Genomic DNA, 121,896 nt, shown 5'->3' on the forward strand with positions numbered 1-121,896 from the left:
AGCGGCAGAAAGGGAAAAGGAGATACCGAGTTTTCGTGGTGTCGTTTAAATGAGGACGCGGATCTTCACTACCCAGACTCCCTCCTCTCCCCAAAGCCGTGGGATTCAGAGGGAACGCGAGGGGCGGGCCTGGAAACAGCTACAGCTCGAGGCAGACAGTGTTCACCTTCGTATGTGAACCGTCACCCTCTCTCGCATGCAGCTGTTTGCACAACATCGCAGCCCGAAAAGAATTACGGAACGGCTTTTTGTAAGCGTATCTGCTCCCGCCCACGGCACGAGCCCGACTACATAACGGGTACGTGGATCTATGTGGACTGGCCTACTGACACACGTCCACGCATGCGTATGAATGCGCCCTAGGAACGAAATGCAAGCGATCATCTTACCACTTCAAGCAGGAGCAGAATCCAGCTCACGAAACTCGTCAGAGCCACGGCGAAGTCGAAAACGTGCCAGCCGCTGCTCCAGAACCGCTGAACACCGGAACAGAAAAAGGATGCGCAGCACGCGCCATCGAAGGTCGCCTCTGCTACAACCGAAACGCAGTGGCGTGACAGTCTGGAGTGCGTGAAATACACGCACATGCGAGTGCAGCTCTGCACTCAAGCGTTGGCGCCTCCGGCACGTGCGTCGACGGACGAGAGAGGCGCAAGAAAATTGCCCTCGCTCCCCCCTGCCCCCCTCCCTCCGCTCCCACGTCTTTCTGGTTTGTTCGGTCAACAACGTGCACCACTCGTTCCCTAGGGTCGTCACTTCTCACAGGGCTGCGCGTGCACGCTCTTGTCTGCATGCAGAGACTCAGGAAGAACCTGACAGAAACAGGTGCCCCCCAGATTATCAGCCGCAGTCCCCACGGGCGCCTACCTGACCCATGAAGTACATGTCGAGAGCAGTCTCGATGCAGAGAGTCGTGGTGATCAGCCCGTCCGCGACGACCGCCCAGATCGGCATCGCGTTGCCCTTCTGAAATCGCACCAGAGAGTCAGCACAAATGACGCAGACAGCACGCTGTGATGCTGCAGAAAACGCACGAGGAACTTTGCCCTTTGCGGCGCGATCCAGGCCACGGGTTGCGAGACTCGACACGACATTCAGAGCGACGCCTCTTCGATACGAACCGCAGGAGACGCACCAAGTCACGTGAGGGCGACTTACGCCCCGAGCTCCGCGGCCGCAACAGGCGCACACTACGCCCGCCGCAGGCCGCGCTGCCAGTGACGAGAAAAACGGACTCTTCAAAGCTCTCGGGAGGAGCTGCCAAATGAGGCGCTTCATCGTCCCGCCTCGCCCTCGTCATCGAAATACACGCACAAAGAGAGAGGCCGGCGTATAATGGTCGTGGCATTCAAAGTGTGCTCAACCATGCTTCAGCTATCTATGACTGGCAGGCATCCTGACACGCATGGCGTTTGACTTCCAACGCGATCCCGAGATCCTCTCCCGCCTGGCGACACGTGGCATCCTCGAGCGCGCCTCTTGCTTGCCCTCCGGCACTGCGCCCTAAATGAGAACTCGGGGCGCAGCGTACAGAGGGCACGAAAGACTCGAGACAGTAGTCCTCTTTGTGTTGCACTTCATACGTACGCTCCATGCTACTCGTATTATACAGCCTCTATTTTTGCATTTAAAGGGCTCGAGTAACCTGCATGACTCTCGAAACCACGGACGCTGGTGCACACCCAACGGTAAAGCCAGGAAGCTGCACACCGCCGCGACTGTCACAGAGGCCAGAAAAACGCTGACTCAGCCTTTCGAGTATCTCTCTCTTGAAATTCAACACCTACGCAGCGGAAGACTGCGCATCACCGCAGGTCTCCGCGGACGCAGCCGGCTGCCCCAGAGAAGCTCGCATGCACGCAAGTATCGCGGCACCCCCGCGTCAGTCAGTTTCCCGCTTGGGCCTGGGCGTCGCCACTTACCACATTTACATCGACGATCATGTAGATGACCAAAGCGAGGGTCGCGAGCGCCATCACCGTACAGTAGAAGATGTACCATACGGACAGCCGCATCGCGAAGACGAAGCCCTTGCCGGTATCCGCCTGGAGAGACAGCAGCATTTTCGACTTGCGTCGCTGAGCTTCGGAGAGTAGAGGACTGTTTTCTGCGCCTCTCGAGAACACGGGGATACCTGCGCCGAAAGGGGCTTCGGAGTGCGCCGCAGCGCCCTCCCCACCGAGGTCCTCTTTGGCGGAAGACATTGCGGAGACGGCAGGAGGAGGAAGGCCGTGGAGTCCCAACGACAGCTGGGAGTGAACTTCAGATGGCTGCGAAAGCCTGAGGACTTCCACAGTTCGTGAGAAAAACGAATAGCGTGCCAGTCCAGAACACTTGTGGCACTTGCCTGCGTTGCCCGAGCATGGAGAGCAGGACAAACGAGAGACTAAATGGGGATGTGAAGCAAATGCTGAGTATGTGCAGTTTTTGCCATTGGAAACAGTTGTGCGACGAGGAAAAAAAGGACGGTGATGCTTCAGAGAAGCCAAAATTTCACCAGACCGCACGGACACGCTCCATCAAAAACCATTAGTTTACCATATTATTAAAGATTTCGAAATCGAGAGTAGGCTGACTACCATACCACGAAAGAGCTAGCCGTGGCCTTTCTGAAACCAGGCGGGCACCCGTCTCCATGTACCTTGGCTGCATGCGCTGGATGCCATGCCAGTAGGGCCTTAGTTCTCTTTTCTCAGCAGATGGCGCCGGAACGCCGGTCCCAAAGTCGCTATTTTTATTTTCACAAAAGCGAAAATGTGAGAAAAGTTCCCCCAGCAGCGTCTTCGTGGAGTATCCCCGTCTGGATGTCACTCGCGGTAACTGCCAATTCAAGTCGCGAGAAAGAGAGTCCGCCGCGCCAAGTGCGACTACTGCAGGACCAACATAGGACACATTTCACGAGTTCTGCCTCGGAACGGGTGCAGTGACATTTTAAACGGGGGCTAGCGATAGGTAGCAAATGTCGAGGACTGCGCACGCGGCGCAGGGGCGTCAGTGACTTCGATGTTCCAAGAGTTTGACTTTCGTGCCATGTTTCAGAATACATCCAGAACGGACTTGCAAAAGCGAATCTATCTGGTGCTGGCACCGCGAATTGTCTCCCAGCCCTAACATCAGCGGGGCGCTAGCTGCCGGAGATTTCGTCCCCTGGGAACGGTTAGAGTGTAGAGATCTGCGAATACAGCATAGTCGTGCGGGGGGGGGTGTCGCGAGATTGCCCCCATTTGCTTGCCTTGGCGGTGCCGTCGTCCAGCGACTCGCTAGAGGTCACTCCACACGGTTTCTGTGAGGGATACAACTTTCACGTGGATGCATTTTGAGGAGAGGTTCTCTGGTGTGACTTAGGTTGATGCCCCTCCCACATCGACCTTCTACGGCGTATGAAGAACGTGCGCCAGGCACCTCCGAGTCCCCCTCCGAGATTCTGCCGGTGCAGACGCTTCCTTTCTCCCTGGCATGAGCCAGGCCGAAAGTCCGCGGCCTCTGCGGGGGCCTTCCACGATTGTGGAGCGGAAACCAAAAACAACGCGGAGCCTCGTCAGCCGCTTACGTGGAAGAGGCATATACCACAGATTGGGCAAGCCGTACGCAAGCTGACATACACGGGAAGAAAGGATAGGATGATGTGTCTTGTCCGTCCCGCCACTATATAGATATGTATTTATAAATAAATATAGTACTCGTACTGTATGGCACATGGTGCCGCCTTTCGTGAGGGGCCTAGGCTCGTTACACATGGGGACCGCGAAGACTCTGTCGATAGTAAAGTCCAAAGAGCCGGCGCCTCCAACTCACTGTAGGTGCCGCGGACCCTGTTTGGGTTGACCGGCCTGTTTGCGGAGAGACAGTGACGACGGTAAAACTCAAGTTCATGAACGCTACTCAGGTTTCCAGAGAGAAGGCATAGGCATCATCATCCCGAATGCATGGGGGCGGAGCAGGATTCCGTACCAATCGCACATAGTGCACGTCTTCGGGTTCGTTCAGCACGGTTCGTCTTTCCCTTTGATGCAAGCGTGACAACTACAAATTAAGACTTCCAAGCGAACATGGCTCACTAGCTACGGGGGCATCCTGCCTACGTCGGTCATGAACCGGGCTCGTCCGCTTATCTTGAGTACCCCTCTCGGTCCTGGCGGATGCCGTGGGGGATCTGGGCATTCACCCGCAGCGCTCACGCATTGCCGCGAATCGAGGCAGGTTGATTTCAGGGCGTTGTGGGAGGAACGCAAACAGTCCTGTGTCCACAGCAGCGATGTAAACAGACAGGGGCCAGTTTCCGACGCACTGCGGCCACCGCACCCCCACCACAGATGCTACTTTGAGAGAGTGCGCTCCTGAATTTCATTTAGCGGGGCGAGGAGGTCCTTGAGGTAGAACACTACGAGTTAGCAGGTCAGCCGCTGACAGCGGCCGCCCACTAGCATCCCACACAAGCGAAGTCTCCGCCAACAGCAGCTTCACGAAAAAAGGGCAGTGGCGCAGACCGCGTAGCTGAAGACTATCAGACAAACGTCTACAAGGCCTTTAAATGAAGCATTCAACACAGGGGGCTCGTGGGCTGACGTGCCGTGGTCACCTGACTGACCCTGTCGAGGTCCTCTTTTGCGTTATCCGCAGTACCAGTACGGGCGTTCGATTCAAATGTGAGCCAGAATTGAATCGACTCTGACATGTTTGTCTGGAAGAAGCTTTTTCACGCCTGTGTGCAGGCCGACATCACAGGAAAGCGTGGTTCACCGGTGTCGAGTCTCGGCTTGATGCGGCTGCATGCAATGAATCCGCGCATGCGGCGTGAGATTGCAACACGATTCAGGAAGCATCTAACGCTGGCTCACTCGAAATAAACAGGATTATTCACTCCCTATCATCACTCGGATGTGTGCCTTTTCAAGCGTGCTAGTCTTATCGGAGTTGTAGAGTCGTGCCGTGGGTCGCGGCACCTTGAGACACTGTGACCCTCGTTGTCGGCAGTTCTTCGGCTCTCGTCATGCTTTTTCTTTTCAGTCAAGGAGGATTCTCTGTCCCTTGAGACGTTTGACAGCCATTTGCTTTTGCGCCCACCTTCGGATTCCGTCAGTGGTTTTCCACTTAGCTCTTTCGCTCGACTCTACCCTGCCGGTCAGTTTATTGCAGGTCCACATCTGTCACGCAGATCATATTGTGGGTCGTTGCCTCGTCGATATTCACGCGTCTGCTCTGATTACAAACATCTCAGAGAGCGCTGTACCCGCCCGCATGTCAAAAAAGTTGAGCGCGTGGCCAAAAGGCATCATGCGACGTTATTTCTGAGGGCTCCTACGCGGGTTTATCCCCCGGCTTTCCCCAACGCATGCCGAGACATATCGGAGTCATGTGTGTGGCTATCGGTTCGCTGCAGAGCTTGAGGATGAGGCACGAAAGGCATTGCATGCGTGGCATGACGCCTGTAGCCTCTCTCTCTCTTTCTCCGCCCTGCTCCCTCACGCAGTGCGTAGTCGCTCCACGAGCTGAGAAGGCCGCCGTCGGTTCGCCTGTGTGCGCCCATGCTGTTTACGACGCGAAAGCCAAGGCGCGAGGCCAACGGGGAGTCCGCGTGCCCGCCGCCTCCCTCTTCTCTATCGTCTCCTCATTCTACTCGATTCCACAGGAGGAAGAAGGAGAAAACGAAAAAAAAATTGTCTTCGCCCCCGCCGAAACCGTTCCCCGATGACCGCCGTGCTGACCGCGGGTGCAGCCCCCAGCTCACGCGGAGAAGGAGCCGAAGACACTCGGCTTCCTCTTCTGACGTGCCGGCGTCCTCGCTGTCGCCTTTGCCGCCTGTGCTGATTGATCTCTGTTCAGACCAAGACGAAAATGACGCGAAAAGCCGTGAGGTCACAGACGCGCACTGCGCGGGGCCACGCGAAAGCAAGTCGCCGGCGCGTTCGCCATCGCCGCCTTCGTGTGCTCTGTTCCCAGCCTACGCAGCGAGAGTTGCAAGTCAACGCCTGACTGTGGAAGACGAGTCTCCGCCGGACTCCTCTTTTCGCTCCTTCTCATCAGCAGTCCGCGACACCGAGGCAGAACTCTCAGTCTCTGGTTCCTCGTTTCTGATTCAGCGGGCACTCGGGGAAGCGCCCGCGACGCCTGATTTTGGTGCGGCTGTCTCTTCTTCTGCCTCTGCCCTTTTTGGACCCTCCGCCTCCTCAGGCGGTGGAAAGGGACAGGCGGCTGCATGGTCTCTCCACAGCCCAGGGGCGGCCTGGCGCGACACCGAGAGTGCGGCAGGATCGAGGCCTGCGTGGCTGACTGTCGGGAAAAGCTTCACTGCCTTACGCGCCTCCGGCGGCAACGGCCGCGCGCTGTGGGCGTCCTCCGGCGCGGGCTCCAGCAGGCCTCTCGGGCTCCTGGGGCACGATGGGGACAGGGACCCTGCCTCTCTGGCCGCGGAGGGCGTGCGAGAGACGAGGCGGCAGGAGGAACAGAGTCTCTTGGAAATGAAGTTCCTCCTGGGGCGCGACGAAGAGACTCTGAAGAGGCGCTCGCGGAGACGGGAGCGGCAGAACGGGCTTCAGTACGAAGACCTCGACCTCGACTCTGTGCTGCCTCCGCCGTCGTCGGTCTTCTCTGCAGAAGACTTTGACGAGCTCGCGGGTTTCGGTCCGCCGGCGCCGGCCTGGACGAGCGCTCAAGGCGTGACGCGCGGGAGACAGCTCGATGCCCTCGCTGATACATCCGAGGCAGGAGAGACAGAGGCCTCAGAAGACGAAGTCAGACGGCGTCGCGAGGGGCCGAGCCGCCCTCAGGGCAGAGAAACAGAGAGAAGGAGGAGGAAGGGCGAGACTGAGGAGGGTGTGCGCTCGTATTCCGCGCGGGGCGGGGAGGGTGAACAGAGAAGGCGAGGAAATAAAAGGTGCAAAGAAGGCGACTCTGAAGAAGACGAGGCGGAGCAAATGCCTGCGCTGCGTTTGTTCAGCTTCACACTTTGGGGCCGCGGGGCGCCGGATGCGGCGCGGAAGGCCCAGAAGAAGGAGACGGAGGTCGATGATCGAACGCAACGGCGGGAGGCTCTTGGAAAAGCGGAGCGAGCAGCGCTTGAGGCCGGCGGCGACGGAATGCCCTACTACGAGAGGTAAGAGCTGGCTGCCGGTACGCTGTTAAGGCCAGGTTGTCATGGCAGCCTGCGGCTTTGCATTTGGACAGGTCTCTCTTGCGTCTCGCACACGAAGAGGAGAAAAACCCTTTCACCCTTGCAAACCGGAGCCGTGACGCTGTGTCGCTGGGTGAGGTGTGTGTTTCATTTCTGTAATCTGCGGCGAATTTGAATCGTGCGTCTGCGTGCGCGCGGCGGCGCCACAGAAGGGTCCTCTGCTGTGTGGCAGACGATCCAGGGGGCGTTATAGGCAGATGAGAAAGAGTCTAAAATTTAACCGAGATATATCTTAAAGGGGTTGCTCATTGCCAGTCACATAGGGCTCTCGGCGCACTGCGGGTGATCACGGAGAGGCGCGAGGCTCGTTGGCAAGCGCGCAGCACGACTCCCTCTACTGGCGTTCGTTAGTGCTAGATTCGCGTCTCACTTGCCTGAAGCGAGTCGCGTTGGACCTCTAATGGGCTCGCCCCATGGGAGCCTGTGGGTCTCTCCAGGCAATCTAAACTTTGATCCCTTTGCCGGGCGGGTACGTCTAGCGGTTCACAAATTGACTACCCGCATCACTGGCGAGATATATTTACGCATGCGCAATATGTCACTAAATGGAATGTTGATTCAAAGGGATTCACATCCTATGTTTTGGTGTGGGGCCCGTGGGTGCCGCGCTCTCTTGTTTCGTTTTCCTAGTCTGTTGTTTTGGTTTCACGTTGAACCAGGCAAGCACGTGGACGCTCCCACTGCGGGCGTGCCCCCCCACTGCGAAGAGGCGGAGGCTCGCCCGCCCCCCTTCTTCCTTTTCTGCGCATCCCCATGCGATGGGAAGTGTGTTTCTTGTTTGCTCAGGGTTCCCTTTATCGTGTCTTCGTCATCACCTTCTTCACCCTCTTCTTCATCTGCTTCCGCTCCTTCTTCATCTGTCGCTCTGGCGCGGCTCGCGCGGGCCTCGGGCCGCCCCAGCAGGCGGCCGTCCTCGCTGCGGCCTTCCACGCCCCTGTCGGTGGTTTTTCTGCCTGTTCTCTGTTCTTCGCCGTCGGCTGAAAAAGCCTCCGCGCCCAGGGATCGGGCTTCGGCGGCAGCGCGGCGAGGAGGCGGCGAGAAAGACGCGCCTGCAGTGGAGGCCGTCGTCGCGCCCGAAGAACGCAGAGAGCGATTGCAGGGCGCCGAAAATGAAGACGCAGGCCTCTACAGTGTAGCTGTGACGTTCGATGTTGAAGGCGCGGATCCCTCAGGTCGAGAGAAGGACGAGGAGAAGGCGAAGGAGATCGCGCGAGACGCCGCGGCTGTAGGCCCGCTCCGAGGCGCGGGCGAGGAGAACGCGGATGTCGAGCTTCAGGTTGAGCAACTGCGCCAGCGGCTGCACCTGCGCTGTCGGCGCGTTCCTGGAGACGTATCGGCGTGGATTTCACAAGTTGCGTTCGAGCCCGCGTTCCTCTTTTTCAGCCGAGCCGCCCGGAGCGCCGCAGCGCTAGTTAGCCAGGGCTGCCACAGGCAACTGTCCCTCCTGCATGCCGCGCGCGTCGCGAACCCCATCGACCTCCACCTCCTTTTCCTCTCTCTCCTCTTCGCCTCCCTCGAGGACGAGCCTGCGCGAGCGCTCTACACCTGGCGCCGCGCGCTGCTGCAGCTGCCGGTCTCGCCGCGAGGCACCGCCCTCGCGCCTGCGCATGTACGGAGTGCGCCCCGCGCTCTGCAGGCCGCGCACTCTGCGGGCGCCGCGGAGGGCGCAGGACAGGAGGTGGCGCCGGAGGACGGAGGGGGTAGAGCCTCGCAGGGCGAGCAGGACGGGGAACGGGGGGCTGGCGGGGCTGTAGCGCCCTGTTTCGTGCTTGCAAACTGCGAGGGCAGACTGTGGCTGGAGCACTTCCTCTTCGCCGTCGGCGTCTTCGACATGTTTTCCGTTTCAGCGGCCCGCGCGCTTGCAGGCGACCTCCTCGACATCCTCCACGCGCGCCGGGCGGAAGGAAGGCAGTGCCGAGCAAGAGGGGCGAAGGAAGGAAGCGAGGTATGGAGGAGTGGGGGAGAGAGCGGCGCATGCGGACGCCTGCCGAGCGAGTCGCCGCGTATGCAAATCATGCTGGGTGGATTGATGCCGTGTGAACTCCTCTCGGGACACGCGAGCTTTGCCGTGAGGCTGCTGCAGGCTCTCCTACACGTGGGGGTCTACGCAGCGAGCCTGGGCGCTGGTGGGCGCGTCCTTGGTCTTCAGCAGCTCGAGGTAAGTCGAGAATCTGAAAGGCAGGAAGTTGCTCGATTGGAGGATAAGGGAAGATCAGAAGAGCAGAAGGGGGGGAGAGGGGCTAACGCACAGGAACAGACCTGCGAGATGCCGCAGCGAAAACACGTGGGGGAGGAGGGAAAAGAGAGGATGAGATAGAAGGAAAAACCTCGGAAAAAAAGCTTCAGAAGGCCAACCGGGAAGGGGCGAGGAGACGCTCGCGGGAAGAGACGCAAGAGCAGTGAGCGGATGCAGAAAGTCTAAGATTCTATACAGTTGAATAACACGCGAGAACAGAAAAACCAATGAGCCGCGAAGCATCCGTGACAAGGGACAAAGAAGAGGGAGAAGTTGATAAACGTAAAGACTGGGGAGAAGCAGAGGAGAAAAGGAGGAGGACACGAGGGAGGGAGGGGAAGTTGCAGACGAGGCAGAGCTAGTGGCTGAGAGACGCGCGTTGCCGGCGGCGTGGTGCGGTGCCCTCAAGCGCGTTTTCAGAAGGTTGACAATCTGATTGCTGCCTTTGTTGTCATTCGCGAGTCAGTGAAGCCTCCTTCGCCGCATCGTTGGTAGCTTATTTCGCCCTTGTCTCCGCCTGTTCTGTCGCTCTCCAGCTCGCCTTCGCTTCGTCACACAACCTGCACTTCGGTGACCCGTGTGCGGGCTACCTCCTTCTCTCCACGAGGCAGCTTTCGTCTTTGGTCAGTGATGCTTCTTCGCTCTCTTCATCCTCGCAAGCCGACGCCGCCTCGCGAGATGGCGCCGAGGAGCTCCGTTTGTGCGAGGCCGTCGATGAGTGGGTCGCCAGCGAGAGGCGGCGCCTGCGAGAAGCCCACGCCAGGGGATTTTCGTTCCTTGAGGCGGACGCGCTGAGGAGGAAAAACTCAAGGCGCGACTTGGGGTTTGAGGGAGTGCATGTCCTAGGCCTCAGCGACGCGTCGGAGGGAGGCGAGGGAGCAAATTTCTCTGAATTATTTTTCACATTCTTCCTCCAGCAGGCCAGCCAGGCGGTGTCGCTCTTTGACTGGTTCCTTGCCGCCGAAGAGGCCAGCTCGCGGCTCGCGTGGTGTAGAGTCGAGGGCGACGCAGAGGGAGTCGAACGGTCGCAGAAGGCAGAAAGCAAGAAGAGGAAAAACACTGAAGAGCCTGGCGCCTGGTGCTACCCCGCCCCCTCGCCGTCCTGCCGCCTACCGCCCGCGAGGACTCCAGTCGCCGCTGCTGTGTTTTCCTCGCTTCCCGTCGAGGCTGTCTTTTCGCTCGGCTCGCCGCGGGCCTCCAGGGGCGATGCGCAGCGGCCAGACGAGTGCGTTGCCCTCAAGCGCCTTTGCTTCCCACGTGAGGATGAAGATGTCGCCGGCGCTGAGACGGGAGAGGGTGTGGCGACTGCGCCCTGTGGAGAGCGAGGAGAGTGCGCAGGGCTTGGTGACGAATGTGAAGAGGAGAGGAAAAAGGCGCGGCAACGCGACGTCCTCCTTTCAGGCTTGGATGCCTTGGCCTCGCCATCTCTTCACCGCTTCTGCTCGAACCACCCGCGCGCCATCCGCGCCGCTGAGCGCACCACCGACGCTCGTCTGCTGCTCACGCTTGACCTCCTCCTTCGCGGGGCTTCTGCGCCGCAGGCCTCGTCGTCCGCCGCTTTTCCAATCGGCTCCCGCCGCGACGCGGGTCAAGACCCTAGCCAGGAAGGTGACGGCAGCTCTTTTCCGCCGCGGGTTGATCGCGCGGAGGAGGGCGACAAAACGGGGACGAAGGCGAAGAAGGCGCGGAGGCGAGAGGGGCATCCCGGCGCGCTCTTTGGCTCCTGGTGGCCTGACAGTGCCTTGGGCGGGGAGGAGGAGGAAGCCTCCTTCGCGGCGACGCTGGCGGGCGCGTGGCGCTGCGCCGAGGAGAGGATGCGGCAGGCCTCTGCCTGGTACGAGGCGCAACGCGGAAAGAAAGAGAACGACGGCGAGGCTACCTCTACACATAGACGATTGGATGAAATCGCACGAAAGGACGCAGACGCGGCAAGCAAGACTCACGTAGAGAGACGCAGCTTGACGCACCGTCTGGGGGCTGCGACGGCGGACGAAGGAAGCAGAGACGAATACCGGAACGAAGAGGGGAAGATCAAAGGAGGCGGCGAAGACGAGGAGGGCAGCGCCGCCGGAGGCATGGAGAAGGAGCTGCGAGAAGGATCAGGAAGGACTCGCGCACAGCTCATCGGGCTCCTCGCTTCACAGGTAAAACATGTGTCACGCTCTAAAGTCTAACGATGTCAAAAATTTATCTCGATCTTTTTTTCGCTCTATTTTAAATGCAGCACGTTTGTTTTATTTGTGTTCCTTAAGTAAGAAGGTACCATTTCCAATTTAAAATATTTCTGCTATAACGGAAAAGTCTCCCGATCCGTTGTGGTTTCATGTTTCATTGGATTCGGCTCTGCGTGCATGTAGAAAGCCAGTAGAGGAACCTCGTCGCTGTCTTCGGTGCACGTGGACCTGTTTTCCCGTTTTCCGCACAGAGTGGGCGTATAGTTTTGAGTTGTTTCCTGTTTTATGCGTCTTGAAATTGTCTCAAAATGGCTCTTGGGGGCTTGCGGGAGAGGCAGTCCCTGTCCGCGCGGGAATGGGTACCTTGGCACGCGTGGAGGCTCAAAGTTTTTCGAAACGAATTCATTTTTACTACGCAAGTGCCGTCCTGCGTGACGCTGGCCGCTCTTCTCTTAACAGCTTGCGTTTCCGCCTCTTCTCTTTCGTGCAGCATTCAACACGATTTCTTGTTGCGTGGAGGCCTTTGCCGGCAGGCCGGCATCCTCGGGGCTGAATCGTTTCCTCGTCTTCTGCTGACTCCTGAGTGAATTTTGTTGCTGTCATTTTTCGCTGCAGGCTCTACTCTGTCTTCCGAGGGATCCGTTGGTCGCCTACTGCGTCATGGCTGCCTGCCGCAGCCACAAGTGAGTTCTCTCTCGCCTCTCGTTTCTTTTCGTGCTCCCGCGCAGGAGTCTGGCTGGGCATGCGGCCGTGGTTCGCGCCTCCCGCTGACCGAGTCGATGGAGTCCCGACCGTAGCGACGACTCACGCGGACATGGCAGCGAGAGGGGAAGCTGCTTCTTGTGAGCCCCGCAGGCCAGTAGCATGCACCGCGTCTCTCGGTGTCCGCCTAGATGCGAGGCGCGCCTTCTTCGCTTCGCCTTGTGAATGCTCTTCTCTCCGCGGCGTGGGTGTTTCTTGCCTCAGAGTCACCAAGACCGTCCTGCGGCTCTTCCCCGCGAGCCCCGGCCTCTGGCTCGCCTACGCGTCCTCCCTCTACCACACCGCCTTCCAGCAGCCCCCACGGCGCTCTCCGCCTCCACCGTGGCTCAGCTCTCCGCCTGCAACCCCTTCTGCCTCGTCGGAGTCGACAGGCGTGCCTGCGCGGAAAAGAGAGAGAAACGCCGGCGCCGCGGAGAGAAGTCCGCTGGCGGCGGCGCGGCGCGTGATGCTGACGTGTTGCGCCGCGTTCACTCGGCACCTTCCGCTCGCCGCCTCGTGGGTGCATCTGGAGCTCCTTTCGAAGAAATCGCTGGCTGTCTCGACGCCTCCCGCGTCCGCGGCGGCGGCGCTCGCTGCGCGCCTCTCCGCGAGCCCGCAAGACGTGCTGCGCCTCTGCGACGCGCTCGCCTCGCCACTCGACGGCACGCTGGCTACGCTCTGCTGGACGTATCCGCTCCTCTCTGCGCGAGCGCCTGCCGCGCCTGCAGCTGCAGCTGCGGCCGCTCCTGCTTCGGGTCTCGCCGGTGGGTTGCTGGTGCCGTGGGAGGGCGCAGGCGTCTCGTCCTGGGCAGTCGAGATTGCCTGCTGCGCCGCGGAGGAAAGCTTCGCCTCGGCCGCGGCTCGGTTGACTGCAGCGGGCGCAGCCCAGGGGGCAGACCGTCCGCCCGCGGCTGCGACAGAAAACCGAAAAAGAGCTGGAGAAGGGGCGACGGGACAGAGCGAGGCGGAGCCGCAGACTGCGACGGCGTGCATGTCGCGCAGTCGGCTGAAAGCTGCCAAACTGAAGTTCCTCCACCGCTTCAAGACTCTTCTTGCAGAGAAACAGGGTACCGTCTCACCGGCGGAAGAGCAGGTAGGCAAGCAGTGAAGCTTGACGAGGCAGGCATCCAGCAGGCGTCCAGCGAGAGACTTCAGGTCATGGCCGCCGAGACGCGTTTTGGTTTCGTCGCAGAGCGACTTCTTCAGGCTGCCGCTCTGGAGGCGAAGCCTGTTCTTGGCGCCTGAGAGTCCTCGGGTTTTAGAAGCAGAGACGCGAGTTCGCGGCGCGAGCCACTACTGGATCTGTAGAGGGAGAAGGGGAGGCCAACAGGAGGCTGGACTGCGCAGCTTCAGCGAACTGCAGCCTGCGTCTTCGAAGGGGGGGCGTGGCGTGCTGCGTGAGGAGGATGAAAGGAAACGAGCGACACTGACCGGCGGCATATGCGCTGCGGTGTGCTCAGAGTCAGTCGCGGAGAGCAAGGTAGAAGAGACCGGTCCGCAGTCGAGACGACACACTGTATGCACACAAGCATAACATGATGACGCCACTGGTAGACGCCTCTGCGGACTCGCGCATGCGCATGCACCTGCCACAGGTCATCCTAGTGGTGGTTCCCTTGCTTGGTTGTGTGGATGTTGTTCTTCCTCAGGAGTTTCCGCTTTTCTCGTCGCCGCTTTTTTCGTGTGTATATCTCCTCTGCGTGTTATCCGCCGCCCTCGCCCCCTCGGCGCCCGGCCTCGCAGTGTGGCGTCTCTTTAGGCGCGCGGCGCTTCCAGTCGCCTTCGCACTCTCTCCCGAGCTGCGCTCTTCGGCAGGCGTGCCTCCGCCAACGCCCGCGAAATCGGCACCGGGCCCCGCTGCGTGCCCGTCTCCGTCTTTGTCTGGCTCTGCTTCCTCTTCCTGTCGGGCGGCCTCTTTGGCCGCTGCGGAGGAGGCAAATGGAGAGACGCCCTCAGCAGCCGACGTCAGTGGTCTGCCATTTCTGGCTGGAGTCTCGGATCAGAATCTGACGGGCGTGTCTGCGGCTGCAGAGGCAGGCGCGCGTTTATACGGGGAAGCAGCGCGGTGCCTGGAGCTGCTGTTCACGTTTCTGCTGGCGCTGCTGCTGGCGCTCCGCCGCTCGGACCCGCGAGGGGCCCTGCCAATTCCCAGAAACAGGGGAAGACGAGCGAGACGGGGAGCAGGCGAGGACGATGTCGAGCGCGGGCGCGAACTCGGCACCAGGCAAAGCCGCTACTATGGAGAGTGGGAAAAGCAAACGAGGGAGGAAGATGTCCTGCTGCGAGCCGCTGAGCTCTCGCTTGCTTTCTTCCCTCGCAACCGACTCTTCCTCGCGGTGTACGTACAGGTGAGGACCGGGCGATGAGGCACCCGTAGACCGCTGCGCATACGGAGGCGCACATCTGCATTCTATCTGCGCGCATGTATCCGCTGGAGGCCGCGAGGCACAGCGAGAGGGCGTTGAGTCTCTGCGGGGACGGGGGACGCAGAGCGCACGCAGTAGCCCCCAGGCGGATGCGATGGAGACCCGTGGGGTCGCATTCGGGAACCTGACATCGGGAGAAAGGACAGAAACTGAGGGGCGAGATGAGCACGCGCATACTGAGGCTGCATTTGCTCATGCGGTTGTTGCATTCTGTCTCTTTTTCTGTGTCTCCTCTCCTCGCGCAGCACTTCCGGCGCTGCAACACAGATGCGTTCGATGTGCGGCACCGCCTTCTGCACCTACTACGCGTCCCCTTCCTCGGCCTTTCCTCTTCGCCCTGGCCGTCTGCAGCGCGAGCGCCCCGGGGGGCGCCCCCGACCGCTCGCGAAGGAGACGCAGCTGTGGACCGGGACGAAGGCAGGAACGAGGCGGGCGGCGGAGCCCGCGGGGCGAGGAAGCCGCGGCGCTGGGATGTGGGGCGCGTCGGAGGCGGGGGAGAAGGAGACAGGGCCGCAGCGCCGCAGGCCCTGGAGACCGCAGACTGCGGACGCGAGAGCGAAGACGGACGGTGTGCCTCCGCTGCAGCAGAGGAGAGCGCGCGAGGGCGAGCGGTTGGAAACGCAGGTCGCTGCGGAGAGAAGAGGAAGCAGATGCTGAGGCGCGAGGGGCGCGAGCGAACTGAAGGCAGCGGGGCCGTAGAGCAAGAAGGCGCGGATACAGATGAGGAAGGGGATGAAGTTGAGGCGGCAGTGGTCGCCGACGCTAGAGGACGCGACGCTGATCATGGAGATGATCTCGCTGCAGACGGGGCCTTTTCCCTGGCGTCTCTCGAGGCCTGCGTCCTCGCCGAGCTCCTCACTGGCGCCCCGTCTCTTAAGTAAGTGAATCGACCCAGAGGAGGAGTGCACATGTCGTTGGCCTTTTCGGGATGAAGAAGCTAAACCACTGAGATGCAAGTCTAGGAATGAGGTGCGAGTCGCTTCCAGTCGGCGTCCCTACAGCGCCTTATACCGCTTTCATAGTCACCAGTTGGTGAGGGGGTCACTCAAAAATTTCGAAGCGAAGACGAAAGGCTTTATCAAAAAACGTTATTATATAAGCATCTTTGCTGAGCGACACGATTCAACAGGTTGTATCACTCCAGCGGATGAGCGAGTCCGCGATTCGTTTTCATTCCCATGTCCCTCACGCCTGGTTTTTTTAGCAAACTAAATGTCAGTCCTCGTTTTCATCTGCTAGTGTTGCTGCTTCTTCCATCTAACGATAGTAATCATCTTAACTATGCTCTGCTAATGCACTTACCATGATGGTCATGAAAAGCACAAGAGAACTTGGATACGGTAAACAAAGACCTTCAAGATCTAAACCAGTAGTCCAACTCGTAGTATATACACCTCAGAAAAAGCTGCACTGCTCCTGCTCGGGTTGAGCGAAGGTCGTCGATACTCTGAGGATTTCGAGTGTAGGGTTGGGCATTTGTGCGCCGTCTCCTTTCGCGGGGTTGTTCAATTCAGGTTCCTCGCAGCTGCGTTCGAGTCTGCGCTTCACGCCGCTCAACAGGCTATTGCGTATGAGGCATGGCCTTTCTCGATCCGTCCCGGGCCTCCATCGGTTCCTCCTTCGCCCCGCTCTTTGGGTTTTTCGTATGAGGCGCCGACGTCGTCGCTCGCGAAGGAGGCCATTTTCTTCCTGTATGCCCACGTCCTTTTCCTTAGCCTTCGGTCGCTCCCCGGACACGGCGGAGGCCGCGGGGCGGGCGCGGCACGAGCACAGGTGGCGGGAGACGCCCCGGAGTCAGGGTCAGAGCGCAAGAGACGGAAGGCCCTCGAGAGAGACCTCGACAGAGTGCTCGTCCGAGCTGTCACGCAGTGTCCGTACTCGAAGAGGTAAGCGAGAGAAGGCCTAGTGGAGGCAAACGATCACCGATGGAGCGGAGGAGCGCCGTTCGGTGTGGTGGGTGCTTCAACAGCGCCTTGCCATCCTCTGCCCCGTTTCTTCTCCTTGGCTTCGCTCTTTGGAGCTGCTTTCGCTTTGTACTTTTCTCTGCGCGAGGACGTGCCGGTGTGCTTATTGCGTCTCTCTCTCTGTCGCCTGCTTTGCGCTCTTAGCCGGATTTAGTCCGTGTGTAGTCCTCGGCATCTTCTTTTCCTCCACAGGCTGTGGCTGCTGCGCCTTCGGCGGCTGGCGTCTGTCCGCGCGCTGCGCCGCGCCTCCTCGTCAGACTCAATCCGTCCCTCGGCGCTCGTCTTCTTCTCTCCGGAAGATCGCAAGCCGCCGAGAAAGCGCGTCCCCGTTGCATCAGCTGCGCTTCCTTCTGTCTCTTCCTTTGCATCTTCTCGCTCCTCTTTGCCCTCGGATGTCGATGCGGAAGCTCGAACTGAGCCCGAGGGAGAATCGGCGCGCAAAGCGCCGCCCAGCGAACGACAAGGACCCTTCAGCTCGTGCGGGGGAGAGAGAGAAAGGAAGAAAACAGACACTCGGGGAAGCGCGCATCACGACGCGCGAGAGCAGGAGCTTGCGGCAGTGAACCTGTCGCTCTCTGCGGACGACGAGGTCTTCCTTCAGTGCCTCGAGGACGTGTGGGAAAAAGGAATCGCGCTGAACTTCGATCCGCTGCTTGGATTCGTGTGACTCTGGCATCTGCGTCGGCGTGTGACAGGCAGCAGGCCTGCAACGCCTTTTGATGCAGGTCCCCGAGAAGTCAGTCTTCATCTGCGCCCTGTCTGGGATAACTGCAGAGAGGCCTAAGGCCTTCTACGTGTCCTGTGGATCCGGGAAAGTGTGCGCGCGCATGCGCTTGGTAGCGCCCAAATATATACATATGTATATATATAAATGGATATACTGCTCCAATATATATATATATATATATATACGCAGGCGACTGAAGAGATTTCTGCGCGGACATACGTTTTTTAACGCACAGCAACACGCGCACGCATTGCTGTATGCGAACAAATGTGTGGATTTATGGTAAAGTAACCCGGGAACCAGCTGCCTCCGGTGCTTAGCGGAGTAAGTCTTCCGCGGAAGAGAGAAGGGAATGGCAAGCGCGTGCGCATTTGAGCACCTCTGCGTAATTGTTGCAGCTGCGTGTATGCGTTCTTACAGAATATACGTATCCATGCATCCCTGCATATGTGCACACCATACAGACAGCATGCCACGCGGCGCGTGATGCTCCCGCGCTTTTTCACAATAGGGGTGGCACCCTGTTGAGAATCTGCAAAAGAACAGGTCTGCGGTCCTTCCGTCAACTGCGTCGCTACGCAGAAAAGACTAGATATCTACGTAGGACGAGGCGTTCCTTGAGTTGGCTTTCTCTCGCCTCTCCCCGCTACAAGCAGCAATACGTGTATGTCACTTTGCACGCGCGCACCATGTAGGCGCGGTGCAGATAAGGGACGCGTCAGCCACGAGGCTGAAGCGAACAGGCCACCGGACGCTCTACGTTCGTCTCTGTCCAGTTTCCGCTTGCCCCTGAAGTCTAAACCCTGCACCGACTAAGAAGTTGCTAAGGGTCCTGCGAATTTAAAGACAGCTATCGGCGAACGCGCGCGGGCAGGAAGAAGCCGCTCCGCAGACTAGCGTAGGAGCAAACGGAGAGTCGCACACAGATCTCACTTTCTGTGGCGCTGCGGCGGCCGCTGCACTTGTTAAATCGAGGCACGATTAGTCGTGTACATGCAGCCGCCAGCGGACGCAGAACGCCACAGGCGTCTCTCCAGCATAAACGCGTATGTATGTAGTGACATAACGATTTCGCGCTCGGGCGCGTGAGGCCGTCAGGCGAGAAGAAGCCTGGGACAACCGGGACTCCAACCCTTTCGCGGTGCGCTGTCCCCTGCCGCCAGGTGTCTCCGATCGCCCTCTCACGACTTGGCTTTGATGGTCGTTTTGAAAACAGGCTTCTTCGCCGCCCCCACGGCCTTCTTCTTGACAGTGAAGGTTGCCCCAGGCGCGGGCTTGGCAGTGCCGGCAGGCGCCTCCGTCGCAGGGCTCTTCGCCCCCGCAGCGGGCGAAGAAGAGGCCTCGGGGGCGCCACGCAGATCCAAGACGTCGGGAGTAGTCTGCGGCAGCAAAACGGTGGACTTGAGGAAGAGAGGCGCGGCGGCAGTCGGCTGGAAGGCAGTGTCTGAGAGCACACCCAGCAGGTTGGGCGGGAAAACTGGATGGGATGGTTAGCAAAATTGTGATCCTAGGGATTTAACCTGGTTCAGAAATCCCCCTTTACCGTAGCCCCGCCACCCATCACACCCGCCTCTCCACGCGGTGCCCTGTATAAGGGCCGCGCTCACAGAGACAGCAAAAAATGTTTCAGCACTTGGTCGGCGTTGAAGCGAGGCTGGATCTGAGGCAACGGACGTGTGGTTCCCTCTCATGCGTTCAGCATCCGGGGTCCACAATCCAAATGCGAATGCCCCATCAGGTCCGCTCGCAGATGCGCACAAACAAATACATACCTATATATATGTGGATATTCGCATGTGTGGCGGCTACGGGGTGTGGATGTCTACTTCTGCGCCCTTTCTTTGCATATGCTGCGACTCCAGTCATGCCCCTTTTTTCATCTCCGTTACAACTCACCTGCGGGCACGAGCGAAACGAGGTCGAGTCCCTCGAGGGTGCGCCACTCGGGCGGGAATTTCAGCGACGCGTTGGCAGTCGTCAGGTCGTGTTCAAGCATGTCAATCACAACGTGCTGCTCCTCGAGTTGCTTTTCCAGCCTGAGAAAAAAGGAATCGAAAAACCAATATGTGGAAAGACTCCTCACAGTTCGCAGGGCCCAGACGACGCGCGGCACAAACAAGCTGAAGCATCATCTCAAAGGTCTCGTCGGCAGCAACATGCAAGCCGCCAGCAAATGTCCGACGAACGCGCCGCGTGCTGTCGTACGTGCGGAACGCATGGTGCGTATAACGTAGTTCCAGTATACCACTCAAAAGAACCAGTGAAGGCAAAGGCCTTCCTTAGTTCCCTTTACGCGTGTGCGTGAATCCCCCAGCCATGAAGTCGTTCTCTCAAACAAACTGGAGCCCCTGGCACCGTTACGCAACTAGGCATGTGCACATGTAACCACGAAAATCGTCCTTTCTCTCTTTCCGCTTGTAGGCATACGGTCATGCATCCGCACGCGTTGGCATCTCGCAGCGCAAAAATCGGCTTTCTCTGCGCCGATTCGAATAATATCAGCGTCTACCTCTCACACAACATATTCCCTCTCTGCTGGTTCAGGACCCCGGATCCTGGAAAAACGTCTAGGCGGTCATCGCCAAACGGAGACTCAGGCAAAGATGAGCATTTTCATATCGAACTCACTTGCGGCAGAGGAGCAGGAGACTGATTACTTCGTCCTGGTCTTCGCTCTCCAGGTGAGAAAAGTACGTCGCGAGCTCGTTCAAGCTCTGGTACGTTCGCCTGCAAGCCGAGAGGCCACACGCCGAAAAGAAGTGAGTGCGGTGATGGCACAGGATGTATGTGCGTCCTTCGGGGCGTTTCCGTCCTCTTTTCCCCGTACACGACGCCGAGACGGGCTGACGATGCCCCACAGTCCTGTCACGCGCGTCTCAGAGCAACCCGCGAGACCGCCCAACGCATTGCAAACAGGCTGTCCGACGGGCGGGTGCACGAACTCGTGTCATGCTTACACCTTCTTCACAAGAGTCGATCCCGGCGTAGGTGTGAGGTTCACAGTCGCGGGGCTATGTTCAGCGCCAAACGTTCTGCGAAGTACGGATGCTGGCATGTCATGAATTCCGCGAAAAAGTCACAATCTGCGAAGAGCGCCTTTGGTGCTTCACGACCGTAGAGGTCTTTCCCACGTGCACACGCAGCCTCGAACGCGTAAGTCTTACTTTCGGGGCACAGTGAGGCCTTTCTCAAATCCCCAGCGGTCCCAGCCCTTCGACGCCTTGGAGGAGAACTTCCCTCCTGGCGGGACTGAGTTGTAAGCGCGGGGGGCGGCATTGGAGGCCCCGACCTGCAAAAAAATGAGCCGAGGGACGCACAACCCAGGCGCGTGGCTCGCTGAGAACGCGTCACGAAAAGCCATGTTTAAACTGGGGAATGCAGGCATGCAGGTTTTCCCGCGCCGTGCAAGGCGGAGTCCGCTTGGAAGCTCGTTTGCGGGGGTAGGGTCACGCTTCACGTAGAGCCGCATCTTCGCCCCCGCGCGGGAGGAGTCCAGAGAACCCTTCGGCATACAGCCTCCCACGCGGCGCGGCCCCCCACGCCCGCCTGCTGTGCAGGTCGGAATCCGCTGAGACAAACGAGCTGCCCCGATGGACTCCCCGCTCAACCGGTTCATGTGGGCACATGCTTACGCACGCGGAAACACACCCTCCTTGCACTCACAGGATGCTTACCGCGGCACAACTTCTTGCAGCCAAGGCTCGCGATCGGGCTTGTAGTGCGCGTCGAAGTACTGGTAGTATTCGTTGCCCTCCTGCACGCCGAAGGTCGGATCTTGCCCCAGGGCCTCCCTCTCTTTCTTTCGCCGGGCGAAGGCGACGGGGTCGAAACTGCGCACCTCCGAAGGGAGCCGGGGGAGATCTTCGTCCTCCTCGTCAAAGATGTGCGTGGACGGCCGGCTGCGGATGCGGTTGAGCTGGAAAAGGAGAACGCCGGCACAGGCGGCCGTGGGTCACACACATCCGCCCACTAACAAACGCGGTCAGCCACGTGAGGCATTGCAGAACGAAAACAGTGGAAGCGTGGGAGCAGCCAGAAAGAAACGACGCGTCCAGTCCCTAGCGCGGGGCGGTCAAAGGTGCGCGCGTGCAGGCGAGGCAACATGACAGGCACATAAAACCCGAGATCTGTGGGCGAAACATGCAAACCTGAACGGCTCCTGTCTATCCCGCTTCCAGAGGCAAACGAGATCTACGCAGTTTGCAGGGAAAAGGGGACGAAAAGACCGAAAAACGCAGTTCGAGTTCTGTCTCCGGATGTTCAAGCAGGCAGAGTGGATGTTTTGCCTTTGAAGTCAACTTTCCCCCCTCTCCCCCCCCCTGCCCCCTCAACCCCCATCGGGCCCGCCGCCCTAAACCCTAAACCCTAAACGCACGCCAAAGTCCTCAACGAAGGACGGGAGTAAATTCCAAGTCGCAACACGCCGCGGGCTGGATCACGGGGAACCCGAAGAGGGCCTCACCTGCTTCTCGATCCCTCCCCACGGCGTCCGTCCAATCGGCTTCTCTGGCCCCTTGTTGAAGGCTCGGGCCTGGGGCCCTCTGGCGATTGAAGCAGCCTCATCCCACCTGGAAGCAGAGACAGAAAATCAGCACGGAGTCTGCAGTCAAGCACGGCTGCCGGATCAGTGCGTTACAGTCTGTCAGGCTGTCTTTCTTGAATCACACACAACGCGGTTGCTGACTGAAAATCGCATGTGTCCTCTCTTGCCAGTCCGGCTCGAGGTCACGATGCTGGGCCCCATTCTCCTCGATCCCCCGCGTAGGCCAGACTCACGAGGAAGCGGGCTGGAGCGACGCAGGCGTTTCCGGTCTGAATCCTTACCTCTGTCCTGCGCTAGCTGGGTCGTTGACTCGGGCACACTTCTCGCCATTTGCGCGCAGCCAGTCCTCTGGGGGCTCGAATCCCTCGTCCTCAAGAAACTGGATCATCGTGGCCCTTCTTCGCCGTGTCGCCTCTCGGGTGGACTGGGAGCGGCCTCGGCAGTCCTGTGGCTTCGAGGCCGCCCGCTGATCTTCAGTAAAAGGCGCACGGTCGGCGACACCCGCCTGCCCGCGTCTCGCGGCCCCTGCGGCGCCCCTCCCTTCGAGATTCCCCCATTGTCCCTCCTCTGCCCCGTCTTCCTCTCCTCGCGGATTTCTGTTTCGTCTTCGCTCGGTCCGCTCGCCCGTTAAGGCCGCCTGGCCGTGCGTTCCGTTCGGCGGGAAGTAGTCCCCCCCGGCGGCGGGCTGGGCTCCAAGGGCCCCTGGGGGCCCGCAGGGCAGGGCGCCCCCCCCCATGTAGCTGTACGGAGGGAAGGGCGAACACCCCATCGCGGCATTCGGATCTCCCGGGCTCGCGGGGTAATAAGGATACGGGGGACAACAGGGAGGAAAGCCGGCGAGCGGGAAAAAGGGCGGGCAACCGAAAGCAGCCTGTGCTTGGTCTTGCGTTGGCGGCCAAGTGGGGACCGGGACAAAGAAGCCTGTCATTCCATCCGCGCTCCCCGCGAACGGCGTGGGAGAAAAAAGGGAGGGCAGTCGACGCGACGAGCCTGCCGCCTTTCCGCTACGCGCCGGTCGCGGGACCGGGTCTGCAACTCTGTGTTCCTGGAGGCGCAGGCGGCCTAAGCACACGCGACACAGCGAAACACAATGCGTGTGAAATGCTGAATGAAGCCGAGCGACAAGAACCCAAACCGGAAGAGCCGACTCTCGCCAAATGCGGACAAAAGGCGTGCGAGGGGAAGCAAACCGTGCCGGAAAGCAGCACTGAACGAGGCGGCAGAGCGATATAGAGCGCAGAAGCTAGGCTATCAAGGGGGGGAAAACTACGCACACGAAAGGAATAGAAAAGAACCAACTAGTAACACACTGGGGTGGGATGAGAAGAAACTGCACTACAGCATATCATCACGGCAGGACGGAAAATTGCAAACGAAACGCCAGATGTGAAAAAAGACTGAAGGCGCAGAAAACACTGACAAAAAGAGGGACCACATGCAACGGTGAAAGGACCAAATGACCGAGAACGCAAGCCAAGGTTCCAGCCCTTGAGTATGTAATAATTAAGATAAAAATGGAATTAGAGATGTATACTACCGCGTAACCAAGGCACTACATATTGTATTGGTGAGAAGGGGGAAATGTCTTCCTAGTTGAAAGACTAAATAAACGTTCTGCATTTAAACCGGAGGGAGAACCAGTTTTGGGTAAACTTTTAGTTTTTGGATCCTAAATTAGCCTTTCATAGGCAATAACGTATCTCACCTCTTCCGCGATCAGCGGATTCTGAGCTACGCTCTTGCGCTGAGAGTGGTGGAGGAGGCCCTGTTGCTCGCCCCACAAACTTTCCACTGAAAAAACAATCACACGATTCTACACGCGCGTCTCACGCACTCTTGCGGATGAAGCGCTACCTGATTCGTGAACGAATCCTAAGCCGTAAGTCCAAAATCGAGTGTGAATGCAGATGACTGCAGGCATGTCGGTGATTCAGGGTTAGCACCGAACAGCGTAAGGCAGCGGATATGAACAGAAGCAAGCAGGGGCGCCATGGAGCTGCGCGATATCCTCTCAGTGGCGCTCTCTCAGTCTGTCTCTGGCACAACCAACTGGACACAGTTCAACGGTTTAGAGGGCTCGCACTGAGCTGCATACTCATACAAAGAGGACGCGAACACGTATGTGAAAGCGCGCTTGCGTCCATGCAGCGCACTAACCCGTAGAGGTAGCGTACTCAGAACAGAGGTGGCACAACGTAGACGCCCGAAATTCGCACTGACCTGGCGGTGAAGATGCGCTGCAATTTGGGATCCGCGATGTCTCTTGCGAGCGAACTGTGAGGCGTCAGCCGCCCGAAGGTCCCGCGGGGCGCCCCGTACTCATCCATGTTGGAAGCCGCCTAGACAAACAGAAGTCGCGAAAGCCGCCAAACCAGCTTTTGTCACAGTCGCAGCCCCCCTCTCTCGACAGCACCACCTGTAACCCGAGAAGGGGACATCAAGAATGGAGCGTGCAATCTCTTGATGAGGAAGCGTGCCCTTTCTTTGACAGCAATTGATAGGCGAAGAGAGAGAGCCCCAGAGACGAAAGGTGCGTGTGACAACGCAGTTAGAAATGATACCAGCTCACGATGGCGCTTGGAAGAAAGCTGTGTCAGCAGTCCCTTTCACGACAACAAAGACGAAACGCTGACCGGTCTGTCACGATAGGTCGGTGCCCCAAGCTGCGCAGAAAGCGTGCGAGTGCGCGCGGGAGCGGACAGAAAGGTGCACGTGTTTTTATCACCACGCTGAAGAGGACTCGAGTGGAAGGCCGTAGCAACAGGTTATCGAGGCTCTCTCACAACTCCCCCCCCTCTCTGCGTCGGAACCCGCCAACAATATGTGCACACGAACCTTAGTTGCGTCTGCGCCTGCTTCTGCGCCGGGCGTTTTGCGAAGAGAAGGGGGAGTCGCACCCAAGGCAGGAGACGACTTCTCTCCGCCAGTCTTTGGTGGCCCCCCCAGCGTGGGGCCTGCCTTCTCAACAGATAGGCCAATCGTCTTCGCCTTCCCGTCGGCCGGTCCAGGGACCGCGAGCTTCTTTACTTCGACCCCCTTCGGTGACGGTGCGAGGGAGGCGGGACCCTTGGCAGCCGGCGAGGATTCAGCGGCTTTCGGAAGTGACGGAGGGCCCTTGGATAGCGGGCCTTTCGGGGGCCCGCCCGCGGGTAGCCCTGGAGGAGGAGGCGTGTTGACCCATGGTGGACCACCCTTCGGGGCTGCGAGGTGCTTCTTGGGGAGACCCGGCGCGGGGGGGTCCTTCCCCGCAGGCAAACCCGGTTTCGCCCCAAATGGACTCGGACCCGCCTTCTCCAACTTTGGAGGTCCCCCTGCCGGCGGAGCCTTGTCACCCGCCGGTTTCGCCCCTAGGGTAGGCTTCGCGCCAAGAGACAACGCAGGTTTTCCGCCTGGAAGGGGGGCGGGTTTTCCCGCCAGAAGAGCGGGATTTCCCGCTGGAGGAGCAGGTTTCCCCGCTGGAGGAGCGGGTTTCGCCCCTGCAGGAGCGGGTTTCGCCCCTGCAGGAGCAGGTTTCCCCGCTGGAGGAGCAGGTTTCCCCGCTGGAGGAGCAGGTTTCCCCGCTGGAGGAGCAGGTTTCCCCGCTGGAGGAGCGGGTTTCGCCCCTGCAGGAGAGCTGGGCGAACTCGGGGAGGACGCAGCAGGCCCGGAAGTAGGAGGTGGCGGTCCCCCTGCTGCCTTTGGCGGCGGCATAGTCTTGGGTGGAGATGAATCGACAGGCGAAGGAGATCCCGCTTTTGCTCCAGGCGGCCCCGCCCCAGGCTTGGGGGGACCGGGAGGCGCTCCCAGCTTGGAAGGGACCTTGCCCTTGGGCTTGGCGGCAGGGGGACCCAGCGACCCCTTTGGGGCGGCGGGCCCTTCTTTTTATCCATCGGGGTCGCAGAGTTTGGGAGAAAGAAGCAGAGACCGCGACAGTAGGAAAGAAGGCTACAGAAAGAGAGGGGATGAGAGAGCGGGTAACCAAAAGGGTGTGAAGCGAAAAGCCAGAGCGCTACGGCGAGGCACAAAGATCCATTTTGGCACCCGAACACGCCCAGGGCCCGCAGGAGCCTCGATGCACAACGGATAGAAACACAACCAGAAAGGTGTCACGCGGACAGGAGTTGGCACGACTGTCCAAACGAGAGTTGCAAAACAAGAAGGGAAAGACTAAGTTCGGGAGCGCCAGCGGAGCCTTGTTTGGACCCGAGACAACGTAAGGTGCAGCCGACGAAAATGCGTGCAGAGGGAGTAGACAAGTTAGAGGTGCCAGATCCTCCTGCTAAAAAAAACAGCAATTCGGCTGACTTGTCGTAAATGTAGAAGATGAGTAAAGACCACTGCTAGACAGAAAGGCAGGCAGGGCCGTGTCCGGGCGCGGAAAGAAATTTGATACTGCGCGGGCATTGTTTTGAAAGGGAATCTCCCCCACGTAACAAAGGCCTCTGGGTACTATCTTGTAGTGAACAGGGAACGGAACACCACAGGAGAAAGCTACACTGGAGGCAGAGGGCTGGGTTTGGAAGATTTTTTTTGAGGTGACTTCAGCCCCGAAGAGGCCACCCGCCACTTACAAAGAGAGCGACATGAGGCGAGTCACTTGATCGTTTTCTCTGGTACCCAAAAAAAACGTGAAAAAATCCCCCAACTTGAAAGTGGGATCTTGAAGGAACACGCGGCATGGGCTTTGAAGAAAAAGTCAGAGAAATCACGAAAAACCCAGCCGCGCGATGTCGGTTGGCTCGATTGTTACCTCCGGGGTCTTGAAGACACGAACGTCGCCAAGTACTTGTCGCGTCGAGCGTCCAGCGACCCAAAAGCGAAGTTACGTCGTTCAGTCACGCAAAGATTCACCCCCAATTTTCGGATGGAAAAGCAAAGACAGGTAACGATCAAGGGAACCGCGGGGTTTTTTTTTTCTCTTCTAGTCTATACCAGCGTTGTGATGCGTCGACGTTGACGCGCGCTCAGCTGCATTGCTGCAGGAACGCTGCCTTCAATGCGAGAGTCACCAGGCCTTGTGAACCGCCGGCTGACCCCCGACGAGCTCTTTTCCCCGCCGGCGTGCAGTAGAGGCACTTCAGAACTTCATTCCCCTAGTACGATATCGCTGTCCAGCCTGATTCTACCGTCTCTTCGACGCGTTCCGTCCCCGCTGGAGCGTGTGAGCGATAAAGTTTCTGCGCTTACAGAGCTGTAGACATCGTCAGTACCCCAGGAAGACGTGCACCGCGCGCTTCAAGGTCCTGAAAGCAAAGCGTTTGAATAACTGGGTGTAGTATTGCGGCCATTAAAGGCGAATTCACACGCGCTCATGAAGCTGTAGTGGCGTCTCGTTGCCACATCGAAGTTCAGGGTGTCAATGCTGTGGACGGCTATTCGCGCGAGGCTACCGCAACAACTCGGATGACGTCTGCATCCAGTGTCACGTTGCGGGTAATACAGTTCTGTCGCTGCGATTCTGCAAGGTTTCGAGATTTTCTCATGGTCAGGGTACCCACGTCGGTGGTACTGGAGGCACGCAAGTTACTTTAGCGTGTAGATACCCAGAATTTGCAATGCATGGCCCCAGAGAGTAATACACAGCCATAGCAGTTATCGACGGGGGCACTATCAGAGGTCACGGGCATGGTTAAGGCGTCGAGAAAGCCTGTTGGGCACTGAGCGTTTTGATCTTTGCTCACATGGTTCCTGGGGCTGTCGTTCAGCGTCGCAGCCTCACGACTGTCAGTGCAGCACCTTCCCGCTTAGGGCGACGCCTGCTGTCTTCATCACGCACGACAGCAAATTTCCCGACAAACGTGTCGTACTGTGGAAAAGTCACACGAGTACCATTAAATATCAAAAAGCTCTTGTTCGCTTGTCTGAGGTCGATTCTGACGCACTCTGTCGCGCACGTAACCCGTTGCCTGCGCGCGTACGCCTCGACACGCGTGCACGACAGAACAATAACAGCAGTCTTCGTAGTCACAGAGCGAGATTCAGCTTTCTAGCCCAGCCAGATCACGAATTCAAGCGTGCAGCACTGTTCGTTCAGTTCTTTGTCGACAAACGGAGGAAGGGTGCAAAATTCACTTGGAAAGTCGCGGAAACTTCGCTTCTTAGGTGGTCTTGTGCATCTGAAGAGCGAGTGAGAGAGGACTTCCGCTTCAGAACGATCGTTGACAGCTCTTGCTTGGGTGCGAACCGAGGCAAGGTACAGCACGAGTTGCAGCGTGGCGTGCTCTAGTAGTTGGCGTCGAGTGCGCACATGTGATGTGGCGAATCGCTAGTATGAACGCACTAGGAGACCAGAAAAGTCAGGGTACTACAGTTCATCTTCAATGCGGATATTGTCAAAGAACGGGTGCTTGAGAGCATCTTTGGCTGTTATCCTCTTGTCAGGCATGACCTCGAGCAGCCTGAAACGACATATAAAGGTAGCCTCGGGGTCTCCATGTGCCTGTTTTTTCACTCTGTAATGCAGTAGCCTAGCCAACTCCGTCAAGGCTGCGCGAACGGCTGTTTTGGACAGACGATCGGCCGTTCACGGGCTTATTTCGAGCCTTGTGATTGGGCACAACACCAGTGAATAACTAGGTTCTAGTAATTGAGCCTGTTTACTTCGTGAGGTGCCTGCTGTCCGCTGTTTACTATCACCTATAGGGCTCAAAAGACCATGTGCTGTGGTGCCACCTATCGCGTTCTGATGAACTATTTTCTTCGCTACGTTTGTACTTTGCACGTTTCTCCAATGGGGCAACCCACGCGGGGACTCGCCTCGCTCCCTTCCTTAAACAAGTATTTCTCAATGTGCAGTAATGGTATGGAGGAACGCGCGCATGTGTGTTTGCAATGCTTAGCAGCATGGACGTCCTTCAGGGCGTACGTGTCTTTGGAGAAAATATATTTGCGCCCAAGGCTTACTTAGAGGCCAGATCCAGTAGATGGGGATCCGCTATGGCATCAAGCCGACCATTCTCTATCAGAATCCGCTCAAGCGGTCTCTCCTCTCCTTCAAAGGCAGGAAGTGCTTCTGACTGCATACACACGCATACACGTACACCCGTCGATCTTCAGTACGCAATCGCTTTGAGGTAAGCATGTTTCCCAATCGAACACAGTCGCCATAGTCGACGCGGGCAGTCCACGTGAGCCCTGCGAAGCTCTCTGACGCCTCGACTGCCCGAGGCCACCCGCAACGGAGCGCCGCTGCTTGGTGTTCGACACATTTCTCTCAATGTGCGCCTTAGCCTGTACTCACTCGCCTGCCTATTTCTGCGCCTTTAAGATGTGTGCATATATATATATATATATATGCCCCTGTACGTGCCCTGACCAACATGACAAACTCAGTGGCGTGGTAATAAAACACGAAGAGACTTACCCAAAATTTCCACTCACTACTTCTTGTTAATGTTGCTGGTCGAGATCTCTCTGGTCTAGCCGTATTTGGTTCGCGCTGGGAGCCCTGCTCCCTCGAGTCGCCTTTTCCTTCGTTTCTCTTGCCATCTCCAGCGCTTTTTGCCCCGCAGCCCGTGCTCCTCTCCGCCGGCGAGTTTCGATGTGTCAGACTCTCCTGTATTGCTTGCGCGCTGCCAGCGTCTCCCCTTTTTTCTGCTCGGCGCCACGGGTTTCCGAAGAGGCGCATGATGGCCATGATGCACTGAAACTCAGAGCATCCGTCAATCAGCTCAGTGCCTGTAAGTAGCTCCATGAGGATGCAGCCCGCACTCCACACGTCGACGCACAGGGAATAGGAGCTGCTGCCCAAGAGAACGTCGAGTGGCCTGTAGTTCAAAGTGATAATCTCAGGCGACAAACAGAAGCTTGCTCGGCCCGTTGCCTTATCGTCGCCGTCTGACTGGAGGTCTGATTCCGATGTCACAGAGTGATCCGTGCCAGGATCTCTCCCTTTTTTCGCCAAGCTGTTTCCCTCACCGTCGTCGTGCGCATTGCGGCTCGTTTCGAGTCTCTTCCGTTCTCGGTGGAGCGCCCCTGATGGCGATTCAGCAGAACACCCTCCGGCAACTCGCGAAGACGCGGCAGCACCTGTAGAGCTCTTTTGTGGCGGTTTGCGCTCGCGTTGCGCAGTTGTTCGCTTCTGTGAGACATCCTTTGTCTGCTTGAGGCTGCTGCGGCTCTTCTCTATTGCAGTACTCGTAGTAGAGGTGGCAGACAGCGGCTGATCGGGCATAATGGAAGAGGAAATATAGAAAGGCAGCGTGCGTGCCAATCCAAAATCTGCTATGACGAGCTGTGTGGCCAGAGGGGGGTATGGGGCAGGGGCTTCCGTCTGGCTGGTGTTGACGCTTCCATCGTCTTCTGAAGTCCCCTGGGAGGACGTCTTGCTCTCTGCCTCTCCTTTCTGACTGCTATCTGTGCTGGATTCCTTGTGCGCATGCTTGTGGTCCTGATTTGATCCACCTGGAACTGAAACGATTGGGATCCCTTTGTCACATGCAGACTTTACGTGGTGAGAGCCACCTTTCACCACTCCTGTTTTCCGTTTCTCGACAAGAGTGTCGCATGGTACAGCGGATGCGTCGACCTCTTCGCCGACTTCTTTCTTCCGTCCTGTTTGTGACCCTGATTCCTCACTTCCCTGTTCAGCCACGTGCTTCTCCGCTTTTAAGAGGCCGATTTGAAGCCGCGCTGCAGCCGCCGCGGCCAGCTCCGCAGCTTTGGTGCGGCAGTTCAGATGCACGCGAGGCTCGTGGATGCCATCGTTTCCTTTCTCTGCTTCCCCGATATCGTCGTCCTCCTCCTCTGAGGCATCGCATGGAAAAGCCTCATCGTAGAGTCTGTCAGACGCCACAGGGGAAGGAGGCGGAGGCGGAGGGCAGGGCGGGTGCTGAGGAACCCATTCTACAAGGATGTTGTCAGGCTTTAAGTCTCTGTGGGCGATTCGGTGTTCGTGGCACGCAGCAACGCCTCGCAAAATAGCCTGGGTTATCGTTTTGCACAGAGCCAGAGGTAGCCCGCAGGGCGGCATGTCTGGGTACGAGAAAGGCGGTGGAAACGATACGTGCTTTCTCGTGCCTACACTCTTTGCGGAACTGGGCGACAAGCCAAACGAAGAACTGGCGCTTTCGTGGTCGCTGGGGAATGCCACGTCTTCTTCGTTTTTCTCTTGTTTGTTCGCAGACGAGCTTTCACTTTTGTATTCATACACGGCGTCTTGGTCTCCATGCTCCTGAAGAAAAAGCCTGTGCGGAGAAATGTGGTTGTGCTCTTGTGCCTGGTGACTGCATAAAAGATGTTCCTGCCAGCATGCGTACCTCCTCATCAATTCTGTGAGACTTCCTCCGTGAATCACGGGGAAGGACAGATACACTCGCCGGCACCCTACAAAGACCTGGTCGAGCCGAATGACGTTCGGCGACCCGCGTAACGCTTTCAAACTCGCGACTTCTCGCTGCACCACTGCGGGAACTCCTCCGCCGGCAACTGACTCATCGTCTATTGCATGCCTGGAGGACTGCAGGTACATGCGTTTGAAAGCTCGTTCCTCGCCTGTGTCTTTATGGCGTACTAAGTAGACCCGGCCATACACGCCCTCACCCAGCAGCCGTACCCCTTCCCATTCATTCCAGATATCCTCATCACGATCGCAAAGGCGAACAATCTTTTCTTGCGGCTTGCGGAACGCTCCCCCTTCCCGTTTCTCCTTACCAAACGCCTGCTGCGGAGCAACACAATCTGAAAGTAGGCCGCTACAGCCATTAACCGCGAGGGCAGCAGCAGGAGGCCGGCTCGCATGCGAGGCCCTACTCGCTCCTCTACCAAAGCTGGAGCACGCGTTGAGCGAAGACGCCAAATGCGAGTCTTCACAAGAGGCCGGATGGAAACCGTCGATTGCAATTCTCACATTCGCATGGGCAGGCCGCTTGTTTACCCCACCATCGACCGTAGATGCGGAAGCTGAACTGACGCTCCTCGTGTTCTTAATGCCTGTCCTGACGCATGACCTCGCAGGCTTCCCCTCTGTGGGTTCTGCCCGCGATGCTGAAGGTACCTGCCTCGTCCCAAACCCTCCGACGACAATTTTGTCCTTTCCATTGGACACTCTGCCATTGGCCCCTCCTCCCCCAGACCTATTCGTTTGAATGGTGTCCCCACTCTTGGAAACTCCTTTTCTATGCGAAACACCCCCGGCGCCTGGCCTCCTCCTTGCCTCACCGTGAACGCCTGGAGGGTCGGCCGAACTAGTAGGCATTCCAGAAATACCTTTAGGGACACCGCCAAACACATCTGCCGCTCTCTGGCCCACCTTGTCCGTCGTCGACTCTCCGCCAGCGGATCCTGCATCTTTTCCGGAGGCTTTGATAGCGGCAACACCATTACCGTTGCCTGCCGCAGCTTTCGTATGGTATGAGCATGGCGACACGCCCGTGGCCTCCGTCTTGCAGTCAAAGGCAGATAAGTGCGAAACGTTGGACTCAGGCTTGGCGCAACTGCCTTCCATTGCCTCCCGTTTTTTTTCACAGCAACGCCCCGCAGGCCCGCCCCCCTGACCGGTGAACCCTCCAGGGTTTCCATTTACTACAGTCATACCTTGCCCTTTTGAGGGACTCTCCTGATGTTGAGCTTGCCGATCCTTGAATCCTCGTCTCTTGTTGAACGGCAGAGAAGGTCCAACTGGCCCTCCACATGTTCCCTCAGATGACTTGAGGGCCGTTCCCCCGTCGGTGCGCAAGCACGCCGAAGTCACCGACACACCAGACAAATCCGAAGCAACTTCACTCCCATTCTGGGCAGTTGCTAGTTTCTCTTGAACTTCAGTTGTCTTTGCTCGCTTACTAGATATCGCCCCAAACCCCCTCGGCGGAAGGGAGATCAGCCTTGATTCCATACTCCCTTCTTGGTGGTCGCTCTGCTCAGGCTCCTGCACAGCGGTAGACTGAGGCTGCGGTGGCCGCTTTCTCGGGTTGCCGAGAGTCAGGCCTTCTGCTGACCGGGGGGCAGGACAAGAATAGGTCCCAACTTCTCTCTTTTTCGGACTGTTCGTAGAACCCAGCGATGCCGGAATTCGAGACTCGTCGGCGTGTACCCTTCGGCTGTCCCCGTGAGCCAAGTAGCGCCCGTTGTCAGTCTCTCTAAGGACAAGACGTGCCGCCGGCGGACGCGCCCGCACCATTGCGTTTACAAAGAAGACTACCGGTACGTTTTCTCCTTTGTATTAGAGGATAGGTCTGTAGAGCAAAACTCAGCCCCCGCCAAAGCACAGCGAGTGGTGCTTGTGTCAGACCAGCCTCCCTTGTCAAGCACATCCAAAACACCAATCGCCGCGACGTCTGCTGCTCAAACGGTTGTCAAAAGCCTTGGAATCTTGTGAAGCTTTTGTGTTGTGTGATTTCCCTAAAAGTTTGGACTCTGAAACCGCAGGTTTCAAGAGCCTCCTTCGTGACGTACTCTGTAACGCCTCTCTCGCGTAGCCTTCCTGGATTTCAAGATGCGACCAGGAGGTCGGAGGAGAGCGAAGGAAAGTCGGAGAGCGCTGATGCTGTCACCCGCTTTACAAACAAGAGGGCCCTCTCTAGAGACTCCGTAAGCCGCGAACGAATCGAGGTGTACGGGAGAGCAGAGGACGCGTAGTTACATCAGTGCTGCATCACTCGCGTTGCTGTTGCTACGCTAACGCTAGGTTTTTATACAATTGGATTGGAACTCGTCGACTCTCGAAGAAGGAGGGGTTGGTTAGGCCGCGTTGTCATCTTTTCTGTATACCATGAACACTGTACCCACGATGAAGGTAGTCACACCTTCGCACTATGACTGGCGGGGACGGCCATATTTTCTCACACAACTGACATACGGTCTCGAGCGCTGCTCTCAACGCACATGTAGGGCCGTGTCACGTGAAGAGACCAGCAGAAGGGAGGAAGACAGACAGTCTTTTTTCTAGTAGTCCAAGGCGGCATAGAGCCTTAGGCTTCTGATCTGCAGTGCGGGGTCCCAGACTTCGTGGGAGACTTGGCACGGACGCTTTCCGAGTTTAATCACGGTAAGAATAATGAAGCAGCAAAAGTCACCTGGATGTCGCAACTAGTTGCCACGCCGGAACCACATCCATAACCTGGCGGATGCAGTGAAGTGGGGAGAAAACTCGACAAGGTCCATGTTATCTTAGGTCAAGACGCAAAGGCGTGAGCTGTAACGGTTTCTCAAGCGCACTGCGGTGTACTGCAAACTCGAACATGCGAGGTCAAATTGACAAATATTTCTCCTAACATGGTGCTTAGAAGGATGCGGAAGACGAAAAAGCGAGTAAGTTGTGGACGAAGGCACGTTACGCATTGTCGCCAAAGGAGGGAGAAAGCAGTGATCAAAGAAGGAAACGAAGGAACCGTTGCATGCTTGCCGGTCTAGAGTCTTACAATAAAGCTGGTGGAAGGGACAACACGGCGGGATGATATGAGGGCGAGGAAGGTCTTCGATAATTGTGGGAAGTGGTTTTGACAAATGGAGGAGGTAACTCTTTTTCGGGCGGCATCTAAACTGCAAGTGTGGGAATCACTAGGAAGGTTCCAGAACGCCTGGCGGAAAAGGGGTACGAAGTGAAGGCACGGGGCCGGGTGTTCAACACGGCTTGGCCGCTTTCGGAGGCAGCACATTTTGCGGGTAGCGGGCGACGGATGTGTTTCCCACTTGAGCAACAGCAGGAATCCACCTGTTTGCTAGGCCCCTAAACCCGCACGCGAACCAGTGTGCGACGAGGCGTGAGAGCCTATTCTGCCGCGAGAATAACAATAGCCAGCTGGTAGGTCGGTGTATGCCCTTTTTGGATCGAGATTTCCCTGACATCTGCAAGATGAACGGGCTCAGCGAGTAGCGCACGCCCACTACAATGTTCGGCAGTCGGCACTCACCGTTATAGAACATAAGTCGAGCACCTGACCTTGAATTCATAGGCGTCGTCATCCTGGCGTTTTGAGAAACTCCCCACACAGGGTCACGCAACCGTTACTTACGCCCAACTCGCTTCCTCCCAAGTGCATATGAAAGTGTACACGAATGCAATGTTAACTGAAGTTTTTAAGACCTCAGTATTGGATTTCCCCAAGGACAACACCGTCCAGACGCACAGAGATACCTGGGGCCAATCACGACCTATATTTACGACCCGCTCTGCTGTGGCGAAGCGGCGTAGTATGCTCTACACCTGCCTCTGTCACGAATTTGAGACTTCTGTATCACGAAACCAAAGGAGATTAGACTTGTGCTGCGGATTGAAAGAGAGCCTCAAATTCGAGTCTGGTTCTTAGGCTACTGTACGGAGCGTAGCACACAGCCAGAAAAGTATTCTAGGAATCGGTCTAATTCCCTGCTGGCAAGCGGCCACGATTAACACAAGACCCTTCATTGTGGATAATGCGCCACCGTGTGATAGTGTGCTTTCAGCATCTAGGGTCACTTGATGCAACTGATATGTCTGGATAACACCCATCCCTTTTTGTCGCTGCGTACTGCACTCATGCTACAAAAACCTCGCAGTACCACAGAGAGCAGCACTTTGCCGTGCCCCTCGCACTGCAACGAGGGACTACTAGACACCGTGAGCTCGCATACACTGGTCAGCCTGAGTGACGACGCGCGCCTCCAGGTTACAGGATTGGAAATAAATCTCCTACACATTGCCTGATCGCCATGCATGTGCATGAACAATGGAGGCGGATTACGTTTGTTTCTTCTCAAGACGTCCTGAGTCTGCTACGTGCCAATGGAAGCTCTGCGCGTGAAAAGACGCCTGCTCCGAACCCCGTTGGCGTTGATCGTATTGAACACCTCATTCACTAGTCCGAGAGTGTCCCCGGAGGGCGTATGTAGTGGCGCTAGGGTTGAGATGGCTTTTTGTACGCGAGCCAGATCACTCAGATAAAACAGACAGGGCGGCAGACCGACAGCCACAGAATTAAAAAGCTGTATCGTGACATTACCATGCAGTATTCGTTGTCATATCCAAATAAAAAAGCGCACAATAATGAAAACCTAGAATCTCACCAGAATCCGCTACTGCGTGGACAGACAAACGAAATCTCCTGCTAGTGGCTGTGGACAAAAGCGGCCACCGTCTTTCCTGTGCTCGACTTTAAGTATCTAGGTTCAAAAGTTCCGCCTTCGGGAAGCAAAACGAGAACCAATTTCCGGTTCCGACTCTTTCGATGGATGACTGCCGCTTTCGCGATTTACTCTTCACACACTGTTCAGCTGCTAAGCGCCCTGGCCTCAGAGCTGATGTTTTGTGTTCTTTCTGATTCCGACTTGGACGCGGCGGCAGCGGCTCCACGCAATTGCATACTATGCGCGACGGCTTCATCCGGGGTCTCGCATCATCCGCCCTCACTACAGCCACTCTGCAGCGTTTACTTTGCTTTTGGCGTTGGCGCTAGAACGCGGCCGAGCAGTTTCCGTGGTAGCTGACGACGACCGACGACACCTTGTCCGTGATTTCGTTCGTTCTCTCCTCGGGACGCATCCCATCGTCACGGTGGCGCTGCTCCGAGTTTGAGACACACTCGATTCTTTCTGAGAATGAAAAACAATACCCGAATGCGACCTCAGAACCATATTAAGCATACCGCACACGTCATCTCATGGGCTGAAGCAGAGACATGCGCCTGTGATCAAGTTTGCTGACTTCACCAAAAACATTTTTTGTAGATGCACACGGGTAGTGCATAGCGCGGTGCAAATTAGTTGCACTGCTTTCTACAGGTCTGTTCAACATAAATCGACCACATGCCCGCTCACCCGACTATTCAACAATGCTCAAGTACCAAGGCTAAGGTAAAAGATTGCCAAACACACTGCGCAGACATTTCAGTGTGAGTTCCTCAAGTGCATAAACGCACGACGCGGACATCTATACAGACGGCATACAAAACCTTTTGCCGCAATACCGCCAGAAATCTGCGTTTTTGCCTCCGTAAGTTTCAGCTGCAGTTGACATTGCGTCTGCTTTGTTCATATGAGTGCTACATCCAGACTCTGAAGAAAAGCATCCTCACATGCACTCCACGCGAGCGAGGCGGCGACCCAGAGGGGGAGTGGTCGTGGTGCCGGTCTTTGTATCTTTCTGCCCTCAGTTTCTTCTTTCTGTCCTTGTTCTTCGCGCGAATCTCCTGGAGTCTGTGTTGAAGGAAGCGCTCGTGGGCCTCAGCCTATTCACGAATTATGCCAGGGACCGCACCACATAAAGCCGCACGACTAGACTCTGAAGTTGACGACGAGAGCCGCATTTAAGCTGCTTCAACGAGCGCGTCTCGAAGCCGCAACCTGGAGCTGGAACTGGAAAAAGACCCAGTCCTCGGCGATACGAAGGATTCTCGACCGACCGACGTCTCCACCACAGTCTTCCTTCTGCGGGTGGCGAGGGGAGGGGGTTTAGCCTTGCCACGGCGAGTTCTGATGCCAGGACAGCTTTTTCTCTCTCTCTGAGCCCTGACGCTGCTCCCTCAAACTCAGGCACAACGAAGCTTCCTCCAGTCCATCACGGAAATCTTCTGAGCCCACAAGGAGCGGCCAGCCAGCGCCGACTCGCGAATATTCGAAAGCCGCTCTCTGCGCCTGACGTCGTAGATTTGGTTCCACTATTCCAACTTACTTTGAGAGCCTCGTGCTGCTCTTCGTCCTTCATCGCCTCCAACTGCATCTGGACCGCCTGGCCCTCGTACAACCACAGAGCGTTGACTTCCTGCATGCCCGCATGCTAGACGACACCACAAAGCGTACTGGAGCGCGTAATCTCGGAGTGGACGAGACGAAACTACATCTACTTGCATGCGCAGGATGACGCTGATTTGAACCCCGATTGTCACAAACGCTCAGGCGCGGATTAGTAGTGTAAGATTTCGTTAACAGGGGCAGGGAAGAGGTGTGCTTCACGTAGGCGTAAATCGATGCGGACACCAGGAGAACACCTAAGACTTACTTGAGCGATCGTAATTGCTGAGTGTTTAACCCACAGTGCATTTTCAGCCTCCTCCAACTGCCACTGGAGAAGGAAAAAAGGAAAAACGATTTTGTCTACCCACGACCGGTGTGTCTCGTTCAGACCTAAGGGCAAGCGCAGTGGAATACAAACAGAAATGAGACTATATATAATTGAAACTCGACCGTGTGGTTTTGACACCACAGGGACAAACGCACACAAGATATCTCACCGTGACTCACTCCCTGACATGCATAACTCGACAAATGAACAACATGCCTACGTGCTTCACAGAACAAGCAATGTCTATAAACTCTCTGGCGGCAGCATGCATGCACCATAGAGACACTGCCACAGCAGACACGAAAAGACATGCTTGCTTACCGACGGTGAGCACTCTAATGTAAAGAGCACATAACGTAGGCAAACGTCGCAGCTGCCGAGGCCAGTCAACCAGGAGACGTAAAACCAGCTATGCATCCATCCCGACTACATTTATGTGGTGTCAAACCCTAAGCGAACGGAGAGGATGCCGAAGGCCGCTTTCACCCTGCGCTTGCGGGCGCGCGTATGCGCGTACCTTGCATAATCGCGGCGTATTTGGGGTGCGCCGACGTAGCAATGAACTCGTCTTGTTCCTGCGCCTGCTGAGTCATCTTTTTCTGCTCGTTCTGAAGACGGTACTTGGCTGCCTGCTCCATCGCCCTGCGCAGCTGGTCGTCTACTTGCCCCAGCAGCTTCTCAGCAGCCTCTCGATGTGGCTTTAGCGTCTCCTGCAGTCGACAAAGCACAGGCGAACGCGCGCGATCGTTAGGGCACACATCGTTAGCCCGCGCCTCCACACGAAAGGGCACGAAATTGGCGAGCCAGGTACGAGCCGCGGAGTCGCTGCATCGAGCCGGTCAAGCCAAGAGGCGCAGGAGCTACCCGTCTCGAAACTAGACTGCTGCAAGCAGAAGACGCGAACTAGACCCAAATGACACCCCCCGTCAAATCGTAGGCCGCATGGGATCCGAGAGACGCAGGGGCGGATATAGCAAACGCGGCATGAACAGGAACTGCGAGGCACACTGGAGCCCTCAAAGATCTTCACAGCGGACATAGGGGCGAGAGGCACTGACACGACAGACACGCAGCCCCTCGACGACACAATTCAAGAGACTACAGGGACATGCAGCACAGCGCGCATGAATGAATGTTATGGAGAGAGGGAGTCCAGAGGAGCGCAGTATCCCTCTCGGGATCGATGGAGGAAAACTACTACTTTGAGGCAGCTCATACCACCCTCAGCTCGCACAGGCAACGATGACCACCAAGAGACACGCTAGGGAGTGGAGACCCAGAAAACCGCAGACAAAGTGTCTTATGAAATACGGACGAAAGCGGAGAAGACGGAAAATCGCAACTGGCGACATCGTAGTACATGCCGGGAAACACCGCAGAAACGCAGGCACACGCGCGTATCAAAACGCAGAGAGACAGAAAAGGGATGAACCCAGACGCAACGGAGACCTGTCCCCCCTTAACCGCCTGTCGGCCGGAGAGACCGCGCGCGCGTTGTGCCGCATCCTCGATCACAAGAGGCGTGCGACACAACCTCCCGCGCCAAGGCACACCCTCCCCCCTTGGCCTCCCCCGCCCCCCAGCGCAGTGGCAATTGTGTGGATTTCATTCACTTTGGCGCATCCGCCTTGCACGTACCTGGGCGGCCAGATACTGGTTGTAAGCGACTGCGTATTGACTCTGCAGGGCGACATATTGCTGCTGTGCGGCGACCGCGCCTCGCATGCGGACGTCCGCGAGAACTCGCCCTAGCTTCTTTTGATTCAGTTCGCTGCTGCGGGTCTCCAGGCCCTGCCCCTTCCACATAGCATCCAGCAGCGTCGCTGCGCTGATGGGGAGACCTCGAGACATCGCCATCGTGACCGCTCCCCGGCAGAGTGTCCAGACCGTCAGAAGGCGAGACGCGGAGCCGGGGAAGCTTCCACCACGAAAGAGCGAAGCAATTGGGGACGAACACCCTCGGAGAGTCCCTACGAGGAACGAAAGACCTTGCAGAAGAAAACGACACAGGAAAAGAAAATACGGGGGCCTTGCGAACGCAGGAAGGTTGACAGAGGATGACGTGTGAAGACAGGAGCAGACGACCGGCGCAGTACTAAAAGGGTGACAGAGTGAAACGGAGTCCCGAGCCACGCACCCCCCGAGGTGGGAACCGATCGTGGAGGACCCGGCTGCTGTACCGCAGAGCAATTCGGGCAGCGAGACAGAGCAGTGCAGAAGATCAAAGAGGGAGAGTTGCAGTTTGCTGGAAGGCCAGGCTCAAAGTCGAACAATCGAAGCGACACCATAGATCTAGGCAGAAGAGATCCGGAGGGACGCTAAGGTGGGGAGGGAGAGTGTACACTCCCCTTTCTAGATACAAATATCCACGTGGGGGCCTGCGTAGATCCCTGCTAGCTGCCGTATACAGTAGCTGAGGATAGGACTCCCAAGCCCACCAACGCGTGAGTAAACCAGACGCGGTCGATACGGGGCCAGAAACACGAAGAAGAGTCGCTAAAACATCCGGACGAAGAGGCAAGGGCTAACGCGCCGGACGGTTACCAGCCACCACACCCGTCGATGACCTCAGCTGGCAGCCACGCTGCGCCAGTCAAGGGTTGAGATATGAATGATGATGATGATCCAGTTTCAACTCGAAAGCAGGGACACTGCACCAGTGCGGGTCTCAAAAGGCAAGGTAGAGTTCTTTCTCTCCGTCAGCTGCGGGCCGCCCTCGATATTTTATTTTTCGTAAAAAGCGTTGAGATCTCCGTGCCCGCTTCTCTGGCTACCCGGACAACCCTTGCATGCGCGGCACGTCCAGCAGAGACCGCTGCCTGAACACTTCGGCGGCCTGCAAGTTGCAGATGTTTGTTTGTTTTCCTTTTTCTTGGTTTGTTCGTCTCATTGCCGTTTTGAGGAGGTGTGCGTTGGGCGGTTTACGTGGAGACTTTGCCCGACCCAGGAAAATCTTATCGCGTTCCTTCTGCCCGTGCCGGCACGTTAGGGAATGCTCTACCGTGAACAGCCAGCACCGCAATACGACGGCAGCATTTTACAAGCGATTCCTTTGAAATACATCGAATTTTTCCCCTTAGCAGGCTGTTGCAGTTTCTTCCGTCACGTGCCGCTGCTGCGCTTTCTTGACCGTCGGTCCCATTGGCTTCGTCCACTCCTTCCCCGTCCACCGGCCTGGGCCGCGTTTGCGAACTGCCTGGGGGCCCTGCTGGTGTCTGTGACCGTTTTCGCGAGCATGCGGCTTCGGAATCTCCGTGTCTCTCGGTCAACTCTCCTGTAGTTGCATATACTCTTTTGTCGCCTCTTACAGTGCTGCATCACTTTCTTCGTTTGCTGTAAACGAGGCGTTCTGTAGCGTAGTGCTACGCCGCCGGTTGCATGGACTCGAGCGAGGCCGAGTGTATGTACAGCTGCCGCATGCCCGCATGTGCGGGGAATCCCAGCTTCTCACGCTGTGCCAAAGAGAAAATTGGGTTTTGCGGACTCATGTGAAGTTTAGGGAGGGAATGGAGCGTTTTGCCAAAGCCGTTTGTCGCGGCACGCGCCCGTTCGGCCGCTGATTTCTGCTACCGAGGCAGCTTCTCAAGAGGCCGACTCGACAAAGGTACCCCGGATCGTAGAGAGATTGTGTGTTTACAGCGAGCGTCCTCTACATGGAAAGGCCGTATTGGAGCCGTTCGGAAATCTCCCGCGAGCTTGCCGCTCGAGAATCCCTGAGGCTGACCGAGGAAAGGGGAGCAGCATTCTCCAGTCTCTCTCGACGGGGTCCGCCACGGACATTGTCGCTGTGTGCGGCTCTCGGAGGTCGTTTTCCTGTATTTCTAGTCAGTTCTTGTCCCTTTTTTCTTGCTTCCTCGTTATGAAACTGTTTAGTTGAGACGCCCCTCCTTCAGTGTCTTTTTGCTGACGTCTCCGCCCTTCCGCCTGCCAGCCTGTCGTCGCTGAACCCCTCGCGGAGCGCGTGTTTCTGTGGCGGTTTTCTTCGTCTTATTTGTCCTCCGCGTCCAGTGGCGGGGTAATGGGGCTGTCATAGCCACTTAGGAGGACGCTGTTCTGTTTATTGCCGTGTCGAGCATGGGACGCCTGTCGAAGCTCCTCACGCTCGGTCTGCGTAAGTCGTCCTCCACGAGTCACGACTCCTCGTCTTCGTCCCAGCACGCCGCAGGTCTCGCTTCGCCTTCCCAGTTTCACTCTTCCTTCGTACCGACCTCGCCCTTCTCGCGCCGCTTCGCCTCTCTCTCCCCCGCGCCACATCCTTCCCTCGCGCCTTTCCACCCCCCTTCCTCCCAGGCGCCTTCTTTTCGCGCATCTCCTCTGCGTGCCTCCTCGCCGCCTCCACCTCCGCCTCCGCCTCCGGCGCGCGCGTCCCGCTTCGCCTCGCCCTTCACGCGGTCGCGTGCTCGCGCGGCCTCCACTGTGACGAAGTCGTTCTTTCCGCCGCACTTAAGCGACCCGCAGCGTCTTTCGGCCCCGCGGGCTGCCGAGGCGCGCATCTCCCAAACAGACTCGAAACGCGTCACCTTTCGCTCTTCCAGCGCCCCGCCCTCGTCCGCGGCCTCGCCGCCCGCCTTTCTGCAGACTGTCTCCGCGGGCCCCGCCTCGCTGCACCGGCCTTCAGCCTCCACGTCCGCCACGCCGTTCGCCGCGACTCGCCCCCATACCACCGGCGCGCGCCTGCCGCTTGGGGGCGCGGCTGCGGGCGCCGTGCGACGCGTGTCAGGCGATTTTGGGCGTCGGACAGCCTCGAGCATTCCCCTGCGCGCCAAGGCGCCCCTCGTGCGGCGCGTCTCTTCGGGCGTCGCATTCGCGCCGGAGGGGCCCAGGGGACAGCTCGGCGGGGAGACGCGCCAGACACTGTGGAGCGAACCGTTAGGGCCGCCGGAGGCGCAATACTCGCGCCTCGGGAGGGGCTGGGAGCAGCCCTTCGCCGCGGAGTCTGAGGAGGACGAGAAGAGCACCGAGCAGCGGCGCGAGGACTTCCTGAGAGGGCACGAGTTGGGCACGGTCCTGCGCGAGAGCGGCGGGGTTGGAGCTCTGGCGGCGACGCAGAGGGGCTCAACGTTGACGGAGGAGAGGGAGCACGAGAAGGGGCCGCCGAAGAAGCGCGGCGGAGTAGAGAAGAAGCACATCCGGGGGTCGCCGTTTGCGTGGACGAGACGAGTGTCGAGCGCAGACAAGAAGGAGGCCTTATCGCGGGCTGAGCAGCAGCCCATGCCAGGCACACTCGAGAGGAACGAAACGACTTGGAGGGACGGGGGAATCAACAGATTCATCTCCAGGGACCTGCAGAGTTTCGGGCCTCGGGCGGAAGAGCCGCGAGGGCTTGCGGCGAGCCGGGACTTCTTCTGGCAAACTGAAAACACGGCTCCGCCGAGTGCCGACAACGCACCGCACGTGGCGGCGTCGCACGTGTACGTACAGTCCAGCGAGGCACGATCCAGAAGCATTTACCTCGACAAGCAAGGCGTCAAAGTCGTGGTGGAGCAGAGACAACAGGTGAGGGGATGCGGAGAGGAGACGCGAAAAGAAGGATCACAGCGAAAGAAAGAGAAGAGTTATTCGTTGGCGGTGCCAGCGGCGCGGAAGGAAGGTTTTGCGCATTTGAAGCCAGAGGCGTGGAGGGGGAGGAGAGACCAAGGTCACGCGCCTTGTCTGCGCGCACGTCGCCCTGGAGCGAGAAGTGCACTTCATTGTTTTTTCGGTTCGCCATCCTCTGTCGTTCGGTCCGCGTCTGTCAGCTACTCGCGTGGAAGCTCGCGATCGCGACCCCTTTTGATTTCAAGGTGTTTGTATTAGAGTCCTTGGTTTCGCGTGCATGCGCGTGTGGGTGTCGCGCTCTCTGTCTCGCTGTGCTTGACACGCTCTTCTATGTCCTTTGTCTGTTTTTTGTTAGGCGACATTCGCGCGCCGGACGTCGCAGCAAAGCAGCTGCTCGTTCGCTTCTTCCACGTCCTCAGCTTCTGTGCATCCCGCGTCGCCCTCGGTACTACAGTCCGGACTGCCTGCGTCGCCGTCTTCTTTATTCTCGCAGGCGTCGCGGGGCCCGCATTTGCGGACGGGTTCGGTGACTTCTTCCTCGTCCGTCTTCTCGCGGGGAATCACTCAGCAGACGAGTTTCGCCTTCCCCGCGCCCACAGTCTCTGCGCGGCTGGAGCCGACGCACGCGCAGTCTATCTTCTCGTCTGCGCGGAGCTTCAGCTCGGCAGCAGGGGCCTCGACCGCCAGCGAGACACCTGCCGCAGCTGCTGCTGCAGAACCTGCGCCTCCGTCTAACAAGGCGTCCACTGCGGGCGAGGCGCAGACCAAGCCGCCGGAGAAGCGCAAGTCGTATTTGTCGTCCTTCTCCTTTTCTCCGGTTTTCGTGACGGATGCGCGACCCCCCGCCGCCGCGCTCAGCCCTAAGAGAGCTCCTTCCGGTCCTGCGCGGAGTCCTGCTGCGGTGCCGCCGCCCGGGTCTGCAGCCAGCGACAAGCTTGGCGGCGCGTCGTCTTTCCCTCCCTCGAAACCTGAGTCTCTCACACAAGCGGCGTGCGCTGGTGCGCGGCGCCGGGTGTTTGCGGCCTCGCGCTCGTCCAGCAGCTTGGGGTTAGGGAGACTCTTCGGTTCACTTCCTTCAACTTTTTCGCGGCGAAGGAGCTCGTTCTCCTCCAAGAGCTCGAGCTCGTCCGCCAGCGCAGGGGCCGCCGCGACGCCGGCACCCGGGGCTGGAAAACTGAGGCCGGGAATGTCGCCCTCAGGCCCGCAGTCGCCGGGCGACGCCCAGATGGCGCCCGCCGGCGCCATCTGGGAGGGGGCGGCGCGAGACGACGCGGGGGGGGGAGAGGCAGCGACAGCGGAGACGGCTTGAGGCGCGGGTCGTCTCGCGAGCAAGTGCTGAACTGCTACTCCTTTCGCAAAGAGGAGCCCGACAGCGCGCTCAGCGGTGGCGGCGACCCACCGCTCTCCTCCGTCCTCTCTCTCGACTCCGACACCTCCTCCCTGATTTCTTGCCACTCACTCTCGTCCCGCAGCCCGTCGCCCGCGGCGCAGAGGCCCCGCAGCGGGCCTCGCGTCACGGCCCCGGCGGGCGGCGCGGCCTCAGCCTTTGCTGCGCCGAGCGCGAAAGCAGACAAGGCGAAAGATGCCTCGGCGCCTGGGCTCCGCCGGCGCTTCGGCTCCTCGGCGTCGCACCAGATGCCCGCCGGAGGTGACACGTCGTTCACGTCCTCGGGCGACCGCCCCCAGAACCCTCCGAAGGTGGCCGCCTCGGACGAGGAGGACGACGGAGTCGCCGCCGCAAGATTCGACGCGCGAAGCCGCGGCTCCGCGGCGCGCCCGCGGCACAGCATGCCACAAATGCCGCCGCCCAAGGCGGGGGGAGCGGCGGGCAGCGCCGGTGTCTCCTCGGGGCGCGAGGATGCTGTCGCTTCGGGCGGGTCTGAGCGGCTGTGGCGCGAGAGCGGCGGCGCGCCTGCGCGACCGGGGCCGGCGCGCGAGGCGGGCGACACGACGGCGAAACGCGAGCTAGAGACGTTCGCCTCAGAGTTTCTGCTTTCAGAAGAAGACGACCCGCGGCCGCCTGAGTTCTTCCGCAGGCCGTCGCGGCTCCACTCAGATATGCAGCAGGGAGGGAGGGGGGCGTCTGCAGGCGCCGAGTCCGTCGGGCGACGTGACTCCTCTGCCTCTGCGCTCGCGCGGCGCCACCGCCACCGGTACACGAGCGGCGAGGCCCTGCGGCGCCACAGAAGTCGCGGGAAGACCGAGGAAGGCGGAAGCGGGGTTCCGCTGGTCGGCGCAGCGCTCGGCACCGCCTCCGGCGCGGGCGCCGCGCTGAGCGCCGGCGCCGCAGGCGTCGCTGCAGGCCCGGTGGGGGTCGCGGCCGCGACGGCGAGCGGCGCGTTGTCGGGTGCGTTCTCGGGGGCCGTCATCGAGGCGGTCATGCAGAGGAGACACACCAGCGACGAGGAGAGCGAGGAGGCGCGCGGGAGGCGCCGGCAGGCAAAGCACCGAGACGGCCGCAAGGAGGCGCGAACGCGCCACTCCAAGAAGAAGGGGGATGAAGAGGGCCTGAGGAAGAGCCTCAGCAGGCGGGAGCCGTCGACAGCGGCTCCGGCCCGCGGGCGCGCGACCTACGACGAAGACGCACAGCGCCGCGGCGTGAGCAGGGGTTACTCGAACATCGTCTCTGTGCACGAGGGGCGTCTTGTAGGCGTCGCAGGCGCGGCGAAGGCGGCCGCCAAGGCCGCAGTTGAAGAGCAGAAAGAGGAGGAGGCCGCGGCCGCGGCGCTGTCGCGGGGTGCGTCGCGTCGTCACCGCGACAGCGCAGACTTCGGGGCGAGCGCCAGCCGGCTGAGGTCGCGAGGGAAAGACGACTCGACTGCAGACCTGTCACGCGAAGGCAGCGAGGTCCACAGGAAGCGCGACGGATCGCGACGCCGGCGCCACGGTAGCAGCCACTACGCGCGTCAGGACAGCGGCCGACCGTCGCGGGTCGACACGTCGCCCGTGCGTCTGGGCAGTCGACAGCACGGGTCGCACGCTCTCGACTACGAGGCGGCGCATCCGCCAGGGCTCTACTCGCGTCTGCAGCGGCACCGCACGCTCCCCTCGCCTCTTCTTCACCTGCCCTCCTCGGCGCCGTCGATCCCCGCGCTGCCCGGCTCTTCGAGCTTCGAACGGGATGCAGGCGACAGACCGGTCGTCGTCGAGGAGGAGGAGGAAGACGAGGAGGAGCCGCAGGTCACGCAACAGGCGAGCCTCGAAGGGGAGGGCCGTAAGAGCGACCTCAGGGAGTTGCGGGCGCGCGAGAAAGCCCTGCAGAAGCTGCGCAAGGGGCTAAAGAGAGAGGAGGAGCGCCTCGCGCGAGAAGCGGCCAGCGACGCGAGAGAGGCGCGACAGGAGGCAGCGGACCTCAGCGACGAAGCGAGGCGACTCCGCCTCCAAGAAGAGGCGCTGTTTTTGCACAACCGAGACCTCAACGATCAGGTCGACAGCCTCGACGTTTCCCTCGAGGTGGCGGAGGCAGACAAAGAGGAAAGGAAGCCGTACAGCGACGCGAGCGTGCATCTCTTTGAGGACGAGGAGAGAGACGCAAAGAGGGAGCAAGAGGCCGGGGAGCAACGCGTGGGCACTTACACCTGCGACCAGCCCCATGGAGGAAAGGAAGAGGAGGACGAGGACGAAGGGTATCAGGAAGACATTCCATACTCCATGCTTCGCCCGCCTGTGTTTGAAGAGGGCGCTTCGCATGGCGCCTCGCCGCCGTGTCTCTCTCAGCTCCGCTCCCTCCGCGGCCGGCGCGAAGGAGGGGGCGTCAGCGGCACTCGTCTCTCTTCTCGCGCTGTCCCCTGCGACTGTTTGCATGACACGCCGCTGCCTCCGGCGTCGCGCGTGTCTGCGCCCGCGAGCCACGAAGGAGACTGCGACGAACTGCATGAGGGGGGGGAGAGCGGCTTTCTGTTCCCTGGGGTGATTGCGTGTTTTCGCGATGCGAGCGCCCCGGGGGGCTGCGCGGGAAGAAGTGCTGGTCTCCTGCACCCGCCCTCTCCTCTGCTTGCCTCGCTCGCTCTCGCCCCTCCGCCGCCGGAGGCCGCGGCGACTGGTTTCGCGTCGTGTAGCTCGTCGGACGCAGGAGAGGAGACTGAAGAGAGCGTTGGTGAGGAGGCGCTCAGGCAGCTCTTTCGAGTGGACACGAAGCATGGACTGTTCAACAGGTCTTTCTCGTTGTCGGGGTCTCGGCAGACTCGCCGCCAGCCGGCGGGGCTGTCTCCCCAAGCGTCGGGGCCTGCGGAGGCGAATGCGGCACACGGGAGAGAGGCGAGTCGCGAGGCTTCGCGGAGTCTCACCGCCCTAGGGTCCGCGTCATCCTGGAGCAAGACGAAGATGTTTCTGTCTGGAGCGGTCTCCTCCCGAGGAGGGTGGAGGGGCTCGTCTCCGAAGCCGTCGCTCTCATTTGTCGACATCCCCTCGTCCCTCTCCGTGCAGAGCTTTCCCTCGTGCGAAAACCTCCGCGACTTCTCTTTCTTCTCCGCTTGTTCCAGCAACAGCGCCGGTCTAGCTGCCGCGGGCGCAGCGGGAGGCGAGGGGGGCGGCGGCGCGGCGGGGCCGAGCAGCCCCTCCTCCGCGACTGAAGAGGCGGCGGCGGGGCTCGAGCCGACAGGCGGTCTCCTGCGGTCTTACAGCGAGCCTGCGATAAGCTCGCGCGCGCAGACTGACTGTAGCAACGCGGAGAAGCGAGAAAAAGACGCGCGTCCTCCGCCGCACAGCACAGCTGAGGGAGCGCCTGGCGCTAGCGCTTCTGACGGCGGGGGGGCCGCGGGCGGGTGTTTCTGTGGCGGCGGCGCTGAGGGCATGAGCTGTGCGCCCCCCGGCGTGCCGCTGAAGCAGCCGCCGCCGCTGGGGCGTGTGAGAAGCACGCCGGTCTCGGCGCTCGCGGCTCGAGACTCCTCGCGGAAGAGCCTCCGCCTCCGCGTCCATTTTGACCCCGAACTCGAGGAGTTGCTGCGCCGGAAAGAAGAGGCGGAGGAGGAGCGGAGGGCCCGCCGGGCGCGGGGCGAGGCCCCGGCCGAGGGTGAGAAGGACGAGCCCGCCTTCGACTGGCATCAAACGCGCGCCAAGCACCCCGTCTCCGCGAAGAAGAACGCCAAGACAGAGAAAGAGCACGAGGGCAGAAGCGCGAACGCGCCGCAGCGGGAAAAAATGTCGTTTAGGCGCATGGGGTCTGGAGCGTGCGGCACGCTCCGCTCCTTCGTCACCAGGCTCCGGTTGGGGCCGCAGGGCGAGGGCAACGCCAAGAAAGACGGGGCGCCTAACAGGGCCGGCGACTGCGCTGGCGAGGGCGCCGCCGCGACACTCGCCCAGCAATTTGCAGCAGCCTGCGCCGCGCCCGAAGGCGAGGCAGGCACGAAGGAGGGCGGCAACTCGAACGAGGAGAGCTCGGCTGCGACGGCTGATGCCAGCACTGCAGAGGGCGAATCACCGGAAGCAAGCGCTACAGTCGTGGGGGCCTGAGCGGGGAATGCGGCGGGGGGGGGGGGTCGGAGCGGAAGGAAGGGAGAGGACCTCTCCGGCTGAAACAAGGATGAAAAAGGTGTGTCTCAACTCGCGAGGAGGAGGGCCGACAGCACGGAAGACGACGGCGCTCGCGGCGACATACGCGTCAGGCTCTCTCCAAGTGAACACAGTGTGCAGCCTCTGCGGGGGCCGGGGGGCTGCCTTGAAAAGCAGCGTGGCGCGGGAGAGTTTATTTGCGGGTTTGAGCGGTCTTCTTAAGGAAGCACACAATCGGTAAAGTAACGCATGTCCTCAAGCACAGGCGCATGCTGAAAAGGCGAGGCCGTGCGCAGCCACATCTGAGGCTGTCAGGCTCTCTTCATTTTGTCGCTGCTCGGAGGGGCGCCGAACATTTTTTGTGAGCGTGCGGACTTCGAGACGCGCGACTGAGTGCACACGAATCAGAGCCCTTGGGAGGTGAAGGGCCTGCACGATTGACCAGCCTCGAGCGAATGTCGCTGAGCGGTTTAGTGTCTTCGCGAAGTGGTTTCTCAGAGGCTTCCGGCGATTTTGACGGTCGCATCCCAGACTGATGGAGGGGGGGAGGGGGGGAGGACGGAGAGAAGGGGAAGTGCCGAGGCTTCTATCCGTCTGCTGAGTTTGGATTGCAAATGCTGCATTCATACGCGCAGGCGTGAACACTGTCTTCCGGCGGCGCCTTCGCGAGCGGCGACGAGACCTTGGAGGCGAAGGGTGTGCACCTCTGGCAACTGTCGCGCCGTCTATGTCAGTGAAAACCCCACACACGGGGGACCTCGACAGGGGGAAGGGATTATTTGACGGTGTTCGAATTTGGGCGTGAAGATCTAGTGTCTGGTTTCAGCTACGCAGTTGCGAGTGCGGCGGCGGCCGTGGCAGGCGGTCCGCGGGCCCGCGAGACTCCTGAGAAGCCCTCAGAGTTCTGCAGCGAAGCGCGCACCACATGTCCGTCGGGGGAGGCGCGCAGGCCGACTGTCAGTTATGTGAGGGGAGCAGACGCCGGGTGCAGCTGGTTTTTTTGCGGTGAGGTTATGTGAAAAGTGGTTCGGGCTGGAAACAGTTTTGGGGGACACCGTGAGAAGGGCGCCCAGACGCGAAGGCCTTTAGAGGTTTTATCGCCTGGAGCTGGCGGCTGTCGCTCTACTTGTGTCCGCAGCGACTGCATTTGTTTGGTGGGAGGTTTCACGTCGAGAAGGGCGCCGTCTGCGGAGGGAGCTCAGCAGTGTCCTGTGCCTGCAGCTGCCTCACAAACTCGGTGGCGGTGCGTCGAATGGAACGGGGTCGGCAGTAAACCCATTGAACTTTGAGTTGACTCTGTCATAGATGCTAACTCTAAACTGCGTTGTTCAGTTAAAATGGTGTGACCGGTGATGTGTGGTCGTGTCACGCGCAAGGCAGCCAGGCGAGGCTCTCTGCAGAAAATCGTCGTGGATGGATGGATACTCCGTGTTTTTGGGTTCCATTTTCCCTAAGGGGATTCGCATTTTTCCTTTTTGCAGGTCTCCGCTGGAGGCCTCGCGCGCCGGCGAAGCGACTCATTGCAGGCCTGAGCTGGATTTTCTTTGTCTCTTCAGATCAGTGGACGCACTGGAGCTGCGTACGATGACTCACGCAGAGATCGCGGACGCTGTGAATGTCGTGTGTGCTTGGCATCCGCCCACACAGGAATCGATCCATGTCAGGCCAGCAGTGTCGTTCGGGCGAAATTAAAAAAAAAACACGCAGTAGTGTGCGGGGAGGGGGAACGGTGCGGAGACCGATAATACTTCGTTGATTCAGGACGGGGAAGCGGATCTTCGTGCGGCTGGTATTTCTCTCCCAAAGCAGCAACTATTTTCAAATCAAAAGGACAGTGTTGTATGGCCGTCACACGCTTCTGGCTGTCCGCGGGATGATTTTTCCCTTCCGAACGCAACTGTGAACTTCAGGGTGCCGAGAGGCGCCGTGGCTCGCGCCGCTGTGTCGATGTACTTGTGTCGTGTTTTCGTAAACGCTTATTCCGTAAATATGATTCAAACGTTTTTTTCAGGCGGCCGGTCGCGCGTGTAAGACCGTGAGGTAGGCAACCTAGATGCTGCGCTCGACGCCGCATGCCGGAGAGCTGGCGGGCGCAGACAGCTGACCCGAAGAGCGCGGCGCAAGAAGGCAACGTCGTGATTTGCCAGCAGTCAAAAAGTAACGTCTTGTCTGAGCAACGCAGCAGAATCCTCAGCTATCTTGCTGTGAAGACTCACTCTTCTTATTGCGCCATTTCCGGCGTTGTCCCTATATTAGGGTTCCACAGCTGACGTCTGATACCTCAGTCTGTCTCAGGTGCGCTTCTCTTTTCGCGAATCAAGCTCTGCACCATGTGTCACGGCATGAGGGTCCGCTGCTGGGGGCAGAAAATTGCCGATGGGCAGCTACAGAAAAGGCCTGAACAGCCCGAGGAAATCTAGCAAGGTCGCTGTCTTCCAGAAGGTGCTGCGCTACACAGGGCGCAGTATTGCCACGCGCTCAGTAGAGGTGTAGCTTCGTGGCAACGTACACGCGAACAGTTTGGTCGAGGGAGGCAAAGACGCAGAGCCCCAGCTTGTTCGGATGCCAGTCGAAGGAAACGAGCGGCTGCGTGCTGGCTTCCTTGTCGTTCAGCAGCTCCCACGTACCAACAACGCCGCGCTCCAGGCCGCTCTCTGTGTCTGCCACCGCCCGCTGCTTAGGATACGAGTATTTGTGAACTGCCAACTGCCAGTGAACCAGCGACACAGCAGCAAGCGCGGATATGAGGCTTCTGATCACATATAACGTTGGACCGGGCACGCATAGGAATGCATCTGGCTGGGCAAATACATGCACTCGATTCCTGGCACCGTTACCTGCGCCGGATTATATATATATATATATATACATATGGATAAATAGATATGTATACCTATACATAGATATTAAAGAGAGAGTGCGGCGTTCACGGCCTCTCTGTTGAGGTCACCGTTCAGCTAAGCTTATCCTCTCCCCTGTCTGCGGGAAGTATCCTGTCGACCTGTTTGCACTGCCTGTTCCGTGCCTCGTTGTTAGAGATGTCTGCATGGCGAAGACATTTGTACACGGGAATCAGGACAGTTTCGTAGGTCGAAGACGTCTTGTCGCTCAAAAAGCCGAGCTTACCTGGCCATTTCCTGTGCAAGTAGCAAAGAGTTCTCGATTTTGAGGGAGGAAATGAGTTCCCCAAATGGTACCTGTTCACAGACATTCGCAATAGTATGAGCGTCTGTCGGCTCTGAAGGAAAACTACCGGTACATGGCGAGTAAGGGCTTTCCCCTCCCCTCATACACACCTGTATCTCAGTCTCAGTCTCTCCATAGGCGTGGGAGAGCCCTACGTATCCATGTGAACGCGTCGATACATCTCAGTAAATATATATATATATACCGATGCTTTTGTTGGAAGACTAGTACGGAGAAGGGTGTAAACGTCCTTGCTGGCAGATGACGGAATCCATGGAGCTGTTTTAGAGCTAAAGCGTTCTGCGTGCAGGAGCGTTTGCACAATTGATGCTCTTCGGAGGTGTTTTCTTCAGTCCCGCTGTTGGCGGCAGTGGCATGGTGGCTTGGCCTGCAGCCGCGTCCCCCGATGACTTTGGCGCCAGTGCGCGCTTCGCGCCGCTCTCTCACTTTCGGAGATCTTTTTCGAGGCTCGCGCAAACCCAACTTCCGGATGGAAAGTCCGCATGTCTGCCATGAACAGGTGGCCCTCGAGGCAAGAGACTGCGAGCTTGTTCATCGCGATGTCCTTCCGGTCGAACTGGAGGTGGCAGACGCCGTAATCGAGGTTGGTGTCCCACTGCAGCCTTGCAGCACGCATGTCAAAGAGCTTCACGTCGCCGTTGTCGTAGCCCGCTGCCAGGGCAGACGCGTCCTCGGAACTCTCCGCGTTCCCGAAGGCAACCGCCCAGCAGTCTGCCGCATCTTCGCCCGCCGCGGGTTCGATGGAGAGCACCTGGTCACGAAGACAAGAAGAGCGAATACGATAGTAGGATGGCATCGCAGCAAATATCAAGCAGCCGGATACAGGAAGACATGGATCGTCCGCCCAGGAGACCTGAAGGAAAGTATTGAGGCCGAGAACGCCAACCCGTCGCAGACAAGACACCCAGCGAGCAAGACAAATGCAACTGGGAAACCGAGCGCTAGCGTACATGCGCTTCGCGGCGGTGCTCCCACGTCGCCACGCGTGAGCAGAGACAAATGCGGCGGAGCTGCTGCGCTGGAGGTACATGTCAATGAATTTTTTGTGGCAATACTCCGCGAAGTCCTGAGTGCCCGCAGACGCGGGAAAGTATCCGCAGTCATAAATAAGCATAAATAGGATTTTCGCTCATAAAGACAGATCTTCGTGTGCACTTGTGAGTTGCAGACAAGGTACGAAGACCTCATTGCGCTGTAGATCTACCTCGCCTGTGCTGTCTCGAGTGTCCCATACACTGGCGCATCCGTCTGCGCTTCCCGTCGCTAGCAAAGCCCTGCTTGCCCCTCCTCCTGTTTTTCTCGACAGAGGGCCGCACACATCGATGGTGTTCACCGACGCCTTGTGCGCCTTTATTTTTGTTATAGGCTCTCGAAGGTTCTCGAGATCCCAGAGCGTCATCGAGCCGTCAAGGTGGCCTGAAATGATACCAGACAAACCGCGACCCGGGGAACAGGGAAGGATCCGTCAGTTTTCCAGTCAGACTCGGTGGACCCTGGCTCGTCCGTTTGAGGAGAAAACGCGTTCTGAGAAGGCGCTCGCCAGTCACTGCAGCTATGCACCGATCTACTGGCTGGCATACGCGCGAACGTATGCTGGTATTGAAGGTCACTCCACCAGTGTTAGCTGCATCATCAGTGATGAAACAGCAGTGCCTTTGAGTGCCTTTTGGCGGCCTTCGTACGAGCCCTGCGGAGGTCTAAGGCGCCTACCCGCAGCGAGGCAAGTCGCTCCTGATCGGCTCTTGTACATCGTCGCACTTTTAAAGCTGCTCGCTTGGTCTTCATTCTTTGAAACTGTGGCGAGGCTGTCTTCTTCCAAAGAGCAAACAGAAAGCGTCCCTGCCCCCCTCGGAGTCTCTCCCAGAATAACGAGCTTCGCCGTTTGCGGTATCCAGCGAGTCACGAAAGGCGTGTATGCCACAGAGTGGCAGATGTGCTCGATGAGCTGAGGCGCGTCTTTCGTGTCCATGGTCCAAGAGATTTAAGACTGACTGGTTAAATTTATTTGAGACGGCTGTAGACTATGCTGTATGCAAACAGTCTGCCTTTGCCAGCAGTTCTGTCTGTCTCGGACACCAAGCGCCGAGAGAATGGTACTACATCTGTATTCCGCGCAACTCACAAGGAAGGCGGGTTAGGCTTCTTCCTCGCAACCGCCACCGAAAAGTGCTCGAAACAGGGATAGGTCTTTGCTTAACGCGTCACAATATGTGTCTAACATTGTAAGTCCTCGCAGCACAGGCGATTCATACCGACACGAAACTATAACGGGGCTTGATGAGGAACGACTTGAGTGAAACCTTGTTCGACAGCGATCGTTTTTCAGACTAAGCAGTCAAAACCGCGTCGGTTCTGTAAGATACACCTGAAAAATTCTGCTCTTCAGGGAGGGAAGCAGGCGATGCCCCTCTCGTAATAATACACTCGATGCGCGTAGGCCGGCCCGTTTGGGCATCCTTGAGAGCGGCTTTTTCTAGTGTTCTATAATATCGACGCGAATACCAGAAAAGCCGGTTGGTACTCGAAAAAGTTCGAGGCTTATTCTAGTTTCGTCGTCGCTTGTAGAGTGTGTACTCGCACTCCAGGGTCTGCGAGACACGGTTGCGGCAATGCCAGCCAGAGTGGCTGTCCTGAGTTCCCCGATGTGCCCAGTAGTTTTGTTTCGACCACAAGACTGGGTGCTACATGCCAAGGATCGAACCTTACACATAAACGGTGCTGAGTCCACTGACTTGGAAGCCACCGTCACGCTGAAGCTTTGGTGCGTCGTTTTCGATGCGACAATACCGCGTAGCGCGTCTTTGGCTGTTTCATCAAGAATGTGCCGGGGAAGGAACAGGTCAACGGGAGAGGTGCGCAAAAAAGAGGACAGCTGCGATCAAGAACCAGGTCGTTGTTTCAAGGGTAGCGGCAGCCGCTCATCGAAAAAACATGAACCTATCTGCAGGTCTGCGAACAAAAGCCACTTTTGCGCACCTCAGCTAAACAGGGAGTTTTCCGCCACCACCAGTTCTCTGGTGTAGTGCCCGAAAATCCAGTATTCTGAAGTTTTCGCACGTGCGAATTACGTGGTGCGCTGGCTGCTGAAGACTGAGGTTTGCTATCTCAAACAAGCCCGAGTCTCTAAGCTCGCAGTAAATCGATTTGGAATAGCGACGGGGAAATCATGCAATCGCGTCCAACGTGCGCAAGCGGCAAAAGTTTCCAGCACCGTTCACATCAGCGATGGTGCCGCACGTTGGAATCTGTTCCCGTCCGCTCTATGCAGGAAAGGCAAAGGCGCAGCGCGTGTGTGTGTTTCTCGATTGGTACGCGTACTGTCCGCAGAAAATCGCTTTACAGTAGCCCCGTTCACCCGCGACCCAGAGGCCTAAACTCTTCGGGACTCTTTTTCTGCCTAAAATCAATAATTTGTGACGGCTACTGTGGCAGCGTTTAGTGAGTAAACAGCACAGCTTTGGTAGAGTCGCGTGATAGCAGCGCGCTGCACATGAGTTGCTTCTTGCCCCCCTTCTTCACTTAGGATCGCCGCCGCAGCATAGCGTAGACGCTTACGGATGCAGAGCGGATAAATTCGTTTCGAAAGAAGCTCATTCTGAAGGACGCCGCATAACGCCGCAGGCTTCGCACAGACCACAAGGGTGGACACTTTTGCATGCCTTTCATGTCTGCTTGCAGCTTAGTCTATAACTCGATACATGCCTGTAGGCTGCTGGCAACGCACACCCCGCCGCGCATCTTTGCCTGCAGACTTTCCTTGTCTCCTCCGTACAGCCCCCGTTTCTCTGTTGCCATGCCATGTTTCGTAGTTGATGGAGTTACGCCTCTCGTTGCTTTTCCTAAACAAACAAAATCTCCGATAGAACGCCGCCCGGGATCGCACGTCCGCAGCCGCGCTCGCGCCGCCACTTCGGGGAAGACACACTCGCAGAATCAGCGACACCGATTCCGTGCCACTGCGGTTCGACCGCTTCTCTCTGTTTCACAACGCTGCACAGGCTCTTTTCTTTGTTCGCGCGTTGGCATAAACCAGATCTTTGTCCTCTGTTTTCTGTTTCTGGGGAAGACGACGTGGGATACTCGGGGGGGCGGCGCTGTTACGGTTGGCGCGCAGAAGACACGCGAGCTGCGAGAAGGTGTCAGTTCCCTGAGCTTGTCTCCAGCACAGTGCAGCATCTACGCAAAAGATATCCTTTGAATTTAGCGCCGGCAGCCATTTTTGTGTCTGGTTTCCTGTATGTATTTGCTACTAGGCGGTTGGTCAGCTCGAGTCCCTGTGACTCGCGCGCACAGCACACCCCCCACTCGACGCGTTGATTGGACTGCGTCGAACTTCCGGCGAGTTTCATCTCTGCGCCGTGACTTCCTTTTTCAAATTACCTCTTTTTCGCGCCTGGCATCCTGCATATCTGCTTTCGGTTACGATCTGAATTGACGAGTTTTTGCCAACCATGTTCGCGAACCCAGCGCCCGGAGCAAAGTCTGAGAGGCGAAGGTGAAACCTCCTCGTCTGCGTTGACGGCCCCCCGGGCATCCGAAGCTTCTCACCAACAAGATGTTAACCGAATCGTCGCCGCGTCCGAGGGGTTTCCCACACCGCGCGGCAGAAGTCGAGGCGAAAGACGTGACTTCTCGTTATCCAACGGCGGCCAGCAGTGCGACCGAGCCAGGGCTTGCTGGCGCCGATTATTTCCAGAAGGGCAGCATGATCGCAGCAGAACAGACAGTATTAGGAGACACTCCTGAAAGTTCATCCGCAGCGGACAAAGAAAATGCCAGGCCTCAGCAGGCGCCGCGTGCACCTCTCCCCCTCTTACAGCGTTCAGCCACCTCCGCTCTCTCGAGGCCGCCCCGTCCTCGATGTCCCTCCTCTGCAAACTGCCTCTCTGCCTCAGCGTCTTTGAAACTCTCCTCAGCCAAGCAAGCGCCTCAAATTCCGACAGACCTGCGTTCTTGGGCGGAGCTCACTCCTCTGTGTACTCAGAAAACTTCCTCGTTCGCTCGCGCCTTGAAGAGCGAACCCCCAAGCTCCAGCGGCGAGGGAGGTTGCGTCTGCAGGCGCATGTATCGCATCGTCATTCAGAAAATTTCCAGCTGCGTGTCTGTTCCACTCAGCGAACAGGTGCCGCTCTCGACTTCAGCGAATGCGCGGAGCGAAGCGACTTCTCCTCCCGGCAGGGCGCCAAGCTGGCGAACGGGCGAAGACTGGGAGACAGATGTGAACATTTTGAGCTCTCTCCAGTCAGTTGCGAGGTTCCATCCCTCCTGGCTCTTTCAGCCCCGCCGCTCTCCTCAGGCCACAGAATCGACGGCGGAAGGGCATCAGTCCGGCGCGTCGCTCTGTGCGGCCTTCATTGCGGATCGCGCCCAAAGCCTGCGCAGCTCCGTGGCGCGGCATGCGCTGCGGACTGCCGCGGCTCTCTTCAGAGCTTGGTCTGGGAAGCAGAGGGACCCTCTTCCGGCAGAAAGCGAAGAAAAGAAGCCCTTCGCTTGCCGGTGCGAGTGCCCCTGTTGCGGTGACCGCGAGGGCGGCGCGTGCCCGTGCTGCACAAAACAGACAGGGGAGGGGAGGGGCGACGCGGCGACCACCCGCGGAGCAGAGGGCAGTGAGGACGAGGTGTTGGCGGTCTCCTCACGGCTTCTTCCGGTTCTCCTGAACAAAGCAGGCGCGGCAGAAAAGAGGTTCCTCGTGATGGAGGCGGAGGACGCCTTGACAATTCTCGCTGCGTGCCTGGGTAAGTCGCGAGTGCAAGTTCCGCGCGAGCATGAGCAGCTGCCCTCTCCCGGCTCCCAAGGTTCGTCTTTGCATCGAACAAAAGGCGTTCCCTGTCTGATTGTGTCGCCTTTTCAGCGTCCTCCCGGTCTTCGACTCTCCTCGCCTCGACGCTCGACGGCCTGGAGGGCTGCGTGCGGAACTTGAGGACGTCTGCCCCTGCGGGGCGGTTCCTTCAAACCCTGACCGCGAACCTTCTGGATGAAGCCGCTGAGGCCTCTCTCTCTGCGGGCGTGCAGGCCCGCCACGCTACTGGTCAAGCCACGCATGTCCTCGAGTCCCCGCGAAAGAGGGCAATCGACGAGGGCGGCGCAGCGCCTCGCATCAATTTCGAGCCTCTCGCTCTGCCTGGACAAGCCCTGCCGCTTCTCCTCGCCTTCGGCCGCGCGCAGCACGCCGGCGCGAGGAAGGCGGCGCGCGCAGCCGTGGAGAACTGCGCACGAGTCGCGTTCTCTGTGTCCTTTCCGAACCGCGGGAGCGCAGGGGTCAGCGGACCAGACGCGGCGTGGAGGGTGCGCCATCTTTTCGCGTGCCTGCGACGCTTTGTCGAGGCCGCGGAAGAAGAGGAGGACAGAAACAAGAGAGCGAGGTTCGACCCCGCGCAGGCAGGCGAAGTGCCGGCGACACCTGAGCTCCCGGCGCCTGTGCAGGACTCAGAAAATCTCTGTCTTCTGCGTGAGTGCATTGCGGCAGCGGTCGCAGCAGACCGAGGGAGCGAGCGAGAGCGCAGGCCGGCCGTCGAGGGCCCTCGAGTGGTGCCGCTCCACAAGAGGCTCGAACTGATCAAGAGACAGAAAACATCCGCGGAGGCGCCGAACGACGTTTCGGTGAGTAGAAAGTCGCCGTTGATCGAAGAGGGAACGCCTGAGAGTCTGCGGGATGGGAGGTCGCCAGACGCGAGCGCCGTCGCGCCCTCTGAGGCGTCTGCGGCGAAGGAGCTGCCTCGCGAGGCGGAGGCGGCAGGCGCAGCGTCTGCGGCCAGCGAGAAAAAGGGCAGCGAGCGCCGAGCCAACAACTGGAGAAGCTGAGGCCGCGGGCGTCCAGCGTCCGCCCTCTGAGAGTGCATGTGCGTGACAGTCGAATGCTGGTAAATGTGAACAACAGGACGTAGTCTGCTTTTCTTGGCGCAGCTCCGAGGTTCGAGGTCTCGCGGGTGTTGCGGATTCGGTGCCGCGAATCCCCGTATGGGGATGGGGCGGGGCAAGGGGGGGGGGGGAGAGGGGGGGAGAGCGGGGAGCTGCAGCAGGTGTGAGATGTGCTGGGAAACGAAGGGTCTGAGCCGAGGGCTCAAGGGCGAAGGAGCTTCACTAGCAGCCAAGGCTGCAGCAGCTTGTCTGCAGAATCTTGTTGTCGCATGATCTGTTCGCGTTACGCTGCTAGAGGGGCTGCGCCCTCGTGGCATGAAAAGGAACGTGCGCGAGGAAGGGAAAAGGCGCTGGCCTCCTCAAGAGCCGCTGTTGCGGTTAAGAGGAAGCAGGGTGCGTGAGGGCGTCTGAAGGGCTCAGCTCCGTCGCCTCAGCAGCTCGATCTTGTTGATTTTCGCCTAGTCCTGAATCCAGGCATTCCTGTCGTGGCGCGCGTGGGATGGCGTTCCGCGGAAAACGAGCTTCTCTATTTCCGGCGTGGTGCGTCTCTGGTGTTTTGCGAGTTTAGCACGATGCGAGGGCTCTCTGCATGTCTCGAAGAGAGCTCCAATGGAGAGGGAAGTCTCGCATCTGCAATTGAGGTTTCGAAGGTAACCGACTTACCCGTTGGCAGGGGTATCTCTCCAGTCGAGCGAGAGCGAGCGAGAGAGTCTTTATCCAGCGATAGCCGCACTCGCCGTCTCGCTTTACCTTTGGAGTGCTGCACGCGGAACGCAGCACTGAGCGTTGCCTAGTTATAAAGAGTCACACAGAAGACAGGCAGACGGTGGAGGAAGGAGTCGAGCAAGCTTCAGTCGTCAGGTCGCATGCGACACGCGGCAGACTCATGCTACCCCGTACTGCCGGCGCCCAGCACTCTCACGAATTCAACGCAGGCATTTATGCGTAGCCGCTTTTTGAGAAATCGAAAACGGCGAGGCGCACATGTATACCTCTTTCGTCTCAGAGTGCACACGAAACTAGAGCCCACACAGCGGTAGGGGAAGGCCTACGAGGAAACCAACCATGAAATGCTCTACGAAATCCAGCAGTCAACAGCTGATCTACAAGTTTATGGTCAGAGTCCACTCTATCTTCTGTATGTGCACCGTAACTGTAGCCGTTTTGGTGACATCCAGTATTCTCGCTCACGGAGTCAGTGTGCGGACTACAGACAGACGTTGTGAAACGAAGCGCTTGCGACGTGGAAGCAGGTTTCTCTGCGTACACCGTCGCCCTGGGGCTCCAGAGCTAGCAGGCGGGTGAGTACTGCGAGTGCAATTCTGTACTGTTCTTGACGCAGAGACTGTCGGCGGCCTCGACTCGCGGCGACGAGTCCGCTGAAGCTGCTGCGTGCGAGTGCAGTGCTACGGATATGTGAAGAGGATTTTCTGTGGGCTGGTACTGTCATGCAGCAGAGCCGCAGGCACTGGCAGACTCGCCATTCTCGCGATCTCTTTCGGTTCTAGTGAGCGCGGATTGCAGCTGTGGGAAGGTGTGTTTTTTGTCGACAGAAAATGCGCGAAATCCCGAGACGAAAAGACTACGCCGCCGAACCCGTGACCACGCGCGGGTACGAAGGACGTTGATAGAGTTCAAAATACCACTAATCTTTAGTACTGCAAGACCTCTGATCATCCACTCAGTTGCCTCTGGATTTAACATCATCACTAGTAAATAGTGGAGGATACGCGACCTCGGACGGCACGGCGTCTTTGTAAACTCAGATATCGCCTCGAAATCATAGAGGAGGCGCCGCCGCGCGACTCCCTTCCTCTCTCGTATCTCTTCCTCTCTCTCCCTCTCTTGAGAGCCTGCATCTGCGTGCCCGTTTGTTCTTGTGCTAAAAGGCCAACGACGTATCGCCGCGTGTCTGCTCTCTAGCCGTCCCTTTGAGTATGAGGGATGAGACGGCATTTTTCTTTATGAGCATGCTTGACTCTTGACGCCCCTCATGACATGAAAAAATTCTGTTGTATAGAGGCGCGGAGATTCCCGGCGCCTCTGTTTTTGAATCTTCGAATGCATCCTCCAGCGTTGCATACCTGTCTGAACGGCTGGGGTCGCTCTACATGGGCTCCGTCTTTCTACGCCAAGTGCCTAGGTTGTGTGATCCTTACCCGCGCCAGCCGTCGCTCCTCACCCGACGACTCGGCTGCGGCGAAGCTGAAGGGGCTGGGGAGAAGAACCTCGCGTCTGCTATCTTTTAAGGAGTGCGTGCCGCCAAGACTTAGTCGCGCGCATGCACGCCAAAGAGCTGTAGAAACACATCCCTGCGTAGGAATCCACCGTCAGGGCACGGGTGAGGCACCGGCCTGCAGCTGCGCGAGCTTGGCCAGGTAGAGGTTTTTGATTTGCTCTTCGACTTCGCGGCGCCCGCTCCGCAGAGTCCCGCTCACGTGAAGCACCGAAATCTGGCAATACTGGTCGCCCAGCTGGCTGATCGCCTTCAACACCGCCAGCAGCTCTTGACAGTATGCCTGTGGCAGAAAAAAACGCGAACAAACAGCCATATTAACGCAGCAAGCAAGGCTCGCCATCCGAAATGCTAACTGCCGTACCTCCTCCTCTAGTTACGCATGGGACGCCCCACGGTTACCCACATAGATATATATAGAGAGAAAGAGGGAGATATAAACAGATATAGGTATATAGAAGCAGGTATATTTACAGATACAGCTATAGATATATAATGGCCTCGACGCGGCGAACGGCGCAGTTCAGGCGCGCCCGTTCACGCCTGGTGGAGGAGGCGACCTGCGGCTTCCTGCTGCCAACGCGCACCGCCTCTCCGACCCTACACGCGCGAGGAGCGGAGACTGGCGGCGCGTTGGAGACACGTGTAGAGAGAAGGAGAGACAGACACATGTATGCACTCAGCATCCCACCGCCCAGGTGCAGCCAAGCGGGGTACAGAAACCGGGTGCCGCCCTCCAGCCCCGTCCCCCCTCTTTGGACTCCTAGAGACAGAGAAGCATGCGGACTTCGAGGATCTACGACTCCAAGATGACTAGCCAAATTGCGACACGCGGACCCGTTCAACTTGAAGGACGAACAGAGGAGAATGGCTGTCTCCCTGCCCGACGTGGGCGACGCGCAACGAGGCCGCGAGATACGCCGCGCCTAGAGCGCCCCAGCATTCCTTGACCGCCACGCGGAGAGCCTGAGGAACCAGCCAGCAAGTCGCAGAAAAACAGATATGCTTCAGCCTCTCGTGCAGAGACGAGCGAGACAGAAGATCGGACGCGCGCACATCTGCCGCCAGCCAGCAGGCCGCAGCGCCACGAGCTGGAGGCGGCGGAGAGAAGACCGGCTGCGTATGTCGAGGAATCACACGGAGGACGCAAGGTGGGAAGCACACCCGCGAGAGATTCACGGCGCACACGCGAGGCCCGACAGCCGGCGAGGGTCACGCGACGGCGCAGAGAAGCGCGGCGACGATGATCGCGCGCCTGAACGTAAAATACCCGACTCGCAGGAGAAGACGCTCAACCAGACAGCCGCCGAAGACGGCGAGGGCCGTTGCGGGGGAGGGAGAGAAAAGAAGGCGAGGGGGACTCACATCTTGCAGGTTGGAGGGCGTGAGAGCGACCCTGCGCAGCGGCCTGTCGCTTTGGTCGTCCCATACTACTGAGCCGATTACCCAGCGACTCTTCTGCCGCACCATGTCTTTTCCGCGAAAGTGACGCAAGGGCAGCCTCGCCCTCTAGAGATGCGCGAGCGAGCTGAGCGACAGGCGAACGGCCTTCACACAGGAGAATAAAGACATCTCAGACATGCATTTCTGTATCCAAGCGGCGGCAGTCGTCGAGTAGCCCGCGGCCGTCAAAAAGACCGACCTCGCGCGATCTCCGCCGACGTCTATCTCCTCTGTGTGATAGGCCTCTATCGAGTTGCGTGGCTGAGGGTGGCGTATGCGATATGCGAGGAGTCGCAGGTATGAGAAGGGCCCCGATACGGCGGAAAAATCTGGATTATGGCGCTGAAGAAAGAGTAAGTACACCAAGCAGATACTGGACTCGGATGACGACGTGGTTAGCAAAGCCACGAAAAGTTAGGGCAAAGAGAAGTAGAAGAGACTGAAAGACAGGGACGGAGAGAGATGCCGCAACTCGTGAAGAAAGTGGGAACCGCACATATTTTCTTTTAAAGGAGTCGAAAGGAAGCCGCCGAATGACAAGTATGTCCAAGCCGGTGTGTCTGCGGTGGAGACCAGAGAGCAGATACGGAGTACGAAATCGAAAGAGTAGGGAGGTTCGAGGTTTGCCTGATGAGAGACGACAGAAGAGCAAAGCGACGGCAGGGAATGTTGCCATAATCAGACGAGGCCGTAGAGCGAAAGAACGGCATCAAACGGATAAGAAAGGAGAAAATCGCACATGCATGCATGCATGTGATGAACCGACCGCAGTTCATCCCTCAACTCAGCATGTCGTAAAGGAACGTTGCCTGGAAAACCACTTTTTTGTTCTTCTTTCTCTTTCTTTCAGAGGCCTGAGGAAGCTGCCCTCTTGGAGATCTCCAAGAGGCTCAGGAAAGGCGGCTTGAAGGCGCGGGACGATGAAAGAGCATCGCGCCTGCTGACTTTGTGGGAGGGAGAGAAAACGCTAAGGCCGACTTCGTTAAGGTCTTTTGTTTTCTCTGCTTAGTTCTCCTCTCTCCCCTCTCTGTGCTTGTATCTTCTCGTCTGTTTTTGAACCGGTCAGGTGGTCTCTACGGGCCGTCTCCCCTCTCCCTCCGTCTGACCACCTTTTTCTCCAGTCGGCCGTCCCCACTGGTGTAATCTCCTGGGCGCGCTTCGCCCTTCTATCGCCGTTGCAAGTTCGAGAGTTTCATTTTTTGTTTTCTGTCTTTCTTGCTGTCTCCCTCGCACTTTCACGTCGTATCATGCTGCCCGCCTCGCGGGTGTTCCTCTTCCGCTTTACCGGGGCTGATCTTTTCTTGGCGTCGTTCGAGTGTTTGATTGTTTGTCTTCTTCGCAGGCTGCTGCCATCCGTCTCTCCTTGTTCCCTCTCAACTCTGCTCTTCTCCCCGTGGTTCGTGCATTCTTTTAGTTTTTTTCTTTTTTCTCATTTTTTTTCCTTTTTATCGAGATGGCGGACGGCGTGCAGTGGCGGCTGGAGGAGGGCCTGAACGAGCTAGACGCGCTGGTGTCGCGGCAGCTGTTAGAGGAGGACGAGGCGCGCGAAGTTCTCCGGCGGCGCCGCGACTTTGAGTTTGCATGCAGCGGTCGCGGCGACCCGTCTGACGCGGTTCAGCAGTTTCTGCTCTACATACAGTACGAGGCGAACTTGCTTTCTCTCCTGCGGCACCGATGCAGCACGTCTCTGCACACGGTTTTGAAGGATCTCGAGGACGTGCGTCGAGCGATTTTGCGTCTCACCCGGGACGAAGCTCGCGAGCAGCGTGGGGGAGCGGATAGGAAGCGTCAGATGGCCGCTTCTGGCGCAGACGCGTCCTCGCTGTCCGTGCTGCTGAAGCGCCGCAAGCGCGAGGAGTCGAACAAGGCGCGTCGCGCAGAGAACGTGAAAAACACGCTGCACGCGGTAATGCGCAGTGGGACGAATCGGCTCTACTCGCTCATCACGCGCCTGCTCCATTGCCAGTCTTCCTCGCTGCCGCTGTGGCTCTCCTGCGCCGATTTGCTGCTGCAGCTTGGCGCGAGTCGGCTGCTGCAGACGTTCCTGCTGCAGGCGATTCGGCGGTTTCCGCGGTGTTCGCCGCTGTGGATTCTGTCTGCGGATCGCCTACTGCAGCAGGGGAACCTCCACGGCGCGCGCCTGCTGCTGCTGCAAGGCCTGCGCGTGGAGAAGGCGAGCTTGCCCCTGTGGTCAGGCCTCCTCCGCCTTGAGGGCGTCGCCCTCGGCAAAGCCGCGCAAGGCATCCTCCGCGCACGCGAGAAGCGCAGGGAGCGCGAGAAAAACAGTCGCGCCGGAGAGAGCGCCGCAGAGGCCGAGGACGGCGCGGGAGCCGACTGCGTCGCCGTCCGGAAAAGACGCGAAGAAGATTCGATTGTCCTGGTCGAGGAGACAGAGAAACTCGAGAAGCTGAAGGCGCGCGGCCAGGCGCTCATCGTCGTCCTCAGAGGCGGACTCAAGAAGCTCGGCGGCGGCCTCGAGGCAGAGAGCGCGACGGCAAGCGAGCAGAAGAGGAGGAAGATCGCGCACGCCACGAGCGCAAGCAGCCAGGCGCGGAGACCTGGCAAGGAAGACGAGATCTCCCGCAAGTCAAACATGTGCCTCTTTCTCCTCCGCGCCCTCGGACTCTGCCTGCACCTCCAGGCCTCGAAGGCCGCCGATGTGTTGACTGACGCAGTCTCAGCGTTTCAGAGCGAGCTCGCCGACCTCCTCCACGCCGCCGCAGAGGACCACTGCCTGCTGCGGCTCTACGAATTCAAAGTTTGCCTTCTCCGCGCGGCCTCTGAGGGCGCGGAGGGCACGCGGCGGGTGCAAAACGTGCTCCAGGATATCTTCGCCGAGTGCTGCGTCGAGCCCCGCTTGCTCCTGCTGGTCGCCTTCCATCTGCGCGCCCTGCGGCTGGCTGGTGCCTCGAGTGTCGTCCTCGCGGCCCCGCGAGGCGACAACGGCGTCTTCGCGGACGAGGCTGCCAGCCGCGAGTGTCTGGCTGACGACATCGAGATCTGCTTCGATTTAGAGGGCGCTGACGAGCCCGCAGAGACGCCTCTTCCTGGCACCGAGGAGCCGTTGGGCGAGGCCGCGGAGACCGCGACCGCGGGGAAGGGCGACGACGCGCGCGAGGCTGCAGCCGTCGCTGAAGAGGGACCTCCACCCATGGCGTTGGAGACGGCGAGTTCGGCCGCGGCGCTCGCCGCGGAAGCGCCCCTGAAGCTGCAGAAGGGCGACGATCTCGAGAAGTGTCTCTTCTCCGACGCAACTCGGGAGGCGTCAAACGACATACAGAGGTCCCTCGCCGCTGCGCGGGCCGGCGCAGCGAGGGCAGGCGAGCCGGAGGCAGCTCCTCGGGGGTGCTTGTTCAATCGAGAAGCCAAGGAAATGCTCGACCTTCTCGCAGACTGCGGCCAGCCAGATATCCGGCACATTCTGAAGGAGGAGCCGCGGCTCGCTGCCGCGCTGCTTCTGCATCACCCCACCGGGGGGGATGAAGAGAGCGAGACAGCCCAGCAGGCAGGCGGCGCGGAGAAGACGACGCAGAGCATGACGGCCTTGCTCACGGCCGACCACTTCGCAGAGACGCAAAAAGTTGTTCTCTGGAACGCCCTGTGGCGTGAAACAAACGCGGGCCACCGCCTGTGGCTCCTGAGGTGCATATACACCGCAGCTCAACAGCTAGTGGGTGCGCAGACCGGGGCGGCCGGCGACGAGGAGGCGCAGCTCCACTCCGCAGCTGTGTCGGCGACCGGCGAAATTCTTCAGGCGCTGCTGAGGGAAGAGAAAAACAGCGCCAGCGCTTCGGACAGTCTCGTCCAGCTGGACGAGTTGGAACAGGAAGTCAACGCGCTTCTGCGCAGCGCCTTCAAAAAATGGCCCTGCGTCCCTCTCCTCCTCCTGTCTCACCATCGAATGCAACCGTGCGCTGCGGAAGACAGGGACGGCATGAGTCTGAGCGGCGCTTCTTCCGCGCTGACGCACGCCTCCGCGGCCAGCAGTCGATTCATTCCAGCAGCCCGGAGTCTCCTTCGGCGGCTCACGGCGGGGCCCGCGAAGGGACACCTTCGCGCACCAGAGGGCCGCAGGCTGCTGTGGGCGCTCCTCGGCGAGGAGGGGGTTTGCGCCGGCGAGGAGGCGGCCGAGAGGAGCCGCGGAGACGAGAAGCGCCGGTCTGCTTTGCCAGAGTGGATGGTGGAGTTGCTGCTCGCCGCGCGGCCAGAGACCACGTCGGCTCTGGCGCACGATTTTCTGCGGTTTCTTGAACAAAAAGAGGAGGACACCGAAGAGCCGCAGACCAAGGCGACGACGCCTCGTGCTCGGTCGGGGGGGAAAGACTCGTCGAAGCAAGCTCCATGTCGTGGAAGGGTGCGGTCAACGCTCTCGTTCAGGACTCTTTTTGCCCTGCACTTTCTGTTCCTTCGCGGCTTCTGCTAGTGTTGGCGTGCTGCGAATTCTCTCTGGACCGCCTCTGGCGCGCCACCGCAGAGGCGGCGCGCGCAGCGTCGTCTGGGCCTCCGCTGTTGGCGCTCAGCGAGGCGCAGGCCGTCTTCGAGTGTGCGCTGCGGATCTTTGAGCGCTGTGGGGTGGTGGGCGGCTGCAGAGAGTCCGCGGACGCCTTCGAGCCGAAGAGGAAACTCGTGCCTGAGGCGCGCCGCGGCGAGCGGCTGGAGCAGCAGGGCAAACCCCTCGTGCGACAGGTCCTCCAGGTGGTGCCGCATGTCCTTGAACTCCATCGCCTCTGGTGGATTAACTTTTGGCGCTTCGCGAGGTTTCAGGAGGCCTTCAGGGCCTCGCGCAGCTCGCTGCCTATCCTCGTCCTCGCGGGCGCTCGGGAGTCGAAGAGCAAGAAGAAAACTGCAGACGGCGTGGCTCGCGGCGGCGCCGCGTGCCTCGCAGGCCGCGCCCTGGCTACGTCGCCCCTGCTCAACCTTCAGACTGAAGGAACGGGAAAAGCGCAGCGGGACTCTGCGACCGCATCCGCGCTTGCGGCTGGCGCCAGCCAGCTGAGAAGCGAAGACGTGGAGCGGCGTGCCCGCCTCGCCTTGGGGGCGCGCGAGAGCTCATGGCTCGCAGAAGACAGCTGTGTGCCTGGGCCGGAGGGGCGAGGCTGCCGTACGTGCGAGCCAGGGCGTCTCTGGTGTATGTACACAGCAGATGCAGGGGGGAAAGAGTCCGACTGAGGTGTTGAGAGTGTGGGACGTGCGGCCTTGTGTTGACGAGCGTGCACACAGACTTTTGCGGTTAGGTTGCGACCCGGTTGCCGTCTCTTGTCCATTCAGATGGTGTCGTCTTGCGGAATTGCGGTGGCGCCTTGCGGAACGCGTCTTCTCAGTTTCGCTGGGGCCGCTTGACTGCCGCGTAGCATCTACGCCTGTCACTCGCCCCCCCCCCCCCCCCCCCCCCCCGCTGTAGCAGAATAGACTCCACACTGTCTAGTTAGGCAGCGTGAGCAGTGTAGTAGCGGCAGTCACGTGCGCGGGGGGCTAAGTGGCGTTTAGGAATTTATGTTTCGTATCGCAGCTCTTCAGTGCATCGGAATCTGTCGCCTCGGTTTCCCTCCCATAGGAGCGATTGGGTTCAGGTTTTAGGCTGATCAACGGCAGAAGAAACGGCGGCGTGCGCGAATACGAGGGACTTGTAGTCGTACAGACGGGATATGTGAAAGCATGTCCAGGTGTCGACACTGCTTGTATGCGGCATGTACGGCCGCTGTCACCCTCCATATGGCGAGCGTGGAGTGCTAAATTCGACAGGCGATGATGCTTGGCTAGGTGGGCAATTCGAAGGCACTGCGTCACTCTGCCATATGTAATTGCAGCATGCACGTATGTAACTATATTTGTATATATATGTATACATAGGAGCGTTAGGGACTTAGCGTTGCCCTGACGCGCCTTGTAGAGAGCAGAGGCAGAGGGCGTCCCTGTGCGAATGACGTTGACAGAATATGCGAGGAAGTCTCAAACATACGTCGATAGTGCAGAATCTAGTTAATAGTGCGAGGGCAAGCACTGAAGCCTTGCTTGATTTTCGGTTTCTTACCACGTGTCAAACATTATTCATGACGTCACGAACTCACACGCTGAAAAGTAACACATTCGCGTTCCACCGTCGCTTATGTCACAGAGAAATGCGTGTTTCCCGATGGTGGTGTTGTCCCCTGACTTAAATTGAGCACAGCGGCGTGGAACTGAATAAGCGAAATTGAAAAACTACGAACCCGGCAGAAGGCCTCTTGCCTACACTACCCGGTCTCGGGGCAAGGCGGAAAAAACAGAGAAAAGAGCGATATTCACCTCCCCAACTTGTCTACGCGCTTCGCATTACACACATTTCGCTGTCTGCATTCTTCCGCTTTCGGTATGCGGACTCAGGAGGGCCCGACCACGGGCTCTGGAACAAAAACCGATTGCTTTTTAGCGATTGCTTTGAGCGATTTTTTTGAGCTGAAAGAGGTGTGAGTGCGTTGTTGCCGGCCTCCTCGTGCATAGCCATACACACCTATCTTTTTCTTCGCTCTCTCTCACGTGGATCTGTCCTCGTCATCACTGCCGGCCAGCACTCGCTCCCCAGCGACCGGTGCGACACGTGCGTCTGCGATGTGACCACGAGACATTTCTTTCTCTTCTTTCTTGTCAAACAACAGAAGCAATGATCTCCGTGCCTCTCTCAATTTCCTCCCTTCTCCCCCCCCCCACTGCGCAGAGAGAGGCTTGGCAGAGAACTCTCTAGACGTCAAGCCGCGGTGCGGCGGGTCGCTCTGCTCCCGCAAAGAAACTACCAAAAAATCCTTAATTTCTTCCCAAAACGCATGCAGGCTCTCCCGATGAGGCGTTCGAGTGCTCGCGATTCTCTCTCCTCACAAACAACGAGGGACCGCAAAACAAGAAACCCGCGCGCATCTCGCTGTCCGCGGTGCTGCGTGGCCCGGGCCCCCTCACATCCTCGCCCGGAGCAGGTCGATCCAGCGCCTGTCTGACCGCGGTCTCTCTCCTCTCCGTCAGACGCTCTGCTGCGCAGTCAGGCTTCTCTGTTCTCTCCGCCTCGGCCTCGACTGCAACCTTCAGTGTAGCTGTGCACATGCCTCTCGAGGCTGGCTCCACGAGGGCACCTAGGTTCTACTCCCTCGCGCGCGCCGCCCGCGCGGTCGCTTCGTGACGGAGGCCGGGGACGCGGGCGCGGGGGCCCCTTGGGCGAAGAGACTGTCCGCCAGCGACCGTGCCTGTCCCCTGCGCAGGGGGGGCGGGTACGTGCGGTCGGGGGCCTCTTCCGTCGGCACGCCCCGGAGTGGCTTTTCGGGCCCCGCGCGGTGCTTCAGGACCGGCGGCACGCAGCAGAATGGCAGATAGGAAAATCCACGACGGAGCTTCGGCCTGCCAGACAGCGGCCCGCGCGAAAACAAGCAGTCGCCGACCGAGTAGACCACGACGCCTGTGACGCACTGGCAACGCGCAGCGGCACACGACAGCACACAGACAGACTTGCAGAGGCCGCCCACCAATCGGAAGGGCGCCGAGGGGAACAAATAGAGAAACGCGCCGCGGACGGCAGGCGCGCACCCTACGGGGCGACGCAGGAGAGTGGCAGAAAGGTCAGGCGAGCGACGGCACCAAAGTCCGACACGGTGCGCTTAAACCAATCAAGGACCCCTCAGCGGAAGCGCAGACTGTCTGCACGGCCCGTCCACGCATCTGCCACAGGCCGTGGACACACCACGTCAAGTTCTATAACCCACGCGCTTGAATAATAGAGCGGATGTATCGGTCGCGGCGTCGAGGTCGCCCTGCCTCGTCCAACCATGTCTGCGACTCCTGCACCGCTTCCCTTGGTTTGTGCACAGGCCTGCCCGCTCTCTGTCGCATGTCGCAGAGTCCATACCGGTCTGTCAACGCAGTACTACTCGAATCTCTCAAAAGGCGAGCCTTTTAGACTGCGAAGTATGCTCAACTGAGCCCCGCGGTGCACTCGAACTTGCAGCCTCCGGTCTGCGCCCAGCAGGCTCTAGTCAGCCTCGAAACGATTTGAAAGAAAGTCTTACCACTACGGCGGAGAGCGCCTTTACAGAGGTCATGCACTGGGACTCCTGCAGGCGGCAGTAGAAGACGTGGCTGAGGAGGAAGACGAGAGCTGTGCGCGCCCCCTGAGAAATAAGGAGAGTCACCCAGCGCAAGCGCTCCTTCGTCTCACCTGAGAGACCGGCTACGCGGTTACCGCGGGCGGAGGCGCGCGACCCAGATGCCTCCTGAATGCCCACAACCGGCCTGCTACCACGGGGCGATCCCACGCTTCGCGGCGAAGGCTGCAGACCTGCGCGAGCCGCGCCGCCCCAGACGGCGTACCTTGAGAACTCCCGAGGAGACTGCGCCGAGGTGCTTCAGCAGATACCACAGCGTCGCAGACCGAAGCGTCGAGAGGACCAGCAGAGCTGTGTAGGTCACGACGACTACCTGCGTGCACACAGAAGTCGCAAGAAGGCCGGTAGACGGTGCAGAAAGGGCCAGACGCGAGCGGGACCTAACCCCCGGGGCGCCTCAAGGAGCGCCAGGCGTCTTCAGAGAGCGACCGAGCGGCTCGCCCCGGAAGGCCACACCGGAGACTGAAAGGAACGGCCGGCCGCGAGCCCATGTAGCCAGGCTGAGAGACTCATCGCTTGCTTCTTGTGTGTCCACAGCAGAAGGCCCCTGGGGCGCTTGTTCTGCAGGCTGTGGGGGGGAAGGGGTCTACTCGCCCGCGTGTCTATTTCGCGTACCGGAATGGAACCTCCTTTCCTTGCGATTTCGGCCGTCACCAGCGCGTCCCACTGGGGAACTGTCCACACGAGGACCCACGCCGTGAGGACCGTGCTGCTGATCAAGCTGAAAAAGAGCGGAAAAGCCGAGAAAAAATAGAAAGCGATCTGAGGAAGACAAGCACCACACCATGGAGGAGCAAATCAGAGAAGGCTCGAAGAAAATACAGGCTCAGGGGGGGACGCAGAGGAGAGCACCGAGGGCCGAGCAAGACGAGACCCTCGGCGCTGAGACCGCCGTCCACCGCGTTGGCCGTGAAAGTAACCGGCGAGCGAAAGCGGGCGAAAAAAGAGCGCAAGCGAACGAGAAATGGAACAAAAGAGAAGGGAATTTGCAAGGGTTCAACAACTGCTGGTGGGAGATCGCTGGTCGATCCCGACTCTGCTGTTTTGAGGCTGCGTGGCAGCATGTGTCGGTAACGAGAGCACCAGTAGGCAACTTCATTTTGGCATCCAGCAGCGCGTGCCTCTGTTAAAGAGACGGAAGAGACCCCAACGGCAACTTCTCCTTTCTGGTGGCTCTTACCCGCACATACCCACGAGGTTCGGGCCCTCGATTTGGTTTTCGCCCGTCATGAACTTCTCGTTCAACACGAAGGACAGGCCGTGCTAAGCGGAAAAGACACGGAACCCGCAAACAGAGAACTTCAGAGGTTTTACCATGGGTGCGCGCGCCAGTCGGCGTACGAACACAGCACAAAACGCCGACGAACGCAGGACCGCAAGCTCTCCATAGCTGCCTCTCAAGAGGCAAATGATCGCCTGCGATGGAAGCCCCGGTCACAGAGCCACGCGCAATAAACACGAGGGTAGACTCCCGCGAGCTTCACGGTTCTGACGCCCGCACAGCGCGCTTCAGTGATATGCGTAGGCGTCCAGTGTAGCAGGCGAGGTCGTGTCTCTCGCAGTGTGGAAGCCTCCCTCGAACGCAGTCCCTTCCCGTTACTCCAGACAGCCCCCCCCCCCCCCCCCCCGCCCCCCGCCCGGCCCCATGGCAGGTCTAGTGGAAAGGAGGGGGGCTCCCCCCTAGGGTGTTTAGTGGCGCAGGTTGAGATTCTTTGAGCACGACAGCGGTCTGCAGCAAGCGGCCGTTGTCTGCAACCAAGGCAGTCTACTGTTGCACGGAGTCGAGCCGTTTTCCCGTATCCTGCATCTCGCCTCGCGACCGTTGTTTGACTTCTACGCAAGGTGTGATGTGGCTTCATATTGACACGGTTTCTACAAACTCCTCTGCTGCTGCCGTCTTGCAGGTGCCGCGCGCGCTGCACTCACCAGCACGGAGGCGAAAAGGGTGAGAAGGATTCCGATCGCCTCGTGGTTAGTCTGAACAAAATTAACGTGCATCGCCTTGAGGGAGAATCCGACGCAGATGAGGACAATGCCGATCCACTGGTGCTTCTTCAGCTGCTTCTGGAGCAGCAAAAGCGACAAGAGCGCCGTCCAGACAGTCGACCAGCTGGCTGTAATCGTGTAGGCTGCGCTCCCCGCAAAAACCAATCCAGCTGAATCGCAGGCGACAAACAAATCTCAGAAAAGACGATATGCTCCCTGCACACCAACCCTACGTCATGGCGCCACTGCGCTGTGAGAGAAACGTTTAAACCCTAAACCACGAACGACGCTCAAGAGCGAGCGCATGCGAAAGCCATACGCAACTCGGTTCATACACACGGTCATAGGACGATATGCGAAGAGTCGCCCTCACGCGAATCAGAGCGCACGCGTGGAGGCGGGTTGAGAAGCGTGTAGGCACCTCAATGTGCTTCTTGCACATGCAGGCTGCAAGACGTTGTGTCTGATCAGCCATTCGTGCTCATAGCAGCACACGCAGACACAGCTACGTATGCGTGCGCTCCTCTGCAAACATATATATATATATATATATATATATTAACGTATGTATATATCTATACATATATATATCTTTACAGTGCAGATGCAAATGCATGGCGGTCTCCGGCTGTTATGCCCGGCGTCGCGCGTAGAAAGAGGCAGAGCCGAGCGAAGTGCGACGACAAAGAGCACACCCAGAACCCGCGCTGACCTTTCTCAGCAATCTGGTGCAGCAGGTCGCACATGCAGACGAAGGAAGCTCTTCCCCACTTTTCCTGCCACATGCTTTTCTTCGTTTTGGAGGCCAAGCCGACGAGAACCATGCCGTAGTAGGTCGGCAGAATGTAGAGCAGAGTCGTGGGCTACAGCGGAAACCCACGCGCAGTTCACTCAGGCCGCGAATCCGCCGCCGGACTCAACGCACACAGAGCCACGCCACGCCAGTCGAAAACACGAAGTTGGCTGAAAGCCGAGGCACGGCGAGTGAGACGACGTAGTCGAGGATGTGTACGGTGACAAGTGCATATATATATGTGTATGTATATGAGCATATACATATGCATATGTGTACGTATCAGGACACACCGATGCACGCATCCATATACATATATATATTTCCAAAACGAGAGAAGTGCACAGATATATAAAGAGGGAGAGAGATAAATATATAAGTATACTTATCCGGACAAACCCACGCATATATATAAATACAGATATGTATGCGTAGCAGGGCGATCCATGCATCACGGCAGGATGTGTGGGGGAGACAGACATGAGCATGTGAAACGGGCGAAATCGAGGTCGAGGGGACGAGACGCTTGGCGAGTACATCGAACGACGGTGAACCCCGCGCAGTGTGAAGCACCCTGTGGAATCTCGAAAGCTCGATGGCAGAGCCTGGATTCCTCCCTCTTGCCCGACGGTTCGCGAGACAGAAGGAATGCAGTGAAGCGCAGGAGCGGCGACCGTCACCGTTGACACCTACTGCGGTCGTTTCGCCGGAAATGAGAGTCATATGAAATTCTGCTTACCTCCGCTGCGCCATGGTAACGAAGAAGGTCAACTAAGAGAGGTTGCGTGGAGTTCACGAGGACGATGGCCAGACACCGCAGCGCCACGTCTGCGAATGTCAAGGACAGATCTCCGTCGCCACCTCCCATTTTTCGTTTTCTGTGGCCTTTCTTCAGAGGAAGCAGCGAGAAGAAGCGTGTTGGCGCAGAGGGAAACGCTCGAGTTGGAAACAAAAGAGAAGACAAGTGACGCGGAAAAAGAAACAGAACCCAAGAAGCGGCAAAAAGGTTTGATGTCCTCGGCTCCGCGAGGGGAGGAGGCGCGCCGTCCCACGGCGCGAGGCGGGACAATCTCACAAACTGCCCGGCGTTTCTCGACCCGTCCACCTGAAATTCTGTCAAAGCGCGCAAGCTCTATCCCATCCCCTGGCGCTTTGCGGTCCCGTCCATCAGCACAATTGTCTCTCCGGTTCCTCCCCTCCACAGCAGAGGCGCCCTGGCTGGATCGTGCTCTGCACTTTCCTGGTGGAGAGGGAGGAGCCGCTGTATCGAACAGGAACGTCAGAGGCGCCGCGACCGACGCAAGCACGCATTGAGGAAAATCCAGACTGGCTGTGAAAAGGAGGATCGCTCGGATACAGACCACGAGGACGAAGGCGCCGGCCCGAGCTCATGCGAAATGTGACAATACCAGACACGCAAAACGACGACGAGGGTGCGAACCAACCAGACGAGAATCACTGACTCAGCGGAGGGGGGAAACGACTCAACAGGTATGAAGCCAGAACGCCACTGAGGCGGAAACGCCTCGAGGCAGCATCAAAAACAAAGACGGACGGTGAAGCATTGATTCAGGCAGGTGAGTGACGGCCGGAAAAGACGCACAGAAAAGCTGTTTCCCCCGACACAGGGGTGCAGAGTTGGCGCCTCCGAATCACCTAGGGGCAGCCTGATCATAGTTGGTTCCGAATCTCAGAAAAACAGAACGCGGTTTTGCTTCCACCCAGCGCAGTGCGACGGCAGTATCGTGAGGTGTATCGACACCAGCAAGGGAACGTGAAAGGCATCCCGGATTCACAGTTGTGTCAATAAACCCGCATGCGCTGCAGGATCAACGCCGTCGCTGGATATGAGTAAACCAACAGAAACGTAGCTTATTTCTCTGTCGTGAGCGATAGAAGGGACTGACAAACGGACGCCATGTCTAACGAGTTAGGATGTGCACCCCACATGGATGTAGAGATACCCAAGATACCTTACTCAACAGCAAAGCGATTGGGAATACAGTGGCGTGGCGCGTGCACGAAGCCTCAGAAACTGATTTGGACGTCAATGATATCCGACAACGAGAGATCGCCGCAATTAACCATCCTTGCGGTATGACTGGCCCAGGAGCAGAAGTGGTCGCTTGTCAGAGCGAATCTAAGGGGCCAAGACCACGTCAGTGTTTCAAAGAAACGTAGCGCGTGCTGTAATTTACGAATTCGTGCTGGGAAGAGCAGGCGTCAAACAAAGTCCTTAACCCGGCAGAATGTCTCCAAGTCGGAGGAGCAACGCGGAGAAGCACACTAGACACAGGAAGTGAAGCACAGAGAAATCTACGATGTCGTATGGCTTCTCGAGAGCGAGAGCTTTGAAAAATGCTTCATTGTGTACGCAGTGTGGTGAAGTGGAAACCACCCGTCCGGACAATCGGAGTGCCGGAGACACAGACAGAGATCCGATCGTGTGCTTTGTTCGGCTGGCTGTGATTTCGCGTAGGGCGTGCTGCTCGGGCGGGTTGCTGGCAGGCCGCACTGCCACAGGCCTTCTTCAACGAGGGCGCAGCAAACCGGTAGCCTAAATACGGTCTCATTCAACCGCCCTGCTCTTTGTACTCCATAGGATTTCCATATGCCGTCGCCTCTGCGAGCAGCGGGCTTCTGTCGCACGGTATAATGCGCTGCCGGTTTCCCACGCTCGCCCCGGCCCATGCGGCCAGGGTCACCTCCTCTCCGAAGGGGGTGTTTGCCTTGTCCGAAAGGGGCTTTAAAGGACGGCCTCCTTCGGGAGTGCCATCCGATAAAATTGGAACGATACAGAGAAGATTAGCATGGCCCCTGCGCAAGGATGACACGCACAAATCGAGAAGTGTAACCAATTTTTTTCCTTTCCACGTTTTGTTTCCTCTACCATATGTGCACCGCGCCATAGTCCAGCCATTTCTCTCTTTTCTTGAGACCTAACCGCGCCTACACGTGGATTCAATGCGCCAGTTCGGCTCCGGCAACAGCGGTAAGGGTCGACGTGGTGGGCAGCCTGCTCCCTTCCTATAAGGAGGATCCGCTACGATGCGCATTCAGGAACAATGCAAGCTGTAAAAGTATAGTTTTCGGCTTCTGGTTGTTTCTAGACTTGCATGGAACCGTGAGACCATTTTTGAGTTTCTGGGCATCATTATATTTGCGCCCCGGCGGAGGTGGCACACCGAATCGCAAAGAATGCCCGCTATTGTGAATGCGACCCTTCGCTGTTTCTGGTGGCCGCTTCCTCCTGCTATCAGATACCGTTACCCTACTCCAGCAAAAGGAAGACAATTTGATTAGAAATATGGATCACTGTAAAGACTGATGGGGCACAAAGGTATCGCGTAAACGAGAAATACAAAGGAGCAACTGGGGAATAAATACTCCGAGACCGGGAATTGAACCCGGGTCTTCCGCGTGACAGGCGGAAATACTAGCCACTATACTATCTCGGACGAGCGGCTTATTGTAACGGTTCATTCAATCTTTTGTTATATCTTGAACCACACAAGGCTGCACGAACATGGATGTACGCTGCCGTAGGTGTGCGGCCGAGGATATGGCGATGTGAATGTTCCGTTGCCAAGAGGCGAAGGGATTTTGTTAGTGACTACTTCATCGTAGTGTTTCCGCTCGTGTAGGTTTGCCCTTCGGTAATAATCGTCGACCACACCACGCATTGGTGACGCTGCCCGCCAGGGTTCAAGTCACGGATTGGCAGCGTTACTCTCAAATTATCATCCAATCAGGAAATCTGTACACAGATCTGTTACTGCGGATTTTGCCTATGGGGCTGAAATGCTTGTAACGAGTGGTAGAAAAGGCGCAAACGTCATTGAGCTGGGGCCCCGCTACACGATGGCAAGTCTGGAAGAAACCTCAATACAAGGCTAGCGTTTTACCTTCATTCAGTCATACTACGCCTCCTCGCCTCGGAGACGTCGCGCAATCGGGCGCATGTGCTTTGGTAGATCTCTCTTGGTTCTGAACGGATGAAACGGCGGCTCGGTGTGGCAGCCGTAAGCGAACTGGCCGATTTCTGGCTACCGCGCGGACAAGGGATACATCGTTAAACGCCCCAACTGTGCTTTCGTTTTCCGAAGGCCTCCCGTGTCCACGCAATACAGCACACTAGTCATCTTCGTGTGTGTGCTGGAGTCAATGCATGGAACGTTTGCAAGGGTGTGGGCGAGCCCTCTTTGAGCCACATTTATCTCATCCATAGCTCGGTATCCTCGTCGGCGCTTGTCAGTACCCACAGAGACATTGCGAGACTAATTTCCTGCTTGCTGGGTTAGAATCGACTTTCCACTAGCAGAACGGTGCCCCCGATTACGCTGGGAGATGTACCAGAGCCGCTCTTGCGGTCCTATTTCGTAATACATCGCTCCCCCCCCCCCTGCCGGCCTCTAAGAGACTGAAGCTTTGCTGGACACCAGCTAAGATGTCAGCAATTGGATTAGGCGGTCCTATAAAGAGGTCTACTGGTGGAAGTGCTGCGACCGTCGCTGAGCCGTGTGCGCGGCCCGATGTGGACGCTGTTGGCCATAGCGAACAGATCTACAATCTCGTGTCCCTAATCAAATGTCACGACGCAAGTCTTCTCGAATGCGGGTGAGTGTTCTTCGCTCAGCAGTGGTAAAATCGTAATGATCTCCTCATTACGGGACAGCCATTCGTTTTCGGCGGAGAATGAGCCTGTTCGGTGTCTCACCGGAATCATCCCCGAGATAGCTCCTACAGCGAACAACGCCGCTCTCGCCAGAAATTTTCCATCCAGAAGTTGGCCCCCCTCTTTACGATCGCAAGCCAGCATTGCAACTCCCCGCATAAAGGACGTAGCTGTTGTCGCTATCGAGCCCACATGCAAAAGCTGTCCCGTAGCTGGCTTCTGGCCGGTATGTGCGCTGGGACCGCTCAACTTTTAGCTCACCGCGTACGCCAGGCAACGATAGAGAGCCTCAATGCAATCTGGGAGGCTTCAAGAAATACTTGTCCTCGGATATTGCAGTGCGGTCGCACTTTTTCATCAGGGGCGTCGAGGGCCTGACGCGGCACATTTTTTGCCATCCCTGGGGCGATGGGTCCCCCCAAGTGAAGTTATATCAATCGTGGGTTATCCACATACTGCGATTGCTTGGAAAGAAAGTCGAGATAAGTCGATCCGATGACCCTTTGGCAGTCGCAGAGATTATAGGTACGGCCGCCACACACACACACACTCTACAGGGTAAAGCACACTGCGAGAACCACGTCAATCCTTCACTTTCGTTCGTGATGGACAGCGTATTTCAGCTGTGCTGAGTTCCCTTGGCAGTTCAGACATGCATGGTTGCTAAGCATCACCCCATAACGCCCAGAACAGGGATATGTACCACTTGGGAGCCAATCTCAGCGGTTCTCGACTATGAGACCACACTGTTTCCGCCTCCAGTGGTTCTAGACGCATTGCCGGGGCCCCGTTCTTCATTCTCTCCTCTCCTCGTAGTTGATGCTCTTCAAGGCCTCGATCTGGATGGTGCCGAAGTATCTGCGGCACATATGCGGCAGGTAGGCCCGCCCAGGTCTCCGCGGCGCATAGAAGAGAATACAGTTCCTTCAGGCGTCCTACGGTAGCGGTCCACGTGTGGGACCCTGCAGTTTGTGTATAGCGGCTGGTGGCTGGTTCGAAATCTGAGTGAGGGGATCGCTTTCCGTATCTTGCAAAAACGATCACGGAAGTTCCGAGCACACGATGAATGTTTCTACCACGGTACCTCTGCACGGCTCTATTGCATTTCCTGAGGACACTCTCGCTCGCACTCTGGATCCTCCGTGGACACTGTGAGCTCCAATTCTTGGGCCGGATAAAACTGTGTCGGCAGGGGTACGGCTACGTCGCCTGCAAAGTGCTCCATGAGCTGCTCAAGAAGGTACGTAGTCGTGTGAAGCAGGATAACTGGACACTCCGTGGCGGCGTGGTCACAGCCACCGACGGCGTATCAGTATCAGAGCGCCTTGTGGGGCGAAAGATTTCACAGAGTGGTGGATTTGGGTTCGTGTGCTGCAGCTCATCACGGCACGCGGCATTCGGTTGACCGCTTACGAGTTGTGTAACAAAGAAGGCTGTGGATTCGGGGGGGCGTGTGAAGAAGACGTGGAGGATTTTGCGGCGACTCAAATTGGCGGAGGCGGCGCTGAACTCAGTTCGGATCACGACAACGAGGAAGACGATGATGTTAGTGCCGTACGATCCAGGTCACATTGGCGCCGGGGGGAAGGGGGGGTCGCGGGAGGAGCTAGAGCGAAAAGGGTGCCCGACTCCGATGGTAGAGCGTCGTTTGTCAAAATTTTGTTGTTCCTGGCTGGGAGAGAGACGAGCTGACTCGACCTGGAGCCGTATTGAAGGATGTGGCCTCCCCCGCAACTATTTGCAGGTGGGCGAACTGGGGAAGCGCGATGGAAGGCACGATGCGTCAGCTGCCAGCGGGAACTCACCCGTTACTGTGAAAGACCAATGGACAGAAGAAGTTGAGGTACGCCTTACGGAGGCAATAAACTTCCGCCTCGAATGTTCGGCTTCAGAATGTTACCGCTCCTCTCCTGCTGTCACATGAGGTCCCTCTGGGGGAGCGCTCCTGAGTTGCGCGGTGCTGGCGTGTTTTTCAACGCTCGTCTTCATTTCAGCAGTGTTCAACTCAGCAGTGTTTATTCCTTGCGAGTGCTTTGAGGCGAAGCATTTGCGCCTCATCGGGACACACTTGAGCGGCTCAGCTAGAAGGAAATTGTGCCTCCGGCTCTCTTGTTACCGCTGTAGTCATGGAAACATTGTGGCCCCAGTGGCTGTGAAGTCCTCATGGCTTTACAATGGCGGGAAAAGTATTCGGCCGTACACGCAAGGCAGATTCCCAACTGAAAGAGCAATACAAGAGCGTGTTTGATGCCACTTCCGTGTGCGTCAGCGCGTGCGCGCCAGACTTCAGCATCACCAACGAAACCCTATGGTAATGGCCTTCGATTCAACAAGTCATAGCTACAGCAGTACTGGAAATCACGCTGGAGCAGGCGACAGCGTCCTGTTATCCGAGACTGACGAGTGGAAGGTGCACTTTCAGCAGATGCTCAAGTTCAAGAAAGCTTTCGACCAGCATTTGCCACAGCTGTCTCGGTCTTTCAAACACCTACAAGCAGAGTTACAGGAGATGCTGACTAGGGTTGAGGCAAAGGAAGAGTGGATTGGAAGGCAGTTTTCACGCATTGTAAGACATCGCCCCCAGATTGAGGCCGAGCAAACACTCGGGAATCCCCTGTCTGTCTGAAGCTTGCGGGTTCCCGGCACGCCACCAAACCCTAAACCCCGCTTCCCCCCTTCCTTCCCCCCCCCCCCCCCCCCCCCCCCCCCGCCCCGTCGGTCCTTTAACGAAGCAACTGAGTTCTAAACTATACCGAGTGGATAACGTAAAGAGTCTCCTATGGCATGCGTAAAATTGCGCACATAGAGCTGAAGGATACGCAGACAGTACTTATTTCTCGTTAAACGCACGTCCAGACACTCCCGGGGTGGTCTGCCGTTAGAGGCTGTACTGCGCTCGTCTCTTCAACTACCGCGGACGCCGAGACGTCTTTCGTTGGCCGCTGCGACTTTGATTGGTAAAGCTAGTCAGCACTTCAAAGGTTTCCTAGGCCCATGGAACTTGTGTGTCTGGCTTCTTTATACATTGTATATCCAACTGTTGCTGCAGCTGTTTCGTTTGTATGGTGTAATTAGATTACGGAACATAAGGAGATTTGCCAGGAGCTAGAAAATCAAGTTGAACGCCAGCAGATGCTTCGTGGGAGACTGGAGGATCTCCAGTCAAAGCGAGAAGCGACCCAGGAAGCGTACGACCAGACCAGCAAGCTGCTTCAAGACAAGTACGATCACGCAACCGACACAAGGCCCCTCCAAGAGTTGGCGAAGACTCTCGCCACTATGAAAGTGAGCGCATGCGGATCGATGGAAACCACAAAAAGCAGACCTTTCTTCGTCAATCATTACAAACTGCGGTGGCGCAATGGCATCGGTTGTTCCTTCTCGACTCTCAGCGGTGGCGTCGTGTTTTGTATTCATGTCGCACTGCCCTAGAGGCCGTGGTTAACGGCAAAGTTCTAGTACTCTGTGACACGACCCCCAGCGGGTGCGCAACACAGCTTCGTGCTCTACTGCTAGCTTGGCATTTGATGGAGACGGGGGCGAGTTTTATCTCGAGTGGCTGAGTGCGTCCGTAGGCGGAAATAAAGCAAATGGAGCTTCGCATCGGAGTGCTCCAGCACACCAGCATAAGGGTAAGCCAAGTTATGTGTATTCTGGGTTATGGTGCAGTCCGAAGGTTTCAGCTGCCATAGAACTCTTCAGCTGTCGCTGCCATGTCTTGCACACAGGCGGCGATTTGGCAAGCTCATTTTCTTGTTTTGTTCGAGTGGGCAGCGTGTGTGCGGCTGTGAATTACTTTCGAGGGGTCTGCGGCGGCCAAGTTGCGTCTTTTCCACACACTCCCTGAGGCTTTCCCCCCGGCGTCGCTCCAGCACGCTGTGTGGGGATGGGGCTCACGACGTCAGGTCGCTTTTCAGCGTGCGATCTGTTTTCTGTTTGTTTTCCAACTATCCCGTTCGCCGCGTTGTGCTCTACCTGGCGCGCGGGGTCAGGAAAGTCTCTGCGAGCGTCATCGGGAACGACGGCTTGACTCAACCGCGGGCACGCATGAAGGAGTTGTGTGGGCAGCTTGAGACGCACATGGTCTGCGTCGATCCGAAGTCACACTGAGACCACCCCTCCCTTCCCCGTCCGCCGTGGCCCCCCCGACCCCACCCCCCCCCCCCGCTGTACTAGTGGGAGAAAGTACATATTAAGGTCCAAGCAGAGCAAGTATAGACCTTTAAACGTTAGGGGACGGCTTTGTTCCTCAGAAACGAAGAACGCTTGAGTATGAGCTTTTGTCCGAAAATCCGTACACACTGCTGCCCTAGAGGAGCCACCCCTACGTTACTCACCGCCTTCGGTGTTAGTGCCTCTCACATCTTTCTGTTGCATCGTACACTGTTTTCGTACTGATTTGTCCAACCGGCTTCTCGTTGTGTGTGCAAGCCGCGCGCCATAAACGTGCCTCTGGTGCAAGTGCGCCAGGAGCATTCGGCGGTGATGCGTGGATGAACAAAGTCAGCTGGGAAACAATTCTTGACGCAAAACCGTGGAGCACTGCGAGAGACTAGCCCCAGTCCGGCCTTCGAGGAACGGACAACCTTTGATGTTTCTGAAAGCTTTCTGGCATCTCACCACACTTGCAACGTCTTTGCCTCTCACGGATACGAGTTGTTTGTTGAAGGTTGAGCCCGGTCAATAGTACGCTCACAGAAGACTCTGGCATCTTCCAGATGCTAGAGGCGATTCGCAGCTCTTCGTTACTTCTCGGGAGAAGCGACTACAGTACTCGAAAGTATTCATGACCTTGATCCACTTCCGGCAGATCTTCCATGAGATCTTTACAGAAAAAGCCTCTCGACGGTCAGAGAGGACGATTCGTCTTCAGCTCAAAGGATACAAGAAAGCATCCATCGAAAAGTGACAAATGGGGCGTAGATCGGCGAGTTTCCGGCCGTCGCCCCGGGGTGTCACCCGTGCCACAGCAAAAGGTTCGCAAGAGCGGATCGCTCAAAGACGAGAAACGGGAGCGGATGCTCAGGACGAGTGTTTTCCTTGATACCCCCATCTCTTCGCTGTACGATAAACGTGTTCTCTCAGCCGCCTCTAACTAGATGCTGTATCACCTGCCGCCGTGTATCTTTTCTGCGCTTGGTGGCTGTCGCCTCCTTCCTTGCTAGTGGAATCACCCCCGAAATCGCCAGCGGGATTCTCTCGCTGCTTGACTCGCGCGATCTACTCAACATACGCAATCTACAGTCCCGCCTCGCTTCACGGTAGCTGTCATTGCGTCTCTACATGAACAGATGTATACGCATCCAGCATTGGGGTATACTCGTACCGCGTTCTACTCGCCTCGCTTCACACTGTTAAGGAGCAAAAATATGTCGTTTCTGCAACCGCGCACTACTCAGAACACTGGCGCGAATGTGCTGGCTCTTCTGTGGACACCAGGTTCTCCCCAGCCCCCTCTCCACTCTGTCCCACACGGTTTAGAAAAGTTTTCCTAAAAAAGTTAAACACGCAATCTCCTGCCTCCAACACACACCTTCCTCCGCCTCTCCATTCCCCTTGCCCCCCCCCCCCCCCCCCCGCTCCTTTCTACCGCTCAGCGCAGAGCGGAGCGGAGAATCTCTTTCCAGTTTCGAGGCCTCGCTGGCTGACCCTCCTCGCGTCACCGACGCCCCCCCAGGCACGCTTCGGTTAATATGCTAGGCCTGCCTCGGTGAAGCCAGCAGACGCGGGCCCTTCGCAGACCGAAATGTGAGACGCTCTCCAGAGGAGACGCCGAGACATGTGCCGGAATTATTTGCGATGTTCATGAACAAACGGTTTTGTTACGCGCCTCTAGAACTCGAGAGGCATGTACATATGGCGCCTGTCTCTTGCGCTCCATTCGTCTCTCGGCGTCGAGTGGGCTTCCCACCCATCTTTTCTGGTGACTTCTCCCCTTTCTCTTCCTACTTACTACCTACTTACCCCCCTTTTTCTTCCTCCCTTCTTCTCCCTTCCCGCTCGAAGTCAGCCCTTGAAGCGAAGGCTCCTGCTGTCTCCCGAGACCGTCCCCGACAGGCAGGGGCATGCCATACTTTGCGATTCTCTCATCTAAGAAGGCGAGAAGGCGATCGAACTCCACCAGGTTCCGCGTCTCGAAATCGAGTTCATCTTCCCTGAAGCGAGACTCTTCTCCTCCCGCCTTTTCCCTTGACTTCGCCCCATACCCACCCTCTGCCCTAGCCGCCCGTGACAGCTCTCTCGCGTCAGAGTTCCACGTTGCCTCCTGGCCTTCGGCTCCCTCCTTCTTCACTTCCGCCGGGGGCGGCCTTTTCGGTTCGGTCTCCTCTAAGCCTGCCTTCTCTCCGCACTTCCGACCACGCGCCAGGTCGCTCTCGGCGCGCCGAAGACAGTGGAAGCAGAAGCAAGGCATCCGACGGCCACAGAGAAGGTGCGTCAGCTCCCAGGCTTCGACAGGGGCTGTCTGCGAGGGGTCCTCCCGCAAGCCTTCTGGGGTCGAGCCGCGCAAAGCCCTGCAGCCGTTTTGATCGACCCCGCAGCTCGCTGCCTCGTCCTCCTCAGCCTTCTCCTCTTCAGCGAGTCCCAGCCTCAGATGAAGCTGCGAACGCGACCGACAAGGAAACGACTTTTTCTCCTCCGCCAGCACACTCCACACCTGCGCGTCTGCCGCTGCGTACTCCGTCGCGGCCGCTGAGAGCTGCAGCGCACGCAGCTTCTCCCCTCGCTCTTGGAGCGTCTGTTGCAGCCGAGACGCGAGGATCTCCCCTTCTGCCGCCTTCGCGTCACTCTCCTCTCGCGCGAACTCTGCAGTTTTGGACACAATTTCCCCTCCCTCGGCGTTCGCACCTTCGGCGCGCCGCGTGAGGAGCAGGGGCGCGGGGGAGGCCGCCAGCGGAGGCGACGAGGGACACGACGCAGCAGTTGGCGAGCCTGTCTCCGCCGGAACGAAGCGGAGAGTGGGAGGAAGAATCAGGGGGCATGAGCCGTTGATCGTCCAGCGAACGAGACAGCCAGGATGCCGCCGTCGCTCCACCTTCGGTTTCACTCCCGTCAGCCGCTCGAGGCGAGGATCCGGCGCGAACGAGCGAGCCGCAGACGAGGAAGACGTCGCAGTCGAAGCGGAGGGCGAGGGAGGCGCGGAAGACAGAGAAGATGGCAGGCCTTCCTGAGGCACCTGGCCAGGCGGCGCCTCCTGGGGTTCGCCGCGCGAGGACGAAGAGGGGGAGAGAGAAGAAGAGGTGGAGGGGTCATTCTCTGACTCCGCACTGACGGAGGAAGGAGAACCAAGGGAGACGGGCCTCCTCTTAAGGGCGGCCACGGCGCTCTCGCCCCGCGTACTGGGGATCGAGCCGCACGACACGCCCGCCGTTTCTCCGTTCTCTCTTTCATCCTCCCCCGCTAATCCTGCATCCTCTCCCCCGTCCCCCTCACGAGCCTCCTCGGGCATCTCGATTTCGTCGTCGGAGGGGACGCCCGTCGCCTCCTCGATATCTTCTGAGGCCACAGACGAGGCGTCGTCTTGGCCCTCCGCGCGGCACGCCGGCGCGAGGCGCAGCAACTCCGCGAGGATGTAGCAGCCAAAGGGCGGCACGTGCAGGTCCGGAGTCTGCACGCCCAAGGCCCCCTGTAGAGCCAGCAGCGCAGACTGGTGGGTCACGAAGATCTGCAGCAGCGGAGGTGGCGCCGGCCGAGCTTCCTCCGCCCTGCAGCGCTCGGCCTCTTCACTCTCACCCCCCCGTCCTTCTGCCTCGATTTTCCCTCGGCAAGGCGGGGTGCACGCAGCAGACGGCAGAGGGGCTGGGGCCTTCCTCGCGTCGCCCTCGCCTTCACAGGCTAGACACCAGTCCGCCATCTGCTCGAGGCGGCCGACGAGTTCTAGCAGCGAAGTGCCGCCAGCGCGCCACCCAACTTCTTCTTCTTCGCCGAACTGGAGGCGCGTGACGACGTCGGCGCCGAGAAAGATCGCTTGAAGCAGCGAAGCGGAGAAGGCGTCTCCCTCCTCGTTGTGCCCGCGGGATGCCTCGGAGATCGCACGCGCGTCCTCCCCACCCTCGCATGGAACCAGCGCCTCGTCTCCAAGAGAGGCAGCCAGGAGGTCATGCGAGCCGCTTCCTGCGAGTCCCGCTGGCCAACGAGCCCCGCGGGCCTCCGCGCGGTCCTGTCTCCTCGCCTCTCGTTCCTCCGCGGGGGGCGTGAGGAGAGTGCCGTCGTCGGGCTGCTTCAAGGACGCCGACGGCTGGGAAGGCGGCGGCGAAGGCGGCGAAGAGAGCGCGCGCGACTCCTCAGAAGAGACGAAAAGCGCAGAAGACTGCCGCGAGACGTCGCCGTAGGACGTGGCCACCGACGCGGTCGTCGGGGCGTCGAAGACCGCGGGCCCCGGTGCGAACCGAAAGGCGCCCGCAGTGAGCGGTGGAGGCGGCACGCCGTGGAACAGATACGAGCCGTACGCCGAGACGAACTTCTTCATCACCTTCAGACCCGCCTTCTCCTCCCAGCCCGTGAGTCGCCGCAGCAGCTCAGACTCCGTGTGCAGCTGAAAAAACAGGCAAAAAAGGGCGCAGAGGAAACCATTATGCGCACCTTGAAAAGGCCCAGAACGCCCCAGAAAACGAACAAAACTCAACAAAGTTTAGCGTATAGGTGTACGTCTCTCTGAATGCGTTGCTCCTCTTTCCTCCTCCATCCACCATGTCGCTCTTTGCAACCGACCTCCCGCGAGTGTCCGGTTGCCCCATCGACGACTGACAGACGAAAATAAATTCTACATTCATCAATGTTACGGCTGAGACCGTGAATCCGCAATCTCGCACTTCCTCTTTGGCGCTGGCCTCCCTCGAGTCTTTGCCTCTCTTTCGGAGCCCCAGCCCCCTATCTACGCCTCTCATCGCCCGTGGAGACCAGCCCTGAACACGAGCTGTCGTCTCACGAGGCGGAAGCGACAATTTTATCTATACACGCCAGGGCCCCGCTCGCCCCCCTGTTTACATACCTGCTTGCACGCCCTCTGATAGCAGACAGACTGTGCGAGGGTCCGCTGCTTGAGCGATTTTACCGTCTGACTTTTTGCCTTGAGAGCGAGGGCGAGAGGAGAGCCCGAAGAGGCGACGTGGAGACAGGGGAAGGCGGTTCGCGCAGAAGGCCAGGTCGTCGACGGGAGCCTCGAAAGGACAGGAAACCCCGCCCGTGTGTGCGCTGGAAAGCTCCTCTCGCTCTTGTCTCCACGCAGCCAGCACTCCTGCGCGCGAGCGTGCGTCATCTTTTCACTCTTTTCAGCGGCCTTCTCTTTTATTTCCGAGACTGCACCCCCGTCGCCTTGCTCTTGGGTGCCCCCGGCCGCGTCCCCGTCGAGTCCGACGCCTCCTCGCCCCTCGACGGCGGCGCCCGGGCTCTCTCCACCCCGCGCCTCAGGCACCGAGGCGCGCGCCCCCCGCCGGCAAGACCCCTTCGGGTGTGCACAGGAAGACCGGTCGCCGCCCCAGGCGCATGCGCAGCAGTGCCGCTGGAGCTGCCGCAGGATTGACGGGCCGTAGAGGAGCCCCGCGAGGACGCCCTCCGCAGTTTGCTGGCAGCGCAGCGACTCCGTACTGCATAGAAAGAGCGAGGCGCGCCGGTTGAGCAAGAATTCCTCGCCGTCCTGCGTCTCACGAATAAGAAACGAGGGCTGCAGCGGCGCCCCGCTCGTTTCCTCTGCAGCCGCAAACCCTCCAGCTCCTCCGCGCGAGGGCGAGAACCGCGCAAGCGAACTCGCTGGCCGCTTCCCACTCAAGGAAACCGAGCAAGACGCAGAAGGTGGGTGAGAGATTGCAGCGCGCGCCCCGGAGGCCGAAGGAGGCGCGCCAACCCCCGCGCCCAGGGGCGCGGCCTCAGCGCATCTCCGCGTCCCCGCTCCAGACGGGCTGCGTGAACCGTAAGAGGAAGACGGCCAGGAAGGAGAGCAAAGTGCGGACGAGAAGGATGAGGATGCAAAGGTCGATGACGAAGAGGAGAGGCGGCGGCAATGGTACGCGTAGGCAGCTCCGCCGCGCGTGCTGCCAGCCTCGCTGTCTGTGCTGGAACAGCTGCTGCTGAAGCTACAGTCGCTGCGGCTACTCGACAGAGAATGTGCGTCGCCCCCTGCGACTCCTCCCGAGAGACTCGGATAGAGGCCACCCGCCCGCGGGGACGCGACAGAGAGCCTAGCAACGCCCTGCGAAGGTGCGGCCCGGGTGGAGGCAAGCGACGAGACCTGAGGCGCCCCCACGCACACCGGCTGATGCGAGGGCGACAGACAAACTGAAGGAAACGAAGCAGCAGGCGCCACACCAGAATCAGACGAGCGTCCTTCTACGCCTGCCGCAGAGTGAGAGAGAAACGAAGGGTCAGCGACGGCGAAGCTGGACGTCGTACAGAAAGACGACGCTGCGGCCGGCCCACGCGAAACAGTCCCAGAAGATGGAGCCGAGAAAGCGAGAGACTGCGGGGCCTCGTGAGAGCTCGCGAAAAGGCGAACACCGGGGTCGTTCGTGCAGCTATCCAGAGGCGAGGGTGCAGGAGGCGCGTCCTCCCTGTCCTTTCTCCTCACAATGCGCGTGCGCGCCTGCACCCCGCCCTCAGCCTTCGCCTCCCCGCGCTTCCGCCGCTGGGTGCCCCGGAAGGCTCCGAGGGTCACGCAGCCCCCGCCTCTCGACGTAGCGCCGTCAGACGCCGTTTTCGATGCGAGGTTTGCAGCCTCTTTGGCGGCCTGGCGCCTCTGTCTTCGGCGGATCTCAGCTTCGCGGGTCTCCAGGGCGACCAGCCGCTCGCGCAGGAAGGCATTTCTCAGGATGACGCGCTGTCGCCGTCGCAGGGAGCAGCCGATGCATGCGGCCTGCTGCCACCCCGCAGCGGTGAGCAGGCCCGGGGCACAGCCAAAGGGCCAAGGATCTGCGGTGAAGGCCGCCGCTCCCCCCCCGGTCGGCGGGCTCGTCAAGGCCGTGGGCGCTGGGAGCCGGCCGGGGCAGGGGCCTTTGGAGCAAGGCACCAGAGGCAGCGAGGCCGCGTGCGGCGTCAGCACCACGCCCTCGCCGCTCGCGGCGGCGGCAGGCGCAGCAGGCGTCGAGGCGGGGGGGAGAGCCGAAAAGAAGGCCTCAGACGCGTTCCCAGAACGCTCCTTTCGAGGCAACTCAGAAAATACTGCGAGCAGTCGTCTTCCTGTGTCTGTCGCTGCCGACGCAGAAAGGCAAGAGCGGGACGCGGCGGAGGGGTCCGTGCGCGGCGCAGTCTCGGCCCGCGATGAGGACGGCGAGCGGGAAGACGGCGTGAAGGAGGCGGAAGAAGCTGTGGAGGGGGGATCCGGCGAAGACGGCGGAAACAACAGAGTTGAGCGCGAAGGCGAAAAAATCGCAGGCGCTGAGGCGAGAGCTGCGTCGCCGAAAGCGGCACTGGTGCACGCAGCTGCAGGGGTCCTCACGCCCGCGTCCACGGAATGTGGAGCGCAAACGCCTCGCGCGTCACGCGTCCTGTCTCTCGCGCCCTCGGCCTCTTCCGAGGCGCCTCCCCGCACCTGCCGCGCGTTCAGACCCTCAGCGAAACGTGCGACGCCAAACGAAGGAGCAAAAGGAGCGCCCCCTCGTCCGCCAGACTCGGTTTTCTCACGCTGCTGCCGCACACTGACGGAGTCATCAGAAGAGGACGAATGCCGCGCGGTTGCAGCCGCGGTGGAGGCGCTCACTGGAGACGCACACTCACTGCTCTCTCTGCTGGGCTCCGCGAGAAGGTCGCCCACGTCGACGCACGGGCCCTCCTGCTGACTCCCGCAGAGCTCGGCCCCGGATTTTTTTGTGCAGACGGCAAGTCGCAGCTCTTTTTCGAGCTCCACCGCCTCCTCCTCGAGGTTCGCCCCCTTCCCCCCCCGCGGTGCGTCCCCGCTTCCGTCGCGTGTCCCGCGGTCGGATCTAGTTCTCCGCCTCCAAGGCCTGCCGAAGAAGCGACCGTCGCGTCTCCGCTAGCAGAGCCGCAGGTCGCCCTGGAGGTCTTCCCGGCCTCCAGGGCCCCGCACGGCGTCTCTGCGGCCCCTCCGCTCGGCGCGGGGGCCGGCGCCGGCAAGACGCCCAGAAGGCCCTCGCGGCCGCTGTTGCTGCCATCCGAGGCAAGCGAGGCGAGATCGAAGTCGACGGCACCGACCAGGGACGCGCTCACCGATGACGCCGTGGTGCATCCCACGGAGACTGAGGACGCGCAGCAGCCTAAAAGTATGCCCCCCCTGAACTCACATAGGACGCAGCGTTTATTTTTTTATCCAAACATGGGCAGCAATTCCCTGTCAAGTCCCCGGAGGCGCCGCTACGAGGCAGCGCATGCTGACCCGGCTTTCCCCCTGCAGGCCCACAGATCTCCAAGCCGCGCTCGCCCGGCTTTGCATGCGTCTGCGTCGCACTTTGAACGCCGTTCTCGCCGTTTGGCGCTTCTTCCGTGGCGGGGCCTGCCGCGGCGGCGGCAACAGCAGATTTCGCAGTGTCAGATTTCGCGGCGTCACATTCTGCGCCGCCGGCGCTTCCTGGGCACGGTGAACCGCCGCGGTGGGCTGGGGGGGAAGCTGAAGTCGAACCGCCGGGTGCAGCGACGCCGAGACTGTCTTTCGGGGTTCGCGCGCCGTGGCGCATGAAGAGGCAGGCGCTAATCAGTTCAGCTCTGTACCGCCCCGCCACGCGGACGCTGAAGATGTCCTCTCGAAGTCGCTCCGCCCTCAGCACCAGCGCCTCGGTGTCGCTCGGCCTTGGCGGGAGGCAGGCGCTCCGCTCGCTTGCGCCCGACAGAACAGCTCCGCCTCCCTCGAGTTCAGCCTGATCTTCGGCACCCGGGAAGGCTGACCGGAAGGCCCCAGAGGCGAGGCGCGCCGGAGCCCGCGACCCCGCGACCGGGGCCTCCCCCCAGAGGGGAAGAAGGTGAGGGTTCGCGGCCATGGCGGCTTACGGGGGGCGGAGGCACACAGGAAAACCGCGCAGGTGAAACAGACGCAAGGAACGCCGACCAAAACACCTGCCTACACCCGGCACCAATAGAGGGCCTATACCCATGCGCCGCCCTCGGCGTTTTTTCAGAGAGTTTAAAAACGACACAGAAGAAGCCGCTTCCCTTAACTCGCGCACAGCCTGTCCTGTATGTGGTGCGCGCCTTCAGCCTAGCCACGCTTCGCCACGCGGTTCCTCGCCTCCTTTGATGCCCTTGGATCTTTTGTAAGGAAACCTGGAGCCGCGCCTCTCCTCCCCTGTTCAGACCAGATTCCAGCGTATATTTGTCTTCTAAGGGCCCTGGAACCCAGAGGGCGTATGCGCCGGATGACGAGTCGAAAGATGAGACTCCGTGCAGTCTTTTTTGCCTTCTTGAAGAGAGTAGGTCTTGGTACACTGTATACTGGTTGAGATCTGAGAAAACTGGAACGCCCGCAGACGGGGTACGTGCTGCTGAGCAAAAAAGTCGCTGGTCGTCGCCGCGCGCCGCCCTCGAAGGAAGAAAAAGCAGACGCCGGACAAGGAAGCAGCGGAACTGGCTCAAATCGTACTCGAAATGCTGAAGTGGACAGCGCTACGTGCAGCACAGCCGAAACGCCACACAGCCCGGGATGTCTCGGCGCGCCTGCTTGACGCGGCAGCAGACCAAAGACTGCCGTGAGAACAGATCCCCACGCAAAGCGGACGAGAAGAATCGGCTCTGACCTCGAAACAAGGCGCACAAGATGGCAAGACTGCCCAGGTCCTCCCAGCCCGCCCCCCGGCAGCACGGACGCGCCAGGGTTCCTGAGAGGCAGCGGGGATCCAGGCGCACGCCTCACGGCTTCGACAGGCCAGCCCTTAGTTCATGCAAGCACCACCCGCGACACTGGAGGCCGACGGATAGAGAAGCGATCTGAGGGTTTGGACGATGTCTCGTGGCGGGCACCGCGCTCAACATGCCAACGCGTGGGACGCGTGGAGAAAGCCAATGCAGTCACACGCAGGGTGTCTGCTTTCTCGCCGTGTGTCATTCCTCAGAGGGATCGTAGAGGGCTAGATGGGGCGACACCACACCCCAGAGAGAACGACAAGGCGACGCAGGCGCCCGAATGAGAGCAGGAGGCTCCCCTGACGGAAATCCTTCAGGAACAGAGCAGGTCACACAACCAGAGGGCTTCCACGCAGCACACTGAACGAAAGTTCTCCCCCCGCATAAGATGGCCGGCTGCCCATGACGAGTGGTGAGCAAGTGGGAGGCAGGTCACGCTGGGCGCTGCCGGCAAGAAGCAAGACAAAATACTGCAAGAGGAGACTCTGTGCCGCAACAACGCAGTCTGGACGGCTCAGAAGAGGTGCGGCAGACAGAGAACAGAACTGCTCGTGACGTAGAAATGTCAGCAGGGGCCAAATACTCCGCATGCATACGCAGAACGGTGAGATACCGAGAAAAGCTAGACAGCGAAGGGGCAGATGCGGTGCGCAGCTCTGAAACGCAAAAAGAGGCGGACGAGGGAAACTCCTGCTGCCCCAGCAGCGAGCGCTCGAAGCAGTGCCGAAGTGAACGAAGAGCAGCCATACTGGACAGGAAAGGGGAGAAAACAGTCGCCTAATTGAGCATAAACGACCGCAGCATCCACCGCAGATGAGGTGGCAGCTGGCCGAAAGACTCTCCGGTGTTCCACTCAGGAACACCCCATGCCGGAGCCGCGGACAGACTCCGAACGCAGACAGTACAGCGACTCATCTCTGATACTGTTGGAAGGCGTTACCACATGAGAAAAAAGTGGGATCATATCTTTCATCATTTTTGATATCATGTGTTGATACGCGGGAGAAAGCTAGTGAGACATAGCTTAGATTCTAGCCGCAGGAGCGATGGGAAGTCCCGATGGAGGTGGTATCCCCAAACGGTAATGCAGTCCGGCGCACAGAAAGCCAAGGATTCAAAGCTCCTTCATGGGACTGCCGATGTCGCATGATTCGAAGAAATTTTTTGTTGAAAGGAAGGTGTGTGGACGTCACGCCATCGGAGCGCTGTAGCCGCAAATTATGTAGCGCAAAGTGGGTACGACGAAACGGGGCGGCCGATGAAACGAGCATCGCAGAGCGCAGAATGTTTTGGAGCGAAGTAAACGCAGGGAAAAAACGACAGACTCGGGCGAAAAAACGCCGCGCCTTGCGAAATACGCGTCAATCTGTGGTCAGGAGTTGACAACGTCACTTGTCAACTGGGAAATAGAGAGCCAACGGGGTTTGCATCGTTGCCAGAGAAAGGTTTCAGAGCTTTCGCTGTCGCAAGAGGACATACCCCCTCACGCCTTCGCTGCTGGTCCGGCCCGCCCGGCAGGTCTATACGAGGCGGCTGCTGCCAACAGCTCGCCCTTCGACTTTGCGCCGCATCATGCGCCGCATCTTTCTTGTGCAAGACAACGACGAGGTCCGATCTAGTGTCTGTGTGTGGACGGAATAGAAGGCCCGGTAAAAGATGTTAAGATGTTACACAGCAACTATCAATCAGGAGCTCATGTCTTCCTGTGTGCCAGTGTGCGCAGTTACCCTCCACAGCTACGGCCAATATTGTGGCAGCGTGGAGACTCATCTCAGACTTCGTCGAAAACACGCTGGGCAGTGTAGTGCGTAAGGATCTAGAACCCGACTCCTGACACCTAATACAATGATGTCATTTCGTTCGAGCACACTAGTTCTTTTGGTTGGGAAAATGACAACTAACGCCGCTGAAAGGATTCCTCCACGCTATTATATTATCAGGTAGTAGCTAAAGCGTTTTGCTGGCACGCGTACGCAAACACCTGGGAATACGTCTCCTGATACTACGTTCTATGGGAGGACGGTGATGCGATGGCTGTGCAGCGGGTACTCTATCTTCCGGTTTCAACGCAATCCCAACTCAAATGAGCTTGATCTCTCAATGCGTTGAAAAGCATCGCCGGCGTCTTGTGCCAAATGCTGCGGGATAGTTGTGGCTGATGGACGAGTTCATTACTGCAGCGGGGAAAGCAGCATCTCTTTAGAAACATGGCAGAACTGGAATGCATAAAGCGGTCATATCCATGTTCTCTTGAGGATTCGCGAAGGGATGTAGTAGCGACCCAGATAGTCCAAGCCTAAACTGGCAATGGCCTCAATCTCAAATTTTGTATCGTGATGTAACATAAATATGCACTGCTGCTTCAGACGCTCGCAGCATTTGACGGTTGGGTGATCAAATAAATTTTGCAGCAGTGCCCTGTCACGGCCTGATAGAGATAGCCGGGTTTCGGCTGGCAGCCTTTCGAGGTCCTCAGAGCACATGCCAATCCAGTGCAGATCCACGCAACTGAGTGACCTCCCTTCAAAAACCGAGCTGCCGTACTGATATGACAGGAAAATGCTGATTCCATGGGGGTCGAAGTCTCCGACATAGCCGCACTGAGCCGCCATCATGTTCTTCCGCGCCGTCATGCAGAAAAACAGAATCTGCGCACCTCAAGTTCCAATACGTTCCGCAGTTTCACGAGAAGCTTGCGAGTAGCGAAATCCGGGAACCCCCTGCCGGTCATCAGAATACAGGGTACGGTCTGAGATTTTGCTCGTTGCATTCGTGTAACGGGGTAAAAAGAAATGGCAATTTACATTCCATATTTGTTGCTCCGTCAACGTTTGGAACACAGCCTCCTTCTCTACCACTACTATGTAACTCGCTTTGGATTCAATCCTGTCCACCTCCAAGAGCGTTTCTGAAACAAGTATTCCAGTGCCTGGCACCATCGTCCATCGAGCAGTCTGAAAAGCTGCTGAAAACAAGTAAACTGGCCTGCATTGCGGCAATCAAGTGATGCCGATCCTTTGCAAAACGTCACCATGCCAGCGACAAGTCCTGCACAAAGAAATCATGTGGGTAATGTGTCTCCAAGAGGATTTTGCCACCTTTTTGGGACGCGAAAACATTGAGGCAGCTGCGTGGTATTTCGAGCCACTTGACAATTTGCTGTTCATACGGAAATAGAATTCATTCTTCATTCTGTTCCAAAGGAGAGTACACACCTGTAATTGAGAATTTACTTGCGCTTGCGTGTCGAACACGTTGAGCAGCTTATAGAACAGTTCTCTCTGCGTTGCTGCGCGAGCCTAAATCCAGTGCTCTGCAGTAGGAACACATGTTTGCCCGCAGTCGAGGCTCACTGTTATCCACAGCCCGTGTATCTGGTCAAGCAGCGATATGACTAAAAAAACGTGCCGCTTGGCATCTGGTGTCGATCGTGCCAACAATATGACTTACTCCTTGTTAGTTTCTTGATCCTAAGGTCCCGTAGTCTCTCAGTTTGACCTGCCTTCGTTAAGAACATCAGATGCTCGACCTCACGGTCAGCGAACCAGCCCATCACTCTCAAGACATGCTCCTCGATGACGCACCCGATGGAGTCTGATTGCCCAACGTATTAGACCTTCGTTTCCAAACCTGGTGCTCTGCTATGTACCTTTTTTTCCTGCTGCTTCCAATTTTGTTGGATTCATTGTTGCAGTTCAGAAGCATACAAAAATGTTTTGACTGATCCGAGAGAACCCGTTGCATGGCACTTCTGAGGTACATACACTGCATATGCACGTGACCCCCATATTATGGTTCATGGGCATCTCCTGCTTGTCACCAGGCGGCTGTTTCGATGCCGACGATGGCAGATGCGTGCCAGAAGCACGGGAACTTGGCGTATTTCAACTGCTTGAAGTCCAGATGACACAAGCGGGCACGGATCTACGTGTCGGGGTACGGATGTGCAGCTGCAGTAGAACGCTGGCCTGTGTCACAAGTGCTGCATCCGTCCTCAGACTGCCCACCGTACGAGGAGGTGTGAATTCCTCTATGCGGCATCACTGGTAGTAGCGGTAAATGAACTCATGCCCCGCGTAATAATGATGATCATCTAAACCTGATGTTACAGCACACTCTAGAATGCAGCAAGAATAACATGTACCCCCAGAGATATGATTATTGCTTCTGTGTGCGAGCCCCCCCTCCCCGAGGGAAGATAAACATGTGGCCGATTGCTGAAGTGGTTTCGTTTATCGTCATCTACGGCAGCCACCAAACAGAGGTCACTTGTGGACACTCGCACCAATATTGAGTCTCCATTAGTTTTCATTCAGTCCCGGAAAGCATGGTACTTCTATGTCCTTAATGTGCATAATTCGAATGTTAGGTTTCTGCGTCCTAGGCAAGCGTTATCTCGATTGAGCGAAAACACCATGCGGAAAGCTTCGTGCCGTGGTAGAATGTATCGCTAGTCAGTGCTCGCTCCCTGGTTTAAAATACTACAGGGAACGCAAAACCACGTGCGTTCTGCATCTCGTTTCCTTGCAAACACATTGAAAAGTATGACTAGGGACAACTCAGCCCGCGCTGTGAGTGTCATCTCTGGCTGTTGAAGGAACGAGGCAAACAGCAGCCAAAGCGACTGTCCGAAACATGGGCGTGACCACACAATGGACGAGAAAACAGAGGTGGCTTTAAAAGGATGGGCAGATCAGAAAAAAACTAGCAGCGACAACACATCGACGAATTTTCACACAACTGACAAAAACGCACAGTAACAAGGTCGCTCCCCTGAGGACGGCCCGACAAAAAAGAGCGAGATGCCCATCTCGTGGAGACCCGATCTTCTTCAACCGTAAAATGTGTCCCCGCTTTACTTGCCACAACGACAGAGCATGCTGAAGCAAAGGGGGGCTTCCCAGTAAGGATCCTTAGTATTTTGCATCGGTTGAAAGTTCACACCAGCAGGAGCTTCAGGGGACCCCTGCGTTGTCGAACGAATTCGAAAAAGGTTCTCTCATGCCTACTGTCCGTCACACTTAGTGTTATTTTTGATTGGCAGTGGGCGCGCGTCGCGGAAGCGTCGCTGTTATTCTTTTTTGGTCCGGCAGCAATTGCCGTTTCCGCTTAGGGGGGCCATCATTCGCCTCTACTTCTGAGAGCCGGAACCCGGTTGAACACTACTGTCACGAGAGAACGCCCGTGGCTCAGGACCAGGCTGTGGCCGCCATGCAGCAATAGCGTTTGGATGGGCGTGAGCAGGAGATTCTATCGGAGGCAGTCGAGGTGCGTTTTCGTACACAGGAGCCGCCCATACCGGCTTTTCATAAATGTACCGTGGAGGCGCTTGCTCGTAAATAGGGTCTTCGTCGATAATTTGCTGCAAGACAGAAAGTCAAGGCATCACAAGTCATAACTATGACAGCTTTGGAGAACTACAGCTGGTGGACATTTTTTCTTGAGAACCCTTGGTGAACAGTGAGAGCTTACGTTTTGAAGGACTGGATGAATCACGGGGGGAGGTTGCGGAACGGGAACCTGTACAGGAACCTCGACGATCTGGTCGACGTAGCGGGGCACCGGGACCTCTTTATAAACATCTACTGGTACTTGGTGTGGGACGCGCACGACTCGGATGCTCTCTTGAGCAACCGGTCTAAGCACAATTGCATACATCACGCAAAGCACACACGGCGAGATGAGAGCGGCACCGCGCGTCACCATTCCACCGCGAGGCATATCCGAAGTCTGAAGTGCCTGTACTCACACAGGAATTTCGACTAGCTTCTCGTAGAGCTTCTCCTTCTCAATTGGAATGACCTTCACGGGCCCGGGGTAGTACGCGGGAACGTCGTAGTACACAGGGACTTCGATGGGGATCTCTACTTCAGGACCGGGAACTGGCACCATGATGGGCTTCTCCACTAAAACATCCTGAAGGCATGCGTCTCGCGACTTAGGGTCTACAAATGAAAGAGGATGTGAGCACTGTGTGAGCGGTCTATCCCCGCATGCTACAGTGACGGGGTCGCGAGGGTCTGGCTCGCCCCACTATAGCAACACTCACATGCACTTCTGGTACCTCGACGATCTTTTCAATAGTTTCATACACTGGTTTTTCGACTATGCGTTCCTGAGGAATGTCGATGTACTCGATTGGCCCAGGCACATGCCGAATTTTCTCGACAACTTTGACTTCGATGCGCGGGACTTCGCGGATTTTCTCGATAGGGACTTCAACAATCTCAACTCTCTCCTGAAAGATAACGTCCAGTTGGCACAGATCTCAGAATTTGGTTGTCTGTATCTCATAACCGGAGTCATCTTCAGTATTCTAGGAACTATAGTGTCTTTGTGAAATTGAACACAAAATGCACGCAATTTGGAAGAGTAACGAGATGAAAATCGACCCAGCCAGTCAGGCTCAGACTTTGGCTTACCCGGTATTTGACAACCTCTTGGATCTGTGGCACCTCCACGTATTTCTCCACGTACTGGATTTGAGGGACCTCGACGTATTTCTCTACGTGCTGTACATGGTAGCGTGGGACCCTATGAACGACTTCTTGAACCTCGACGCGAGGAACTTCTCGGCGTATCTCCTGAATTTGAGGGACTTCGACAATCTTCTCGACAACCTGCAAGCCCCCCACAAAGATATGGTGTAATCCATGCCAGTGAGGGGGTTCTGGAGGCCTCGCCAGACTCACATATTGGAAAGAAACATTCATACCTGGATCTGAGGGACTTCAACAATCTTCTCTACCCATTGAATGTCCGTTCGCGGCACTTTTCGGATCACATCCTGTACTTGTATCTTCGGAACCAGCTTCTCAACGACATGGATCTCGGGAACTTCTACGATGCGGTTTCTTCTGATAGTCTGATTGATCAGCGGAACGTAGATCGTGTTCGGTGCTGCGCCTGAAGTAAACGAACAGTGGGCGGCCCCGGGTATCGTTGGGGTAAGAATTCGCTTGTCCCCGTTCAAGTCTGCTGGCTTGAACGGGTCTTGCGGTCGGAATTGAAAAGCGCATGATAGGAAACGGCCTGTTATGCACCGGTGAGTCGAATATAGCCGCAGCCTCGCCAACACCGCACTTCCAGAACCTAGTGTTCGCTGGTGCTACCATGCACGGCGACAGTGAAAGCCCAGCGTACGCCACTATTTCTGATGTTGACAGTAGACATCTAATGAGTCAAGCGCCAGCCAGAAGCACAAGACAGAAAAGCAACCACACTGCTGGAGTGCAGGGATGCTCGCTCTTTCAAGGGGTCGCGCCCGTACTAAAGGCAGGCTGCCACACCATGAAGCTGTTGTCGTACCTGAAGGCTGCCGACCTCCTTGCTGCTCGGCCATCATGCCAAACGGTTTCACGGCCAGCCACGCTCTACTCCGCAAACACACACTACGACGACACACTACGACCACACACTGCAGCACAAACGCTAAACAAGAGAAGGCGATCCTGCCTCGCTGATGTTCGTGATGACCAGGTGTAGAACAGGACACGCAGGACTGCTGCTGCGCAAGGCACAATTAAAGACCTTCACAAAGTCTAAGCGGCCTGGTTCCGCATCACCATATCAAAGGCACCAGGCCTTTCTCCCCGGGGTCGACAGACAATAAGGCCACCTGCGGCTTGCAACAACAGAGTGAATGACCTTGGCTGGCTTCCGGTTCGAGAGACGTCGTCTCTTTGGAAACACCAGGTTGCCATGGAAATCACGGAAAACAACTTGAACCTTCAAATAAAGGTCTAGGAATGCAAAGGTGTGAAATTGGTTATGTTACGGAACAAACCGCAGAGAGCCCTTCTGTAAGTTAGGCTGTGTGGTAGTCGGTAGCACGCCGCTACCCATCAGTGCATGCATGACAGCGTCGAGTTGCGATGGCACACGGCTCTCATGGGGCACGGTTTGGGTTAGATGCGGGCGGTGTGTTCATACACGGCCAGCGGTCGCGTACTGCACGACGTAAGTGAAAGCGCCCTGCGAAAAGTGCTCCCACGGAAAAAAGCCCGTTTCGAACCTGGCGCTGCCTTTTTTCCCGGTCCCCTCTCTATTCAGCCATGAGGCTTTTCGTGTGCCTCGCGTCAGTGGCAGTTGTGTGGTCGATTGGCTGCAAAGCTCTGCAGGTGAATGAGTCAAGTGGAGCACTACAGAATCCGCACACAAGCAGGTCGAAAGCATGTGCCGCGTGCAAGGCTGCGTGCCCTCACAAACGCAAGCATGCTAAGAGGGGGGCAACTAAGAAGGCGAAGGAGGAGGCAGAGCTTGCATCAGGTTTGAATTCTACGCGCTACGCCCCTTTTGAGTGCCGTACCAACCCATCCACCGTCACAGCAAGGGAACAAGGCGAGACAGAAGGCAAAGCGAAGGGCAAGCGCAGCATGTGTCTCATCACGAATGTCAGCTATCAAAGTTTAGCACTGCAGCGCATAAAGAGATACCGGAGGGGCCGCATGGTCCAACACCGCATCCAGCGCCGGTAACTAGTTTCGTTGTTGTCACCGGTGGTCGGCTCAAGGGGAGACTAAATGCCCATGAACCAGAACAAAATTCCTCGATCCGGGGAGGCGAAGCCTGAAGAGCTGTAGGGCGGGCGGTGGGTTTGTGAAACGAGGCAGAGGGAAAATACAAACCATTTGTAGGCGCCTGCCTCACAAGCTTGAAGGCACCGGTAGGTGTTATAGCTGGATGTACCACCTAGTGTACGAGACGGCTGCGCCTTGCCTCAGACGTAACAGCAGCACTCGAAACGGCAGAGGAAAGTCTGGTGGAAGCTCAGCCCAAGGTCGACGTTGCGGCGCCTTTGGTGAGCATCCCGATTCACGTACGAGTTCTCTTTGCATACTGTGATCAACTAGCAGGCCGCTGTCGCTGGGATAGAAGTAAGAAAAAGCACTAACGCGACAGTCCCTGCGCCCATGTCGTGGGTTAATGATGTAGGCGCCTGAAACAGAGCAGAGAAGAGTGGCCGGCGTCATCAGTCAAGAGAAATATGACGACAACGATGAAGGGTGCATTAGCTTTCTGGAAAAAGCGCAGCGGTTTTTTAGAGGGCTGGCGGTAAAGGTCTGATATGATGGCGACTGAGGCGGGGCTAACTACGTGAGCTGTACACGCGTACGAACTTCAATCCCATGCTGGAAGTGCGACTAGCGAAGCCTTCACTACCGTGAAATGCCTGAAGCCACTGCACACATCAGCGTATATCTGTGCATTAGCTTAACGATTTTCACCGGTATGCTTTAGTGGTCGTTCTGTTTCTGTACGGTTGTCCTAAGTGTACGCCAGTAACCCCCCGAAATATGAAAACCGTGCTGCGACAATGCGTGTAAACTAGCAAAATCTTGCGATTGATACGTTCCCTTCCAGAGTGAAAACGCCAGTGTCAGCATAGCCGGAAAAGGTTGAACGTGGAAGTCTCCATTACTGGGACCTCGCAGAATACCAATACGGTGCGGAAGCACCGCGTGGTCAATCGAAATTGTGTTGTTCCTGTTTCTCACATAAGTTTCCCGACGACTGCGCGGCTCTCAAGCGGACAGCACCGCGCTTTTTGAGGAAGTCAAGGAGAGAAGGCAAAAAGAAACATGGCAAGCTCGTTCTCCTACAATGGCCAAAGCGACACACGAAGAAAACAACGAAGAGCAAAGAACTGAAGGACAACGCGAAACGATATGTACGGCTGCGCTGTGCCAGGGCACGCGTCTAACCGCCGGACGGAGGGTGGAGCAGACATCGGAGAACTGAAGGTGCTTCCCGGGTTGCATCCTCGGTCGGGACGGGTAACTACGACATGCGTGCCGCGCTGTCACCCTTTGAGACACGATTCCCTCCTGTCGCGCTGCAAACGCAAACGACTTTGCGTTCCGACCTCGCGGAGACTCGGGCGTCTCCGCACCCGTCACTGTTGCTGCAGCTGCTGCTGTTGCTGAAACTGTTGTTGCGCCCTCCCTAGCAGGCGAGTGAGGTCCTCCTGCTGACGCAAAAGCTGCTGCTTCAATTTTTCACGCTGGTCTTTCTCGCCCCCCTGAAACTTGTGCTGCATCTGACGTTGAACTCCGTCTTGGGACACCAACTGCTCCAGCTGCTGGTGACGGTGGGCCGGGAACGGGTGGAAGTTGATGCTTGGACAGTCCGGGCGCCACTGCTGGCACGCAGCGACTGCCGTCGGTTGCCACCCTGAAAACAGCGCGTCACACAGCCAGAGTTGCGAATTCCAGAGCGACAAAAAAACTTTATAAAGAGCAGAACCATAAGCACCTACTCTACACCGCCGACGCTCTGCACCGCCCACCATCGGAACTGAGGCCCCCCGCACCCTGGCACCACTCGACAGCCACGAGGCTGGTACGTCTCGGTGCTTACCCCGCTCGTCTTCCTTCCTCGTGACTCCAGAAAATGCATTTTCTCTGCCGCCTCCAATCGGATGCACCTGTTGTGATCCGAAGGACTCGACGCCGGGAGCTCCTGCAAGCGCAAGCTGCTGCGCTGCGCACGTCCCGTACGGAATGTGTTGCTTTAGATCGGACGCGCCGCCGGCTTTGACCTGGGCGCCGGACGACACCGGGCCAGCGTTGTGGCTGTCGAACGAAAAGCAACTGCCGACCTGCCGCTGGTCCTGCTTGAACGCGGCGAGAAGCTCGGCGCTGGTAATCTGTTGTTGACCTTGCACAGGCCACGGGAAGCTCCCGCTCGCCGAGCTGCTGGGAAGCGTGCTGCGGCTGGCTTGTGGCTGGCTGCGACCGTCCGCCCCAGGAAGAAGCACGTGAACGGCACCTCGCGCGTCTGCTCCAGCCACGTCAGTTGTCAAAGCTGCTTCACTCGAAAAGTCGAGATCCGACGCGCAAGTCCTGCACACCGAACGCGACAGAGGCGGGCAACAGAGGACTGATGCACGTGGGGGACCGCCGTCAGCGTCAGTCTCTAGGGTGCCTTGGCAAATATCGTGCGAAGTCGCTCAGCCATGTGCGCAAGCGATTGCCCGTCCTCTGACGGAGTCCCGCCGCCGGGCTGGCAGGGGGGAGGACATACCCTAAAATGCGGCTATCCACGCGCGCGTCGCCGGGCGTGCCCAGAGGAGTAAAAGACGAGCAAGATTGTTGCTGCATGGCCGCGAAGCCGTCGGTACTGTTCAGGACGCGACGATCCGCGCCAATAATGGACGAGGCAACGCCAGCGAGCACTTGCTGGCGCAGCTGCTCCTGTTTGTCGAAAGACTCCGAGCGGCGGTCGGCGCTGCCCAGTTGCTCCTCAGCCCCTAGCGCTTGGCTCAGGCGGGCCACGGGACCCCGCGCAGACGACGACGCCACCGCGGCAAGTTCAGCCGCGGATGCAGGCCCCTGGTCGCTGACAGAGGGCCGCGCCGACAGGGGCGTCCTCAACCCCGTCCCGCGGCCGAGTGCGAAAGACGTGCTTGGCGGCGACGAAGTCGTTGGCGCCTGCTCCACTCGCCCGACGAGAAACGTCTGGTCGAACCCATCCTGAAGGAAAATCACAAAAACCATACGCTCAAGCCAAAATGCGTCACCAGGAATCCCCTCTGGCTTCGTCCCCCTTATGTAAGACGAAGAGCGCCGCTCGCAAAGGAGCTCCATGGCGCGTGCGCGAGGCTTCGCCTGCCTCCTTCAGGTGAATGCCCACAGACCCGCAAGACAGAGCGCTTCTGTTCGGAAAAGAATCCTCGCAATCGCTTCAAAATTCGGCAGGATCGTTCCCTTCTGAAGGTCTATATCCCACAAAGCCCCTCGCCACGCGGCCGCGAGCCCTGCACATGAGCGATGCGTCTGTGTAAACACGGAGGCGGGTGTACGTCGTTACACCTAAGCGCTCATCGAAGTTGCAGACTTACCAAGGAAATGGTTCCTCGGACTGCGACAGGCGAGTCCACGACGGCCCTCGCTGCCGCGCTCACGACGCTGTGTTCCTGTAGAAGCGCCTGCTGTTTTTCCGCCGGCAGAAGCATAAGGAGCTGCTGGAGCTCCTGCGGCGGCAGCTGCGGACTGAAGAGGCTCCCTGCGGCGCCGCTGACTTCAGCGCCGAAAGCAGAGACGGGCTGCTGGGGCGCGCCGAGATGGAACGTCGCTCCGGTGAGCGGTGAGTCTCCCAGAAACGCGGCAGCCGCCCCGCCGCTTCGTGTACTGTTCACTTCTTCGCCTCGCTCCCCGGCTGCCGGCGCTCCCTCGGGTGCGACCCCCGCGGCCGCCGCCGGAGGCAGCGGGCTGCGCGGTTCTGCAGCGAGCGGATACGCCGGGTGAGAGGCCAGCGGCGAGCAGGCCGAGACAGGAGACGTCTGGTCGGGCTGCGGGCCGGCGTGTTCCCCTGCCTCCACAGTGACGACGGGCGAGAGCGTGCCCGGAAGGCGCGCGGCTCCAACCCCGCCCGAGACGACCGCGAGGCCCACAGCCGCCGAGGAGAGAGAGACTGAGCTCGCGCCGGGCGCCGAAGAAGCTGCGGAAGGCCGCGCGAGAGCCGCGACAGCTGCTTCCAGGGCGCCACTCGCGTAGGCGTTCCGCGCGGGCGCGGACGCTCCGCCGGCGCCTGCGACCAGAGGTGACGAGGTGCCTCCCACCAAGGCGGGGGACGCGGGGCTGTGGAGATAAGAGGAAAAAAGCGGAAAGGAGGAGTTTGACGTTGAGGGAAGACCGAGGCCGAGCGAAACCCATCCGAAAAGATGAGAGAAGTGCGAAACGAACTCGTGTGGGAGAGACGAAAGGAGACAGAAAACAAGAGGGCTCCTCCCGCAGCAGCCGTGCTCCTTGGCTGGCGTTGTGTGGGGTGCGCGCGCTCAGACGAATCAGCGAAAGCAGCACACGACGCCTCTCCTCATCAGAAGCATTTCTTTTTTAACAGGAACAGTAGGCAGAGATCAACCGCGTCCCTTCCGAAAACGGGCCTTGCTTCACAAGTTGCACCAAAAACGCCAGGTCTCGGTTCAACTCCCCCCGGGAAAACACAGAGAGCCTAGCAGCTGCGAAGAAAACGCAAGAGAGGCAAACCACGCTGCCCTCAACCCGTCAGTGAACAGTCAAGCAGAAGAAGGCAAGTCGCCAGCAGCAGCGCCTTAGTGCACATGCGTCAGCTTCCTCCTCCACAGCCCTCAAGTCCTCGCTCTCCCTTTTTTTCAGGATGCATGGCCCCCCCCCCCCCCCCGTCTCACCTCTTCGCCGTGGGGGGCGCAGCAAGGGCTGCGACGCCCGTGCCGGCAGCCGCCCCGGCAGATTCGAGGCCTGCCGCGAAGAGACTCTCGTACGGGAGATGCGTGTGCGCGAGGTGCTGCGCGGCGACCAACGCCGCCTGCGAGGCGCCTGGCGCCGCGCCGGAGACTAGCGACGCAGTCAACGCGTCGTGCGCGGCGATGCTGCGAGGCGCAGGCCGCGCCAGGGGCGCATCCTCCTCCTCCGCCGGCGCAGTATGAAGAAGGCCGTCGATCGCCGGATGGCTCACATGCATGTTGCGCCGCTGAAGAGACACCCGGAACACGCACACAACAGATCTTGACCTTATGCGTCCTTTCCGTCTTCACCGACCGTCCACTGGAAACGCGCAAGAGAACGACGGAGAGAGGGAGGACAGTTACGCCTTTCCTAAACCGTGAAGCCCTCGCTGAGAACAGAAAGCACCCCAGTCGGCAGCGCTGCGCAAACAGAGAGAGTCGAATCATGTGGCGCATTCTGGTCGTTGCTCACCATCTGCGCATAGACAATCTCGTCCTGCATGGTGCGCATGCGGAGCCAGGGATGCTGAAGCATCTGGGCCGCTGACTGGCGGTGCTGCGGATCGATGACGAGCATGGGAAGCAGAAAGTCCGACAGCGACTCCGCCTCAATCGCCGGCAGGTGATACCTGAAAACCAGACACGCGCGGAAAGGACACGCTAAAAGACTTGCCGCGAGGCGGCCCTCATAAAAAAGAAAAGTGAAGAGCTCGCGTCCCCTCTTCATTTTTGAGGAATTGCCTTTTAAAAAATATCTCAGAGTAGCCCATAGTTTCTAGACATTATACGCAACAAGTGTGCGCACAAGACCGTCACATCACAGAAACAGGCCGAGGGGGGACAGAAAGCCAACAAAAAAGCGGGCAAAATGGAACAGACGCCGGCAGGGGGACAGCGCGCCCGTGAAATATGCAACAGGCGTGAACACGCAGCGTGCGCGCTGGAAAAAAAAGCCTTCGGCCCGCGCCAGCGAGGACTCGCTCGCCGCCAGCTGGCGAAGAGACGCGGAGAACAGTAGAGGTCCTCGGGGGATCTAGAGGCAATACGGTATCGGCAGCGCGACACGAAGATATCCTGTTTTGCCAAGATGTCAACTCACTTCTCCCGCAGGACGGCATCCAAGGGCCAGAAGCGGAGCTGCTGAATGCGGCGCAGCTGGCTGCTGTTTCCGCGGAAGTATTTCTGCAGCGACACGCAAAAGCAGAAGAAAAAATCTAAAATGAAAGAAAAAAATCAAAACTCGAACCGAGATGGCATCTGCAGGCCGCAGACAACAAGACGAGACCGGGAGAGTGAGCCACAGAATATCGAAGGTCAGCGGAGAGAAAGTGGAGAAAGTAAACGAAGATACACACACTCTATCTGCCACCCGATAACCAGGCAGGTTCACTGGTATAAATGTACGTGCGGACTAGCAGCTGCCACCGCGACAGAAAAAAAAAAAAGCCACAGGGCCGGCGAAATGGATCTAAAAGGAGGGCACAGGGACGATCTCTGCAAGCAGCGAAGGTCTCGGCGAAGCTGCGCAGCGCCTTACGTTCGAGAGCCGCCCGCGGCTGACGAAGTCAGTCGGGAAAAGACCCAGCAGCTCGATAATCTGCAGCACGCAGAAACCGCACAACCCAACGCAATGGTAAAAACGGCGCCGCGAAAGAGACGACTCGGGTGTCTGTCTCTCATGAACAAAGTCATCCTCCGCACTCTAGGCACACGAATGTCTCCGTTTCTGCCGTGTTCGCCGGGGAACGAAACACGCGAGGCACCTCTGGGGCCGTGCGCCCGTAGGCATATTCTGCGGCGTTGAAGTCATCCGTCCGACGCAGGTGGATTTCCGGGTTCACGTCGTCAAGATTCATCGTTATTGAAATATCAAAGACGACGAATCTGGATTGGATAGCTGGATGTGTGAGCACTTCTGAAAGGTTAGTAGACGCAAGAAAGCGACGCCGCGTACCAGCGCCAGATGATCTTCGTCGCGGTCAAAAGACTGCGACGACTTCGGGTCGAAGAGGTAGTCGCCGGTGATCAACTCGAACAGCATGCAGGCAAAGGACCAGACGTCGGCAGAGCAGTCGTAGCCTGCTCGAATGATCACCTGCGAAGTCCATCATACGGAAAAAGAGGAGAAAAAGCTGCACTCCAAGAAGGCGCACGCCGCGGCTGCGCAGAGGACGCGCCCGAACAGCCCCAAAGCGAAGAGGAAGGACAGCAAAGACGGCGAAAACAAGTTGCAAACAAGCTTGAACCCATGGCCCCCAGAAAGGGGCAGTTTATATAAACCTAGGAACCCCATTTTAGCAGATGCAACATGAGAGTCTAGTTTCCGCTGGGGGGAAACCGCGCGGCGCCGGGGTTTTTTCGAATTTTCACGGGCGAGAGGGACGACGGTGGAGAGAGAAGGGTCTACCAGGAAGCAAAGTCGCGCATACACGTCGCCAGCGCGAGCAACGCAGCGAAACAGAGACAGAAAACGAGATGCAACTGGGGATTCCTCCTCACCTCGGGAGAGCGATACTGCCTCGTCTGAATGTCCTCTGTGAAGTGCTCATTGCCCCAGCAGGCGTTCCCCAAGTCGCAGAGCTTGTACACCGCCCTCGGTTGCTCAAAGACAAACGACGAGGGGGGAAGCGGCCTGGGCACAAACGCAACGGAGCCGAAACGTCCGCCTTTCAGAAATCTGGTGCCGCCCTAGTACCTCCGTGCTTCGAGGAGCGTCTCAAACACTCTCTGCCGAAGAAGGGTGTTTGAAGCTCCAGTCCGCACCAAACGGATCTCGATACAGTGTTCGATACTGAGCGGAACACGGAGCTAAGCCTCTGTCTCCTCAGAAAAAGAGAGCTACTCCCTTTCAACCCGACCCCCTCGCGTCTCCGTATCCTCTCCTATACTCGCCCTTCTCTCCCTCGAGCTCTCTCTGGTTCGACTCTCAATGTCTATAGCTGTCGTCCGCGCCTCTCCCTCTCCAAAGATATACATATATGTTTCTCTCTCTCTGTCTGCGTGTGCCTCTCGCTGTCTCTCCCCCTCTCTGTTTACGTCTCTCTTCGTGTCTCGTTCTCTCTCGCTTACTTGATGCAGATGCGTCCCTCCGTGGTGTTGACGACGGTCATCTCCTTCGGGGGGTCTTCGCCCGGCGCAAGCTTCACGTAGGGCCCCCACATGAGGACGTCGCTGTCGTTGGTCGTTCCTTCTTCCTCGCCCTTTTTGGCGGCCGCGGCGTCGCCCTGGGGGCTGTCCCCCTTTCCGGCGCCTCCGCCAGGCGACGCTTTCTGTTGTTTGGCGTAGATGCCCTCGGCGACTGGGTGCAGGAGGAGGTCGTCGTGAAGCAGCGGCAGTTGCTGAGCCTCCTTTCCTGGGACGCGCTTCTTCTTCTGCGCCGCCGCCGCCGCGTCGCCCTCTTCATTCTTCTTCGCAGGAGCTGCCGGTTTGTCGCCGCCGACCTGGGCGCCGGTGGCCGTCGGCGCCTTCGCGTCCTCGCCGGCGGCGGCCTTCGCCTTCTTTCCCTTCTTCCTCTTTCCGCCCTTCTTTCCAGTCGGCTGCGGCCCCTTGTCCTTCGCGTCGCCTGCGTCCTTCGCAGTCTCCTCGCCTCCGGAGGCCTCGCCTGGAGCCTTCGGCGCGGCGGCCTCGCCCTGGCCCGTCTGCGCCTCTTCATCTGAACTGGCGTCCTCACACGCCTCCTCCCTCTCGTCGTAGTCGATCGGGAGCCAATACATCACGCGGCGCCCGCTGCGAGGGCAGCAGTAGGCCGCAGGGCTGCGGAACTGCGAGTAGCCGACGTAGTTATACATGTGCCTGAAACCGCGCAGAGGCGCAAGCCCTCAAACTTAAGTTAGCACACAAATCTAGACTAGGAACGACAGTGTGTCTGCCGCGCAGGCGAGCACGTGAGATCAACGGGCCAACGCAGAAAAAAAAGCAACACACATGCTGGGATGAACCTCGTATGCAGGAATGGGCACTCAATGTGCCGTCACGGGCTCTCGTGTCGTAGTGAACAGAAGCGCCTACACACAGATAGCTGCATAGAAGCTTGCATACAGACACGGAGATACAAATACATATATGTATATGAATATGTATATATATGTATGCATTCTGTTCGGGTGGAGTCGCCTTACTTGTTGAGTGTTCCCTGTACAGCGTGGATGCTGTCTGTATACGAAGTGAGAAGTGACGGGTCTGAGCGGCTCGGGCGCAATTTGCCCTTCACGTAGGGCGGCGTGTTCTCTGCACTTTCTTCTTCTCTTTGGTCCTCCACCTTGCCCGCGGCGGCCCCGTGGAGGTCGCCGGCCGCTTGTGGCTGCCCCTCTGCGTCTTTTCCGCCTTCTGCGTCCTCCCCCGCGTTCTCTGCGCCTGGCTCGTCGTCCTCCTCATCGTCTTCGGCGGCCTCGCCCTTGTCCAGCTTCTCCTCGGCGCCGTCTTTCTCTGCGGCCGCGGCCTCCGCGGCAGCCTGGGCCTTCTTGCGCTGCTTCCTGTTTTGCTTCTTACGCTTTCTGCGTTCGCGCTTGCGGCTCTCTGCAGAAAGCAACGAAGGCACCAGGCCCGCGCCGCCAGTCGGCGGCACCGGCGGCGGCAGCGGGTACGCCGAGACGCAGACGTTCTCAGGCTTCAGATCTGTATGGATGATGTCGCAGACATCATGCAGGTAGGACAGCCCGTAGAGGACGTCTGTCGCCACGCGCCTCACGAGATTCATCGGCAGCCCTCGAAAGTTAAACCGCTTGATCAGCGAGAGCAAGTTCGGGCCTGTGATGCACACGTCAGTCGCAAACGCCTCCAAAACAAAATTCACATATGGCTCCTCTCCTCCCGCCTGCGTGGCGAACTGATTCCCCGCGAAAAGAACCAAGACGCAGCCAGTATAGTGCAATTTCTAAAATGCTGTGTCATGAAAGAGAGGCAGGAGGACCGGACGGAGGTGGCACGCAGCTTCCCTGGGAGAGCAGAGAAAATGCCGACGGAAATAAGGCGCTGACGTCTCTCACGCGTGATACATAGGATAGAAGCGCATGCGGCGCTCGACGCATCCTAGAGTCTATCCAAAAAATCTGGTCGCTCCGACGACGCACGCCAGTGTCTGAAACGCGCTGGGGCGGGGGCGGCGGAGGGGGAGAGGGAGGGGGGGGCAAACAGCGGGTCGGCCACGCAAAAAAGTCGCATGTCTTTTTTGCTGGCAGCACTCACCAAGAACTTCAAAGACGAGGCACATGTGCTCGCCGTGAGGGCCCTTGTGTGTGAAGTTCTCTTTAAAGACAACGACCGGCGGAGGCGTTCGCGAAGAAGTTGGGGAAAAGGGCGGTGGGGGGAGACACGAGTTATTCGTCTCGAGAGGGCCAGCCTCCGCTAGGCGCTCCTTCACAATATCCTGCGCAAAAACAAAGAAGCGCGGGTACGAAAAGCGCTCGTCTGCGGACTGCATGCGAAAAAATGTCGCCGGTGCTCGGGGGTCGGCCGAGAGATTAGTAAGACATCTGCATCCGCTGAAAATCACCAGGATGAAGCCTCAGTGCCCCCTCTCGTTAGTGCATGCCAAAGGTGCCGGCAAGAAGGCTTGTGGCCGCGAGCATGCAGACCGAAAGCAAGCGCGAGTCACGACGCGGAACGAAACCCAGCCCTCTGCCAAGAAGCCACGAAGCACCCTTCGTCCAAGGCCTTATGACTGCTCAAGGAGGTGTCCTTCTCAGAACAGTTCCGTCATCCTTCCCCACCCCCCCCCCTTCTCCCCTCTCCCCCGATCGCAGTCCCAGCTGGACGTACACTGTAGCTCTTGGAGGCTTCTCGCCAGATCGCGTTCTCGACGCCTTTCTTGACGGCCGTGAGAAGATGCACTTCGTCGACAGCCGCCTCTGTATAGTGCTTTGCGCTCTTCTGAAATTTGATCGCAACGTACTCCAAAGGCGACGACCTGAAGACATTCGCGCAACACGCAACGCCGCACAGATGTTGAAATAAAGGTACCTGTCTGCTCTCCCGTGCCCCCCCAGACGTCCCTACCAGCACCTCTAGGCTGCAAAACGTTCTCATGAGACGAGCGAATCCATGCGCGACGCATGCGTGAACCGTGGCGCATCAGTGCACACGCTCCAGATTGGAGGAGAAACGTAACGCCTGCTGTCGGCGCCGGCCTGAGACTGAGGAGCCTCCCCCCCCCCCACCAATAAAATACACGACAGAACCTTTGTAGTTTTCATTATATCCAGGTGATGGGTTTCTTCCAGAAACAAGTGAAATCACGCGAGTCCCCGGAATCCGCTGGGCCGCGTTGCGCGCTCCCTCGCCCTCTCTCCGCGCCGATTTCGACGTACTGAAGATCTGTAGCGAGCCAGACGGTGCTGAAATGCCCCCATCCCAGCTTGGCTTCGATTCGATAGCGGCGGTTGTAGATTTCGCCAATTTCTACGGGATGGTATCCACCCTTTTTGTACTCCTTGGCGTCCTCATCGTCGCTTTCGGTGAAGTACATGTCGCTCTCCATGTTGGCTCGCGCTGCGTCGTCGTCTGCGTCTGCGGCGTCGCCCTGGGCGCCCGCAGAGCCCACACCGGGGGCGACCGAGCCGGTGGTTTCTCGCGAGGCCCCGCCCGAGCCGCACGCGTCGGGGCTCTTCCGCGAGCCGGGGCTGGCGTCATCTTCCTGCTGACTCAGATCGCCAGCAGAGTCCCCGTATTCGTCTTCGTCCTCATCGTATTCATCGTCCTCGCCTTCGTCGTCGCCGCTCATGTCCAGGGGAGGATTGCTCTCGTCGTCGTACCCTTCCTCAACTTCTTCCCCCGGCGACGAGTAGGACGAGTCGCCTTCTTCGTTGTCGATTCGGCGCGGCGACGTCTCGAATTCGTCGTCGTCGGACTCGTGCTTGGAATACTGTCCGTCGCTGTCTGTGACGCTCCATTCGCCCTCTTCCTCTCTCGGCTCGACACCATCGCCCTCCTCGCCACTGCCTCCGTACTCGCGCTTCTCGACGCTGTTTCTGGAGTCGACCCCGCCCTGCGCCGCGCGCGCCTGGCGCTGACGCGGCTTCCCAAGCATCTCCACTGCGCCGCCTCCAGGCAGATGAACTGAGCTGGACACCGGCGAGAAGAAGGATGTGTCGTCGTCGTGGAACGCGTGCGGCGCACCACTTCCTGAGACGAGACGTGGAGCATCTCCTGAGCACGTGATCTCGCCGCTGCTCCCCGCCCCGTCGTCCTCGCTCGCCAGCTGCAGTCGACCTGCTGCTGCAGCCGCGGCGAGTGCACCTGGCGGCGGCGCGCCACCTCCCTTCTTCTTCCTCTGCCGTCGGCGGTTTCGCTGAAGCACCATGATGCCGCTTCCTCGAAACGTTCTCAACAGAGCCGCCCCCGCGCGAGCGACGTTCCACCTGGGAAGAGATCCCTACACAGAAGAGAAATTGACCAGCCGCTCGGCAGCCTCCCCTTCCTCTCATGAACGCACGCTGGGCGCCGAAAACATCGCCACTAGAGCGAAGAACCGAAAATTCGCGAGGCGAGAAAACGCGGAACACCAGCAAAGAGCGAGCCGCTGCAGGCGACACGGTCCTCAATTCGTCCAGGCACGCAGACGAGACGGCGAAAAGGCAAAGCAAGAAACGAAACAATCGAAAAGTGGGATCAGAGCGCTCGCCTCTAGGAAGCTAATTCAACGAAGAGAGGCAAAAGGTCCGTTCCTCGTTCGACTTGCACTCTCCCCGCGGCAAACACAACTGCTGCACGCCACACAGCCAGACGGGTCTGCTCTCCAGCGTCACACAGCCATCTAGTACAAGTCGCTCAAGACGCTAGTTACACGCCAGGCAGGGGTTTGGGGGGGGGGGGGGGGCGACACGCGGTTGAGACGCATTTTTCGGTACGAAGTGCTTCGTCGTGGCAACGCCTATGGACTGCCGGTCCGTCAACTCCTCACGATTTGCAATCACAGCGTGTCAAAGCCGCTCCCTGGTGTACAACACCCCGGCCTCCCGACCGCCAGGTGTTTGTACACCGAGGCGTTCGCGAACCGACGGGAGAGGTAGACGGAAACGAACCCGGAGAGCAGAGACGCTCAGAGGTGCGGCCGGAGAGAAGCGGGCACCTCCCTACCACCGGAAGGCGCGACGCGACAAGACAGGAGATCCCCGCATCAGGGAGGGGTGTGTACGACGCTAGCCGTCCAAGAAACACGAAACAAAAAACAGGCAAGCTGGGAGCAGCTTTGCGCCGTGACAGGCTCTTAAAAGAAACGGTCGCTGGTCGGCCAACGGGAACATGCGGAAAAATAGTGGGAAAAATAGTCCCAATCGTCTCAAATCTTGACGTAAAAGTCGGGAACGAAAACGCCACGGTTATGGTAATCTGTCTAGGAAGAAAAGAGACGGCCTTCTGCCTCTTGTCAGGCTGCGAAGGCAGCTCCGAGAATGGGGAGCACTGGAGTACGCGAGAATTCACGAAAACGAGGAAGGAAAAACGAAGCACAATAGATGTCGATACAGAAGAAAAAGATCACAGAGAGAAGGGGAGTAAACAAGGCAAAAAGTGGCAATGGACGGGGATGATGACCGTGCCTGAAGACTACGGAAGAAAAAGAAAAGAAGGGGGCGTATCCGTCCTTGAGGAAGAAGGGGTGAAGGAGGCGCTGTGGTATTTAGGTGCAGATGTCGGACGTAAAAGGAAGGAAAGACGCCAGTGAAATTGAGGTCGCAGACAAGAGTAAACGGCGGAGACACGGTTCCTGAAAATTTCCGACCGTGACTACGGGGTTATCGAGAGGTCGGAATCATAAGAATTTGCCAGGCACGCTGATGCCAGGGGAACATTTCCCCCCGGACTCTTCTCGCAGTGACACAACCACAATTTGGCACGCAGCGGCCACTCGCGCTGCTGGCGTCACCGCGCAGGAAACCAATTTTCAGCGGCACACCCACGCACGTCTGGTCTTTCCCTCCAGCATTGGGACCGGTGTTAGGAGCACCCCCCTCCGCCGTTCGTTACCCACGAGCAACACGCCGCAGCCGGTAGCCCAGGTCTGGCAAAGGTTGCAGGAGAGGGGTACAACCTGATTCTATTTGTCGGACGGGGCCGGCTGAAATGACCCTGCCGACGTAACTTTGCGCGGAGCTGCGCGACCGTTCTGTGTGACCCCTCTCTGCTGCGCCGCGTCTATTCTCGTCTCGTCCAGCGTTTTTTCGAGTCTCGTCTGAAACGGTGGTGAGAAGGTGAAGCAGGCACCGCTGGAACAACGCCTTTGTTCAGGGAAGAAAAAACAAACGCGTCGTTGTCTGTGCCCAAAGCAGCTGCAGCTCGCGTAGACCAAGCCGGCGGCCCGGCCACCTCAGTGTCGAAACCCCGATGCAACTGAGCCTCCGCTCCGCGGAAAACGTGCCCGTCAGTTGTGATTCGCGTCATTTATTTCCTGCCTGGCAAGCAGGGGCTGATTTGCTTGCGAACCCACGCGTATCAGGGGTCAGCTCTAATTGAGACGCACTACTACGTACGCCACTGTAGCCTGCTACTGGGGCCGCGTCTCGAAATTTCCCGGAGGTGGGGGCCGGGGAGCCAGAGCCGGGGGCGATACTGAGAATTCAAAAACTACTGTCGCCCGATGAATCCGCAATCGGACCCTCCCTTGGAGGATGGTAAGGAATCAAGAGATGGTAGATGGTCAGCTTCGGTTGCCTAGATTTCCGTCCGTGCGCGTGGCCTACCTTCCAGTTGCGAGGAGTTACGCTCGCGCTATGTGGAAAACCATATAGCGCGAGCGTACTCTGGCAACTGACACTTTTTATCCCTTACCGTTGTTGGTTCGTGGCTGCAAGGATGAAGATCTCATTGTCATACGTGAGCGCGTCATTGCAGCGCTGTGGAACGACTTCAAACTCGTAGGAAAAGCAGCCGCCAAACGCCGGCGCATGCGTCACGTGCGTGAATGAGTTGGAGCAGAAAGCCACTAGTTCATGGCCCATCGAGTTGCAGTTTGCGGCGAGTGTCGAGCCGCGTTTTTTAAATACTCGACATGATAGTACGAGGGTGGAGCTAATGCCTTCTAGTGTTACACCGAGGCTGTTTCTTGCCGGGGGGGTGTCCAGTAGACCAACCCACTGACGAGGTGAGTTTTGACTTTCATTTGTTTGACACAAAACCGTGAGGAGTAAGCGTGTACCAAATGCGGTAAGATCTCTTCTGAACAGAGCATGGGACAGCGTTAAACGGTTCCATTGAAGGAGGGAGGCTGTTCAGACAGGGCGCAAACCGAATCATCCATACGAGTAACTCTGTAACAACAGACCACAGGTGTAGCTTGTCACTGAGCATCCGGCGCTCCGGGGACGGCTTCTGCTTTATCAGCCGCCACGATGCTGAACTTCACACGGTGCTCGGCGATTTTAGCAGGACAGGCTGGACCGAGAGGAAGCGTTCGCAAGAGGCCGTGGTCTACAACGGATGCGAAGGCACGCATACGCACGTTGCGCCGTTGTTCATGTCTGTTTATGTGGGCAGAGTGCCATACTTCTTTTCGTGCACCTTGGGTGTAGGCAGTTCTTTGTCACAGTTCTGTTTCGTAGTCGTCCACAGGTTGCCAGTATTCGCTCGCACAGACACAGTATGACCTCTTCGAGGACGCTGGCGCGGACCAGGGTAGTTCTCAAGACGACAGGAAAGAAAACTGAAGCAGTCGAATACGCATAGGAGCGCCACCGTTGTGCAATTGTGTTGTGTATGTGCTGCGGAGAGTTAGCTCGTCGCTATGTCCCTATTCATCCTTTAGATGGATGTGTCATGTGGTCGCATGCCTCGAGGATCGCTAAGTTCGTGACTGTGAGGTGCCGTGGAAATCGATAGTCGAAACGCCAGACAGGGCCTATACAGTCGCGATGCCTTCCTACCTGTTCCAAGAAACAGCCGACAGAATTTGCCAACGCATATGCAGCAGCTGATGCTCTCGCCGAGAGCTTTAGACAGAACTACATGGGCGCTGCGATCCCGGATGGATATGTGCCCTGATGCGGACACACTAGCCCACATGCCGCTGTAGTCATCCGTGAGAAAAGAAAGACAAACTACCGGCTCAGGCTGGCTCTTGAACACCCGGATACAGTCAGCCGTCTCTACGTCCCAAATTCGAACTGATCTGTCGAGCGATCCTGATAAGACAAGGCACACAGGCGCTTGCACCCGTACCTGAGGTTGCGCACGCAGAAAGGGTAGTTTTATCCAGTTTTTCGCCGCCTCCAACGGGTAGCAGTGAACGAGCAGCTGACGGGCGGCTTCGGGTACAGTCGTCTCCGCGAACATAAGCCAAAAATAGTCAGGCTCGAAGGGGAATCCCCGACGAGAGGTACCCAGTATCCAAGAGGGAACCGGCAAGTTGCCGACGTGCTTCGTTATAGTGTGGATACTGCGCAGGCGCTGCACGCCCCGTCGCTGCTGAAACACTTACCCGATATGAGATGCATCCCGGAGCTGCATAGGCATGTTATTCCATCCTGGAGGGTAAGACACCAGAAGCATAGATCGTGTCTGTGAACCTGTTGTTGTTCGGAGTTCCAGCATCTAACTGGGAGCATATTGATACTGATCATCTTACTTCATGGCCCAGAAGTTCATCATCTGTTGTCATCGATGGCAGAGTCCATTTGGATATGGCGTGTCCGTTTCCCGCTGAAAGCGCGTAAATCCATGCATAAACATGATTTATTTCTGTCACTCTGCAGGTACGGCGTGCCCAGCCCGCATCCCCCCTACTCGCTGGGGGGCGGGGGGGGGGGGGGGGGAAGAACTTCTGGAGACAGTTTGTTCCCTATCTACCATATCATCTAATTGGTTTTATTTTCTTACAAACGGCCCGCCTGCCACAGCACTCACGTGGAGTTTTCTACAGGTAAGCGCAGCGGGGTGTCAACGTATGATGCGGGCAGGACGCTCGAACGGAAGCCTCAGCGTGTATAATGATGCTTGATGGCCTACCAGTGAAGAAGCAACGCTGCTCGTCGAAGGACACACAGTACAATACCTCGTCGCCTCCTCCGCCGCTGTGGGGAATATCCGCTAGCTGATCCTGGGACAACAGGCAGCAGGAGTGTCAAGTTCCAGGACTTGACAGCGTTCCTTAGTCCGACCTCCCGATTTACCTGCGTTGCACATTTGGATGCAGTGTTGGCTCATCTGCAGCGGGGCGACGGATAAAGAAGTACTCTAGACAACACCGGTAGAAGCCCCAACTGAGCCGCGGCAAACCGCATGCGGTGCTCACAATGCAGATTAGTAATTTGCTCTCATGCAGGGCATAGGGAGATCGTTCACCGTACTTACCGGCAAGCTTCTAGTACAACTTTCAGCTGTAACAGGATGACGACGCCGTTCCGCGGATACTGAGGTCGCTGTCCAGTTACCCGCGCCCCACAGACGACATGGGCTGCGCTCGACTTCGCACGAGTCTTATATATTAGAACTTAAGCACGGCGTGTGTATGTGGCACACCTTACAATAAATTTCGTTGTGACTTCGCCCGTCTCTCCGTCGGCCCGAATCTCAGTGACGTTCAACCTTCCGTCATACCCGCATGTCAGCATCTGATAAATATGAGGAGCTGGCGACGTTTCGCGGTCGACGCTAGGAGTCGCAGGAATCGAAGGAACTAGGACTGACCCAGCGTCTCCCGACACTGCAGCAGCGACGGCTCTACTTCTTCTCCGCCCTTCATATTTTGCGGCGAGACCTGGCCGCCACGAGCACATGCCGGTCACGCTGTTGATGTGGATGTGATGGCCTGGCAGGTCCATGACAGCACCCAAGCATAAGAGGCCGCCAAACAGCGATATCTTCTGCTGACAACTTGGGAGCGAGCACGTGACAAGCACTAACGACCAGATGAGTGACCGGAAGGTCGAGACCCATCTGTTTGAATCATTGTCTGTGGTGCATTTTAAAAGTCGGAGCGACGCGTGAGTATATGACAGACCATACCGCGACAAGCAGGAATAGGGAATGAAAGTACACTGATGACATATCTCCCGACAAGATCGCCTGCTGTGTGGCTAGCGGAAACATGAAAGTCACTGGCGCGGGTTCTACTGGACTGAGCTGCGACGGCTTTTTATGTGGTCGGCCATCGCCGTCCGTCGCATGTTCACACGGAAAAAGACCAGCAAAGGTTGACAAATGTTCGGGCCAACTGCTTTTTACAGAAGCGGCACGGCTCACCTTTCTGATTGTGGACCGAAAACGATGTAAAATCCTTTAAACTCCAGAACCGGACATCTCCATCTTCGTGGCCTGTCACGAAGCCGTTCAAGTTGTCCAGTAGCATCCAGCTGTTGCGTTCGAAAAAACACCGGACACTCGTGGGATCTTCACGTTTTCCCCCGACTCGCAAGCTGTCAACTGTGTGCATCCTTGGAGCCTTCTGCCCCAGCCGATGGCGGGGACGACATCCTACCTGGATATGTCTGGATGTTTGTGCCGAAGCACGCGTGTGCATTGTCTTTTCTGAACATCCCATCTGATACGCAGAAGAAAACAACACGCCACAGCAGAACCCGCATCCACCGGCTCGACAGGCGACGGTTTGCCTTCCGTTGATTCCCAGGGTTCGACCAGTTTTGTGATCTCATCCTGTATGGGGTCAGAGCCAGCCTTACTGACGGATTGTCTTATCGTCCGACGCCGAGTAAACGTAGCCGCCGTCCGGTGTCGACTGCCAGAAGAGATTCGTGACGACGCCTGTGGTAAAGGCGAAAAGGTGCGGTCAACGAATCAGGCCGGCGCGGGTCGGCATCGCAAGGGCACCTCAGCGAGTCGAGCGGCACCACTGGTGTTCGGGAGCCGTTTTCTCAACAACGCTAATCGCGATCGCGTCTTTCCTGCAATGAGTTCTCCTGCAATGAGTTCTCTGCGGTAGGGGGCGACAACTCACCCTGATGACCGGAGAGCACAACCTCTTCCGTGGTTTCCACGAGATCCACCAGGAGCAGCTCGTGGGCGGTCACGGCGATCACCTGCGAAGACTCTGCAGCAGAAGAATGAAGCAGCAGAGTCAGCGTCTACAAGGCAGGGTTATTACGCCGCTGTGCGACCGGCAACCTGTCAAAGCGTGAGCGTGGCATCGGTGAATGCAGGGAAGGAGCACAGGAGTGGCTTGGAACCGATGCACACTGGAGTTTTTTTTTCTAGCTTCCTGCGAGGCGCCGCCCTGGCGTTCTTGCGCTTGGCTCTCCTGTCGTCTTACCCTTTGCATTGCACAAAGAAAGAATCCGACTCTCCGCAACCTGCTGAGAATGCACGCGCTCTTTAGAGTAGACGTTGTAGAACGAGAGACAGCCGTAGTCATCTCCCACCAACAGCAGGTTGAAGGAAGTAATCCACGCGCATGCAGAGTAGCAGCAGCCCTCGGGATTTTCTTCCTTCCAAGAAACCTGGCCAGCGACCGGGTCGACGACGGAGATTGACGCTTCACTGCCAAGTGTGGCCAGCGCGGACTCCAGTGGCAACGAATACACTTTGCGCAGCCCCAGCGCGTGAACCGGCAACTTGGATTGTATTCGGAAAGGCACAGGTAGCACGACACTGCGGATCACTTCCACCGCAGGCACGCTTGAACGGAGGAGATTCTCCCCTGGCGCCTGGGAATCGTGCCGTACCTCTTGCGTCAAAAGACTCCCCCAGTACGACGTATTGCACAGCAGGCTACTGTAGAGTCTGCCTCCGCCAAGCGCTGTGCCTGCGCGTTCCCGTGTTTCCATCCACACGGAGGCCCTTTCTTGCGTGTGCAGACAGGCGGGCGGCGCTCCGCCGCCCCCAACAACGGGGTTCGCGGGCACGTTCGTTTGCGTATTATCCAGAACAAGAAGGGCTCCGTCCGTCGACCCGCAGTACAAACTGATGCGGTCCCCGTTGCAGCGAGCGGCCAAACTGTTGTACCATGCCTTCTTGTTAGACAACGCAAGCTTTGTCGCTGCATAATCCAGCACGACCATGACAGCTTCCACGCCGTGCTTCCTTGCCATGAAAAAGCAACCCGTGTGTACCGCTTGTGCTTTGAATACTTACATATGTTCGCCGTTGAGAGTAAGGGTGACTTGCTGTCGCTCGAGCTACTGGGAAGATACCAGGCGCCACATGTATGTGAGCAGACACTGTAGAGAATAGCCGCGCGTGTGGAGGCTGTAGATCAGCCTTGCGGACTTCGAGGGTCCTCCACTTTAGGAACGGCACTGTCAGAGGAAACCGCGCTACGCATAGTTGAAACCAGTGTACACTGAAGCGCCAGCGCGTCTTTGTGTGCTGCGGCGTTCTACCGGAGACTGCGGCACGCAGGTGGCCCTCCGCACGCTGCGAGGACAAGTGAATGCAACCGTACTTACTGGGATGGTAGATAGAGTGGGCGAAAATCCTCGCAGCAACAGCAAACTGCGGGTGTTTGAGACTATCTGCGGTAGGATCCGTTCGGAAGATCAGAACTGTTCCGTCAGTCGAGGCTGAGAAGAGGTACGGGAAGCAGTACGCCAGAGCCACGATAGCGCCCCCATGGGAACAGAGAGTCCGTACGCATACGAGCTTTCTGGGTTCCACAACCCAAAGCTTGATGCTCCTATCGGCGGAGCCAGTGAACAAAAAACCCAACTCCTCTTCGACAGTGCCAGACCGGGCCAGCGCGCTGTTCATGGCGGCTGCGGCGTTTGCACTGGGCTTGGTTTCGTTTCGCGGTTTCTCGCGATCCTCCCTCAGTGCCCGATCTGGAGCGAGGGTTTTGAGGAATATCAGGGAGCTAACAGTGCCTGTGTGTCCGGTAGCTGTCAGGACAGAAGGATTGTTGTTGGAGGACTGCTCGTCGGAGGAAGGGGCAGAACTGAAAGGTTCTTTCCACAGCATGACCGTGCCAGTACTTAGCCCGAGAAAGAGATTCCGCTCCGAGATGTCAAAGTGAGCACACATGATCTCGGGGGGCGATTCTGTCGCAGAGCGTACTGACATTTTTTCTGACCAGAACGCCTTGTGCCGGCGGACTGACTGCACATGAAAAGCCACAAATTTCCGCGGCCCTCTTTCGCTCTGGTCCGTGGAAGCACCCCATTCGACAGGGCTCCCTCCACACCCTGCCGATAGGTCAGATTGCCTTCTGTCACGTCCAGCTCGAGAATAAATCGAGTGGCGAGCAGTGCGTGGCGATGAGAGTTTCTGATGCCCTCCATGGGGATATACATTCGCAAACATCGACTGCCGACGAGGGCCTAAAGTCGAAACGTTGACCAGACGCGGCCTGACCGTTCTTGCCCCTCCAACAATTGTCGGCCCGCTTGTTGTGCCTCTTCCGAACTGGGGAGTTTTCCATAAGCCAGTCGATACACCGGCTCTTAGGCTGTCCTTCGTCAACTCCTCCATCGTGTCTCAAACTCTGCTAAAGCCTCCAATCGGCTAAGGACATTCATACCGAAGCCGGTCTGAATAAGTGGCAAAGATTTTCGCAGCACCCAGTCGCTGGCGGGGTGGCTGGTGAAGAGCAAATCTGGCTATTCATAGAGGGCGACGCTTTGCGCGACAGTGGTGTAGCAATGCAAGCTTCGTTTCCTGTAGCTTCTGGACGACAACTAATGCACAGCCGCTGCAGCGGCGGTGCGACACGCGGGGACCTCCACAGAAGGTAAATAGAGGAAGAGAAAAA

At 58.2% G+C, this 121,896-nt stretch overlaps 17 protein-coding genes and 1 non-coding gene across 18 annotated transcripts in view; 5 read left to right on the forward strand and 13 right to left on the reverse strand.

The window, feature by feature from the left end:
• The window catches only part of BESB_013250 (uncharacterized protein), a gene marked incomplete at both ends in the record, with an annotated part of 2,877 nt that extends 673 nt beyond the window's left edge, over positions 1-2,204 (reverse strand). The window contains 3 exons of the mRNA XM_029360055.1: positions 390-476; positions 868-966; positions 1,923-2,204. Coding sequence (XP_029216722.1) covers positions 390-476; positions 868-966; positions 1,923-2,204 — 468 coding nt within the window. The remainder of the gene's footprint in view (positions 1-389; positions 477-867; positions 967-1,922) is intronic.
• A 3,321-nt stretch (positions 2,205-5,525) lies between these two features.
• Positions 5,526-17,379, forward strand: BESB_013260 (uncharacterized protein; the record flags this gene model as incomplete). Its single annotated transcript, XM_029360056.1, has 9 exons — positions 5,526-7,093; positions 7,958-9,329; positions 9,944-11,551; positions 12,197-12,264; positions 12,548-13,415; positions 13,972-14,670; positions 14,994-15,625; positions 16,263-16,634; positions 16,905-17,379. 9 exons carry the CDS (start codon positions 5,526-5,528, stop codon positions 17,377-17,379), a joined length of 7,662 nt encoding a protein of 2,553 aa, XP_029216723.1.
• A 1,241-nt stretch (positions 17,380-18,620) lies between these two features.
• BESB_013270 (uncharacterized protein) lies at positions 18,621-25,672 on the reverse strand (the record flags this gene model as incomplete). Its single annotated transcript, XM_029360057.1, has 10 exons — positions 18,621-18,883; positions 19,336-19,475; positions 20,068-20,166; positions 20,604-20,807; positions 21,114-21,355; positions 21,902-22,007; positions 22,264-23,044; positions 23,688-23,773; positions 24,203-24,321; positions 24,818-25,672. The coding sequence occupies 10 exons, from the start codon at positions 25,670-25,672 to the stop codon at positions 18,621-18,623; spliced, it is 2,895 nt and encodes a 964-aa protein (XP_029216724.1).
• Positions 25,673-28,265: 2,593 nt separating this feature from the next.
• BESB_013280 (CMGC kinase, CDK family) lies at positions 28,266-33,077 on the reverse strand (the record flags this gene model as incomplete). Its single annotated transcript, XM_029360058.1, has 3 exons — positions 28,266-28,359; positions 28,865-28,977; positions 29,325-33,077. 3 exons carry the CDS (start codon positions 33,075-33,077, stop codon positions 28,266-28,268), a joined length of 3,960 nt encoding a protein of 1,319 aa, XP_029216725.1.
• Positions 33,078-36,283: 3,206 nt separating this feature from the next.
• Positions 36,284-39,791, reverse strand: BESB_013290 (uncharacterized protein; the record flags this gene model as incomplete). The annotated part of the gene is made up of 6 exons (XM_029360059.1): positions 36,284-36,466; positions 36,955-37,101; positions 37,545-37,634; positions 37,872-37,996; positions 38,452-38,644; positions 39,573-39,791. The coding sequence occupies 6 exons, from the start codon at positions 39,789-39,791 to the stop codon at positions 36,284-36,286; spliced, it is 957 nt and encodes a 318-aa protein (XP_029216726.1).
• A 2,217-nt stretch (positions 39,792-42,008) lies between these two features.
• On the forward strand, positions 42,009-48,923 carry BESB_013300 (uncharacterized protein; the record flags this gene model as incomplete). The annotated part of the gene is made up of 3 exons (XM_029360060.1): positions 42,009-43,430; positions 43,828-44,519; positions 44,672-48,923. The coding sequence occupies 3 exons, from the start codon at positions 42,009-42,011 to the stop codon at positions 48,921-48,923; spliced, it is 6,366 nt and encodes a 2,121-aa protein (XP_029216727.1).
• Positions 48,924-51,440: 2,517 nt separating this feature from the next.
• Positions 51,441-54,138, reverse strand: BESB_013310 (putative WD repeat-containing protein 92; the record flags this gene model as incomplete). Its single annotated transcript, XM_029360061.1, has 5 exons — positions 51,441-51,668; positions 52,089-52,159; positions 52,596-52,920; positions 53,374-53,585; positions 53,880-54,138. 5 exons carry the CDS (start codon positions 54,136-54,138, stop codon positions 51,441-51,443), a joined length of 1,095 nt encoding a protein of 364 aa, XP_029216728.1.
• Positions 54,139-56,724: 2,586 nt separating this feature from the next.
• Positions 56,725-58,970, forward strand: BESB_013320 (uncharacterized protein; the record flags this gene model as incomplete). The annotated part of the gene is made up of 2 exons (XM_029360062.1): positions 56,725-57,904; positions 58,021-58,970. 2 exons carry the CDS (start codon positions 56,725-56,727, stop codon positions 58,968-58,970), a joined length of 2,130 nt encoding a protein of 709 aa, XP_029216729.1.
• Positions 58,971-61,357: 2,387 nt separating this feature from the next.
• BESB_013330 (uncharacterized protein) lies at positions 61,358-62,733 on the reverse strand (the record flags this gene model as incomplete). The annotated part of the gene is made up of 3 exons (XM_029360063.1): positions 61,358-61,546; positions 62,101-62,229; positions 62,629-62,733. The coding sequence occupies 3 exons, from the start codon at positions 62,731-62,733 to the stop codon at positions 61,358-61,360; spliced, it is 423 nt and encodes a 140-aa protein (XP_029216730.1).
• Positions 62,734-64,159: 1,426 nt separating this feature from the next.
• On the forward strand, positions 64,160-67,875 carry BESB_013340 (U3 small nucleolar RNA-associated protein 6 protein; the record flags this gene model as incomplete). Its single annotated transcript, XM_029360064.1, has 2 exons — positions 64,160-67,060; positions 67,183-67,875. The coding sequence occupies 2 exons, from the start codon at positions 64,160-64,162 to the stop codon at positions 67,873-67,875; spliced, it is 3,594 nt and encodes a 1,197-aa protein (XP_029216731.1).
• Positions 67,876-69,806: 1,931 nt separating this feature from the next.
• On the reverse strand, positions 69,807-74,476 carry BESB_013350 (transporter/permease protein; the record flags this gene model as incomplete). Its single annotated transcript, XM_029360065.1, has 8 exons — positions 69,807-70,136; positions 70,734-70,835; positions 71,035-71,142; positions 71,445-71,550; positions 72,010-72,092; positions 72,756-72,985; positions 73,528-73,678; positions 74,348-74,476. The coding sequence occupies 8 exons, from the start codon at positions 74,474-74,476 to the stop codon at positions 69,807-69,809; spliced, it is 1,239 nt and encodes a 412-aa protein (XP_029216732.1).
• A 2,518-nt stretch (positions 74,477-76,994) lies between these two features.
• On the reverse strand, positions 76,995-77,066 carry BESB_015430. Its single transcript has one exon. It is a non-coding gene; the product is annotated as a tRNA-Asp (tRNA).
• A 989-nt stretch (positions 77,067-78,055) lies between these two features.
• BESB_013360 (uncharacterized protein) lies at positions 78,056-82,074 on the forward strand (the record flags this gene model as incomplete). The annotated part of the gene is made up of 10 exons (XM_029360066.1): positions 78,056-78,225; positions 78,645-78,808; positions 79,100-79,161; positions 79,476-79,523; positions 79,661-79,837; positions 80,028-80,126; positions 80,706-80,849; positions 81,359-81,568; positions 81,859-81,915; positions 82,012-82,074. The coding sequence occupies 10 exons, from the start codon at positions 78,056-78,058 to the stop codon at positions 82,072-82,074; spliced, it is 1,194 nt and encodes a 397-aa protein (XP_029216733.1).
• A 2,165-nt stretch (positions 82,075-84,239) lies between these two features.
• Positions 84,240-91,203, reverse strand: BESB_013370 (uncharacterized protein; the record flags this gene model as incomplete). The annotated part of the gene is made up of 4 exons (XM_029360067.1): positions 84,240-86,816; positions 87,336-89,910; positions 89,973-90,468; positions 90,606-91,203. The coding sequence occupies 4 exons, from the start codon at positions 91,201-91,203 to the stop codon at positions 84,240-84,242; spliced, it is 6,246 nt and encodes a 2,081-aa protein (XP_029216734.1).
• A 3,093-nt stretch (positions 91,204-94,296) lies between these two features.
• On the reverse strand, positions 94,297-95,748 carry BESB_013380 (putative topoisomerase VIA; the record flags this gene model as incomplete). The annotated part of the gene is made up of 7 exons (XM_029360068.1): positions 94,297-94,710; positions 94,867-94,991; positions 95,048-95,110; positions 95,161-95,221; positions 95,278-95,361; positions 95,416-95,456; positions 95,712-95,748. The coding sequence occupies 7 exons, from the start codon at positions 95,746-95,748 to the stop codon at positions 94,297-94,299; spliced, it is 825 nt and encodes a 274-aa protein (XP_029216735.1).
• Positions 95,749-97,193: 1,445 nt separating this feature from the next.
• On the reverse strand, positions 97,194-99,404 carry BESB_013390 (alveolin domain containing intermediate filament IMC13; the record flags this gene model as incomplete). The annotated part of the gene is made up of 7 exons (XM_029360069.1): positions 97,194-97,424; positions 97,535-97,700; positions 97,812-97,978; positions 98,112-98,300; positions 98,485-98,682; positions 98,778-99,055; positions 99,371-99,404. 7 exons carry the CDS (start codon positions 99,402-99,404, stop codon positions 97,194-97,196), a joined length of 1,263 nt encoding a protein of 420 aa, XP_029216736.1.
• A 2,553-nt stretch (positions 99,405-101,957) lies between these two features.
• BESB_013400 (putative cell-cycle-associated protein kinase SRPK) lies at positions 101,958-112,566 on the reverse strand (the record flags this gene model as incomplete). Its single annotated transcript, XM_029360070.1, has 16 exons — positions 101,958-102,235; positions 102,422-102,906; positions 103,088-103,536; positions 103,905-104,643; positions 105,213-105,514; positions 105,742-105,898; positions 106,369-106,451; positions 106,807-106,866; positions 107,224-107,364; positions 107,769-107,901; positions 108,339-108,831; positions 108,940-109,061; positions 109,388-110,015; positions 110,454-110,634; positions 111,027-111,174; positions 111,575-112,566. 16 exons carry the CDS (start codon positions 112,564-112,566, stop codon positions 101,958-101,960), a joined length of 5,391 nt encoding a protein of 1,796 aa, XP_029216737.1.
• Positions 112,567-117,688: 5,122 nt separating this feature from the next.
• Positions 117,689-121,616, reverse strand: BESB_013410 (uncharacterized protein; the record flags this gene model as incomplete). Its single annotated transcript, XM_029360071.1, has 7 exons — positions 117,689-118,005; positions 118,440-118,549; positions 118,675-118,737; positions 118,877-118,958; positions 119,152-119,244; positions 119,464-120,189; positions 120,599-121,616. 7 exons carry the CDS (start codon positions 121,614-121,616, stop codon positions 117,689-117,691), a joined length of 2,409 nt encoding a protein of 802 aa, XP_029216738.1.
• Positions 121,617-121,896: the final 280 nt, after the last annotated feature.

Source organism: Besnoitia besnoiti, chromosome IX, assembly GCF_002563875.1.
Source record: "Besnoitia besnoiti strain Bb-Ger1 chromosome IX, whole genome shotgun sequence".
NCBI classification, from domain to species: Eukaryota; Apicomplexa; class Conoidasida; order Eucoccidiorida; family Sarcocystidae; genus Besnoitia; species Besnoitia besnoiti.